A 144,179-nucleotide genomic window follows, 5' to 3' on the forward strand; every position below is an offset into this window, starting at 1 on the left:
AGATTGTTATTAATTAACCTATTTTGTCAACTTTGTAAATTTAATTTTATTTAATTCCGTTTAATATTAGCTGTAATAATTATTACATTTCATTCTTGAATATAAATTCTTGGTAGAAATGCTGATGTAAAAAATGCTGTACAATTAATATAGCCTCCACATATTAACACCAACTGTTTTCCAAGTGTAATTGACAAGGTTCTTGGCTACATGGAAATTCTAGAAATTTTGGCTTCGTGTCCCCGAGGCTCGTCATTGTTTGGCCAACGCATTTTTAATATGCAACTAATTTGCAGGACACGACAGCGACGCAATGCGGCAGCCTGGGACTGCAACCTTGCAGGAGCAGGTGCAACTCGGTTGTGTCCCATGACGGCTATTGTTTGAATTCAATTCCCGCCTTTGTCGCCTCAACTACTTTGGCCAAAGTTTCGCACGCCCCACTATGGGGCCAACGACCACATTCGTTGGCCAAAACCCATTTTTGAAAAGTCGTCAAAACCAAAAAAGTTGTTTTAGGATATATTAACAGAAGACCAATCTGCAATGTTACGTATCAGGAATTCCGATAGAGTGCGCTTCTGTTAAGATAACAGCTGTTAAATCAGATGTTTAAGATGCAAGCCACGTGCTTTTGAAATTCGACTTTTAAATTGCATTTTTAAAGTGTTTAAAAAAGCAGTTTATAAGCGTTCCAAAAAATTTTTGTGATATGAATTCGATGAATGGTGGTGTGTACTTAGTGTTTATGTGTTTAAACGGTTGAAATCTATCGTGCTGTCTTTAAACTTAAGTGATAAAGTGAGTTGCCTAAAACGCGTTTTTTAAATAGAAAACTAATTTTTAAATAGAGCAACAAAGTGAGTCCAGCGGAGTCCACTTCTGAAACCTATTGAGATTTGTAGAGTATTAAATTCTTTTTAAAATGTATATGGTTAGAATCGCCACTTATTGCCACTTTTTACGAAATTTTAGTTTTAAGCACATAACCTCAAGTTTTGCAACCTTAACAGTAGTTGCGTTGAATATTAGAATCCTTTTGATTTTCAATGAAATATTGAACTAGAATCCGAAGAGCATGATGTTTAATAGCAGGTCCCATTTTTTTACTTATTAATAAAATTATTTTAATCCGATTTTCGTGCATTTACATTGAACCTTTGTGGAACGAAGAACATTTTGCTTTGCATTTTGAATTCTATTCAGAAGCATATAAAAAAAATATAAAAAAATATAATATAAATGTAATTATAAAGTATATAATAATAAAAAAAAAATTATTCGATTATCTTGAAAAATAACAAAGTTGACTAAATCGATCGTATGGCAGCTATGGGATATATTTGTTCGATCCTTTTCTTTTTAACATATATGTTGCCTAAGGATACCAAAAAACGATTGGTAAAGTTTTATCTCGATATCTCTAAAATTGAGCGAGTTATTAATTTTGGCCAACAAAAGTGGTCGTTGGCCCCATAGTGCGCCCGAATGCCACTTCCATTCCCCTCTCGATTTCTCACAAGCTCCCTGGGCTGCTGTTTGACTTTCAGTCTCGAATGATTTACCTTACAAGATAAACAGACCGACGCAGGCTTTGTCTGAGCAGCCAAGTTTGACTTTTGTCTTTTGTGCCTCTAGAGCAGCGAGAATGCTGCTCCTCCTGCTTCTGCATAAGCTTGTATGACACTGGAAATTGTAAATTAAATGCCAGAATCTTCAAGTATTGAGTGGATCTAGTAAAAAAACATATATATTAATTATAAAGCGTTAAGTATAGTGGGATACATTTTTTATTTTTGTTCTTCTAGCTTCAATAATGTTTTAATATTATTGTTATAAGTGGTAGGGTAACTTAAATCACTTTTTGCTTGTAAAACGATTAAAAAAATTGTTTAAATTGTCTTTACTTATTATTTATTAAAAATGTATCAAAATGGAAAATAAAACTAAAAAGTCTATTGTATATTAAATGAAAAAAAATTTTAAAAAAAATTGGTGAATATAGTATTCTCTTGTAATAAAATAGTTCGGTCTTAGTAACCAAAAAAAATAATTATAGGAATTGAAATTGGCGTGAAAATTAAAAGTTTGGCCATTTGAGTGATTAAAAGTTGCTTGAGATTAGTTTTAGTCCTCGAAAGTGTCGTGTCACAAGACCACATTTCTACTTACAGCTCAGCAGCTGCTTTCCCTGCTCACTTCCCTTTCACAGCTTTTTGGATAATGCGCTTGAAATTGTTGCTAAAAGTGGTGCTTTCTTCTTCTTCTCGGCTGACGTCGCATTGGGTCTGGGCAATGCAATTTCAACTCTTTGATAACTCGGCTAAAGTGCATTTGGCTGACAACGATATGCCCCGCGCCCCCCGCCCCGACTCCTCTGTCTTATCAGTGAAAAGAAAGTAAGACACATGAAAATGCAATAGCCAAAGTTTGATATGAAAACGCACCGACTGGAGTTCTCCTTTTCCCGCCCAACGGAAAAACCGGCTTTCCTCCTTTCGCTCAGCCGCGTATTGCAAAAGTTTTCAATTGTATTTTTTCCCACTCAGCCTCCATCCGCTTTTTCTTTAGTTTTCCCCTCATTCCCGATTCTTGTTCGCACTTTTGCGTTTTTGTATGTGATTGCGTTTAATTTTGAATGTTGCCGCCAAGCTGATAAATTGCCTTGGCATTTGCATTTCCCTTTAACCACAGTCACACCCAAAAAAAAAAAAACACCTGCATTCCCTGAAGAAAGGGGAAATATTTTCGCGCAACTTTTTTAAGAGATGAATTGTCAGCTGAGCAAATGCAACTGTAAATGGGAGGGTGAATTTCAAAGAAGGAATGGCGGAAAAGGGATTTTTAGTCGAGAAAGTTTTAAGGGGATTCGAGGTGCGAAATTTCCTGAAGAAACTTACAGTTTTATTGATTTTGGCTTACCTTTTTGCCATTTATTTCGTCTGTTCAACTTGACGGTTCCAAATTGATCAAATTGGGAATGATTTACAACTCATGCTTAATGTAAGAATTAATTTTGGGAAATGCTTGATAAATTTATAAGTATCACTAAAACAGGCACAAGTTATCTGAATAAAAAAAATTTTTTTCTTTACAATCAAGTAATTAAACCTTACCCGAATACAGCTGTGGTTTAAATGTTTGTTTTACCTAATCGAAAAATTACTGAAAGCTTTGACAATTTGTTTGTAATCTGAGATTAATTCCTACATTTTTTTCCACCCCACCGTAAATTTGATGGCCAAATGGAAAAGCCGCAAAGTCTGTCAACACATCAGATCGGCCCATAACTTCCCCTCTTGTTTTTTTTTGGCTTACGAAACCTTGTCTTATGTTAAAGTCAAAGTCCGCCAATTGAACAAAAAGAAAACTTGGAAGAAAACACATTTATGTTGCAAAATATGTCACGTGCTGAAATGTCCGAGTGCCAATAAGTGGAGGAACTAAAAGGGGAGCAGGATGGAATCGGGGGAGGAGGATAAGAAGACTGTGGACAGCGAACACATGTTCCTGTTAGTTGAAAACGGCACAGAACAAAAAGAAATTAACTGAGATACATCAATTCAAATCAACAAATTCCTTACATCGGGTTGGTATTTAATAACATATTAGTTGTATAAATATATTTATTTTTTTTGGATATTGACCTTGTTTCGGAGTTTTAAAAGCTTTTTAATAATTTACTGGCTCCCAGCTTGAAACGAAAAAAAAAACAAAATAGTTTATTAAAAGTGAAAAACAATATTATTTTGATATTCATTTTAAAGTTATCTTAATTTTTTTATGTGTGTCCTCATCCGTTCAAAACTTGTCACTTTTTACGCGCAGCTGCAGTTTATTTTAAGATTGGCCGGGTGGCACCTTCTCCCCCCCCCACTTTCACCACCCTCTGTTGCCTTATTTCGGTGGCATCGCTGACGCTTTTCGCTTACTTTCCGCTGGCCGAAACTTTTCCACTCTCGTCACACTTTCCTGCCCGGACTTTCCCCGTCCACTTCTCCTAACACTTGTCGCTACTTTTTAGCTATTTTGATTTTTAAGAAACAAAAAGAGAGTACAAGTGGCGGAAAGGCGGTGTACGAAGGTTAAAATTAGCACGAACACCGAAGATTAGTATGCCCTTTTGTTATCCTTTTCAATTAAATTTTGTTAAAAACTTGGAATTGCTGATATCAATATAGAAAATATTAATTTTAAATGTTTGTGATCTTTTTTATATTTATTAATATCAAATAGCTTACTAAAACAATTCGAAGCACTTTTAGAATGAATTTAAGTTAGAAGTTTCTAAAATTCAAAATAAATGGCTTTCTATTTTTCCTTGTTTTTTTAACAGATTTTTGGATAAACTTTCAAAAAAAGGATTGTATCTAAAAAAAAAATGATCGAAAATGTGCTTTTGGCTGTGATACCTATGTAACGCGATAAATAATAAAAATGGATAAAAAACTGGCATTTCAGGATTCCGTTGAAATCAAAAAACCGTCTAAAATATAGTGTAAATAAAAGACGTGGGACAAGGGTCGAAACATCAACGGAAAGGAAACTTTTGTTGCTGATTTCTTTTGCAATTTTCGGCAGCTGCCCCCGCAGACTCCTCCAGTCTCCCTGTCCCCGTCCTATCCCCCTCCCCCGTCTACCTCCACTCAACCGGCGTCATGTGCGAAATAAGTTTCACACTTAACGACATAACAAGTTTTCGCTGAGCGTTGTCCACGTCCCCTCCCCCTTTTGCTCCCCATCAGCGACTCGACATTGTCCACGGTTTCTTGGATTTTCCGGGTTCTCAGCGTTGTCAGCGACAACGCGTTGATTTTTGAGTGCAGGTCATTTCATAAAGGCGAATGTGAAGAAGCAGAGAAGCGCATTGTTAGCTGCAAATGAAACAATCTTCAAGAACGTTTGAGAGCTTAATTCGAGAGAGTTATGGCTGAAACGGAAACCGTCAAGTGGGTCAAATGTGATCGGAGATGTCCTCGTGCAAGTGCAAGCTAAGTACGTACAATATACTCTGCCTGTATAACTTTTAGGTTTAAATAATAGTATAAATATTTAGGAACATGCTTAGTATCAATCCCGAGCTGGAGCTTGATCTGTACATCTATTACCCTTAAATAAAAGGTTAAGCAGCCATTAAGTCATTGAACAACAGTTTTGTTATTACCTCTTTTGAAACAAGTTAGCTTATATAGCTCACTACAAAAAATACAAATTAACAGCTTATATAATATAATTTTAATCGAATTATTATTATATAATCTCAATACATTAATTTCAATAGTTAATACATATATATGTCCCAAAATTCTTAGATAATAATTGAATTTTTAAAGTTTTATTACCATAGTCGAACTATTGAATTATTGGCAGTTTTAAGGGGAATATGGAATCTTGTTCCATATAAGTTCTAACATAATTTGGTTAAAAAAGATTTGAGTGTCACCATTAATAAAGCCAATTTAGTTTTTATCTTATTTTAAAAAGTCTTTAATTATAGCGACCTTTCTACGATTTTCCCCCATAATTTATATCTTCTTATGCACTTATATTCCAGTCTGTCATGTTTCGCCAAAAAATCCGTGATATGTAATTTAATTTCATGCATTGCCTGGCTAATGCGCTTTGTCGCTTAAAAGTATGCTATAAGTAAGGAAAATGCGCAAATGTGCTTAACAAAAAACAAAAAATAAAGTTAAAAAAAGTTTGGCCAGTAGCGTCGCTGTTGGGGGGTGGGGGGCTACCGGAAATTTTGGGGAAACAAGAGGTGGGGGTCGCTCTTCAGTTTTGGTAGTGTCAGAGGCAGCGGCCTGGAAACAATGCGCGACATTCAGGCGACATTGTTGCCAAAGCTTTTTACAACTCGCATGAGTTTCCCAACGCCCCCTCGTCAGCCCCCACACCCCACACCCCCTCCCGCTACCCCATCGCGTTGTCATTTGGGCCACAGCAGTTGTAGCATATTATCTAAATGTGTTGCTCTACATATGCGAGTGTGTGTGTGTGTGACAGTGTTTGTTGTATGCGTTTGTTTTGTTTGCTCTATGATTTGTTGTTGTAATGTGCTTTAATGTGAAAAGTTTTTAATGCTTAAGCTGTGCCCCCTTCATTACGTCCCCCTCTCCACTCCACCCCCCTCCAACTTGGTGAGCCACTCACTGCCACAGTCACTCTTACTCAGTCACAGGCAAAGGGGTACACTGCAGGAAAAGTCGAGGGGGCAGGCAAGTATATTCTTATCAACATTGATTTATTATTTCGGGATAGCTCCCGATTCGATCGTTCATTTTTCGTGGTCATTTTAAGGCTTACTTAACAAGATTACTTAACTTTCAAAGATAACAAAAATAGTAGTCCCAAGTACTATTTCGAAATAATTACAGTGAACTCAAATTATAAGAGAACTAACTCTGTTTCTATTTTCAGTAATGCAGCGGAATATATTTTGTGACATGGCCATATTATAGGTGCCATTTTTGGACTACAATAAAATATTTAAATTACAAAATGACAACAGTCAAGCCCGCAATTTTTTAAAGAAGTATAAGAGATATTTACGAGTTTTTGAGAAATATATATTTTTGATGACGTATAAAGGCTCGTAAAATTAATAGAAAAACTGGAAATACAGCCACTTTGAGGAAGTGCAGTTATTTCCTTTTAATTTAATAAAAATCTCCAGATTATATTTTAAAGCTACCTTAGGAGAGATGTGTAAATTTATCTTACAACCTGACGAAATTGACATAATTTGGCAATGCTAACTTCCTTTCTTGTTATATGATAATGCATATTTTTATGGTATATTGATGACTGCACTTTGCTGGAAATCAAAAACTTCCTTTAAAGGGTTATTTCTTCCAGTGTGTAGCCAAACCCAATTGTGATTGTGCTTCTATTTTCTTTGGCTCTTCTTCTGATTCCGATTCAGATGCTGCTGTTGCTCCTTACAGTCCTCTTCTTCTGCTCCTTGGTGCTGCGTTAGTTGGCAACTTTTATTTGTGGTTTTTTTATGTAAATGCGCCCAAGTGATAAGGCAACTTTTCGGCTACTGCAGCGGCTTCAGAGCGACAGAGAGGGGAGAACGCTGTCGCTACATGACAACAGCAGCAACATGAACATGCTGCCAAGTGCCCCTCATCTCTCGCTCCTTGGCATCCCTTTGCTTTTTTGTTGTTCCTGCTGATGCTGGGAAATTAAATTTCAGTGACTTTGTTGTTTATTTGACAGGGGAAAGGAGTACGGTGGGTCAGAGTGAGATAGCTCGTGGCAGAAGGAGCATAATGACTCGAGGAAAACGTTTGCGAGTGGAATGAAAAACTGGTTAAACTATACTGCTTCTCATTACCATACTCTTTAGCAAAAACTCTAAAAAGCTATTGTTATATTATTTTCCAGGTAATAATATTTTCTATAATGAATATATATTTTACAGGTAATAATATTAGTAGCAAAGCAATATTTTGGGCACTAATTTAAGTACATGCTAACAACGATCCCGAGAACACAATAGCTTATAAATAACATAAGTGATGATTTGAGAGTACACATATATACACATACATATTGTCCTTGTTATTAATGCAACAAATTTAATTTAATTTTGTACATAACAAGTTAGAAATACATTTTGCTAAATATATAAGGACACCTCACAGAAGTTTAAAAATTGTTTTTAGATGTTTATTTAAATCGATACCTTCCCTAGTTGCTGCAGGGCATTGGAAGTTCTTTTCCTTGGGATTTTCCCTCAAAGCATCTCTATAGGGCATTGTGTCAGTGTGCCTGTCAAAAGCTGCTCTCTCCCACTGTGTGTGCGTGTGTGAAACCATTGTCCTGAGCATGCGAGTGTGTGTGTGTAAATTAGAGAAATTTACGTTTATTATTATTTTTAGTGGCAGTCGCTCATCAGAGTCCGGGCAGGCGGCGCACTTACGATTCCACTCGCAACCGGAGTCCATTGTGCGAGGAGGCTCGACTGACGGGTCCTGCCCCCGAAAGCCGCCCATTTGCAGCCCCCCGGGGATATCTCCGTTATATTTATGTTTTCAGCATGTGCTCGTAGTAGTTTCACTCGGCTTGCTCATGCCGCTCATGTGTGGCAGCAGATAACATGCAACCCGTCCCCAGGAGACCGCCCGGCGAGAGACAGAGACACAGATAGTGGGGCCGGAGAACGCCTTTTGAATATGAAATGAAAGTGCAACTTGGTCCTGGTGATGATAATAATTATGGGCCCTGCAGGCGATAATTGCCCACTAAGCGAGCCATAATCTCGGGCGACGTGGCAAGTGGGGGATAGATGGTTTTTGGAGGGCGGTCGTGTCCAAAAGAGGAAGACCCCAAAAGCCAACTAAGCCACACCGCAGTCGGAGAAACTTTTTTCGAGTCCACTCACATCCTCACAGCACATATTGCTCTCTTCCTCCCACTCTGCTGCGGTTGCTTTGTCTTCCGTTGGAGCTATGCTTTATCTCACTCCCCCCCGCAGCTTTTTCTTGGTCAGCAGCAGGAAATTATTCATGGCATCTTCAGCTTGAACTTCCTGTGGCTTAACGGGTTGGCCCAAACACTCAATGTTTAATTGCCGTTGCGAAAACATTAAGAGCACAAACCAGCCACAGAGCGATGTACATATATAATATATATATACATATATATACAGACACTTACCAGTCCTTCGTATGATATGAAAATACTTTAAAAAAAATATAAAAGTTTAAAGATAATTAGCCTGGGATTGTAAAAATAATAAGTTGTTTTACAAAAACTAATTTTCAACGATTATCACCTGATTTTTATTTATTTATAGTTTTACCCACAAAATAATAATTATTAATCGAGTTTTATATAATTTCATTAATCTGTAAGTTTGTAAGTTTATTTTCTGTTAAAAAATTTAATTTTTGAGTTTTGTTTCATTGATTGAAAATAAGTCTCGAATTTGTATTACTTGGAATATAGAACCGGTTGAATCGAATTTATTTATTTTTGATAATATTTTTACTTAAATATTTTTGTTTAGTTATTTAACAATTATTTATATATTTAATATATATTTTTGAATTTCAAATTTTTTTTATTTTTTCCACGTTTTTTCCATGCATTTATTTTTTAAGTTACTTAAACGTTACTTAAATATATATCAGCATTATTTTAAGCTCAAGCGCGAGTAAGAGTGTATTTTGTTTCTTCACAATCATAAGAAAAAACTTTTCTCATTTTTATTTTAAGCCTTCAGTTTGCTCGTTTTATGTCCTTTTTTACCCCCTCTGCCATTCGGTGCTTGAGTGCTTTTGTCATTGTGAAAAGGCAAACATTATTGGCTCAGTGAGATAAGCTCCGACTGTAAACTATGTTTTTCACATTTACGTGGCGCTTCCTCCCACAAGTTTTTCCCATAACCGCCTATTCTCCGTTCTCTTCGCAACCGCAAAATGCGAAAAATATTATGCCTTATCCATTTTAATAGTCAATCGTTTTGTCATTTTGCTTCTGCTGCCTGCTTCGGTGGAAAGAAAAATTAATTTTATTTTAATGCCCGTTGCGGGTATTTGAGAACGGGTTTGCTCGATGTTGCTGTGGCCCAACGCTTGAGTGGGATTTCCGAGGATTTTCCTTATCAGTGATGCAGGATCGTTTTGTCTCAGCCCCTCCTTCAATGTTGTCAGGTGTGTGTGTGCTACCTTTTTCAGTTTTTTTCTTTTGCTTTATTTATTGCGATTTAAGTGAGTTGTCAAGCGGGGATAAGGAAAGTGCGGCACACGAAGTGGGGCTAAAAGGAGAAGAGTCTTCTTAGCAACAAGCTGGAAAGCGGCGGCTTGTAGTCTGCATGTGGTTTTCTAATGCGATTTTAATTGAAAATTTAGAGGCTGCGGTTGGGGTAACTGACTACACCTGGTTAGTTGTAGAAAGTTAAAGAGCCCTTTATAAATGTTGTTTTTTAAAAGCTCGGTTTTCTAGGCATATCCCTTCCCTCATTCAGCTGTACCTATTTTTGATGAGAACGTTAGTCTATCTGTAATTTTCGGTTTTTCCAAGTTCATTGTTTTTGGGGGCCAAACGTTTTTGAACAACCTTTTAAAATGGAAATATCTAAATGGAACGTTATTTATTTTCAGCGGTGCTTACCTAAGATATGCTTAGGTCCTTTTTATATGACTTTCCAGGTCTTAAGCTCGGAAATATAATTTATGCTGCAAAATTCTGTAAGTCTTAAAAAGTTTATTTTTAATTTTAACGTGATATATATATTAAAAATAATAAAAATAAATTGAATGAATATTGTCAAACAAAATGGTTTCTCCAAACTTAATGACGCAGGAGAGCAAGTAAAAAATAGTTTATAAATAGTTTAAGCTTTAAGCTCCGTATCAAATGACAGCGGATACAAACATTAAAAAACAAAATAATGTTGCCCACTTAATGAACTACTTTAAATAATTTTCCAACTGAAAATTATTTTCATTTACTAAACTTTGTCGTTCTTGTTCCTAGTCGTTGGATACCCAACCATCCGCCCTTCCACCGCACCCCCTTTTGGCCAACGCCAGGACTTTCAAGAACGCCTTTACTCCCATTCAATGGCAACTTTGGCGTCGTTAACAATTTGGCAAGATTTAAAAATGGCAGCAATTGAGGGGACGAGGTGAAGAAAGAAAAAGAATCGAGTGGGAACCGAGGGAAGAAAGCGAGACTCCAAATAAAAATATCACTTTACTGTGTCGCCCGACAACGTTGAAATCGCTGCCAAGGACGGGGTAATTTATCAAGACAAAAACCAAGCAACAGTGGCAGACGGGGTACGAGTGGAACAGATATAAAAGCCAAGGATTCACTGCGAAAAAGTGTTACGCCAACACAAAGGTTCATTTTAGATAATAGAACGAAGAATTTTTATTGGATATCTGAAACATTTTCAAGTTCCACCTAGCATAGTTTGTAGTGTGAATGAATTGATTTTATTATAATATAAAATAAATGAATATTTTAAGCATTATAAATAGCAAAGTAAGCAAATTAGAAAAACAAATTTATTTAATAATAGGTTTTTTCAAATGAAAAGTAATAATAAAGTATACATAGGTATAATAAAGTTTATATAGGTATTTCGGATATATGTACATGACAGATAATATTTTTAATTTTATTTTATTTAAATATTTTAATTTCAAGAAATTGGACATTTTTAAATGATAAGTAATGAAAAAGTACACATAAGTACTTTGGATATTTTGTACATAATAGAAAATATTTTTTACGGTGAAGGAGAATTTCAAGAAATTTGACATTCAGTTAATACAATGCTTAAATAATAAATGTGATATTATGCGTAATAAATGGAACCAATATTTATAATTTTCTTATAATATTTATAATTGAAAACAATTTTTAAAACTGCGTTTTAATGTTAATAACATATTTTGATTATTAAAAACAGAAATGAAAGATTTTCCGCAGTGTTTTGAGCTCGCAGCAGATAAGGTAAAGGGGCTGCTAGGAGCGTGAGCGGGCAGCAGCTTTGAGTCTTTGGTTACTTTCTTAATTTCATTTACGCAATAGCAGCGACGCCGGCAGCGGCGGCAGCGGCAACTTTCCAGCTTCCTTTGGACTGTTTTGTTTTTCAATTTGGCCCTGGCGATGGAAACTTTACCAAATACATCTCAAAAGCAGCAACAGCAGCCAGAGACGAGGGCAACACCAACAACAGCAACAGCAACAAGAGAGACGTGCAAAGTTTCTATTAAAACGGATTTAATTATGTAATGGAATCATGATAAATTTCGCGCAACGTGAAAAGTGTTTGGCCAAGTCTACCCTTCTCGCTCGTCCGCTCAAGTTGTAGCATACAAAGGCCAAGGAAAAGGAAGCTAAGACAAAAGTTGAACAAGTGGAGCAGGCTGAAAACCGGCGAAGAGATGGACGCCTGGCCAGATAGCCAGATAGATGGATAGACAGATAATGGGGGTGTGGCCGAGAACGTGGCAGCTCGAAGACATTCTCCTCCGCTGCGGAGCCTATGATTTATACCGAGTAGTTTAATTAACGATGCTCATAACTAGTGGTTCAAAGTTTCCGCTTCCGGTTCTGCCGCGAATTTTTCTATTGTTGTTTCCGGCTGTTGCACCAAGAGTTCTTCACCCTGGTTGTTTTGACTACGAGTGCCCTTCACTAGATTCTACCCAATTAGGCCAAAAAGTGGAACAGAAGTTGCTTCTAATCCCTTATTAATTGTATGAACTGTAAAATTTGGGCTGACAATTTTGCATTTTTCCTAAGACTATTCTTCAAGCAATGGGATCATCTTAAACAATTCAAAAACTTTAGCTACGGGAAATGGACAAATCAATAAAAATAATAAAATAATATTTTTTAAAATGATAGATATTCTAATTTTGTGAAAAACCCTCCTGTTATTTTTTACAATCCCATTCAACAGTATGGAAATGCACATATGTAATTATTAGTAATTAAGTAAATAAAATTATGTTCAGACCGAAAGTATAAAAAATAAATGTATAAAAATAACAAAATTATCAAAAAATTGATCCAACGACTTTATTAGTCAAAACACGTCGTTGAATATTGTTGAAACTTGTGTTTAAAAGTTTTAAGTTTAGTCAAGTGCCTCGACTATTAGATACCCCTTGATTGCAAGCCTTCGCAAGAGAATAATTATGCATTATTAATATCACTACTCTATACTTTGACTTTCATCAAATAACCAAATAGAAACTCGCATAAGAATTAACGTTTTCTGGGTGTTAGAGTGGAGTTTTCCTATTTTTAAAATAAACTGTATAGGCAACTATAGGCAATAATAGAATCTGCTGGTGAGTCCCAGTTTCCCATGGGAATTGGGAAAAACAGCAATAATGAGAAAACTATAATTTGAACTTATTATTTTATTATTGGAAAGGGAAGCCAGCAAACTTTTATTTCCCCTCTGAGTTTTTTTTTTTTTCAAAATCAGATGCGGATAAAAATAGTGAAAGGTTCCTTTTTCGTATCAGGAAAATAATATGTTCGTTTTTCTTCATTAATTAAAATGCAGAGTCATAACTTTTTTCCCCCATCCTCCCTAATATGAACTTTCCTTCCGATTGTACAAATAGTTGTGTATCTGTGGGGGAATGTGTGCCAGAGTGCATTATTCTGTACGTTCCGCTGCCGTTCGCCTCCTTTATGCATATGTGTGTACTTATTTGTTTGTTGCTTTGTGTTTCTGCCTGCATTAAGATTCTTTGTTCTCTTGCCGTACTAAATAATTAACATTTGTGAAGTTTTTGTTTCGTTCCCAGCGCCCCAAAATGGAATTCTTTTCATGTGCTCGTAATTAACATTTCAAGACCAGAAAACAAACGCAGCATCAGCAGCAGCAACAATAATTTAGAAACATTGTACTGTGCAACAAAAGTTTGTTTTAATTTTCTTTCCAATTGATTGTCGCTTGCCCCACACGCCACACTAAGATCGATGAATTTGTATAGTTCAAACTTGATGATAGGTCTTTAATATAAATTAAACTAGTTAAGGTTTTAATAGCTACAACCAATTATTTCCGTTGTATAATAGGTTATTTGGTTTCAGTAATCAAAGGTAAATGGTTTTTATTGGAATTTAGATGGGTTTTTGGTTTCATTAAATACTTTTTTGGTGAAAATTGAGAGTATCATCAGTTAGGTTAATAACTCGTTTTTACTATTGTTAATAAATACCCAAAATGTTTCAATTCATCATTTGTAATACACGTAAGGAGTCTATTTTATTAAATAACCCTTGATTTAATAACATTTTTAGTTGCAGCCCGACTTATTGATTGTGCAGTGTAGCCACATTAGTTTAGACATACACACGTGAAAAAATGAACATTTCCATTAAGCCCACACATTCATTAGCAGAACTGCCTTTTGTCCACATCCTTGGCCAAAAAAAAAACCGCTTACATTTTTTTACCGCATTGTCATTTATTTGCTGCTCGTTTTTAGCTTTTCTACCTTTCATTGTATCTGTTTTGTGGTCCGCCATTTCCTCCCTGCATCATTCCCATTTTCCTCCGTCGGCCGCTTAATAACGTTTTAATTGTTGTTGTGGGCTTTGACCGTGGAGGACCGTGGAAATTTCCCACGCAGATCTGGTCCGCCTCCTTGGCCATATCTCCGTGCCGCTCGGCATTTTTATTATCATAATGAGCATGCGGTAAGGGGTTGGGTTCTCGTAGATGGCTGGGTGTGCTGAAAGGAATGTTGCATAATGTGGCCGCCTCGACGCCGAAAAACCATTCGAAATTATGCATACCGCGGTATTATTTCTAGCCTTTGTTTTCCCCGCTCCGTATTTTTTTTCAACTCTTAACTTTTTCCTGGGGGGCACTGGGGGAGTGGGGAAATAAATTCAAGTTGCTTTGGCGAGTCTATTTAGATTCTCAAAACAGCTTCACGGCTCGCTGAGTTTATTACCATGAGTTTAAAGCGACTCCCGGCTGTCTGCTTATCAAGTTGCCATTAAATCTCCCGCTTAAACATCCTCCAATGCCCTGCCACGCCTCCCCGATAAGCAAAATTTCAGCGCAAATTTATTTGATGTGTTTTATTGTGTTGTTAAATTTCGCGTAGCGAACGGAAGCAGCAAAAAAATAAACAACTGAAAACAGAAAACAGTAAAGCACCCCACCTCATTCAACTTGCTTAGCTCTATCAGTCGAGCCGTTTATCATTCTCAGGAGCTCTGTGTCCTCCAAGTGGCTCAGCTGTTCCGGATCCATGTTCACCTGTTTTGCCTGTCGGCAAAGTTCATTTGAACTTTAAGTTGAAATGGGACTCGATTTGCGTTCCGGGGGAATTTTCAAACAAATTGAAGCTGAACGGAGTTCAATGTCACTGACAATTGGCTTATTTGAATACAAATGAGCAGGAACGGATTTGAATTCCAATTAAATTATATATTCGTGATTTTATTTAATTGAAAAAAGTATGGGGAATGTTATTTTAATAAACAAAATTAAGAGCTTACTTAAGAGGGGCTTTAGCCCTCTATTAAGGAAGCCTCTTTTTTGAACAGCTTTAAATAAATCAAGTTCCAAATTTAAGTTTTGATGAAAGTGCTTTTTATATCTAGTGAACTACAGTAGCAGATTCTATGAAAATCAACCATAGGTCGCCATAAAGATCATATACCCTCCTAATGGCTTGAAAATATTTAAAGATATTTAAAAGCATGTTCTCCCTGTACAAGTTTTAGAAATATACATATTATTGTTGATTAAAATTACTTTTCTGATGAAAGTCGCATCACCACTTTTTCGTGGTGTATATGCACCAAAAAGTAATTTCTCAGCAGCAGATCGATTAAATGCAGTTTCCCTTTTAGTCGTTTTTCGTCCCCTAACAATTGGCAAAATATTCCGATATTAGCCATCATTCCTGCACAGATACCCTAGCTCCCCTTCCCCTTTTGGCCCGCGACCATAAACAAGACATTATCGAGTCACCGAACAAAAGTCGAGCCAAAAATGCAGCTGGCTTCGTTCGGATTATCGTTTATTGCATTATTTTTATGCGATGAACGCGCGTCGATTAGAAAACTAAAAATGTATTTCGCATTTCGCTCGCCGCTCCTTCTGTTGCCGCTGAGTGGCGAAAAACGAATGAAATGCAATAAAAGTGAAACAGAAATGAGAACTCCTCACGGAGCAGCACGAACCGGAGGGAAATGAAAAAAAAGGAAAAAGGAATACGAGCTGGGGAGCAAATGGCAATCGCATTTGGCGCATTGCACTTTGCCGGGCAACAGCCACATTGGCAGAGGCAACTATCAGCAGTTTACAACAATATTGGCACCTCCACTTGGCTAACTTGGCTGACTGTGAAATTGTGGCCCATAAAACGTGAGCATTGCCGCGGAAAAAATTCCGGGAGGTTTTGACTATAAAATAAAATAAGCTAAAATTACTACATCAAATCGTCTTACCAATAAAGACAATGCCAATGTAATATTTTATTGTTTTATTGATTTCATAACTCTGATCTTAACCATTGATACAATAGATAAATATCCGTTTAAATATTAAATATATATTAAAAATTACAATTTCTTTCATTTTTCTGAAGTACTTTTATTGTTATAAAAAAATTTACAAATTTAAAATACCTATTAAATAAAATACTTTAAGAAAAAAACTCTTGCTTGGTAGAGTCATTAAAAAACAGGCTGGTAATTTTAAAAAAAATGGGAAATAAGCATCTTTTAATAACTAACAGTGCAAGTATATATTTCTTGCAAGTATATTTTCAAATCAATTTTTTTTTTATTTTGTGGTTGAAAATTTGATTTTAAAATAATTTTATTTTGTCACTACTTAATTTTTGTGTTTCTTTTTTCTAGCTGATCTGCCCTATTTTTATACCCGTTACTCGTAGAGTAAAAGGGTATATTGTATTCGTGCAAAAGTATGTAACAGCTAGAAGGAAGCGTTTCCGACCCTATAAAGTATATATATTCTTGATCAGGATCACTAGCCGAGTCGATCTAGCCATGTCCGTCTGTCCGTCTGTCTGTCCGTCTGTCCGTCTGTCCGTCTGTCCGTCTGTCTGTCCGTCTGTCTGTCCGTATGAACGCTGAGATCTCGGAAACTATAAAAGCTAGAAGATTGGCATTTTGCATGTAGATTTTAGAAGTTCCTACGCAGCGCAAGTTTGTTTCAAAATGGTGCCACGCCCCCTTTAACGCCCACAATCGCTTATATACGATTTTAAAAATTTAAATATTTCGGAAAAGTAAAAATGCAGTTTTATTGTGTTTATCAATACCTATCGAAATGTAGAAGAAAATTTTCAAATCGGACCATTCGTTAAAAAGTTATGCGTGATCAAAGTTTCTATCTCCATCTCCCTCGCACTCCCTTTACCTGAGTAACGGGTATCTGATAGTTGGGGCACCCGACTATAGCGTTCTCTCTTGTTTAAGCTGAATTCTGGTAGCACGATTCCAACTATAAAAATATTCAATAATTTATTCCAAGCTAATTATTTGTTCAAAATTATTTATCAAAGCATTGAAGCTTCACTTAATCCTATATACATAAAATGGGTTTATATTAAAATATAATACAAAAGGATTTTGAGAGCATATCGGCTAAAAATTCAGCAGTGTTGCGAACTAAAGAATGCCCAAGAGAAAAAAAAACTTTCTACCGCTTGTACAGTATGCAACGATAAATGTGAGCAACTAACCGACCGTCTAACCTGGAACTCAGCAATCGCCAGGCAGACAAAAATCTTGAACAGCCACATGGCGTATACGTGTTAATTTAGCGCAACGATTAAGCACAGCGCGCTCTCTGCCTCCTTCTGCCCCTCTGCCCTTCTGGCCTTCCTGCAACCACCAATCCCTTCTGCTGCTTCTCCGGCAATTGCAGTTTGGTAAATTGCCCGTTTGCTTAGCACAATAAATTTCAACACTGGCGCTTGTCAGTCAATGGAAGGGGCTGGCGGGGATCTGGATCTCCGCCGGTTAGGCTGGCTCGTTAAGTGCATTTTAGCCGAAACGTTTTCAATTTGGACGGAGTCAGTCTATTTTTAGGCTAGGCCCAACACAAAACACTATATTTTGCCGGACTATAAGTAATGATGTGACGATTTGGCAGCAACCGAATGAGGTGAGCGAACTGGGATGGGCTCCGATCCTTACCATACCATATATCCCTGGCGAGGGCGTTCCTTAATATGGTTCATTGGCCCCAGGCCATGTTTGCCTCTGTTGCTTGGCATTTCCCCCACGCAGTTCAAGGCCCCGTTTTGTCGGTTGTTGATTGAAGCCGGGGTATACCAACTTACCAATATGATAGCTGAAGGGAACCTCTGTTTTCAAAATTATAGGGCACAACAAGTAACTACTACTACTTGTAAAAGTGGAATAGAGTACGGTTAACCATAAAAAAAGAAATTGGGAATTATAAAACATTGCCAAATCTGCATTTAACTTAATTTTTAATTACTTTTGTATTGGAAACTAATTAAGTATAATTTGTATTTATTTGGTTACTAAAATAATTCAATAGTTCATTTTTCAATACTTGATTAAACAAATAAGGAAGTAGGTCAAATATTAAACATACCCTTACAGTCATTTATATTTTCATATTATTCCAGTTCAACTCACTGCATACTTAAAGAGTATCTCAAATTTCCAACCATAACTCTTGGTGAAAATTCCCCACTTTGTTTGTTTGTTGCTGCCGTTAAATAAAATTTACTTTACCATGCACTTTGGGCATACATTCTACCCAAGAAAAGTGGCCGGGGCCCTTGTTTTCGTGTTTCTTTTCTCGATTTTTTGTTTCCTTCGGCGAGAAAAGCAGCTTGGGTCGTTTGCCCAGTCTGATAAATTGTTTCCGTAGAGAGAACGCTGCACGTAATTGCTGAGCGGATCGATGAAAAGTAGCTTAAGGATGCCAGACAAGAGTAAGTTGTTGTTGCGGCGCTCGCTGCTGCTGCTTCTGCTGCTGCTGCTGCTTGTGACAAGGCCAACTAATTTGTACACTTCACTCGAGAAACCGAACGACAGTTGGCATAAAAATAAGACAATGTTCAAAAGTGCAGAGCCAACTCATTGCAACACCCAACTTGTTTCCGTGTGAAATGTAATGCAATTTCATGTCAAAAACCAACACAGACGACAGGACTCACTGGCAAACTTTAAAGTGATATTTTTGTGTCGGTTAGTGCAGCACACCTGTCCTGTTGCCTTTCGCCTGCAGCCTGCAGCCTTTCCACCTGCAGCCTTCCACCTTCCACCTGCCACATTCCCTCCTCCACCTGCTGCCATCTTCGCGTTCGTGGGCTGCCGTGCCGTTGTCTCTTCTCGGTTTTTGCTGTCACTGCAGCAGAAATAGCAGCAGCAGACAGAAGTGCCAGTCATGAGGCCGCAAGAAAACAAACTTCAGCCTGCTTCCTGTCCCGCCCCACTCCTTTTCCCAGTCGCTCCTCTCACTCCTTTCACTCCGCTCATCCTCGACCGCAGCACACGCCGCTTACTTCCGCTTTTGAGTGTTAAGCAACGCACACAAACGGAAACACACTCATGCACTGCGAACAAAATCGAGCTTCAGTGGGTTGGCTTTCAATTAAGACCACCCTGAAAAGCCAAGGATGACCCACTTTTGATTGTTTCAATAACCATTGTAGGACCAATTTTGTTTTTAAATATGAATATAAATGAATTAATGTCAAGTTTGAAATTTATAAAATCTTTTTTAGTAACAAAAACTCTTAAAAAATCCATACTGCTTTTAAGCAAATATTATAAAAGCAAGAAATTAGCAAATGAAAGCAGTTTCTCAAAATGATCGACTTTAATAGGCATTCAATCGCGTAGAATTGATCAACTAATCATATTTCCTATACAAAACTAAAACCAGTATCCATCAATTGAATTTCTTGATCGTCATCTTCCCAAAGCATAACCTCTTCATAGCCATCGACATCCATTGGCATGAGAAATCTATAGTTATTTCTCGGAACCCTTCGTATGTGACTTCGGAATCGCCTTTGTAGATATCGCAAATATTGGCCAGAAAGTTTCATCTTACAATTTGCAATAGCTTTTTTAAAAAAACCCACACAAATAAGATTCTAACAATTCGGTTTGATTTTTCGAATGACTTGCTAAGCCAGGCTGGTTGTCTTTTAATGTATAACAATCGCACTAAAATACAAATTTAAGCGAAGCCTGTTTGGGAAAAATTATATTAGAAGCAAATTCTAGTCCCAAAAAATTTTTTTTTTCACCAGCAAACATAACACGGCAATATGTATTTTTTTCTGTGTTCGAGCCCCAAAGCTCACACTCAAAGATTTCGTTGTCCTTTGACATGCATGTCTCGGTCTTTAGCTGTTCAGCCAGTCTGCTGCTGCTTCTGTGCAGTTTTTGTCATTCCTGGTTCTTTGAGTAGCCTGAAGGCAGTGCAAGTTATGACAGAACCTGCCACGCCTTCCGCCCATCGAACGCCGTGCCTGTTTTTCACTGCCGACTGCCCAAGCTCCTTTGGCCGGAAAAAGGATAGAGAGCGAGTGGCAGGGCGAAGGACCAAAAAGTGCATAGGAAGCGTTAAAGGTGATTCACTTGTTTGTTGCCTGTTTGTTCGCAATTTGTTGCCATAATTCTGTAGTTGTTGCCGCTCGGTTTTCGCGCTTCGGATTTGGATTTCTGCCCAAGTAGGTTGGCTCTGAGTGGCAAACAACATGGAATTTCTTGTAGTACATAAAGTTGGGTGTTTGACTTTTACATCCAGGACTTTCTGAAAAGTCACAATTTTTAATAGTATTCTTCCCCGTCAAGCAAATAAGGTTATTGAATTTGTATAAATAAGGAAAAGCTTAATTATGCTTTAAAAGACCAACCATTAAAATCTCACCCAAAATCAAATTTTCTGTTTCAAAATGCTAGAATCGAAAATGTTTTCAAGAGAAAGCAGAGCAATCGTTTCCCATTCCGGATCCTTTGAGCTCCGCTGTTTATGGTGCGTATACGTGATATTTTTGTTTGCATCTGCACCTCAGTTGTTTGGGTGTGAGTGAATGTAAGGGCTCACCATTTTGTTGGCCATATCAATTTCGCCATCGCTTGCTTTCGGCCAACATTACCGTTAAAATTGTATTGGATTGGTCCTGCATGCTTTGCTGACCAACTGGATAACCGAATGGCTATTGTGGCCCCAAGTCACTGCCAGATTGAGCTTCCCTGTATCCTTTTTCCATCGTCTGCATTTAGTCGCACTTTGCCATATAGTTCTGTATATATATAGATATAGATGTACCCTCTCATGTGTGTGTGTTTATAGATTTTTCGATGTAGCCACACGAAGTTCTTCTTAAAATGCAATTTTCAAGATTTTTCTTTTCCTTTTCAGCTCGTTTGGCTGGCGCCATTTTAGTCCTTGCCCGCTGATTTTAAGCCTTTCCATCCGCTTCCCTCAACTGGCCAACACTTTTGGCTGTGGCCACGCCCCCATTTGGTTCTGCTTGCATGTGTCAAAAGGTATTTTTTATGTTCAGTTTCGTGTTTTGCAGCATTTTTCCGACGTTTTATTTTTCTTTCTCGGTTTGGTTCACAGGACATTCCGGGCATGGATGGGGTTTGGGATGGGTTTTGGGAGGAGGCGAGTCGAGTCCCATCTTGTGTGCAGGTAATGTGGCACTTGGCTAAAATGGTGTGTGAAATTTTATGCGAAACGGCTTAAGATGTTGTTGCTGTGGCCGGAGTTGTTGCCGTGCTTGTTGTGCTGATATTTCTGGAACGGAACACAATCATTCTGCTATGTTGCACATAAAAAGTTACGCTGAGTGGCAGTGTATATGTATATAAATGAGGGGCAGCAGCGGGGGCGGGGCGGTTCGAGTCGGATAGTTCCCAGTTCGGTTGGGTTTTCTTCCATTCTCTGACCAAAGCTGTGCTGATGATGACATTTTCGTTTTGGTCGCTCGGATTGGCAGCAAAACACACACACAATACTAGTAAAAGGGAAAAAGAAATCCCTAAAAAAAAGATTAGTTAGCTTGGGAGGGTTTAGTTCCAGTTCCATCTTTTTTTTCGCATTTTAGTGTGGACTTGAGTTAATGTTGTTAGTTTGGATTCTGGGAATGGCAAATGCCCTGAGAATGAAACTCGATTTCGATTGCGTTCTTGTTTTTTTTGGCTCTCCCTTTTAGTCATATAAAAACATTTTTCTCATTGTTATTGAGTGTGCTAGAACTGGTCTTTATTTCCAGTTTCGGTATTTGAAGTAATCATCTGAATACGTAACACAGAGTGCGGCACCAGGTTGCCTTAAAACTTTGCTCTGTTTATAACAACTGAATAACTGAAAAATAACTCAGTCCGTTTTATTCTAATTTTAATTGAAAATTTTAATTGCAAATGTGTAGCTGCACTTAGCCAAATTTACAACTGTGTTTTGTGGATAAGATCTAAATGAACATTCTTTTTATTATTTTTCGGTATAAATATTCAGTTTGCAGGCAACTTACCAGGGTTTTGAGATTTGGATGCTAGAAATCACTGAATAAAAAAGAAATGTTGAAAGCCAAAGAAAAGGAGTTTTAAAAAAACTGTATATAACTACAAATGAAATCGGGAAATTATTTTTATTTAAAATCTTAAATTACGAAATAGGCTTTGCAACTTCTTTGTATTGTGGTGCTAACAAATTCCTCGTTGAAATAAAACCACCCTTAGATATACTACAAAATAATTTTATTTTAATTTTCTCGGTTGATTTCGAACAAATAAGTTTCGCATTTTAATTTGCATTTGGAATTCACATGAATTTCAAATTGTTGGCATTGAGTTTTTCTTGTTAAAACGAGCCAACGTGTTTTTTTTTTGGGGACATGCATTTGGACGAGAGCGTTTTACATGTCAAAGGGACGTTGGACTGTGTCCGTGCAGATAAAACAACTCAATAACGAGCGGAAAGGGACACCGTATCCTGGGGGCTTTCACCGGAAATGGCTGTTTCTCTAACGCGTATTTTCGCATTTTCGTGTGTCGTGCTTTTTTGATGTTTTACCCCGGCGAGAACTCGTCGATTACAGCAAACAATGACGGGCATCATCCGCATCAAAGGGAGGCCATCATCTCACCTTCCAGTCTGTCAGCGCCATCATATTTTGCAAATTGCTTGTAAAAATACCATTTAATTGCTCGTGAGAAAAGGGGTTCCATCGAAATCAGTAGGCACTCGGCGCTCAACATTTTAACACGGTTTGGGAATAATTCAATTAAACTGGAACGGAGTGGGGCAAAAAGGCAAAATCTAGTTAGCATTCAGGGTTCTGATTCTGGTTTTTGCTGCTGCTGCTCTTGTTTTTGACACTTTTAATGGATAGGCGTAGCAAAATCATTAATTATGTTTGAAATTCGAATGGAAAATGCAAGTCACTCGCTGTAAACAAAAATGGGTTGACAATTTAGTACGCCTTTAAAAGAATGAGAAAATATTTTATTGGTAGAGAAATTAAAGTGATGTAAAGCAAATATCCGTAATTTTAAAGTTAATAAATGTTATAAAATATTTCGGTTTCATTTTTTATACCCGTTACTCGTAGAGTAAAAGGGTATATTGTATTCGTGCAAAAGTATGTAACAGGTAGAAGGAAGTGTTTCCAACCCTATAAAGTATATATATTCTTGTTCAGGATCACTAGCCGAGTCGATCTAGCCATGTCCGTCTGTCCGTCTGTCTGTCCGTCCGTATGAACGCTGAGATCTCGGAAACTATAAAAGCTAGAGGATTGGCATTTTGCATGTAGATTTTAGGAATTCCTACGCAGCGCAAGTTTGTTTCAAAATGGTGCCACGCCCCTCTGACGCCCACAAGCCACAAGCTGTGGCCCCAGTTTTTATGCTATTATGAAAATTTTAATTGATATGTATTTGTTTCGTCAATACCTATCGATTGGCCCAAAAACCCATTAAACGCTTAAGCCTGGCTAGCGCCTACATTTCCGCCTTTCATGGCCCGTGGTACCAATGTCTTAGGGTAGATGGCGTAATACAATAGCGCCATCTAACGGATGACTTTGGAACAGCTGGCCAAGGTGCTCAACAGAGTCAACGTTAATTCTCGATAAGGATTTCTATTAAAGGAAATTGCGATAATTTTCATTTGTCAATAACGAACTGTATCCCAAGAACTATGCAAATCAAATCAATTGGAGGTCTGAGTCAAACAATGGCGTATGTGTGTATGCTGGTGCAGGACAAAAGCTGCCTGCGCTAAAGCAGCGCTGGTGCTGATGCTCGTGCTGTAAAGCTGCCAGCTCTAAGAGATCGCCTAATTCAAATTGATAATTTTAAGTTTTTGTCCTTTTTTCCTGTGGTCACCCTAATTCACATTATGTTAATGCAAAATCTAAAGTTGTTTAGCTGAGTAACGGGTATCTAATAGTCGAGGCACTCGACTATAGCGTTCTCTCTTGTTTGTATATAGAATTTATTCAATTATTTAAAGATTGTAATATAAATCAAATAGAACTCAAATACAAATGTGTAAGTATTCTGAGTGAAGTAAAATACTTGAAGTTAACTAAGGAAGGTTAAGAATAGCTACTCATATCACTGCGATTATCCGAAGCATCTGGCTGAGAATAGGTGGATTGCAACGATATAACCGTACTGCGTTCCACGTGACTTGGAGCTCGTTTTCGTTCTGTATTGATGAAGTTGAGGTCTTCATCGATTCCCACTAAATAGGTCGGTATTTCACCACGCCCTTTCACGAAAGTCAATCCCCGATATTCGCAGAGTATGCCAAAGTCCTGGAGGATTTTGGCGGACTCCTCCGTCACCTGGATGTTGCCCGGCAGACCCGTCGTCTCCATCCGAGATGCCATGTTGACCGGATTGCCCCAGATGTCGTAGTGCGGCTGCGAGGCGCCCACTATTCCCGCCATCACCTCGCCGCTGGAAATGCCGATGGCGATTGTTCCATCCATAATAGTCCGATCTGCCTTAATACACTGGTAGGAGCGATTGCATTTGGCCAGGGTGCGCATCATGTCCAGGGCAAATGAGGTCATCACAAAGACCACCTCATCGAGATCGTTTTTGTCATGCCCGAAGGACAGTTTTCGTGGATTCTTTCCGGTGCTGTCTGAAACGTAAGGAATGTTATGTAATGCAATTAGTTTTTTCGATCCAAGCGTTTAGCACCTCGTTCTGTGTCGGATTTCTCTGTTTTACTAGTGGAACCCGCAAAGTTCAGGTCCAGTCCACAAGCCGCCATATATGTGCATCCGACGATTTTGATTTTCTCAACCGAATAATATTCCTTGTAGAACAGCAACTGTAATCGGGTATACAATTTAAAGTGAAGTTTTTAAAAATATTTCTCGTCTTCCAATTATATAAGAAATAAAACCTTTTTGGGGAAAATCTATGGATAACCTACAAAAGCTGTCGGCAGGCATACATGGACATGTTGATATTTGAATGTGTGATTTATCAATTTTACTGTTCTCTACCTGCCCTCGAGATAGGGCCTTATATAGCTTACCAGAACATCGAATTCGGCAATAATCTCGTTTAGTACTCGCAAGCTTCGAAGATCTATTTCAAAATTCAATAACATGGCGAACATGACGGAAACCATTTGATAATTTTCATAATAGAGTTCGTGCTTGGCTAATGAATTGAGGTAGACATCCACTGCGAAAAGAGAATACAGTCCAATTCCACTGGTGCTCCTCAGTCCAATACTCACCTATATGACTAGGAAGAATGTTGTTCAGGATAATTATGATGGAGTGATTGGTGATATTAGCGTCTCTCTCCTTTTTCCTCAACTCAACTCGCCAGCTAAAGAAATTGGAGTAAATGTAAATGCAATACAAATTCGCTTGAAGTGAATCGAACTCACTTGAAGTTTACTTTGTTGGTGAACTCAATTTGGCGCTCCTTGGCAAACATTATTATCAGGGTGACACATATCAGCAGAGCATGTGCGTACTCTGCCTTAAAATTGGGGTTCGTGGTCACGCTGTGGTGGAATACAAACTCAAAATGGAAGAAGATGATCATCAAGTAGGCAATGGTCTCCAAAAAGGCCATTGCTGTTTTCACCAAGAACGGAATGTGGCCGAAGCTTAATGTCAGGCAGATCATTAGAGAGACCATGTTGGTCGCAACCCAGGGATGAAAACATATCTTTCTTTCCTGTTCGTAGTGAAAGAGTCGTTCCTCGATATACATCAATTCAAACTCTCCGGGATCGCAGGTCATCTGAATGAGGGAATCGCCGTTCAAGTAAATAAAAACATTTTCGATCGCTTTAATAACTCACCATAATAATACACACCACGCAGAAACTGGATATCACCAGGAAGAGGTATATGACGATTCGGATGCTCAGACTGGCTATGATTTTCTCGTGGATGCGAAATATAATGCAGCTGACTCGACTGTAGTTGTGGGGCAGGCCGTATTTCCCATACCTTGCCCAGCAAAGCTTCTTGTACCACGCGATGAAGGTCAGAATGGTCTCCAATGTGGACACAATGGCGGGCAAAATGATGCAAGAGGTGCATATCATTTTGGTGTCCATCAGTTCAATGTACAACAGGGCACATCCAACGCACCAGGCCAGCAGCATGCTGTACTTGAACATATAGTCGACTTGTGTGAGGTAGGCCTTCTCCAGGGAGTTGTCGTAGAAGGTCAGACAAATGTTTAACTGGTGATACAATGGGAGCGTCGCACCATCTTTCTGCCGATACATCCCGTAAAATGTTTTCTGACTGTAAAACAGTTTAATTTAATTTTAATTATTTAAAAAACATTCACTTCGAAACATGTACTTACTTAAACGGACTGACCGGCATTTTGCGAAATTCTTCGTGCAACTCTTCACTGAACCTAGCTTTTAAGCCTTCATCGGTATTATCACTTAGTCTTTGTATTGATGCTAATTTAACGAGGGAGACAGTGTGCAATTCACCAATTAACTCATCATTGTCCTCCTCATTATCCGACAATACTTCCCGAACTATGAATGTAATTATATGGTAATTTGTCAGAAACGGATGGTTTCTTGCACTTTCAGGTCCTTCGCCAATAACGTAGCGTTGGTCGCTCAGATTGTTCAGGGTGGCACCACTGATGTGCACAAAACCGGCCACTCCAGTGGACTCCAAGACATTGGCAATGGTGACGTCCACTCCTAGGAAGATTAGAAAAATAGTGGTTACCAGCGGGAAGTCGCGGTGCAGATTGACCAGCTCACCCCATATATCAAACTGCAGCTTGGCCTCGCCAATGACCCCTGCGAACAGAAACCCCGAATGAACCCCAATGCGCATATTTATGTCCAAGCCTTGAACGTCACTGGGGGATTGGGGGTTAAAAATAATATAAAATAACATAAACGAAGGCGGTAGATTTGGTTCATAAATTACAGCCAATCAATTCTGCTTATAAATTAAGATTATACCAATACAAATGGGGACTATTTCTAGGTTATCTATGACCTAAGCAATCAAAATCGATACAAATTGGTTTTAGGTTGAGAACAACAATGTGGACTATAAATCTACTTATAAGGTAATGCAAATACTACTTTTGAAATCCTTGTTTCGTTAAATGTAGTCCATCATAGAAATCTTAATATACATACAATACATTTACTTCTATTTGAGCCCACTTTTTTGCTTGGTTTACTTACTCCAAACCTTTGTGCCATAAGTGGCGCATGCTTATTTTTCTTGAACTATTTCTGAAATTGGAGGCCAGTGTGCACTAGAATGTAGCCTTTCTGAAGTATGTTAACAAAGAATGCCTACAGCTTTTTAGACACGGAACACAGTTTGTTAAAAAACCAAGACATTCAAAAAAAAAAAGTAAGGGATCGATCCAAGGAATATAATTTAGAATACCTTTATTTTGGACGCGACTTACCGCACTTCCTGGATGATGGAGATCATGGCGAGGCCCAGGGCCACACAGTTGTCCGCGTGATCGGGATCGGGGTCCGACAAGCCCGCCACACAGTAGTAGCAGTCGCCCAGGAACTTGATGCGCTGCACTTTGAAGCGGAAGGCAGCCATGTCGAACCGACCATAGAGGTCGTGGAGCACCTTTACCAACTTCTCCACCGTGAGTGTGGTGGTCAGGTGGGTGTAGTTCACCACGTCGGCGTAGAGGATGCTGACATCGGGGTGGATCTGGATGGCCATGGTGCGTTCCAAGGCACTAAACAAGCGAATGCCAGCGCCCTGTTTAGCCAGGACAATCCTGTTCTGAATGTCCTTCTGCAGGGGCTGCGAGATCTGGGGCGGCAGGATGCTGTCCAGCAGCTGCTTCTCCTGGAGCCGGGCGTTGCGCAGCCAGAGCTCCTCCTTGATGAACTGGTGGCGGTCCAGGAACGAGGAGCGCACCACCGTGTCGTTCATCACGCGATAGAATATGCCCACCAGGTTGATGCATAGGTAGTGCAGGATGTCCACGGACATACCGCCGACTGAGAACAGTTCGGCCACGAATTGGGGAAAGCCATTGGCAAGAAATTGAATATAGTATATTATATACAGGGCGGATACCAGGAGGGCCAGTAGAACCGCTCCACTTATAAAGTGGATCGGCAGGAACATGTATATCATGTATATTATGTAGGTGTCGTAGAAAGTACCCAGTTGCCAATTGTGGGCGAAACTGTGGTAAATAGATTCCGTGAGGTCTGTAAGTAGTGTTAGGAAATGTCATTATCATATTAATATAGGCTTTCAAACGGTTACCCGCGAATACCAAAATCAGGGATGCAAACATCGAACTCGCATACATATACCATGTGTTGTTTGCAATGAAGCCATCGCAGAAGTTGACACTCAATGCTACTATAAGAATCACGCAACATCCAATATAAAGTGATATATCAAATAACATCTTTTGGCTCTGAAGAAGAAATAAAAATATTATTTTTAAAGTTATTATATATCATATATCGGCTGTTATAGTATCAAACAAAAACATACACAATTTATGATATTCAATTTTTTGACGACTAACTAAATACACTTTAAAATGTTATCCTTAGTCCCTCTTTAACAAAAAATGCAAGATTTTATTTTAAACAGCCAGTTTTTATTGTTTCTACCACCTAAAATTGCTAAACAAGAACATTTTAAAATAATTAAATAAATAAATATATATTTTAAAATAATAATTCTTCCTCAAAAGTCGTATTTAACAAAGTTAAAATGATGAAACTTTGCACACACCCTTCTTTCCTTTGCACGCAGTATATAAGTCGAAACGGCCGGGATCGGCCGTCTATATCCTATAGCTGCCATACAACTGATTGATCGGAAATGCCATAACTTTGGTGTTTATTAGGTTAGGAAGTTGAGATTGTCTATAGGTTTTATTTTTGGCCAATCAATCCGATATACCAAATTTCATAAGGATCGGCCGACTATATATTACAGCTGTCATATAACTGAACGATCGGAAATGCCATAACTTTGGTGTTTGTAAAGTTAGGAAGTTAAGATTTGCTATGGGTTTTATTTTTGGCCAATTAATCTGTCCTACCGAATTTCATGAGAATCGGCCGACTATATCTTATAGCTGCCATATAACTGAACGATCGGAAATGCCATAACTTTGGTGTTTGTAAAGTTAGGAAGTTGGGATTTTTTATGAGTATTAAGAATGCATCATATGAATAATTTTGAAGAATATAATTTACAGAGTATTTTGCAAGGGTATATCAACTTCGGCTCCGCCCAAAGTTAGCTTTCCTTTCTTGTTAATTATTCAAATGGCTTTACAAATTAAATACCCAAAGGCTTAATTAAAGTGTTCATAGCAAGTATCATCATTAAAATAATACTCTTGCAGGTTACTTACCTCAACGGTAGTTAATAGCAGGAGACAGTGCAAAAAAGTGACAAAAATATGCAGCATGAAGAATACGCATAAATAACTTTTCCAAAGGCGTATCCGATACAATCGGAACTCGTCCTCCAAGTGCAACTCTGCACACTTGGCCTGGGAATTGCATTTATTTTATTTGAAGTAAAGCCAAACTACATTTTACCTTAAGGTAGCCCGGTTCCCACATGCGCTCCCGCGTGTAGTTGAGCTGGCACTTTCCTCCAAAAGGGGGCATATTGCTTTATTTTCGTAAACTGATCCAGCCTCTGACTTCGAATGACTAGACTGTGCAACTCAACTAAATTAACTGAACATTGTTCTCAATGCCTACTTTAGCGGGGTATAATTTTTAAGCCATAAATTTCATAATAATTATTCGAGAGTCCATAACTTTACCAAATTTAAGACGATTCCAAAGTGACATAGAATGGTGATTCAATTCTCTAAAAATCTGCATTAAAATTTTTCAATTTAACGTCGATCAAATTTTTGACCCATTTTCATGTCAGTTATTTCTAATTTTCCGATGTCTTGTAAAAATGTGACTAAAAATTGGACGTCGAGAGTCCATAACTTTACCAAACCTAAGCCGATTCCAAAGTGGCATACCTCTAAAGAATTGTGATTTGATTCTCTAAAAATATCGTGCCCTTGTTATTACGAAAAGCTCGCCTTCATTTGTTAGCCCTTGTTGTATATACTGGTAAACCAAGGGAGTAAAAAAAGAGATTTCCCTAAAAAAAGGAAATCCCAAAGCTTATTAGCCAAACTGATAGAAAACTAAGCTTATTTAATTGCTAAAACATCTGATCCCCTCTATAATCGTTCCATGTATGAAAATAATTTTAAAACATCATTTTTAATTATTTCAAAAAAATAAATATATTTTCCAATGGTATAGAAAGAGATACGTTTCTTGAATTCATTTTGTAAAGTCCCGTATCTCAATTCGTCCATCCTACATATAGAAACTTCAAATTGACGATACGATCTTGCAAAATGAAATCTAGATACGTATTTCTTATTAAGAGACTTAAATTTTTTCTTTTTCATCGTACTAAATAGATACGCTATCTCGCGAGTGACTTAAAGAAGGTAGGTAGCTCCTCCTGGAAATGAACTGTAAATTATCATCGATGCCCACAAAGTAGGTTGGTATTTCTCCACGGCCCTTCACAAAGGTTAAGCCGCGGTAAAAGCACATAATGTCGAACTCCTCGAGAACTTTGGCGGACTCCTCCGTCACCTGGATGTGTCCAGGCAGCCCCGTCGACTCCATCCGAGAGGCCATATTGACCGGATTTCCCCAGATGTCGTAGTGCGGTTGGGAAGCGCCAACCACTCCAGCCATTATCTCGCCACTGGAGATGCCGATGCAGATCTCCCCGGTCGATAAAGCCCGATCGAAGGGTCTACCTGCGTACGCCTTATTGCACACCGACAGAGTTCGCATCAGGTCCAGGCCGAACGTGGTCATCATAAAGATCACCTCTTGGTTCCTGTTGGCGTCAAAGTCGATTGACATCGACGTTTGTCGACTCCGCACCCGATCCACTGAAAGAAAAATTGAATAAATCTATGTAATAATCGTTTTTTTTTATAACTTAAAAACAATTCCAATAATTTGCACTTATGTGTATTGCATATTGCTTATAATTATTTTAAGGCATATATGCTATACTGGTTTTTAAAATTAAATCAATAGTAAACTCGAAACTCGTTTTAAAGAGAAGGGCAAATTTTCCCCTTATCAGTACTAACTTTCACATTGGTATGAGCTACTGCGAAGATCAGTGTTTCGAATTTTGGAGGCCAGGTTATAATCTAATCCACAAGCTGCCATATAAGTGCAACCAACGACCTTGATTTTCTCAACCGAGTAATAATCCTTATAGGAAGTCAGCTGAGATGAGAAGAATGGGATATGAGAATATTAAAAGGACTTATTAATTCATCCTACCAATCTATCGAACTCTGTTATAATATCGTTTAGCACTCGTAAGCTGGGCAAATCCATTTGAAAATTTATTAACATTGCGAACATGACAGATACCATTCGATAATTTTCATAGTAGAGTTCGTGGTTGGCTACTGAATTGAGATAGAGCTCGACTGCGGAATACAAAAAAACAATCCTGGTTTTATTGAATACCTTGGAGTGATATTAAGTCAAATACTGACCAACATGAGAAGGAAGAATGTTATTTAGAAGAATTATAATTGACTGGTTGGTTACATCGGCCGCCTTTTGCTTTTTTTGCAAATCCACGTTGAGCCTGCGAACAGCCAAAAAAGGTTGGTGATTTTAGGAATCATTAACAGTTGGGGTTGACCCCAGAGTCCATTTATAATAGAGACTTACTTGTAGTTCATTTTTGTGTTGAACTCCGACTGACGCTCCTTGGCGTACATGGTAATCAGCATCATGCACACCCGAGTACAATGAGCTATTTCCGCCCTCAAATACGGTGTCGTTGTGGAACTGTGCTGGAAAATGAAAACGTACTGAAAACTCACGATGAGCAGGTAGACCACAGCCTCGCAGCAGCCGATGATTGTCTTGAGGGCGAAAGGAATTCGTGCGAAGGTGTAGCTCATGCCAATGACAAGTGCCATCATGTTCGTGAAGGCCCACGGATGGAAGCAGCTGTCCCGATCCATTTCATAGTGAAAGAGTTTGCTCTCAATGAAGTCCAGCTCATATTGGCTTTGGTCACAGTTTATCTGGTAATTTTTTTTAAATAGAAAAACAGAGTTTAAGATTACTTAACATATTATTTTAACTATGACTGCTTGTATTAATTATCCTGGGCGTTAAAAGACGCCAAAAAAACCTTCTGCATTAAAATTAGAATTACCAATTTTAAAAATACTATATTTGGTTCTTAAGTTTATATGTTAAAGCTATGTCGACTTTCCTATAAATTTTCCTATAACTTTATAGTTGACGGGTTTTGATATATGTAAGTGAAACCTTTTTCTGAAAATGTAAGAATAACTATATCTCTATATATATTTAAAAACTGTGTTCCTATGGGAGCAATATGATATAGTCGAACGATTCTTCCCGTTTCGTTTTATATACTACCTGCAGTAGGAAGAACAGGCATGGCTAGATCGACTCTCCTGGTGATGCTGCTCAAGAATATGTACACTTTATAGGGTCATTTCATTACTCACCAATATTAGAAAGATCACCATGTAATAGCATACTATTATCATTATATAGACAGTAATGCGCAGGACAAAACTGTGCTGAATCTTCTCGAACAGGTGGAAAATCTTACAGCTGAATTCGTTGTAATCTTTGAAATCATTTTCTCCATATCGCCACCAACACAATTTCTTATACCACGAGATGCAAAGAAGGGCGGTCAGCAGGGAGAACGCAAATAGGTCGATCACAATGCATGTGGTGCAGATAATCTTGTTGGTCACGACCTGGATGTAGATCAGGCAGCACCCAATGCCCCAGGCCAGAAGCATTGAGGACTTGAAAATGAAGTCCGGCTGTTCCAGATAGCTCCATTCCAGAGATGAGTCCCTGAACGCTACACAAAAATTGCCGAGTTGGCGCTTAGCTTCCTCATCTCTGTCAATTTTATCTCGGCGGCAGCATAAGATTCGAAAGCTGTATGAAAAAGTATTAGGCTCAGTATGCTCTTAAGTAAATCGTTCAAAACAGGGAGAGTGGAAGGTTTACAAAATCAACATTAACCGCTAAAACACCACTTACTCCAAGCCCCCAACTGGCATCTTGTCAAACTCCCCGCGCAACTCATCTGACACTGAATCCAAACTGCCGATATGGGTGTTCCGATTTGGTCCCAATGTGTGAATGTTAAGATTCGCACGGGCCTGCCCTCCTTTGGCGGTGGATTTGACGGAATCTCGGATTTCTGCGCTGGTTAGAAGATAGGTGCTCATTGGATGCTTCTGCAGCACTGGATCTTTTTGAGCCTTTTCTGTGCCCTGCATTATTATATAGTCGCCTGTATTCAAGTTACTTAGGGTCCGTCCACTAACGTGCACATAGCCCGGTTTTCCGGTTGCTTCCAGACGACTGGCGATGTCCACGTCAGCACCTGAAAAGGCATTAATTAGATTGGAAGTGCCTTCGAGGATTGGCATACCCCATATGTCGAACTGTAGCTTGGCCTCTCCCATGACACCTCCAAGCAAAGACCCCGAATGGACCCCTATGCGCATGTCGATATCCAAGCCCCGTTCCGCCCTGTGAAACGAAGGATAAGCTCGCAACTAGAACCAATTGCAGCTGTAAATGAACAACATACCTCACTTCCTGGATGTTGGCAATCATGGAAATGCCCAGGGACACCGCCATCTTGGCGTGATCGGGGTCAGGTTCCGCCAGACCCGCCACACAGTAGTAGCAGTCGCCCAGGAACTTGATGCGCTGCACCTTAAATTGGGAGGCAGCCACATCGAATCTTCCGTAGAGGTCGTGCAGTACCTTCACCAACTTCTCCACAGTCAGGGTCGTGGTCAGGTGGGTGTAGTTCACCACGTCGGCGTAGAGGATGGTGACATCCGGATGTATCTGAATGGCCATGAAGTTCTCCGACCTTCTCGAAACACCCATGCTAAAGCGTTCAAACTCGATTTCGGCCTGCATGATCTTGTTCTTGATGCTATTCTTGATGGGCTTCGCAATCTGAGGCGGCAGGATGCTGTCCACAAGCATCGATTCCTGTCGCAGGGCGTGGCGAAGCCACATCTCCTCCTTGATAAACTGGTGTCGGTCCAAGAAAGAGGAGCGCACCATGGTGTCATTCATGATGCGGAAGAATGCGAACATGTGCGAAGCAACAGCAATAGTATGGTGAGTTCTGGCACCAGCCCTTAACAATAAGAGCGACCAGTGCAGCAATAAGTATTCACCACGGGACTCGATTCCAGTTCGATGAAACAAATGAAAATCTTAGTAAATTATCGTGGCACCAGTTTTGAAAGTTATCTAGATCGGATTGCAAGTCTAAATGACAAGTCTAAATATGCGGGCTAAAAATAATATCACCTGCGTACACGAGAATGACTTATAACAAAGGAAAGGTAATAAATCGGAGAACTTAAGCAAGAGAATATTTAAATAGCACGTTTTGTGTCCTACCAGATAATTCAAGATGCAGCTAAAGAGATCCTTAATTATTGTTCGTCCTTTACTCCTACAAAGTCGTGCGTCCTTATGACCGGAATTTGGTCTTGCATTAGTGGTTGTTTCGCTTACCAATGTTCCCGCTTGGAATGAATTTTAAACAACATTTTTATTATTTAAAATATATTTTTTTTTTCAATGGTAATATGGAACAGATTTTTAAGTTTCTTTTGTAAGGCCCCGTATCTCAAATTTTCATCAAACACATATAAACTTTAAATTTAAGATGCAAAACTTACAATATGAAATCTTGATACGTGTTTTTCATCAAGAGACTTAAAATTTTTCAACAAAGGGTTTTTATCCATCTTTTTTATCGTACAGATACGGATAAAGGTTATCTGGTGAGCTACTTGAAGAAGCCTCGCAGCTCCTTCTGGAAATAAACTGTAAGTTATCATCGATGCCCACAAAGTAGGTTGGTATTTTTCCACGGCCCTTCACAAAGGTTAAGCCACGGTAAATGCACGTAATGTCAAACTCCTCGAGAACTTTGGCGGACTCCTCCGTCACCTGGATGTGTCCAGGCAGCCCCGTCGACTCCATCGACGAATACGCATAAATAACTTTTCCAAAGGCGTATCCGATACAATCGGAACTCGTCCTCCAAGTGCAACTCTGCACACTTGGCCTGGGAATTGCATTTATTTTATTTGAAGTAAAGCCAAACTACATTTTACCTTAAGGTAGCCCGGTTCCCACATGCGCTCCCGCGTGTAGTTGAGCTGGCACTTTCCTCCAAAAGGGGGCATATTGCTTTATTTTCGTAAACTGATCCAGCCTCTGACTTCGAATGACTAGACTGTGCAACTCAACTAAATTAACTGAACATTGTTCTCAATGCCTACTTTAGCGGGGTATAATTTTTAAGCCATAAATTTCATAATAATTATTCGAGAGTCCATAACTTTACCAAATTTAAGACGATTCCAAAGTGACATAGAATGGTGATTCAATTCTCTAAAAATCTGCATTAAAATTTTTCAATTTAACGTCGATCAAATTTTTGACCCATTTTCATGTCAGTTATTTCTAATTTTCCGATGTCTTGTAAAAATGTGACTAAAAATTGGACGTCGAGAGTCCATAACTTTACCAAACCTAAGCCGATTCCAAAGTGGCATACCTCTAAAGAATTGTGATTTGATTCTCTAAAAATATCGTGCCCTTGTTATTACGAAAAGCTCGCCTTCATTTGTTAGCCCTTGTTGTATATACTGGTAAACCAAGGGAGTAAAAAAAGAGATTTCCCTAAAAAAAGGAAATCCCAAAGCTTATTAGCCAAACTGATAGAAAACTAAGCTTATTTAATTGCTAAAACATCTGATCCCCTCTATAATCGTTCCATGTATGAAAATAATTTTAAAACATCATTTTTAATTATTTCAAAAAAATAAATATATTTTCCAATGGTATAGAAAGAGATACGTTTCTTGAATTCATTTTGTAAAGTCCCGTATCTCAATTCGTCCATCCTACATATAGAAACTTCAAATTGACGATACGATCTTGCAAAATGAAATCTAGATACGTATTTCTTATTAAGAGACTTAAATTTTTTCTTTTTCATCGTACTAAATAGATACGCTATCTCGCGAGTGACTTAAAGAAGGTAGGTAGCTCCTCCTGGAAATGAACTGTAAATTATCATCGATGCCCACAAAGTAGGTTGGTATTTCTCCACGGCCCTTCACAAAGGTTAAGCCGCGGTAAAAGCACATAATGTCGAACTCCTCGAGAACTTTGGCGGACTCCTCCGTCACCTGGATGTGTCCAGGCAGCCCCGTCGACTCCATCCGAGAGGCCATATTGACCGGATTTCCCCAGATGTCGTAGTGCGGTTGGGAAGCGCCAACCACTCCAGCCATTATCTCGCCACTGGAGATGCCGATGCAGATCTCCCCGGTCGATAAAGCCCGATCGAAGGGTCTACCTGCGTACGCCTTATTGCACACCGACAGAGTTCGCATCAGGTCCAGGCCGAACGTGGTCATCATAAAGATCACCTCTTGGTTCCTGTTGGCGTCAAAGTCGATTGACATCGACGTTTGTCGACTCCGCACCCGATCCACTGAAAGAAAAATTGAATAAATCTATGTAATAATCGTTTTTTTTTATAACTTAAAAACAATTCCAATAATTTGCACTTATGTGTATTGCATATTGCTTATAATTATTTTAAGGCATATATGCTATACTGGTTTTTAAAATTAAATCAATAGTAAACTCGAAACTCGTTTTAAAGAGAAGGGCAAATTTTCCCCTTATCAGTACTAACTTTCACATTGGTATGAGCTACTGCGAAGATCAGTGTTTCGAATTTTGGAGGCCAGGTTATAATCTAATCCACAAGCTGCCATATAAGTGCAACCAACGACCTTGATTTTCTCAACCGAGTAATAATCCTTATAGGAAGTCAGCTGAGATGAGAAGAATGGGATATGAGAATATTAAAAGGACTTATTAATTCATCCTACCAATCTATCGAACTCTGTTATAATATCGTTTAGCACTCGTAAGCTGGGCAAATCCATTTGAAAATTTATTAACATTGCGAACATGACAGATACCATTCGATAATTTTCATAGTAGAGTTCGTGGTTGGCTACTGAATTGAGATAGAGCTCGACTGCGGAATACAAAAAAACAATCCTGGTTTTATTGAATACCTTGGAGTGATATTAAGTCAAATACTGACCAACATGAGAAGGAAGAATGTTATTTAGAAGAATTATAATTGACTGGTTGGTTACATCGGCCGCCTTTTGCTTTTTTTGCAAATCCACGTTGAGCCTGCGAACAGCCAAAAAAGGTTGGTGATTTTAGGAATCATTAACAGTTGGGGTTGACCCCAGAGTCCATTTATAATAGAGACTTACTTGTAGTTCATTTTTGTGTTGAACTCCGACTGACGCTCCTTGGCGTACATGGTAATCAGCATCATGCACACCCGAGTACAATGAGCTATTTCCGCCCTCAAATACGGTGTCGTTGTGGAACTGTGCTGGAAAATGAAAACGTACTGAAAACTCACGATGAGCAGGTAGACCACAGCCTCGCAGCAGCCGATGATTGTCTTGAGGGCGAAAGGAATTCGTGCGAAGGTGTAGCTCATGCCAATGACAAGTGCCATCATGTTCGTGAAGGCCCACGGATGGAAGCAGCTGTCCCGATCCATTTCATAGTGAAAGAGTTTGCTCTCAATGAAGTCCAGCTCATATTGGCTTTGGTCACAGTTTATCTGGTAATTTTTTTTAAATAGAAAAACAGAGTTTAAGATTACTTAACATATTATTTTAACTATGACTGCTTGTATTAATTATCCTGGGCGTTAAAAGACGCCAAAAAAACCTTCTGCATTAAAATTAGAATTACCAATTTTAAAAATACTATATTTGGTTCTTAAGTTTATATGTTAAAGCTATGTCGACTTTCCTATAAATTTTCCTATAACTTTATAGTTGACGGGTTTTGATATATGTAAGTGAAACCTTTTTCTGAAAATGTAAGAATAACTATATCTCTATATATATTTAAAAACTGTGTTCCTATGGGAGCAATATGATATAGTCGAACGATTCTTCCCGTTTCGTTTTATATACTACCTGCAGTAGGAAGAACAGGCATGGCTAGATCGACTCTCCTGGTGATGCTGCTCAAGAATATGTACACTTTATAGGGTCATTTCATTACTCACCAATATTAGAAAGATCACCATGTAATAGCATACTATTATCATTATATAGACAGTAATGCGCAGGACAAAACTGTGCTGAATCTTCTCGAACAGGTGGAAAATCTTACAGCTGAATTCGTTGTAATCTTTGAAATCATTTTCTCCATATCGCCACCAACACAATTTCTTATACCACGAGATGCAAAGAAGGGCGGTCAGCAGGGAGAACGCAAATAGGTCGATCACAATGCATGTGGTGCAGATAATCTTGTTGGTCACGACCTGGATGTAGATCAGGCAGCACCCAATGCCCCAGGCCAGAAGCATTGAGGACTTGAAAATGAAGTCCGGCTGTTCCAGATAGCTCCATTCCAGAGATGAGTCCCTGAACGCTACACAAAAATTGCCGAGTTGGCGCTTAGCTTCCTCATCTCTGTCAATTTTATCTCGGCGGCAGCATAAGATTCGAAAGCTGTATGAAAAAGTATTAGGCTCAGTATGCTCTTAAGTAAATCGTTCAAAACAGGGAGAGTGGAAGGTTTACAAAATCAACATTAACCGCTAAAACACCACTTACTCCAAGCCCCCAACTGGCATCTTGTCAAACTCCCCGCGCAACTCATCTGACACTGAATCCAAACTGCCGATATGGGTGTTCCGATTTGGTCCCAATGTGTGAATGTTAAGATTCGCACGGGCCTGCCCTCCTTTGGCGGTGGATTTGACGGAATCTCGGATTTCTGCGCTGGTTAGAAGATAGGTGCTCATTGGATGCTTCTGCAGCACTGGATCTTTTTGAGCCTTTTCTGTGCCCTGCATTATTATATAGTCGCCTGTATTCAAGTTACTTAGGGTCCGTCCACTAACGTGCACATAGCCCGGTTTTCCGGTTGCTTCCAGACGACTGGCGATGTCCACGTCAGCACCTGAAAAGGCATTAATTAGATTGGAAGTGCCTTCGAGGATTGGCATACCCCATATGTCGAACTGTAGCTTGGCCTCTCCCATGACACCTCCAAGCAAAGACCCCGAATGGACCCCTATGCGCATGTCGATATCCAAGCCCCGTTCCGCCCTGTGAAACGAAGGATAAGCTCGCAACTAGAACCAATTGCAGCTGTAAATGAACAACATACCTCACTTCCTGGATGTTGGCAATCATGGAAATGCCCAGGGACACCGCCATCTTGGCGTGATCGGGGTCAGGTTCCGCCAGACCCGCCACACAGTAGTAGCAGTCGCCCAGGAACTTGATGCGCTGCACCTTAAATTGGGAGGCAGCCACATCGAATCTTCCGTAGAGGTCGTGCAGTACCTTCACCAACTTCTCCACAGTCAGGGTCGTGGTCAGGTGGGTGTAGTTCACCACGTCGGCGTAGAGGATGGTGACATCCGGATGTATCTGAATGGCCATGAAGTTCTCCGACCTTCTCGAAACACCCATGCTAAAGCGTTCAAACTCGATTTCGGCCTGCATGATCTTGTTCTTGATGCTATTCTTGATGGGCTTCGCAATCTGAGGCGGCAGGATGCTGTCCACAAGCATCGATTCCTGTCGCAGGGCGTGGCGAAGCCACATCTCCTCCTTGATAAACTGGTGTCGGTCCAAGAAAGAGGAGCGCACCATGGTGTCATTCATGATGCGGAAGAATATGCCCATCATGTTAAAGCCCAGGTAGTGGAATATATCGACGGATATCACATCCAAGCCATGAATACTTCGCACCTTGTTATTTTGGTCAAACGCTATAAAGTGCAGAAAGTAGGCCACGTACACCATGCTGACTGAGGTGGCTAGTAGGGCAGCTCCCCTGATCGATGGAATCGGCAAAAACATGTAAATCATACAAAGCACAAAGACGTCATACGAAGAATTAAGCGGCCAGCCGTGATTGTAAAAATAATAGGTGTTCTGCGCTATATCTGAAGATAGTTAAAAAATGTAAATATTCTTGTATTTAATTTATCGGGCTTACCAAAAAAAACCACTGTATACGCCGACAAAACCGATGTGACCACCATAACCCATCTGTGCCGACTCACAAAGCTCTCATAGAAATTTATACTCATTAAGGAAGTAACCATAAGTAATGTCATCCCATTAAAGAAAAAATCCATGTAGTGAACTCCCCTATACTGCATAGAAGTTTATTTGGCTGAAAAAGTCAAACTTTCAACTGAACTCTCACCTGGACGAAAGTAAGTGCGACTAATTCAATGCCTACGATCACTATTATAAACAAGGGGAAGAAAACGGTGAGGTAACTGATCCATAGACGGAGCTGATACCTTTTATACTCATTCTCTAAATTCAACTCCTTACATTTAGCCTGCGAATACTGCATTTAGTAACTGAGTGAACTTGTTTGTCGATTTGATTACCTTTAGATAGCTCTGCTCCCACAGGCGCTCATCAGTGTAGTCCAGAAGACATTGCCTAAACCTCTCTCTGTAGGGCTGTTTATTTGTTTTTTTGTAGTTCATATTTCCCGGAGAAGTTACCTAGTGTACGATAGTTTAAAATTTATGATGAGTGCCAGGACTAAGCCTGTTTGGTGCTTAAGTTTTTAAACGCCTACTTTTTAAAGGAAATTTTATTGCATTTTCCACGAAAAAAGAAACTATTTTTGTACCAAGATTGAGATTTTCGGGCTTTTTCCTGTCACGGAATTCGGCTATAGATTTATTTTCTATTTTTATACCCTTGCAGAGGGTATTATAATTTTGGTGAAAAGTGTGCAACGCAGTGAAGGAGACATCTCCGACCCTATAAAGTAAATATATTCTTGATCAGGATCACCTCCTGAGTTGATATACCCATGTCCGTCTGTCCGTCTGTCTGTCCGTCTATCCGTCTGTCTGTTTCTACGCAAACTAGTCTCTCAGTTTTAAAGCAATCGAATTGAAACTTTGCACACACCCTTCTTTCCTTTGCACGCAGTATATATGTCGGAACGGCCGGGATCGGCCGACTATATCCTATAGCTGCCATATAACTGATTGATCGGAAATGCCATAACTTTGGTGTTTGTTAAGTTAGGAAGTTGGGATTTTCTATGGGTTTTATATTTGGCCAATCAATCCGACCTACCAAATTTCATAAGGATCGGCCGACTATATCCTATAGCCGCCATATATCTGATTGATCGGAAATGCCATAACTTTGGTGTTTGTTAAGTTAGGAAGTTGGGATTTTCTATGAGTTTTATTTTTGGCCAATCAATCCGACCTATCAAATTTCATAAGGATCGGCCGACTATATCCTATAGCTGCCATATAACTGAACGATTGGAAATGCCATAACTTTGGTGTTTTTAAAGTTAGGAAGTTGGGGTTTTTTATGAGTATTAAGAATGCATCATATGAATCATTTTGGAGAATATAATTTACAGAGTATTCTGCAAGGGTATATCAACTTTGGCTCCGCCCGAAGTTAGCTTTCCTTTCTTGTTCTTATTTAATGTTTTACTGTTCAAAAAAGCTTTTAGAAAGTTTTTGCTCGTTTTAATTTGGGGACTGGGAGGTCTACCAATCTGAAGAGGGGCCGAACTAAATACATACTTCTGTCCGGAACCCAGGTCCAGCTGGTCCTTGTCGGCTATATGAGATGGTGTTCTTGTCCTTAACCTTGAGCAATAGATATCTATATAGAGGATTCATTTGCTCTGCCCGAACCTCTGCCAAGCCTCTGCTGAGAGCCATGTTCGATCCAAACTGTGATTTCTCTCCAGATCGAACATGTGCGAAGCAACAGCAATAGTATGGTGAGTTCTGGCACCAGCCCTTAACAATAAGAGCGACCAGTGCAGCAATAAGTATTCACCACGGGACTCGATTCCAGTTCGATGAAACAAATGAAAATCTTAGTAAATTATCGTGGCACCAGTTTTGAAAGTTATCTAGATCGGATTGCAAGTCTAAATGACAAGTCTAAATATGCGGGCTAAAAATAATATCACCTGCGTACACGAGAATGACTTATAACAAAGGAAAGGTAATAAATCGGAGAACTTAAGCAAGAGAATATTTAAATAGCACGTTTTGTGTCCTACCAGATAATTCAAGATGCAGCTAAAGAGATCCTTAATTATTGTTCGTCCTTTACTCCTACAAAGTCGTGCGTCCTTATGACCGGAATTTGGTCTTGCATTAGTGGTTGTTTCGCTTACCAATGTTCCCGCTTGGAATGAATTTTAAACAACATTTTTATTATTTAAAATATATTTTTTTTTTCAATGGTAATATGGAACAGATTTTTAAGTTTCTTTTGTAAGGCCCCGTATCTCAAATTTTCATCAAACACATATAAACTTTAAATTTAAGATGCAAAACTTACAATATGAAATCTTGATACGTGTTTTTCATCAAGAGACTTAAAATTTTTCAACAAAGGGTTTTTATCCATCTTTTTTATCGTACAGATACGGATAAAGGTTATCTGGTGAGCTACTTGAAGAAGCCTCGCAGCTCCTTCTGGAAATAAACTGTAAGTTATCATCGATGCCCACAAAGTAGGTTGGTATTTTTCCACGGCCCTTCACAAAGGTTAAGCCACGGTAAATGCACGTAATGTCAAACTCCTCGAGAACTTTGGCGGACTCCTCCGTCACCTGGATGTGTCCAGGCAGCCCCGTCGACTCCATCCGAGAGGCCATATTGACAGGTGTTCCCCAGATGTCGTAGTGCGGCTGGGAAGCGCCAACCACTCCGGCCATTATCTCGCCACTGGAGATGCCGATGCAGATTTCGCCAGTCGATAAAGCCCGATCGAAGGGTCTACCCGCGTACGCCTTATTGCACACCGACAGGGTTCGCATCAGGTCCAGGCCGAACGTGGTCATCATAAAGATCACCTCTTGGTTCTTGTGAAGGTTGGCGTCAATGTGGGCTGCCATTGACGCCTGTCGACTCCGCACCCGATCCACTGAAAGAAAAATTAAATGACTTATGTAGACAAAGCGTAATAGCCATTTAAACGTTTTAAATAATAATTGTTTTTATACTTAACTTGTACATATATTTAACAATGAACTCCAGAAAATAAAAATTCTTTAAAGATCTAGTATCGTAAAATATACTTGGCTTAATACTGAATTTATTTAACTAAAAAATATCCCTTTATTAAGCACGATTTGTACTTAAGCTAAGTGTAATAAACTCCAAAAGAACATTTTCAATAACAAGGTTGGGAGTTACGGCCATTTTACAGTCAGGGAATACGACTATAGAGATTTTTTCTATTTTTCTTAGCTAATGTTTTACTCTTCAAGAAAGCTCTTAGAAAGTTGAATATTAACCTTTAAGATATAGAATAGACAAGTATGCGTTTAAAAGAGAAGGGTGAATTTACCCCTTATCAGTACTAACTTTCACATTGGTATGAGCTACTGCGAAGATCAGTGTTTCGAATTTTGGAGGCCAGGTTATAATCTAATCCACAAGCTGCCATATAAGTGCAACCAACGACCTTGATTTTCTCAACCGAGTAATAATCCTTATAGGAAGTCAGCTGAGATGGGAAGAATGGGATATGAGAATATTAAACAGACTTATTAATTCATCTTACCAATCTATCGAACTCCGTTATAATATCGTTTAGCACTCGTAAGCTGGGCAAATCCATTTGAAAATTTATTAACATTGCGAACATGACAGATACCATTCGATAATTTTCATAGTAGAGGTCGTGGTTGGCTACTGAATTGAGATAGAGCTCGACTGCGGAATACAAAAAAACAATCCTGGTTTTATTGGATACCTTGGAGTGATATTAAGTCAAATACTGACCAACATGAGAAGGAAGAATGTTATTTAGAAGAATTATAATTGACTGGTTGGTTACATCGGCCGCCTTTTGCTTTTTTTGCAAATCCACGTTGAGCCTACGAACAAAAAGATTTAGGTGGTTGTCAGGAATCATTAGTAGTTGGGGTTGACCAAAGAGTCCATTTATAATAAGGACTTACTTGTAGTTCATTTTTGTGTTGAATTCCGTCTGACGTTCCTTTGTGTACATGGTAATCAGCATCATGCACACCCGAATACAATGAGCTATTTCCGCCCTCAAATACGGTGTCGTGGTGGCACTGTGCTGGAAAAGGAACACGTACTGGAAACACACGATCAGCAGGTAAGCCACTGCCTCACAGCAGCCGATGATTGTCTTGAGGGCGAACGGAATGCGTGCGAAGGTGTAGCTCATGCCAAGGATTAGAGCCATCATGTTCGTGAAGGCCCACGGATGGAAGCAGCTTTCTTGATCCATTTCATAGCGAAATAGTTTGCTCTCAATGAAATCTATCTGGTATTCGTTTTGATCACAGTTTATCTGGCCATTTAAAAACAAATGAACAGAGTTAAAAACAAGAAAGGAAAGCTAACTTCGGGCGGAGCCGAAGTTGATATACCCTTGCAGAATACTCTGTTAATTATATTCTCCAAAATTATTCATATGATGCATTCTTAATACTCAAAAAAAAAACCCAACTTCCTAACTTTAAAAACATCAAAGTTATGGCTTTTCCAATCGTTCAGTTATATGGCAGCTATAGGATATAGTCGGCCGATCCTTATGAAATTTTGTAGGTCGGATTAATTGGCCAAATAAAAAACCCATAGAAAGTCCCAACTTCCTAACTTAACAAACAGCAGAGTTATGGCATTTCCGATCAATCAGTTATATGACAGCTATAGGATATAGTCGGCCGATCCTTATGAAATTTGGTAAGTCGGATTGATTGGCCAAATATAAAACCCATAGAAAGTCCCAACTTCCTAACTTAACAAACAGCAGAGTTATGGCATTTCCGATCAATCAGTTATATGACAGCTATAGGATATAGTCGGCCGATCCTTATGAAATTTGGTAAGTCGGATTGATTGGCCAAATATAAAACCCATAGAAAATCCCAACTTCCTAACTTTACAAACACCAAAGTTATGGCATTTCCGATCGTTCAGTTATATGGCAGCTATAGGATATAGTCGGCCGATCCCGGCCATTCCGACTTATATACTGCGTGCAAAGGAAAGAAGGGTGTGTGCAAAGTTTCAATTCGATATCTTTAAAACTGAGAGACTAGTTCGCGTAGAAACAGACAGACGGACAGACAGACGGACAGACAGACGGACAGACAGACGGACAGACGGACAGACGGACAGACGGACATGGCTATATCAACTCAGGAGGTGATCCTGATCAAGAATATATATACTTTATAGGGTCGGAGATGTCTCCTTCACTGCGTTGCACACTTTTGACCAAAATTATAATACCCTCTGCAAGGGTATAAAAAGGTCTGAATATTTAGCAACAAACACTCTTAGTTTGTATTAATTATTCTGGGCGCCAAAGCTTCTTCATTAAAATTTGAATGATATAATTTTAAGAAGTTTCATCTAGATACGGACAAACATGGCTAGATCAACTCTCCTGGTAATTCTGTTCAAGAATATACACACTAGATGGGGTTATTTCAAAACTTACCAATATCAAAAGGATCACCATGTAATAAGATACTATTATCATTATATACACAGTGATGCGCAGGACAAAACTGTGCTGAATCTTCTCGAACAGGTGGAAAATCTTGCAGCTCCAACTGTTGAATTTTTTGAACTCCTGTCCATATCGCCACCAACACAATTTCTTATACCACGCGATGCACACAAGGGTGGTCAGCAGGGAAAACGCAAGCAGGTCGATCACAATGCATGTGGTGCAGATAATCTTGTTGGTCACGACCTGGATGTAGATCAGGCAGCACCCAATGCCCCAGGCCAGAAGCATTGAGGACTTGAAAATGAGGTCCGGCTGTTCCAGATAGCTCCATTCCAGAGATGAGTCCCTGAACGCTACACAAAAAATGCCAAGTTGGCGCGCAGTTTTATCTTCTCTGTCATTGCTTTTTCGGCGACAGCATAAGGAACCAAAGCTGTGTGGAAAAGTATTACCCTCAGTATGCTTTCAAGTTACTCGTTCAAAACAGGGAGAATGAAAGTCAACCACCACTTACTCCAAGCCCCCAACTGGCATCTTCTCAAACTCCTCGCGCAACTTATCTTGCATTGAAAGCGAACCGCCCATCTGTGTTTTCCGATTTTGTCCCAATGTCTGAAAGATAAGATTCGAACGGGTTTGCACTGCAATGGATTTGCTTATATTAGGGTGTACTGCGCTGGTAAGAAGATAGGTGCTCATTGGATGCTTCTGCAGCACTGGATCTTTTTGAGCCTTTTCTGTGCCCTGCATTATTATATAGTCGCCTGTATTCAAGTTACTTAGGGTCCGTCCACTAACGTGCACATAGCCCGGTTTTCCGGTTGCTTCCAGACGACTGGCGATGTCCACGTCAGCACCTGAAAAGGCATTAATTAGATTGGAAGTGCCTTCGAGGATTGGCATACCCCATATGTCGAACTGTAGCTTGGCCTCTCCCATGACACCTCCAAGCAAAGACCCCGAATGGACCCCTATGCGCATGTCGATATCCAAGCCCCGTTCCGCCCTGTGAAACGAAGGATAAGCTCGCAACTAGAACCAATTGCAGCTGTACATGAACAACATACCTCACTTCCTGGATGTTGGCAATCATGGAAATGCCCAGGGACACCGCCATCTTGGCGTGATCGGGGTCAGGTTCCGCCAGACCCGCCACACAGTAGTAGCAGTCGCCCAGGAACTTGATGCGCTGCACTTTGAATTGGGAGGCAGCCACATCGAATCTTCCGTAGAGGTCGTGCAGTACCTTCACCAACTTATCCACAGTCAGGGTCGTGGTCAGGTGTGTGTAGTTCACCACGTCGGCGTAGAGGATGGTGACATCCGGATGTATCTGAATGGCCATGAAGTTCTCCGACCTTCGCGAAACACCCATGCTAAAGCGTTCAAACTCGATTTCGGCCTGCATGATCTTGTTCTTGATGCTATTCTTGATGGGCTTCGCAATCTGAGGCGGCAGGATGCTGTCCACAAGCATCGATTCCTGTCGCAGAGCTTGGCGAAGCCACATCTCCTCCTTGATGAACTGGTGTCGGTCCAGGAAGGAGGCGCGCACAATGGTGTCGTTCATGATGCGGAAGAATATCCCCATCATGTTAAAGCCCAGATAGTGGAATATGTCGACTGATATCACATCGAAGCCATGAATATCTCGCACGGTCTGATTATTGTCAAGCGCTAAAAAATGCAGAAAGTAGACCACGTATGCAATGCTGACTGAGGTGGCCAGTAACGCAGCTCCCCTGATCGAGGGAATCGGCAAAAACATGTAAATCATGCAGAGCACAAAGACGTCAAACGAGGAATTGAGCGACCAGCCGTGATAGTAATAGTGATAGGTGTTCTGTACTATATCTGAAGATATAAAAAAAAAATGTACATATTCTTGTGTGTTATTTATCAAACTTACCAAAAAAAACCACAATATACGCCGACAAGACCGATGTGACCACCATAACCCATCTGTGCCGACTCACAAAGCTCTCATAGAAATTTATACTCATTAAGGAAATAACCAAAAGTAATGTCATCCCATTAAAGAGAAAATCCATGTAGTGGATTTGCGTATACTGCATAGAAGTTTATTTAGCTGGAAAAGTCAAACTTTCGACTGAACTCTCACCTCGACACTAATGAATGCGACTAATTCAAAGCATACCATCACTATTATAAATAAGGGGAAGAAAACGGTGAGGTAACTGATCAACAGACGGACCTGATACTTTTTATACTCCTTCTCCAAATTCAACTCCTTACATTTAGCCTGCGAATACTGCATTTAGTAACTGTGGGAACTTGTTTGTAGATTAGATTACCCTTAGATAGCTCTGCTCCCACAGGCGCTCATCAGTGTAGTCCAGAAGACATGGCCTAAACCTCTCTCTGTAGGGCTGTTTAGTTGTTCTTGTGTGATTCATATTTCCCGGATAAATTTGCTAGTGTACGATAGTTTAAAATTAATGATGAGTATCAGGACTTAGCCTGTTTTCTGTCCAAGTTTTTAAACGCCTACTTTATACTTTTTAGATGGAATTTGATTGCATTATGGCTTGCACAAAATTAGAAATGTAATTTATTAAGAAGTTTTGTAAGCCCTTATCCTATTTCAGGTAAGCCCATTTATTGAGACAGCAGTGCTGCTGAATAGTCATATTTCCCTATGCGTACGAATGGGACAGAAATTGTATTTTTATGATAAATAATAAATAAAAAACATACCAAATACTAATTTATGCGTTTGTTTCGCTCCTTCTCTTTCCTTGCCCTTGTTTTATAAAACCTATTTAACTGCAGTTTTCATAAGATTCAAAAAACCTCTACGCTCAAACCGCCTGTGTTCTTTGGAATTTGGTAATATTAAGTAATATGGAATTAAATTAAAATCGGACATCTATATCATATAGCTCCCAAGAAATTAAAAAATATAAATATGAAAAATAAATTTATTTTGCTGTTTTTTTATTTATCAAAATATTTCTTGTTCTTTCGGATTTGGTAATATTTAAATACTATGGAATTACGGTTTTAATTAAATAAGTTATTCTCACTTAAATTTGAATATACAAGGTGGGTCAAATAAGCCGTTTCATTTGCTCTGCCCGCACCTCTGCCAACGCTCTGCTTAGAGCCATGTTCGAAGCTAACTTCGGTTTCTTAAGTGCAGTTAGCTTCGAACATGGCTCTCAACAGAGCTTTGGCAGAGGTGCGGGCAGAGCAAATGAATCCTCTATGTACATAGATTTTTAGTCTATGCCGACAACGTCATACGCGAATTGGGAAAAAGGTGATACTGACGATTTTTATTGGTTTTATTTTGGGCCAACCAATATAATTTACAGAATATTCTGCAAGGGTATATTAACTTCAACTCCGCCCAAAGTTAGCTTTCCTTTCTTGTTTTAATGCTAAAATTACTATACATCTGAGTTTATTCGAACGATCCGGCTCATTCCCACTTGCAATAGGAGAAACAATTTTGAATAAAGTTTATTTATTTTTTTTTTTTTAAATAATATTTTATTCACTGGAATCTGTTCAGTGCTTTCTGAACTTAACCTAGCGTAATAGGATAAAGTTTATACTAGATAACTTTAAAACATGTCTAGATCGACTGTCATGGTGAGGTTGGTCCAGATCCAGAATTCTAACCAATATCTAGGAGATATCATACTATTGTCATTATATAGACAGTAATGAGCAGGATAAAACTGTGCTGAATCTTCTTGAACAGGTGGCAAATCTTTAAGCTGTATTTGTTGTATTTTAAGTTATGTTGTCCATATCGCCACCGACACATTTTCTTAAATGCAAGCAGGCGATTGTGATCGAACCGAAGGCTTTGTGAAAAAGTCTTACACTCAGTATGCTAGGCAACCTTTCAAGTTACTCGTTCAAAACAGGGAGAGTAGAAAGTTTACAAAATCAACATGAAACACTAAAACACAACATACACCAAGCCCCCAACAGGCGCAACTCTTGTGACATTGAGACCAAACTGACGATCTGGATGTTCCAAATTGGTCCCAATGCCAATACGCCTTTGGCGGTGGATTTGACTGAATCGCGGATTACTGCGCTGGTAAGAAGATATGTGCTTATTATAAGCCTTTTTCTGTGCCCTGCATTGTTAAATAGTCGGTTTTATTAAAGTTACTTGTGGTCATCAGTACCGGAAAACTCATTGATTAGATTGGGACTGCACCCGAGTAATGGCGTAGACCAAATGCCGAACTGCAGCTTGGCCTCTCCCATGACACCTCCAAGCAAAGTCCCCGAATGGTCCCCTATGCACATGACGATATCCAAGCCCCGTTCCGCCCTGAGTCTCGGAGGATTAACTTACAGCTGGAACCAATTGCCAACAGCAGCAATCGTCCAGCACCTTCACCAACTTCACAGTCAGGGTCAAGGTCAGGTGGGTGTAGTTCACCACGTCGGCGTAGAGGATACTGACGTCGGGATGAATCTGGATGGCCATGAAGTTCTCCGACCTTCGCGAAACACCCATGCTAACGCGTTCGAATTCAGTTTCGGCTTGCATGATCCTGTTCTTGATGCTACTCTTGATGGGCTTCGCAATCTGAGGCGGCAGGATGCTGTCCACAAGCATCGATTCCTGTCGCATGGCATGGCGAAGCCACAACTCTTCCTTGATGAACTGGTGTCGGTCCAAAAAGGAGAAGCGCACCATGGTGTCGTTCACGATGCGGAAGAATATGCTCATCATGTTAAAGCCCAGGTAGTGGAATATGTCGACGGATATCATATCGAAGCCATGAATATTTCGCACGCTGTTATTTTGGTGAAACGCTATAAAGTGCAGGAAGTAGACCACGTACACAATGCTGAATGAGATGGCCAGTAGCGCAGCTCCCCTGATAGAGGGAATCGGGCAAAACATGTAAATCATGCAGAGCACAAAGACGTCGTACGAGGAATTAATGAGGCCTGTGGTGCTAGTAAAAATTATGTGTTCTGTGCTATATCTAAACACAGTCGAAAATGTAAATATTACTGTATTTATATTATCAGACTTGCCAATAAATACCACAATATACGCCGACAAATTGGAGTGACCATCATAACTCATCTGTGACGCTTTACAAAGCGCTCATGGAAAATTATACTCATTAAGGAGGTATACATAACTAATGAAAATTTGCGTTTGGCCATTAACTCGTTTCGATTACGTTTTGATTATCATCGTTGTAATCATCGATAAATAAACAGAAGTCCCTTTTTTTTTGTTATTTACCATATCTATAAACGTCTTGCTTCACTTTTATTTGGAAGTAGTAATCCGTTATAAACCTGCTGTTCCCAAGCTTCCTCACCCCCACTTAAGTGCAGTGTAATGACATTTTTCCAAGTTAACCAACAGTGTATTACTGGAATCAGTCGTCTTTTGGACCCAAACCTTATATAAGATGCATTGAAAATAAAGCCTATTTTCTATTTATTACAAAATTTGTCAAAGGAATTTAATGATATCTATGTCACAAATACTTAATTCATTTCACTAGTCCATCGGATTCTTGTGCACATATAAACACGATCGGAACTGAAATGCAACCTTATCCTACCATCGAACTCTAGTGGACCTTGAATAGTGTAATATAAGTTTATTTAGGCTTAACGTATTTAATTTTATTAACCAATTGTGGCAGCTGTTTCTATCGACTTGTATTAAATATATATTTTTGAAACAATAGTCCAAAATTTGTCGAGCTACTCATTTTTCTCTTCCTCAATAGACGAGTCATCTTCTAGATCATCAGGATCTAGTGAGGACATAACTGAAAAACGTCTAGATGAAGTCCGATCGACCAATTTCGAGGATATAAATTTTAAGTTTTCATCGATGCCCACAAAGTAGGTTGGAATTTCACCGCGCCCCTTCACAAAGGTCAAGCCGCGGAAAATGCACTTAATATCGAACTCCTCGAGAACTTTGGCCGACTCCTCCGTCACCTGGATGTGTCCAGGCAGCCCCGTCGACTCCATCCGAGAGGCCATATTGACCGGATTTCCCCAGATGTCGTAGTGCGGCTGGGAAGCGCCAACCACTCCGGCCATTATCTCCCCACTGGAGATGCCGATGCAGATCTCTCCACTGGACAGGGCCCGATCGAAGTGAATATTCGAGTAGGCCTTGTTACACGCCGATAGGGTTCGCATTAGGTCCAGGGCGAAGGTGGTCATCATGAAGATTACTTCATCGTTGTTGTTTTCGATCTCGTTTTTATCGTCGGACGACCTGTGATTGAGCACCCGCTCCACTGAAATGAAGATTGGATGACTAATATAATCATAGATGACTATAAAAGGTTAAATTAAGTAAGAGAAAGGAATTAAGAAACAAATTTATAAATGATGAAACAAACTCTTTTCTTTCTTAGAATAAAAATGTAAAATGTTAACCTAAATTGTTAATTTAATATAATATAATATTATTTTATATGTCGAAACTTGCAAAGTAACAGCTCTCATAGTTTGGAAACAAGGCCATAAAGTCTATTTCTCGTTTTGGAATAGTATTTGGGTATAGAAATTGGTCAGATAGAATTTTTTCATCGCGGTTAAATACTCACATTCGAACTGAAGTGAACTATTACGAAATTCATTGTTGTTTCGGATTTTTGAAGCCAAGTTAAAATCCAATCCACAAGCTGCCATATATGTGCAACCCACAACTTTGATCTTCTCAACCACGTAATATTCTTTGTAGGTAGTCAACTGCGATCGAAAGGTAGTGATAGGTGAATATTAAAAATGTTCACTACATTGACTTACCAGTCTATCGAACTCCGTTATGATATCGTTCAGAACTCGTAAGCTGGGCAAATCCATTTGAAAATTAATTAGCATGGCGAACATGACTGAAACCATTTGATAATTTTCATAGTAGAGTTCGTGGTTTGCTATGGAGTTGAGGTAGAGGTCGACTGCGGAAGGTAGTTTTATATTAGCATGCTAAATCATTTGGGATAATATTCACTACAAAACTGACCAACATGAGAAGGAAGAATGTTATTCAGCAGAATTATAATTGATTGGTTTGTAACATCGGCCGCTTTTTGCTTTTTATGCAAGTCTACGTTGAGTCTGGGGAGAGCCTTTGTCAAAAGAAATTTATTTACTTATATTAATTTTACTTACTTGTAGTTAATTTTGGTGTTGAACTCCGCCTGCCGCTCCTTCGCATACAAAGTGACCAGCATCATGCAAACCCGGAAACAGTGCGCTATTTCCGCTTTTAAATACGGAGTGGTGGTGGCGCTATGCTGGAAAACGAACCCGTACTGGAAAAACACGATTAAGACGAAGGCAATGGTCTCGCAGCCACTGACAACCATCTTGAGTGCGAACGGGATGCGCGCGAAGGTGTAACTCATGCCAATAATCAGGGATATCATATTCGTAAAGGCCCACGGATGGAAGCATATATCCCGATCCATTTCGTAGTGAAAAAGCTTGCTCTCAATATAACTTAGCTCATATTGGTCGCGGTCACAGTTTAACTGGAGAATAAAAGGTCGATTCGTAAAAAATCGTATTATTTGAGTCAGTGGACGCACCAATACAAATTAGATTAAAATTTGATACAAAAAGACAGGATATCAACAGAAAGAAGAAAGTGTAAAATAATGTTAGTAATATTTCTTGTGCACTTAGAGCCTTCATAAGTGCCTGCACACACAGTACTATATAATTTTGATAAATTATGCCTATATAGATACGTAAATGTTAACCTAAAAGAAAACACTTTTAACTTATAATGAAAATTGTAAAACTACTTTAAAAATATTTTTTACATATTCAGTATTTATTCAGAACTCACGATTATTAGGGAAATTACGGCGTAGTAGCACACTATGATCAGCAAATAGGCGGTAATGCGCAGAGTCGCACTGTGCTGTATCTTCTCAAACATTTTAAATATCATGCAGCTGTGTTTGCCGTAAATAGTAGATTCACCGCGTCCATTTCTCCACCAACACACTTTTTTGTACCACGCGATGCACAGCATGAAGGTCAGTATGAAAAGCGCAAATAGGTCGACAACAATGCATTCCTTGCACACAAAATTATTGGTCACGATCTGGATGTAGATCAGGCAGCACCCAATGCCCCAGGCCAGCAGCATTGAGGACTTGAAAATAAAGTCCGGCTGGTGCAGATAATTCCATTCCAGAGATGAGTCCTTGAACGCTGCGCAAAAAATCCCTATTTGGCCTTTCTGATCAATCTCGCGACGAGATTTGCGGCAGCAGCACAGCAATCGGAAGCTACAATAAAAATTGTTAGTAATCTAATCAATGCGCTCCTTTTCTACATCATATAAAGGATTAAAAAGCTTTTATAAAAATGTTGTCTTTTTTTTTTTTTATGTTTTCAAACAAAACTATTTTAGGATGTAATAAGGTCGTGTCATTCAAAATTTTGTATACAACTTTGTTGTATACAACTTTTGTGGCGAAAATGGTAAACCCTCCGCAAATTAAACATTTTATAATATTTTTAAAAATGTAAGAAAGAAAGTTTTATAGTAAATTGCATGAATGGTTTTTGAAGGTGCATTTACATTTGAGACATTACTATAAATCAAATAGTTTAGTGATGAAATAAAGCTTGCTCAGTCAAATATTTATTAAGATTTAGAATACAGGGCTTTTAAATTTTCTCACAAAACACAAATTTTAAACGTACGTAATTTACATGAGACACTGTCAATTTACAAGATAACTATCAGAAAGTTGGGATTTGGAAAATTTGAAATTGGGTAAACGAAGAAATATAGTAATATTTTAAAAACATGTTTCTTAAAAAATTACCAAAATATAAATATTTTAAAGAAAGAATTTAATATAATAGAACTCTGTGAAAGTATGTTGGAGATTCATGTTAAAAATAGCACTTTTATAGGAGAGTTCTAAAATATCACTTACTCTATGCCCCCAACTGGCATTTTGCGGAACTCCGCACGCAACTCTTCGGACATTGAGATGCGATTGGCCATGGTTGGCCGCTCCTTGTCTATTGTTTTAATTTCCAGACTGGCCCCAGAGAGGACTCCATCCATGCTTCGGATTGAATCGCGGTTTATGCCGGTAATTAGATAGGTTCTCATGGCTTTCAGCATGGGATCATTTTGAGCCTTTTCTGTGCTCTGCATTATTACATAATCGGTTGCCTTCAGGTTACTCAAAGTCCGCCCACTGACGTGCACAAAGCCCGGTTTTCCAGTTGCCTCCAGGCGATTGGCGATGTCCACGTCGACACCTAAAAATTGGTGGATTAGATTGGAAGTGCCTCCAAAGAAAGGCATACCCCAAATGTCGAACTGCAGCTTGGCCTCTCCGATGACTCCCGCCAGCAGAGACCCCGAATGGACCCCTATGCGCATGTCGATATCCAATTCTCGTTCCGCCCTGTGGATCGGAGGATTAGCTCAAGTCCAGACCCAATTGCAGCTCTCGATGTCCAACATACCGCACCTCCTGGATGTTCGCAATCATGGCAAGGCCCAGGGACACCGCCATACTTGCGTGATCGGGATCAGGTCTGGCCAGGCCCGACACACAATAGTAGCAATCACCCAGGAACTTGATGCGCTGCACCCGGAAATGGGAGGCAGCCATGTCGAATCTGCCGTACAGGTCGTGGAGCACCTTCACCAGTTCCTCCACCGTCAGGGTGGTGGTCAGGTGGGTGTAGTTCACCACGTCGGCGTAGAGGATGCTGACATCGGGGTGGATCTGGATGGCCATGAAGTTCTCCTTTCTGCGGGAGCCACCCAGGTGGAAGCGGTCGGGGCCGGTCTCAGCCTGGATGATCTTGTTCTTGATGCTGTCCTGGATGGGCTTGGCAATTTGGGGCGGCAGGATGCTGTTCACAAGCATCGACTCCTGGAGCAGGGCGTTGCGCAGCCACGTCTCCTCCATGATGAACTGGTGGCGATCCAGGAAGGAGGCGCGCACCATGGTGTCGTTCATGATGCGGAAGAATATGCCCATCAGGTTGAAGCCCAAGTAGTGCAGTATATCGACAAACATCACATCGTAGCCGAACGAGTCGCGGAGGGCGAAACCCGGGTTCAACGTGAGGAAGTGCAGGAAGTAGACCACGTAAATAATGCTGACCGAGGTGGCTAGAACGGCAGCTCCCATGATCGAGGGAATCGGCATGAACATGTAAATCATGCAGAGCACGAATACGTCAAAGGAGGCGTTTAGGGGCCAGCTTCTCTGGGAATGATGATACGAGTTCTGCGCAATGTCTGAAGATAAACAGCCAAGTAAAACAGTGGTCGGGTGCTTACTTCATCAGACTTACCAGTGAATACTAGAACATATGTCGCCAAAACTGAGCTCAAAACCATAACCCACCTGTGCCGATTTACAAAATGTTCGAACAAGTTGATACTCAACAATGATAAAACGAGCAAAAACGCTAAGGACCAGGTGATCAAATCAAAGTATATGACCTCCAAGGGCTGCAAAAGAGTTTATGTAAACAAAAACATTAATTGATCATCCTTCAACGCTCACCCTGACGAAAAGTAGTAGAGTTACGAACAAGCTACCCATCACAAATATGAACAGAAGGTAGAATACGGTGAGATAACTGATCAGCAGACGGACCTGATAACGCTCATACTCTTCCTCTAAACGTAGCTCCTTGCATTTGGCCTATAGAAAATAAATTAATAAGCTGAAGAGTTATCGATTTGCTTACCTTCAAATAACTTAGTTCCCACAGGCGCTCATCATTGTAATCAAGACGACATGGTCTTAACTTTGTACCTCTGTACGTCGTCCTTATTGATTTTCTTGGGCCTATGTTCATTGTATTTGTTTTATTTTATTTCGGTTTCTATGTAAGATATTTAGGATTGAAAATGTGGAGTTATGTGTGTGGCAAAAGTAACTACAAATATGATGTCAATTTCACTGAAGCATAAAGCAAAGCATTTTTAAAACAGTACAAGTTAAGTGCTATAGAGATCCGGAACAATAAACAATTTTGTAATTCTTTTATTATATCTGTTCGTATATTTTTGGCGTCAGTATTTAATACGCTTTTACAATTTTGACTTGTTATACCCTTGCAGAGGGTATTATAATTTCAGTCAAAAGTTTGCAGCATAGTGAAGAAGACATTTCTGACCCTATAAAGTATAAGTATTCCGTCCGCCTGTCCGTCCTTTGAGATATAGTAGTTATTTACTATATCAGAATTAGGCTTTTAGTTTTGTCAATCGGACAACAATATCATCTAGCTGCCATAGAAACGATGGCAAAATGCAGCGCAAAGTCGACATAGCTTCATTGCTTTTAATAATAGAAATCAAAATGTAGTCGTTTTGCAATAACTGCAGGGGTATATAAACTTCGTCTTGCCCAAGTTTTCTTCCTTTCTTGTTATACCCTTGCAGAGGGTATTATAATTTTGGTCAAAAGTGTGCAACGCAGTACAGGAGACATCTCCGACCCTATAAAGTATATATATTCTTGATCAGGATCACCTCCTGAGTTGATATAGCCATGTCCGTCTGTCCGTCTGTCTGTTTCTACGCAAACTAGTCTCTCAGTTTTAAAGATATCGAATTCAAACTTTGCACACACCCTTCTTTCCTTTGCACGCAGTATATAAGTCGGAACGGCCGGGATCGGCCGACTATATCCTATAGCTGCCATATAACTGATTGATCGGAAATGCCATAACTCTGCTGTTTGTTAAGTTAGGAAGTTGGGATTTTCTATGGGTTTTATATTTGGCCAATTAATCCGACCTACCAAATTTCATAAGGATCGGCCGACTATATCTTATAGCTGCCATATAACTGATTGATCGGAAATGCCATAACTTTGGTGTTTGTTAAGTTAGAAAGTTGGGATTTTCTATGGGTTTTATTTTTGCCCAATCAATCCGACATATCAAATTTCATAAGGATCGGCCGACTATATCCCATAGCTGCCATATAACTGATTGATCGGAAATGAAATAACTTTGGTGTTTGTAAAGTTAGAAAGTTGGGATTTCCTATGGGTTTTATTTTTGGCCAATTAATCCGACCTACCAAATTTCATATGGATCGGCCGACTATATCCTGTAACTGCCATATAACTGAACGATTGGAAATGCCATAACTTTGGTGTTTGTAAAGTTAGGAAGGTGGGATTTTTTATGAGTATTAAGAATGCATCATATGAATAATTTTGGAGAATATAATTTGCAGAATATTCTGCAAGGGTATTTCAACTTCGGCTCCGCCCGAAGTTAGCTTTCCTTTCTTGTTTTATAATAAATTTGATTTTTTAGAACTGTTATTCATAAAGTAAAATGGTTTTCCTGAAAAAAAATGTAACCGATAGAAGCAAGACTTTCCGTCTGTATTAAATATACATATGTATTCTTGATCAGGATCTATAGTCGAGTCGATCTAGCCATGTCCGTCTGTCTGTACGTTTGATCGTCGAGATTTCTGAAATTATGAGAGCTGGAGATTCGAGAATAAAAATGCCAATTCTAGTGATACATAGTCACGAAAGTTTATTTAAAAAATTTGCCATGTCTACTGGAAGCCCTAATAAAACAAGACCCTCACTGATTTATTTTATTTATTTATTTATTATAGATGATAGTAAAGTTTACAAAACTAAGACTAACATATGGTGGTGTAGTGCTAGCTGCGGGGCCTTCGACTACGTTTTATTGTAGGTTAACTTAAATTAACAATATTTCTTAGTTTTAATTTTTGGATTTAGATTTCGTTGTATAAATTGTTTTTTTTTAGGAAAGATATAATTGTTTTGATATTTTCTGATGTAGGGTTCTTTAGGTAGTCGGTGGCTAGTAGGTTTTTAAAGATATGTTGCTTGTCCTGTGTGATTGCTGGGCATGTGTCTATGATGTGTTCCATGTTTATGGGGGTTGATGATTGGCAGAGGGGGCAGTTTCGTGTAGTATTGAGATCAAGGAGGTGTTTGTGTGTTATGTTTGTGTGTCCTAACCGAAGTCTTATAAATTTAATTTGGTCAATTCGGCTAATTTCTTCCTGAGTTATCTTAGAGAGTGTTGATGTGTGGATGTTGTTAGTGTTAATGTTTTTGTACCATGAGTTGCATTTATTTATTAAGGTTTCATTTTCTAGCTTTAGTTGATTTTTGAGAAATTTATTAATGTCTTTTATATTTTCGTTGAGAGTATATATTAGTGGCATTTTCGTTGCCTCTTTTGCTATTTTGTCTGCGAGTTCGTTTCACTGATTATTATGATTGAAGAGTTGTTTATTTGATCAAATTTGATCACTTGAGTTTTAGGCCAACCACAATGCCTCAAAGGAGTTTTTACACGAACAAGTTCAATCGAAATAAAGCCCCAAAAGGAAAGGGGTATGTCCAATGCAGAGAACGCGCCAAAATCAATGTTGGGCCCAAAAATTCCACTTATCCCGAGAACCGCATGCAGTTTGACGGAGTCCTGCTCCTCGGCCTCGACCATCTGCTGTGTTGTGTTTTGCGGTTTCATTGGATTGCGCCGGCACATTCCATTTGCGAAATGATTGGAATTTATGCTTACAGATTAGACAGTCCCTGTTGGCCCACATTTCGCAGCACAGGGATTGGCACTTCCCCCGGTCCGACTGCGGTTGTTGCTCCTCTGACAGACGGACGCAGACAGCCTCCTTGACTTGTCCTTCTTGGTTTTTGAAAATCACTGCGGCAACTTTGACATCTGCAAAAACGTTGCATTTCCATTCGATATTTGGGCTCTCGTTTCGGTCAAAAGTTGCGTGCCCAGCAACCACTTTGGGCCCCATTCGGATCCGATGATTCGCCATGGCATCGCATGAGGTGGCCCATAATGAAATGCTGAAGTGCAGAAACGCTGGGCGCTGAAAGCTCAACTCTGGCATTCCGAGAGCCTTCGTGCCGGTCATGTCAAACCCGTCGCCATCTCCATCGCCCATTTACGCCCAGCTGCGCAAATTAAATAATAGCCGCGAGTGCATAAAAAAGAAAGCGGAGTGAACTTTATTTCACTTAAAGCCAAAAGCAACACCAGCCAGTACGTAACAGTAGCCATTGTCGTGGCCAGAGTTCCTCCTGCCCTTCGGTTGGCCAAACATACACACTCGCTGGTCGTATAAACAGACCTATTCACACACGTGCATTGCGCGGTTTATGCCGCGGATAAGTACGGGAACTTTGCCTGCCATTAAACCATGAAAAACTTTTTCACTTACAAAAATATTTAAATTCGAATATGAAAAGGTTTTCTGTTAATAATTATTTGAATAATCGATTAAATAAAAATGTAATAAAAAAACCTATAATTAATAAAATAAAAACCGGAGTTCGAGTTTTGAATGTTATATCTTAATGCTGTTTTTAAACTTGTTTAAGACCTCAATAACTACTGAAATTGCAGGTGTGCGCAAGAATCGATTTTTCGAATTCGACTTTTATCACTTCTCATAGGCAAGAAGTAATAGGTTGCCAAAGAAACCAGAAAAGCTTTTATGATTAACTGTTCGTAAAAACAGTATTGTTATGCTTGAGGCTTCTTCTCATAGAATTCAATATTTACAAAATCTATTTAAGAATTTTTAGCTTATAAAATAATATTTCCCCTAGCCTCCCACATAAACGCTCACTCACACATAGTAGAATTCAGTTTGGCTCGCTCTCGCATAAGGTTACATTTTTTAAGCCAATTTTACAGGCCACTGCCTAACAAGGACATTAATTGGTAGCTGCTGCTCCAGCAAGCCTGGCTGGGACTTTGGCTTTGGGTTTTGCAACAGAGCTGGAAATGCCTTTCGCAGTGGTCCGTACGCCTCCTCTATGTGCCACGCCCACAGCCGCGCGACACGGCCAAAAGAGTAGTAAGCTGTATGCGTTGCGTTTCATCTCTCTTTGCTTTGCTTTGCCAGCGAGCACAATTGCAGCCAAAATAATAGCACTTTTACCTTTCCAAAAGTTTGGAGCCCCTTTATTTTGTTTGTTTATTTCCAAATTCCCCTGCCGTTCTGATTAGGATTTTGCTAACCCGTATTGGTAAAGAAAATAAACTTTAGGAGAACTTAAGGTCTAATGCTGGTCATGGTTTTCCATAGCTCAGCGAATATTTATATTTTATTCACAGACAGCAGCACCTTAATTGAAAAACAGTGTTTAAAAGGGTTTATCAGAGGTAAAATTGATAGGAAACGTTTAATCTCTAAGGCCGTATTTATCAAATTAAAATTATACAATTACAATTACACAATTACTATTATAATTTCCTGGCGTAAAAGTTTAAAATCGAAAAAAAAAAAATCAAAAATAGTTTTTATCAGAGATATTTTCAAACTAAAATAAAATTTAAAAATTATTTCAGTGAAGGTGTTTTAAAGGCGATATATTCAAATATTAGTATGTGGAATGCGCAATGGTTGCTGTTAACTTGACTTATCTTAACTTATACTTTGTCCGCAGCTGTAAATTTATATAGATCTATACGTATGCTGGTATTTTTGTAGTAATTTTTTGCTTGGATCCCTTTTCATGGTTTTTATTCACTTCAATATTTGCTTAACCCTTTTTTGTATGCCCGCCACGTTGACGTCACTTCTCGACCAATTCAGCTTCAGCTTTGGCCGAGGAGCGAAAGGAACCTTCTGCCTTTGGCAACACGGGAAACGGCAAACGGCGACCGTTTCGTGTTGTTTTTGCTCTTATGATTAAACATGCCTTTCGCTTTTGTTTAAGCCCGGCCGGCCAACTTGCCTTAAATATTGCATGAATGTGTTGCAGGGGGCAGTGGGCTGTGGGCGGTGGTCGGTGGGCGGGTTTCGGGGTCGTCGACGGGTCGAGAAGTAAGTCTGTACCTGGCGACCAGTTAATTAGCTGGCACTGCTGACTTTTGCCGCTTGACGACATATTTCGTTTAAGGTTCAAGTGTTTTAGCCAAGTTCGAAGTTCCAAGTTGAGTTTTCCCCACAGCCCCAGCCCTTATTTGCTTTCCTTTCCATTTCCATTTCCACTCACACCCCCCGCCCCTCCCCGCAGAACTGGCATGTAAAAGTGCGATTATAGTCGCATAATTATCACGCTGACATGCCCACACACAGAAGATCGACGGGGTGAGCGGTGCAAAGTGGCGGGGTCCTGGGGTTAATACATACAGAGAAAATGCCGAAATGTAATTACCTGGCAAACAAACCGCAATTTCTCGGTACACACTAATACGGGGGCTCCAGCACACACATACCGATGAAAACTAAGTGAAAGTGGACACGCAACAAGCAAAACTCGGGAAACTCTTTGGTACTGGGCCAGCGGAAATAGGAGTTAGAGATGTCAACGTGAAAGTGTATTGACGTTTCTTTCAAACTTTTTAATTACCCTATATAAAACATACCTTACTGGCTCTTAACACAATCCGGTTTCTTATTGAGGTTTTCATATGGTGCAAACAACTGTTTGATTTTTGATTTTAAGTAAATACAGCTAAATTGGCATTTGATCTGTTTCTTAAAATCATAGAAATTCGTTTGTAAGATTTACAAATTGTAAATTGATTTGCTTGTCGTAAAATGATTTACTTATTAAAGTATCAGGCAAAATCCGTTTAACATTTTTTCCTTCTTGTGCTCATGATCCAATGGATCAAAAGATTTTGTCAATAAAATATAATACATAATAATACATAATTACAGCAAATGATTTAATGTTTATGGTTAGTTTTAATTAAAAATACTTATTTGCATTAAATAATATTTTTTAAATCCTTTAATCAAAAATAAGTTCTTCACGTTCCCATCGCTAGAAAGTAAAGGCCATCTGCTTCACCTGCAAAACTTTTTGGGGTTTGTCATTGGGGGACCTGCGTGTTTGCCGCGCTATTTCCCGGACCCGGACCCGGACAAGAACCCGGACCAGAGCCCGGATCCGGCTGGGTCGGTTTGGTTTTGCTTTTGGCAGGGACTCGGGGTTGGACTGGGTACGGGTCGGCACTTTGAAGGCGATATCGTTAATGTTGCCGTTGATTGTGTCCAAATGGGCCAACACTCAGCAGCCATTCGCAGCGGGAAAACTGTTTGACGGGGGCTTTAGTGAGTTCGACGTCGATTCTTTTGGGGTCGTGCTGTAAATTTCGTAATTTATTTGGCAATTGGCAAACCGTTTGGCGCGTTCAATGCAACACTTTAAGCATTCGCGGGGCTTTAAAATATAAACAACACTAACAACATAATTCCCGGCCATAAACAAAAACAAAAAGCAACAATAGCTACCGGCGGCGGGGAAAATGTGAAAAGAACAACAGCAGCTGCTGACCAACAGTGACAACAGCAGGCCGACACCACTACGTTGGAAAATGCGGAAAAGCGAAAATGGGAAATGGGAAAGGGAAAGGGAAAACGGGGCCGAGCATATTGGACGGGGCATGCAAATTTCGGGTATAATAATGATGTGATAATGCCAGAAGTGCCTTATATGGTAATTGCAGGTTCGTAATGAATGCAAATGCCTTCGGTGGATAGGCTGAAATTCAAAATTCGTTTAACTTAAAGTTTGAGAATAGCAAAAAAGTTATTTGAATTTTAAATTAGTCTCAGATTGAAGGTATTAGAAAATAAAATAAAAAAGAAATTGTATATAAAATAATTAATATTCTCTTAAGCAATATTGTTTTGTTTTACACTCAAAAATATAGATTTAAAAATTTTTATTGTTTAAAATTGTTTTAATTTTATGTTGAACACTTCAAAGAAAGATTTGATTTTTCATAATTCTTACTTAAGGTGTGATACACCTAATGTTTTTCCCGGTTTGCAATTTGGTTCAGCAAAATATCTGGGGAAAATTAAATCACCAGCACAGCCGCGCATAGCTCCCCTGAAAGTTTAAATATTTTAACAGTGAGCATTAAAAAGCCTTTATGGACTGTCCTCCAGGGTATATAAAAATTCTGTTTCAATGGGCCCTGCACTTTTTGCATTCCTCTCCGCCAGCTATTTTATTTTCGCGCTTCTCCATGCAGCCTATTTTGGAGTGGTTCGTTGGTTTTATTGGCCGGTTGGCTGACGGCCTTCGCCTGCCCACTCCCGGTCACTGTCCGGCTGCTATTTATGTAGTCGCCGATCTGGCGGAAAGTCCGAAACTGAAACTGAACTGGACGTGGCCAAAAGGGAAGGGGGAGGGGAGTGGAGGGGGGCTGGGACGGGTGCAGCAGCATCATTTGGTTAACACAATTGTGTGGTGCACGGTCATTGCCGTTGACGTTTATGATGTGCTGTGTTGGTTGGTTGGCCGAGGAAAGGACATCGCGATGTTGCCAGAGTTGCCTCCCCTTTTTTCACAGCCCCCCCCTTTCCACCAAGGTTGCGTGTGCTATCATTAAGTGTTGAAAATTTCATCAAACACTTCAAAGCGGGACCACGTGTCCCCGTCCCAGTTCCTCCCCGCTCCCCGCTACCCGCTCGCCCTGGTTCGTTTCAGTTTATGATTCTATTATTTTCACAGCAAATAAAAGAGAAAACTGCGTATCATGGCCAAGTGCTAAATGGGCGCCAGGGAAAATTGCAAAAAATTTTCGGAGCTGGCTCACCCAACTCCCAACTTCCATTCCCATTCCCATTCTTGTTCCCATTCCCATTCCCTTTACTTTTTCTATTTTTTTCGACACTGCTCTTATGCTTCCAGCTAAATTTAAAGGTGGGATGGGGAGCTGTGTGGCAGCTGAGCACGTAAAAAGCGTTGAACCGAAACGTTGTGGGCAACAGCTGCAAAGAAGTGTGGGTGTGTGCGTAAGGAAAAGCAAAATTTCCCAGCGCACACGGAAAGTTTGCGCCATGAATCAAAGTTTAGTGTAGCATACTTTTTAGGTGCGATTTATATATTTCAAAATAAAATAAATGAAGGGCGAACGAGGGAGCATTCGATGCGAGGTGAAAGCCCAAAAGACAAAAGCTTCTAGGAGTTTGCTGCGGCATTTTCCAGCAGGACGGTGTGGGTGCGAGCCAAATTCAAGTTCTCTGTTTTATTTCAACGCGCACGGAAATGCAAAATTTACACTTGGTTAGCTGATTGATGAATGCATAAATGAAGCGTACACATCCGGGATAGCGGCGGGGTTGGGGGAGGGTAAATTGAGTGCTGCTAGGGGTGAATCCCAGCAGGGGAGGGAGGGGGGTGAATTCATCGCTTTGATTTTTGGTGATGTGTGCCCTCGTTGCAAGCTAAAAGCAATTTGGCAATGTCTGAAAGACATTTCACAGAGAAATCCCAGGTAACACTGCTCGGAAAGAACTTGTGATTAAAACTAATTTTTATTTTTACTAAGATGCAAACGAAAAACGGAACTAAAACCTTAATGGCATTTTATTAATGAACATTGAACCATCTTTTATATATTAGCATAAAACAAGAAAGGAAAGCTAACTTCGGGCGGAGCCGAAGTTGATATACCCTTGCAGAATACTCTGTAAATTATATCCTCCAAAATTATTCATATGATGCATTCTTAATACTCATAAAAAATCCCAACTTCCTAACTTTAAAAACACCAAAGTTATGACATTTCCAATCGTTCAGTTATATGGCAGCTATAGGATATAATCGGCCGATCCTTATGAAATTTGGTAGGTCGGATTGGCTGGCCAAATATAACACCCATAGAAAATGCCGACTTCCTAACTTTACAAACACCAAAGTTATGGCATTTCCGATCAATCAGTTATATGGAAGCTATAGGATATAGTCGGCCGATCCTTATGAAATTCGGCATGTCGGATTGATTAGCCAAATACAAAACCCATAGAAAATCCCAACTTCCTAACTTTACAAACACCAAAGTTATGGCATTTCCGATCGTTCAGTTATATGGCAGCTATAGGATATAGTCGGCCGATCCCGGCCGTTCCGACTTATATACTGCGTGCAAAGGAAAGAAGGGTGTGTGCAAAGTTTCAATTCGATATCTTTAAAACTGAGAGACTAGTTCGCGTAGAAACAGACAGACGGACAGACAGACGGACAGACAGACGGACAGAAGGACAGACGGACAGACGGACATGGCTATATCAACTCAGGAGGTGATCCTGATCAAGAATATATATACTTTATAGGGTCGGAGATGTCTCCTTCACTGCGTTGCACACTTTTGACCAAAATTATAATACCCTCTGCAAGGGTATAAAAACGATCTATTACGAATATAATAGAACATTAAAAATGGAATGGCTATGGTGCTGAACGCCTTTAATTTATATTTAGATTCTAAGTTTTACAATTTTCCTTATAAGTTTTGTATAAAATTATATTGATTATTATATTTAATTTTGCACCAAATGGAAATACTTCATTTACAAATGAACAACATTTTAATTAAAAGAATTAAAAAAATTACTATAGCAGGGGGCACACCATTATTTTCAGTTAATAATTAAACCAAAATTAGTAAATAATTGATTGCAATTATTTAAGCGGTAATAATACAGTGTAAAATCATATTTAGGGCTATTATTAATACACTTTAGAAATACCTTTTTTCGCCGTGCACTTTTGGCATCATATGTGATGCGGTTGAATTCACCGATCCCTCTGACGTCACAAGCCATTGCTCCCCTGATTGTTATGCAGAAAATATGCAAATGTGATTTTTAACTTAAAACGTTGCTCGCAATTTGATTTGGTTTCCATTTGGACGCCATCCCTTCCTGGATTTCAAAGTCCTACGTTCTCTGGCAGCGATTTAACAAATTATTGTAATTTATTTTGACAATGATGTGGGCTACGCCGGCTAATGCGGCGTATGAGTAATGTTATAGCTTTGACCTTGCTGGGCTATAATTAGATAAGAAAAGGGGGAAACGGAACGAAACAGAGATTTGTATGATTTGTAAACACGGTTTGGTAAGCGAGCCATGAACACAAAGTCAAATTTATGGCGACTGAGATTTCGTTTAATATTTCTGTGCCAGAATCAAACCGAAAAACGACGACACGGTCCATTCAAATGCTGAGTAATCTGTTTGGGCTGCTGCTGCTGCTGCTGCTACTGCTGTGTCCTTGTCCAGCCAGACAACGAAATATGCCAAAAATGAGCTGAAATTACTTTTAATATGCATGAACTATAGGCCAAGCGGGGCAGGAGTAGCAGGACGATGCGGTTACTCTGACAGTCAAAGATAAGTGAAATGCATGGCGCGCTGTGAACAAGGACGAAGGCATAACCGAAGGCTAGGAGAAGGCATTGTCAAGGCAACCGCTCCACATCCCCCACTAGCCTGTTAGATGAATACATATGTATCGGCGGGGGTGGTGGCAGGTCCTGGAGATAGAGCTCGTTAGGCGCCAGACGACAACATAATTTCGTAATTAATTTGCCAAAACACGAATGTAATTTAATAAAATTGCGCATACGACGCGTTGTGTCTAAGGGACTGGGAGGAAGAGCCCGGCGAAAGGGATGTGAAAGGGTCCAAGGAAGACGAACATTTAAGTAATTTATGCAGGCCCCTCAGACAATTTGCGGCTTCTCCTTCAGCAGCGCTCTCATCCCTTAGGCGGCAGCGATTATTTATGATCTATTTTTGAGCGGAGGACTAATTATGCTTCAGCATTTGATCAGAGTCCTGGCAACGCGATTCAATTACACCACCGAAATAAATCAACGGTGGAAAAACGCCATCGACTTGTAGCACGGAAAATCCTTGAATTCTAGGTACTTCTCAGAAGTGGGCGTCTGTACTTAACTGTTCTAACTTGGGGCTTAATCAGGCTTTTGTTTCACACATCCTGTTCTCTGTGTTGTAATTAAACAATTAAATATATCAATGAATCCCTGCCACTTCTTTTGTACGCTAACTATGAAAAACCTTGCAATTGCTAAATAAAGAGGTTAAAATTAGTAATTTTTAGGAATTTTTATACCCTTGCAGAGGGTATTATAATTTCAGTCAAAAGTTTGCAACGCAGTGAAGGAGACATTTCCGACCCTATAAAGTATATATATTCTTGATCAGCATCACCAGGAGAGTCGATCTAGCCATGTCCGTCCGTCCGTCTGTCCGTCTGTCCGTCTGTCCGTCCGTCCGTCCGTTTCTACGCAAACTAGTCCCTCAGTTTCAAAGCTATCTGCTTGAAACTTTCCCAAAAGTTGTCTTTCTATTGCAGGTAGTATATAAGTCGGAACGAGCCGGATCGGGCGACTATATCATATAGCTGCCATATAACTGAACGATCGGAAAAGCCATAACTTTGGTGTTTTTAAAGTTAGGAAGTTGAGATTTTCTATGGGTTTTATTTTTGGCTAATCATTCTGACCTACCGAATTTCATAAGGATCGGACGACTATATCCTATAGCCGCCATATAACTGATTGATCGGAAATGCCATAACTTTGGTGTTTGTAAAGTTAGGAAGTTGGGATTTTCTATGGGTTTTATTTTTGGCCAATCAATCCGACCCTCCAAATTTCATAAGGATCGGCCGACTATATCTTATAGCTGCCATATAACTGAACGATTGGAAATGTCATAACTTTGGTGTTTTTAAAGTTAGGAAGTTGGGACTTTTTATGAGTATTAAGAATGCATCGTATGAATAATTTTGGAGAATATAATTTATGGAATATTCTGCAAGGGTATATCAACTTCGGCTCCGCCCGAAGTTAGCTTTCCTTTCTTGTTTTCCTTTAAAATTCTGCTGACTTTGGATTCCCAAAATGGTTGCTTACTATTTTTTCTTTGTATTTAGTATTTTGTTTACTTTTTTTAATCCTTTCCTTCTTTAATTTTCTGTATTTATAAGAGGTGCTATATATACAGACATATTTGAAATTACAGAGTGTATTTATTAAATTCTTATCCATTAACAAAGCTGTTGTTAAAACAGAATTGAGATGTTTTAATTAAGTTTGAAATTTCATTGATCAGGTGAAGCTCCTAATTTAATTTGACTATCCCCCTGGCTTTTTGTTTCAGGACCGTTGCCTATCCTTTTACCAATAAGTTGCTCAATCCTCTCGTGTTTATCTTCCTCCGGCCAAACCAAACTATCCATCTGCAACTTGAGATCCCTGCTTTGATGGCTTACTGCGTCGATTTGAGTCGCGATTTGGCTCTTTCCCAGACCGGACCTCGTCACGTAGACCCGCCGGCAGTTAAATCAATTGCCGCAATTTGATAATATTTCACCAGGGAATGATTATGAGTGGCCGGGGACGGAGCAGGGATTTATGGGGCTGTGGGTGGTAAAGCGTTTTGCTGTTTTGTTGACATTTCCGCCGCGCCGTTTGCCACTTCCGCTCGAAGTTTGTTTTGCCTGGCCAGCCCACCGACTTCTTTTTGACCGAAAAAAAAACTTGCCACCCACTTCCTTGGCCTGTCATTCCATTTGCTGGGCCTCTGTGCCTGTCTTGTCCTTGGGCATTACGGATTCACGTAGAAAGGATTTCGGGCGCAACGCATTTCGCATGCCTAAATGGCTAAAGACGTCGCATAAACATGACATGCCACGCCCCCAGCTCAGGCAGTGCCCACGTCTTTGAGGCACATTCCATCCGCCGCAAAAACCGCGCAGGCCAGCAAAAAAGTGGGAAAGCGGGCTGGAGGAAAATTTATATATTTTCTTTTATTTTTCGCCTTTGCTTCGCTTCGGGTTGTGTGCGCATTTGGCGGTTTTTATGAAAAATTACCATGTTTTCTTCGCACTCATTCGCAGTGGTCCGCCCCATTTCCACTCGCACCCCCGCCGCCCCTTTCCCCCTTTCGACACCCTCTTGGCCCAAAACACGCCCCCAATCTGACGCCTTCACTTGGCCCCAGCACTTGCCGCGATATACTATATATACATATATAACTTTTTCTGTCCTCCTTTTTGCGTTGTTGGTGCTTGGCAATTTTGGTGTTTGACTTTTTTGCGTCAGGCACTTGAGACGGGTGGTGATGGGTGGCGAGGGGTGGTGAGGGGGCGGGGCTGCCATGGGAGTCAAGGCTGCCGGTGGGTGGCTGCCAACATACTTCTTCTAATGATGCCACTTATGTCGTGACGAAATTATTTTTATATACATATTTCCCTTCTTAAATACCCTGTAGGTATGTTCCGGCAGTGAAGAAGTTATATTTTCAGGGATTAAAGCTGAACGATAGTCCTTAAAGAATTAATAAATATTGCTTTGTATTCTTATTAACATTTTAAAAAGCTAATACTATTAACTTTGGGGTCATGCTCAGGAAACATAAACTAAAAACTTAAATAACATTTTTAATAACTAAAGTTTTTTGTACCAAACTAAATTAAATCTATACCTTACTTTTATTGAATTTGTTGATTAATCGTTTTTCCAAGGAATTTAGATTTATTTTCATGGATATAACTTTTTAAATACATATATGCCAACTAAATGGGTTCCAAAAAATTAAATGGATTGAAGAAAAGATAATCGTTAAATAAACTTTCGTTTATAAAATTAAAAAATACTAAATAATTATTTATAGGAGGTTTTAGGTCATATCTATGTCGACTATTTTCAGCTTACTCGCTCCAACACGATTTCCTCCTGTGCATAACATTGTGTTGTGCCTATTATACAATATATGGATGTGCCAAAGGAAAAAATAGCCTAGCCTTTGCTATACGAATTGCCTACGACTTCTTTTGCTTTGATTTCCCAACTCCATATTTTCCCGTTTTTGTTCGTTGCGTATTTCTGGTCACATTTTCATTTCCTTGTACGATTTTTCTAAAGGACGAGAAAAGAATTGCGTGCAAGAATTTGTGGCATGCTAATTGGCAGCACATAATTTACGTGCCTATGCCAATTTTTATTTTCACGTTCATTTCCATTCTCCATTTCCAGCTGCAATCTTTTTTTGGCCCCGACTATTTTTAGCAAAGAATCGGATGAGGTCGTGTGGTGTGGTGAGGTGAAGTGTGGAGTCGAGTGGAGTGGGTCATGTGTGGGACAGGTAAATGCAATTAAGAAGACCCCTCGGGCCGATTTGGGGGCCACTTGCAGATTTGATTAACTGCTTCCGTGCGTCATCAAATTCTTTTTTAGCTCGTGGAGTTGGAGGACGGCTGGGCTGGAGTTTTCCTCCGGGCGGGGTCACTCAATAAAACTCATTAGTGGCGTTTTTGTCGATGCCAGGGCCACTCGGCCACTCCGGTCCTCCAGGACCTCGGGTACTCCACGGAGCTGGCAATTATCACAGGCTTGCCCCCGTTGACTTTGGCAATTGATTGCAGCCGTTGTCGGTGCGATGGCGATATAGATGGAGATGGCGATGGCGATGGCGATGTCGCCGTGAGCGGGTCTATCGGGGCACTCGAGTGCCGGCACTGCCAGCAACAGCATCAGAAGTGCCGATAAAAATTTATAGCAAACTGATTTGAAAGTCAATTATCCTTTGCCACCTAGGAGCAGGAACACTCGGGAGCTTCCTCCACTCCTTTCTCTGCCAGCGAGCAGCTAGTCAACTATTCTGGCCCAGCCGCCATCGAAGTCAACGGCGTGCAAATGGCTTTTCTATGCAAACGAGCCAAGTCTCCGGTTTTTCAACCTAGTTTATGCTTTAAGGTCCAGGAGTCATACCCTGGCACCGGGGGAGATTGCTTGGGGTAGAACAATTTTTTGGACGCAATTAAAAAATAATGGTCTTATCGCCATTAAGTGTAACGAGCATTTCGCATAATAAAATAATTGAAACACATTTTTACGTTTTTAAAAACATTGTACTTTGAAATTTGATTTGCTTTGTAGGAGCTGTACTTTTGGATTATAAATAAATTTGATATTATGTAATACATAATTATTAATAAGCTTGATGATTTGGATCTGATTACTTATTAAATAAATTATGTTTCTACTAAATAAAAATTGGCTTGTTTTGCGGCACTCCCATTTATTATTTTTAAATCAATATATTGTCTGCTTATCTTTATTCATAATAATAATTTGTGTAATTGATACATATTGCAAACATAAAACTCGCCAAAAATATGTTTAGAGATAACATATAAAATACAAAAATGTTAGTTAAAATATGAGCATGACCTTTTCCGATAAAATATCTTGAAACAAACAAGCTAACCTTGTATTTTAGGTCATTATTACAAGTTACCGATTTTTATAAAACTATAATTGTTTTAAATGACTTTATCTCGGAGTATGTGTTAAAAACCAACAATGTTATAACTTTGTTATTCCGATTTATGTATGCTCGTTTCGACGTATGTACTTTCTGCAATAGACTTTTGGAAAAATTTCATCCATTTAGCTCTAAAACTTGGAGCTAATAGTTAACCTAGTCTGTGTAGCAACGGACCACGGCCACGGTCACCATTTTAGTTACCCTTAAAGGATATCCAAGGGTCGAGCATTGCCTTAGCCGAATTATCCCCTTTTGTTTCTTCAAGTCCCCAAGATGTTTAGCCAAATTACCTGTGCGGAAGCTCTTCGAATCGCAGCAAAGAAAGGAGAATGGGGGAAAAACTAGTACAAACACTTAACCAGCCTTCGCAGATGTCGCTGCCTAATGTCTAATGAAGACAGTTCTTCAATTTGTCGATCGATGGCCGTGAAGGGCGGGCCGGAACACCATTCAGCCAACACCGTTCAGGCTTCAAGGCCCAGAGGACTGTCTGTGCTGTTTATGTAGTTTTAGATGTCGTATCGAATCCCCAGAGGTGGGGACCCAGAGTGTCCTGTTCTCTATGCTCCTGGCAGCTGTGTGCAGTTAATGAGTTTAATGGCGAGCATTGAATTTGAATTGCTAATGCACATCCTGCTGGAAATGGAAAATGCAACTGGAAATCAAGTTTATGAATGTTTTGTATGGCTCCCACTGCTTTTGCTGTTGCTGTTGTTTTTGTTATTGTTGTTGCGGCTGTCATCGTTGGCGGTGCTATGTTTTTGTAATTAGTGGAAACCAGACCGATATTCGTATTGTGTTCGTGGGAGCTGTGCGATTTGGCAATTTAATTTGCTGGCGTTTGGTTATTTCATTTTAATGAGTTAGTTCAAATCACCTGCATAACAATTATGGTGACGGAAAAATTGGATTTTTATTGCGCATTGATTGATATTCATAGCAGATGGCTCTTTTTCCGGTACGTATCATATGGCTGAAAGCCAAATAATTTGAAAATTATTTGAGCTAGAAATTGAGAAATTCTAATTTTATGATTTTTAGCTCTAAAACTGCTAAATTTCTTTTTTACATTTAAATTAAAGCACGGGAATCTATAAAATGAATATATATAATTTATGTGTATGAGAAGTTTAATAAAGGTATAAATGGAGTGGTACAATCAAGTCAACAAAATCAATAACACTATTACTGTATACTTACTTTCAAATGTTATCATTTTCTGTTTATTATTTTAATGATACAAATAAGTCACTAAATTATAATATAATAATTTTCTCTTTTCAGCATAATCTTAATAAGCGGTCTCATAAATTCCTGGCCTAAAAACAAAGGCTCACCTCCGCTCACTTAATTTCCCCTAATTTTGCCAAACAATTGGAAGTGTTTATCCCTCAGATCGGAGAGGAGTTCCATTTGGTAAATATCAACTAATTGTCGGTCGGCTGCCGCAATCCTCTTTTGTTGACAATGGCGCTCGCAGCTTACATGGAATATTAGTTTGGCGGCGGTCTGCAAATCCCATATCCTGGGGTTGGCCTCATCGACCGCGATTTGTATCTAAAACGCGAACCGGCCAATGTGGCCTATTGTTGTCCGCCTTGTGCCCACCATTGTTGACCTAAGCTCCTCGGCCCAGGCACACATGTCCGCCTTATTGTTATGGATGATGGTCGATGGGTGCTTTCACTTAAAAAAACGACACAAAAATGTTGGTTTTCTTCAATATAAAATAATAAGGCCTGCGAGAAAACTTTCCCAATAAAAAGAAAACCTTTAAATTTGTATATGTGTATGAACGATATTGAAAAACTAGGGGCTTATAACCACTTCTGAAGGTGTCTAAAGGAGTGCACTAAAAAAGAATTTCGTGATGGGGCCCCAGACTTAAGCCTCCAACATATATTATTGTATAAACACTTGTATAGTTATTTGTATAGTTATAAAATTTATATAAAAATCGTAGTGATTTATTTTAAAAATCCCAACATACTTGAATTAACTATATCGAAAAATGAGTCTATTATGAATAAATGTAAATTTTGTTTTTCAAACAGCCATTAAACAAAATAATTAATAAGGCTCACTTTCAAACGTTTAGTACAAATTGATTTATTTTATTAATATTAGTATATATTAAAAATATTTTGTAAAAAAGTTCATATTATTTCGTTTTTAAGAATAAAGTTGTTGTTATTATTTCCTATTTCTACAACAAAATCTGTTTTTTTCTACGTGTAGGCTAGCTAATACTCGACAACATTACAGGTAATCTTCGCTAGATACTCATCTCGGCAATTGTTTGCTTCAGCGGGGTGCGGGGGCAATAATTTAAATTAAATTTGAAGTAATGTTATTGTTAACATCGATTTTACTGTAACCGTTACCGTTATTGTTATTGTTATCTTTTCTTTTCCTTTGGGTGTGTGTGTGTGGGTGTGTATGCGTTGCCTCCAAGTGATTGTTGCGAATTGTTTTCCCATTTTCTTCGTTTTGTCAAGGAGCAAAGGACGCTTTCGCCACGGCCTTGGGGCTCGGCACTCGTAATTTATGCTGCTGATTTATGATCTGTTGCATAGTTTTAGGCGCAATTGGTTTATTGCCGGCATCCATCTCCGCACAATATTACTCCGGCCGCGGTCTTCGGGGCCCCATAAAATTAAATTAAGCACACAAATTATATTCATTTTAATTTTCATTAAATTTTTATGACCGCGCATTGTTCTGCCCGTACTAAAGTTGTTTTCGCCCCATTTTTTTTGACTTGTTTTGTCTGGCCACAATTACGACAAACAAATAAAAAAGAACAAAAACAAAAAACAAAGCAACAACAATGGAAATGTCACAGGTAAAAATGTCAGAGTCGGAGGCTACAATAAAATTTATGACTCTCGGTGGGTTGAGTAAAACAGACCCAAAAAAAAGAACTGTGCAGAAATTAAACGATTTGTGTAATTTTCATGTTGCTACAAATGGTTCAACATATGTTCGAGGCCGGTAATAACAATAAAAGCAATAATAATATTAATAATGCAGAATATAATGTTTGGATACGTTTTTTTTGTAATTGCCTTAAAATCGGCTTTAATCCTTGTCGAATGGAATGAGGTGAATAATTAAAATGCAAGCCGATCCAATCCGATCGGCTGTAATAACCTAGGTTTCTGCAGCAGGAGGTCAACGCTACTGACCTCAAATTGTGTGTGCACAGAGTTGGGACGTGAATGGAGCTAAGATCGGCAGAAGTTTATTTCGATTAAAAGAGCTTTAGGGCTCTAAAGATAATATATTAAGGGATCAAATAAATAACTGCTATCTATAATAATGTAGCTTAAAATTATAATACTAATTTTATATAAACTTTAAATGGGTTTTTTTATTGAAAAGACTTTTTTGGAGTCGGCCAGAAATATCAGTCCATCAATACTCATAGAACAGAATGTATCTAACAGATTTTTGAACGACCTTATGATTGAGCTTTAAAATCTTCTAAAGAAGTTATTTTCGTGAGTTAAAAACCTGAATAAAAAAATAATTATTCATGGACTCAAAGTACAGTTTTGTTAAATATAATATTTTCATTGCCAAAGTGTACTTTCCAAAAAAAAAAAAAACTTTGCACAGTCACTGACATTTAAAGCCAAGAAATGCAGAATATTCGTTTTATTTTATTTAAATAAAGAACTGATATTGACGGATTCTTAAAAATAAAGACTCAAAGACTGTTGTCTTTATGTAAATACATATTTAAATTAAGCAAACAATTTCGTTTCGTGACTTTTTCTCCTCACGCACTCAGCTCTGAGCTGCAAATGTCAACTGGAGCGACCGCAAACACTACAAATTCCCGTTTCGGAATTGCGTTCCGTTGTTTTATATTTTATACTGCTTAATTAAGCCAATATCAGGGTGCTTATGTCCATTGGCCATTCGATATATATATATAGTATGTGTGTGTCTGGCCAAGTGCACATACGTAGGCCCACCTACATACTTAAACGCGCGTGTGTGTGTGCATATCCGGCCATAATCGTTGGTCCAGTTGTCCGCTCCTCTGCGGCTGTCCGGTCATTCTTGCTGTCCGGTCATTCTTGCTGTCCGTACGGTTTTCTGCGGGTTTTCGGTGTCATGTCGAGCATTATTGCATTTTGTTTATGGTCCGTGCCTGCTGTTGCACAGCCTCCTGTTGCTGTTGTAGTTGTTGTTGGCGTTGCTGCTGCAGCACTTAACTGCCCGGCAAATTGAGTGACCACACTGTCCCCCTCCCAAGGCGTCCACCCCACTCGTTTGCTAAGTGTTTGGCTTAATTAACGTATTTAACCCAAAAACGGCAAAAGTCTGGGGCTCTAAGGCTAACTTGATGCGGTGACTCTGCAGGTGGGCCACAATTATGAGTTAATCGACAGGAGTTAAAATTAATATGTGTGTAACATTCGAGGTCAAAGGGTAAGAAATGTGCATATGAAAATGAAAAATACATATTAAATGCTGTAACAATTATGTTTACAATTTTTACCTTGTAATCGACTCGCAATAAATAATAAACTTCAATAAAAGATTCTTTTTTCTTAAAAATAACCAATACATATTTAATATCTACAAATATATTGCAATAAATAAAAGATAAGTGTCTTTACATTTTACTTAAGTGAATACAACTCAAGAGCTCAGAATGCTCTAATCCCGAAGCAATTAGCCGGAATTTGAAGCCAGATTATTTATATTCTTTTCCATTTCTAATTCGAGCTGCACTGCTGCGCCAAATTGCCAAATGGCATTTAATAAAGTTAAGAATTCCGCCCCGAAAATAAATGCGGAAATGGCAACAAGAACTAACACACTCAGACAGTCATAGAAAAGTGCATTCTCATGTGATTTCGAGTGAGTGTGAGTTTGGGCCATGAAGTGGCAGAAAATTTGCACTGGCACTTAAGTTATACAACATTCAAAGATGTTCTTTGTCCGCGACAGACAACGGCCATAAATTTTTGCGACCCAGTGCCAAGACTCTCTATATACGAGTATGGGAGGAATGCCATAGGCGGAGTGGCCTGCGACTGCCTGGCGTCGTCTTCAGCAATATTTTTTGGCACATGCTCAACTAATAATTTGCCGTGTGCCAGCTCCGAGCAGCGAGAACTTTTTATGCCCTTGCCCTGTGCCGGGATCCTTTCTGGCCAAGCGAAATGCTAGGAATGGGGATATTAACTTGCCATAAATCTGTGCCACAATGGATGCACTGGATGCCATCTTAAGTGAATCAGGAGAATGCAATTGAGATCTGAGGTGAATTATACTTTTGGGATCTTGAAGCGAGGAGGGAAAGCACAAGACAGCAAAGAATTTTCTAAAGTAATTAACAAAGAACAAGAGTTTGGAAAGAATTTTTATAGAAGCACGAAGACACCTTGAAATTCTTTTGGGGAAGCGTGCAAAGTTTTTGACAAGAAGAAAACTAAATACATTTGGGTTATGTTGTAGAAATTTATTCAATACTTAAATACAATATTTTTACTACTGTGAAATTATTTATTTACTTTAAGGACGCCGCAATTTGCAATAAAATAAATTAGGTAAAAAGGGCCTTATTACAAAATTGTAGTTCTGAAATTACCTATTACATTTATCATTCTTTTCTAAATTTTTAAAAAATCTCTTAATCGAATGATAATCTTCCGATTGCCTTTGCAGTCGTGTTCTTATTCTCATTCAATTCCATTTGCCTTGTGTCCCGGGCATGCCGCCCACTGTATCACAGAAATTGAATATGCCAATACAGGCATTGCTCATTTCCACATTTCCTCCCACACAGTCTGCTTTTCCTGCCCCCGTTTCCCCTTTTCCTGGGCGGAGTGCCTGTGGTGGCTTTTTGTAGCCTACTTTTTGGGGCCAAGCGCAGTCTATTGGCATCTGTTTTGGCATTGCCGGCTACAATTGCATATTGGTTGGTTAGAACCCCTCCCCCGGCTCCGCCCACCCCGCCTCATTGAGCCTGACAAGCCGCAAAACATTTCACTTGCAAATGTAGAAAAGGCTAAACGACAATGCCGCCCGAGCTGCCATTGTTGTTTCGTTTGCTGCACTGCAGAATCAATGAAAGCGGCGACACAAAAAGCCGAAACGGAAACGGAACCAAAAATAAACCAAAAACCGCAAAAGAGAAACACCTCCGAAGGATACGGAAAAAAAGGTAAAGGGGAAGGCGAATCCTGCCAAGATTTATGGACAGTTGTGCACGTTTCTCATGTGTGAAAATCATTCGGCGGCAAGGCCCAAAAATTTTCCTGAGCAGAAAGGAAAAGCGGCAGAGAACCTGTTTTTGGGAGTTTATTTGAAAATAACGCCGCATTATTTATGGCCCGACTCCAGACTCCATTCGCAGCACCGCAAGAAGATGCATTTTCAATTTTTGTTGCTCAGCGAATGTTTTCCACTTTGCAGCTCCGAGCAACCGCAGGAAAACAATCAACTTGGCTGGGATCCTCCTGCCTTTTGGCCCGCCCCAAAAAGTGTTGCATGCAAATGCAGCGACGACAACGACAACAAAACGACAACGAAAACAACAACCACAGCAGCTGTCTGTGGGGCAACAAGTCGGGTGAGCGCCTGCATTTGCATTCAAATTGAGTGGGCCGAGTGGCCGAGCGGAAGTCTAAGGACTCCTCGTGGCCCCTAATGAACAAAGTCGGGCTGGAAGACCACTAATACTTTGTAAATACCGAGAGAGGTTAATTGGAAAGCTCCCTGGGAGGAAATATATATTGTGGGAGTTGTAAAGATCCGATAAATTAGGTTATAAAAACATTTATAGCTACCTAGTGTAGCAGGTGCAGGAAATATAAATGCATATTGTGAAAAACATGTTCAATTGTTGTAGATTTTATTTTAATTTTATTGGTGATATAATATTAATTATTTATCAGACTCATAATATTCAAAAGTTTTTAATTAGAACGCTAAGCTTTTAACATTTTGGCTGGATTGTAAACATCGAAATGAGAACTAGGACCAAAGGTCCCACACTGCGTATGAGTAACAATATCCAGATTCGTCGCCACTATTTTCCACCTTGCCTCTCCTACTTTCTCTCTGTTTCTTAGTCGAGCGGCTGGCGATTTATAAACAAACGCGCAACACATGCCGCCATATTTCCTTGTCCTTTTTGTCTTTGCATGTGTGTGTCTGTGTCGGGAATGCTCTTTCCCCTCCCCCCCTCCCCACACTCTAACCATTCAGGCTTATTAATGTCCTCACCCGCAACCAATAGACAAAAGGACACCAACAGCTGGCTGCGTTTGAATGAGAATTGTGGAATTGTTGTTGGCCGTAGCTTAGCTGCGATTTCATTTCCGCTTCCACACAGTATGCGTGAGTGCGTGTGTACATATATATCATTGTGTGTATGTGTGGACAGGCAGCAGGTGTTTATGTTTGTGCCTTTTAATTAAAAGCAATTTACAATTTTCTTTCATTTGCCAGGAAGCAGAACAGAACAGCCCGGCACAAATCGAGCTGGGAATCCTTCGGGCCTAATAAACCAATTGCCAGCTGGCATTGTGGGTGGGGTGGGTGGAGTGGGTGATGAAAGGGGTGGCGAAATAGGGGTCTCTCTATCATTTTGTGTGCCAAATGTCTGTCTACTTGCCCCTGATGAATGCGCTGCAATTAGTGGTCTGAGATTGCACATTTGGCATGCTAAATTGTTGATTGGTTGGCCATAACTAACTTCGAAGATATGGCAAAAGCATTTTGCGGTTGCCACCATGTACATAGTTGGCCCCTTCGAGGGTTGTTGTGGGTGCTGGGTGCAAACTTGCGGTTAATGATGGACTGCTACCAATAATGCGGAAATGAAGAGTTTATAGCACTGGCAGCAGCAGATGAACTCGAAAGAGATTGGAAACGGTGGTTTGGTGGTCGAAAGCTTGGTGGATTTGAGAAGGAAAAATGAAAGTCAGGCTCTGCTTATGACTGGAGAAATAGCTTTTCCATTCTGGTGGCTTTTTATGATGACCTAAAATGAATGGAAAAATTACATAAAAAGAGCACCAAGACTAAATATGACTTTAAAGTTTATGACTTAAAGTTTATAACAACATGAATGTTATAACAGATTTATCACCTAAAGTTAAGACAAAAATATAAAAAATTTCTCTAAATTTTCAAATTTAAGTATATATTGGATTTATGCTTATATACACAGAGAGGAGAAACCAAGAACTAGTTATAGAAGCCCAATCTTATAATTTATTTTATGAATTATATATTGGACTTAATTTAAGAAAAAAATCTCTGTAAACTTGGCTTACCCATTACCTTAAATTTAGGAAAATATCCTATATTGTGGTATGTCTCCTATATTAAGGGAACAAGGTTATACACTAGTGAATTATCTTACCTAAAAATTAAATTAATCTCATTTTGAAATTTTTAGTATGTCAAACATAGCCTAGAAATTAGTCTATATTTTATATATATATATTTTATTTTTTTGTGGGGGTGATTTCAAATAAAATGCTTTCAAATGCGGAGAACCAATATTATACTGACACGAGAAACGTTTAAATAATTGCAAATTACCTATCTTATTACTTGTATTCAAAAGAATGCCATCTAAAAAGGGTTAAGATAATGTTTAAATAGCTTTAGCTAAAACTTATACTTATTTTTTTATTATCCCATGATGATTTTTGGTTTCGAAAGGGTTTAATCTTTCGAAACCAAAAATCATCATGGGATAATAAAATGGCACTCAACCCTTGAAATACGAAACAATATTTATCTCTTTTTAATATTGCTTATTCATGTTATTAAAGTATTCAGTATTCTCCCAGTTATTTTTGAGTATTCATTACTTTCCCTAATTCTCCTTTGTCCAGGTGATCAACTGCGACCAAGAGCTGGGAAAATCCAAGTTAAATCGACGCCTTGACCCCAGGAATGTGGCAATGTCGAGTCAAGGATATCGCTCGCAACAGGACATTCTCCCCGCACTTCTCTCTTTCCCTCTGAATCTATCTCCCTCAGGTTCGCTATTTCTCGTTCACCTTTGTAGAAATCTCTCGGCCAGGCTGTGATTTTATGTGCTGTTTTCGGTTTCGGTATCCGCAAATTTATTTGCCTGCAGTGCAGAAGCGTAGTAAACTTTTCTCGCCAGCTAACCCAACTCTTTCCCCTCTCCTCCGCATCCTTTTAGCTCGTTTAGCTCCTCGCACACACACACACACACACACCAGCTTACAGGGAAGCACACACACACAGTGGAAGCATTTATGCGACGTGCAACAAATTTTAATGCGTTTTCTCGCCAAAACGTTAAAAAATGTGGGCACAACTTGGAATGCCAACAACAAAAGTAACTGCCATTTGCAGTGTGTGTGTGTGTGTGACTAAAGTAGGGATTGGGGGGCGCGGGTTCTACGCTCATTCGAGTTCAACTGGCAACTGTTGCCCAAAGAAAGGATCCAACAAAAGCGTCACGTACTTGGCAAATCGCACATTTTCTATAACTTCTCCGCTGCGTGAGGCAGTGTGTGTGTGAGTGTATGAGTGTGTGTGTGTGAGTGTGTCTGTTATGGCCGTGTCAAAAATATAACTCATATGGCTGGCCCCCAGTACACCACCCCACGACTTCCTCCCGGCAAGCTGTTACCTCTTTCTGGGCCTTTCTTCTCCTTTGATGATAACAGCATTTAGAGCCCAAAAATTTGATTACAAATGTCAACACTTTTTTCTGGTTTCCGGTGGATGTGTTGTGTATTTTCCGCCTTGCTGCCCAGAGATTGAGGGAAAGGACAGCCGGCCCTCCACACACACGCTCCGCAGCCTCCGGCACTTCATCAGCCAAATTTCCCCAAGCTCCCCATGGATTGCAGTTTTCAATTCGTTACGCAAGACGCGAGCGCATTTAGTTTATATAATATGAATAAGCCGCCGACTGCAAAACATGCAAACAAAACGTTGGCAATGCAGGGCAACGAAAAAATAGTGAGTAAACAAGTTAGTTCGGGTTGGTTTTCAGACTATTTAATACTCTGAAGACATTTTTGCTTCTGACCTTTAAAAAACAAAAGTTTCATGATATAGATATAGAAAGATAAACGGGGTTTTATTTGTAAGCTTTATTGATGTTAATCTTAAAATTGCAGGATAACCTCTTTTAAAATAATAATACCAAAGTGCTTTCCTTGAGTTCTTATAAACCTAGACTGTTTTAATTAATAAAATAATAAAATTAAAATAATTAGCTTTTAAGTTAACTTTTTCAAATATGTAATTATTTACATATGTATGTATTTTATAACTTTGAAACGGCCATATCTCCGAATTCGGAATACTCTTGCCCTCCACGAATACCTTGGAGGAAAAAGAGAGAATAAAAACTAAAAAGGACACAGCAGTTACAGCACTGACACACTCACGCTCAAATCCTGGGAAACCGGGAGAGAGATGCCGATTCTACAAGCTCACCGACTACAATTGCATAACAAACAGTTGGCTGTTGTAACGACAAATATGCGACGCATGCAAATGACTGACTTACTGCCAGAGGGAGATGGCATGGGAAGTGCGACTGAGAAAGATGGGGATAGAAGCGATGTTTATGCGGGTAAGTTGATCAATTTTAAATACCTAAAAGATAGGATTATTATTTCAATTGTACACCTAGTTGACCATTTACAAATTTATTTTTAAATGGTTTTTCTAAATATATTTTAAATATATATTTAATGAATTCAACTGTAAAAATTCCTATCGAGAACTAATGTTCTGCATTAGTATTCATAAACAAAATTCTTTATTCTGTGTAATTTTCCAATTGCACTTTCAAAGTGTTTGATTCCCTACTAAATATTTTCTAATTTGTTTATCCGGGTCTACGTCTAATACCTAAAAATATATTATTTAGAGAAAAAGCTCTCCCCTCTCTTTTAATTTTTGTACAATAAATTTTAAGAATTCTGGTATCGTAAAACATGGTTACATTTACCCATTAAGTACCAGGGAAATGATTAGTAAGTCCCTCGTGCTCGAGAACTAAGCAGGCATGTACTTTAGAGGTTTTCACGATTTCTCGTGGCGCATAAACCTACTCAAGCTCATGCAGTATGTTGTCTTCAGCTAAAAGCAGAAGCAGCAGCAACAACGAGACCAACGATGCCCTCCATTTGCCGTCGCCGCATTCCGATAAAATGCAAATCCGGGATTACTTCGTCGTTTTGCTTTGGAGAGCTGGCTGTCGTTCAGGCACCGCCCCCTCCCTCGACAACGCTCCCCACGAGCGACGCCACTGCCCCGGGGGGAAACACTATCCCCCTAACGCCAGCACGCGGCACTGGCATCGCATTCGTATGCAATTCGTTTTGCCACAATTGATCCTTTTCATGTCGCTAGGATATAAGTACATATGCGAAATTGCATATCTTTGTCGTCGCTGCTCCTTTGGTGCCTTTGGCCTCTCCCTCCTCCCCCTCTCCGTTCTGCTCCTCTGCTCTGTTGTTATTATAAAAATGCGAACATGTCGCTGATGTTGCTGCTGGTGTTTCTGCTGCTCCAAGGACTCCTCCAGGGATCGCGTGTGCAGCGCCGTGGCGTATTTGCCTTGTTTTCCGTTCTTCGTTTCTTATTTTGGCCGGGCTTGGTTTGGTTTGCCTCTCGTTTGCATTGTTTGGCCCAAATATTAAAATGCTTGACTTACAAATTTAATGGAGCAATAATGGCTGTGCATGCCGCCTTCAGGGCCACGCCCATATGAGTGCCGGGTGTGTGTGGATGTGTGCACAACCAGACGAGGTCATAGCCCGGGGATACGGAGATGGAGATACCCGGCTGGGGAGCGGGGTGACCGGGGTGCGGTGCTCTCCTGACACGACCGCGAGCAAAAGTTGATTTTAAATTTAATAAAGTGACTGCGCTGTCTGCCCCGGAGTTACTCACTTAACTCGAAATCGGCGACCTTGCCAAGTGCCGAGTTAAAAACCAACGACCAAGCCCCACACCTAAACAGGCTAACACCCATGAAAACATGACTGGAATGCTGGCTCGGAAAGTCGAGACTTCTAATGCCCTAAAGCGAGAAAAACTTAAATGAAATTGTTTTTTATATTTAAATTAAATGAACCTTGTTGTACGACTGTCCTGAACATTAAAGTAAAGTAAACTATAATATATAACATCCGAAAGCACTGTAAATAAATTAGACAAGATCACCCATTTGTAAAATATACATTTTTTAAAAAAATTTAAAATTCATAAATCATTTTAAATAAACACTTTTTGTTTATTTTCGTCCTAATTTTTATAATTTATATTTTATATACAATTGGTGCAAGCAGTAAAAAATAATTTTGTTCATATTTTTGTATTAATTAAATTTTATTCTAACGATAATTTTCTCGTCCTTTCATTAATTTGGCAGAAGAATATTCGGAACGCTAGCTGAAGCGAAGTCAAATTTATGATGAAATTTTGAAATTTGGAAATAGAAAAGGCTTTTATTTACTGTCAGATCCACTAGAGACTGTTCTAAGCCGCATCATGGATTTTTCTTTTGATTTTTTAAATAAATAACCTTGTTAATACATATTTTATAATAATTTTTTGTAGTTATTGACAATTTTTTGAAGATTAGTTGAATCTTCTAGAGTAGAGTAGCCCCTTGTCGCAAAATATATTTTTTTTCTTGTGGTCTATCAAGGCGGATTTATGGTCATTGTAAATTTTGGCGGCTATCATTCAAATTAACTTCACAGGAAAAACGAGAAAACGGTCCTTAACACTAAAAATATATTATTGCTTTAAAAAAACATCCTAGCAAAAGTAAAACACCTTTTGTTAGGGAATAAAAATGGGACACATTTTGCTTTATGAGGCATTAATTCAACATATTTTTCACATAAGCGGAGAGAACGCATGCCTCATTTATAAATCGAATGTCCTGCTGTGCTTTTGCCGCCAAGGACCTTTACGCAAAGTTAACCAGTCTGGCAGGGCCCATTCACATGGCCATTTGCCATTGCCCTTGGCCATAAATTTTCCAACTGCTTATGGCTCTTTCCACACCCACCCGAAGCACCCCTTCTTCTTTGGGCCGGGCGATTATTGTCATTAGTCTGCCATTATGTGTTGGCCATCAACTTCAGATGCCGTCAATGATGATGGCGATGGGCTCTAGTTTAGAAGGCTTTGGGGCGTTCGGGCCATTGATTGCGGAGTTATTGTTCAATACTTTCGGGCTCGCAGACCCAAAGTCAATGGAAATCGGGATCTCAACTGCAGCAGCAGCAGCAAGTGTAAAGTGAGCCCAATTGTGTTGGTGAAAGCGAAGGTTTCATTCAGTTAATGTGAGGTTGATTGTGTGCTGGAAAGCCTCAGGTGATCCCACTCAAAGCGCTTTCACCTTTCGGTGGCGTAATGTACGATTCCATTGTTCCCAAAACAAATCGATTCTAAGGGAATATCGGCACCAAAGTATGAAAACTTAAATTCAATTAAAGTTGAAATAGTAAGAACAATAATTATAGAGAATCAAGCATGACGTCGTTCTTATGCAACTTAACTAAATATGAATGTCAAAACGGAAAGGGACAATGTTTGTTTTGATCTACAGATCATATTTGAACAAAACTTTAAAATATTTGTATAATTTTTTAATTTAACAAAAAAATAAGAAATTACCAATTTTTTTTTAAATTGCATGGATTTTTTTCGTTAAGGTAATCCTTTAACATAATCCACTCGAAAGTAAAGTGATTAGATTAACTCCCATAATTTTATGAATACCTATACAAACGTATGCTCATCATGGCATTTCTGAGTGCCACATGGGCAAATGATTAATGTGTCAATTCAGTTAACCGATTTTCTCTGCTACGCCACTAAATCCCTCCATAAATGTTCAGGCAACCCCTCGTCAAACTCAAGTCGGCTAATGTCTTCTGCAAATAATTGGGCTTTAACGCGGCTCATTGCCAGTTTTTATAATCCATTATCCCCAACTCCGGTTCGGTCTAAATCGACGAGGTCTGGCAAACATTTGTACGAATTAGCATATGTCAATATTTGTTAAATTGAATTAACGCCGAATGTGCGTCCGTATGTGCCCCGTTGTCTGTAAGGATTTCTTTGGCTGAATGCGTGGGCATGTCCTTGCGTTGGGGGTGTTTATTGGCGTCGTCTGCCGCCGTTGCCCCCTGCACCCCAATTTGTTATCATTAATTAAACGACAAGGCATTGAAATTTATTACACGCGTAGTTGACTTCCCTCCCGTCTACCCGATTACCCCTCGCCAGGCAATAGGAAGTTTTACGTACGGGAGAAAACTTTTGCGACATAAATTGAGGCAATTGTTAAAACTAAAATCCTCGCACAAAATGTACGAAAATTCTGCGTCACGACTCGAGTTGAGAATTGTTTTTACCACAAGAAAAAGGAAAAAAGTTTCCAAGAGTGAGGGGCAAACTCTGAGCAGTGTGTGTGCGAGTGTGCGTACTCATGCGTGATTCCCACAATCAAAAACTTAACTATCTCACCATAATTGCGTGCACTTGTCTGTTGTTGGTGTATTTAATGAAATTTTATTCGTAGCATTCCCACCAATCTCGGCAGCTCCGCAGAGCCTCCTGTGGTTGGGTCTTCCCCTACCCGTCCTCCTCTGCCCGCCTCCCCCGCAACTCCCCGCAAGCAATTCCCAGAACAACTTTTGTGTGCACACGCACTTGGGGATTTCCATACGTTGTTGCCATGACTTCCACTGCGGCTCTGACTCCGGTCTTCTGACTCTGCATCCGAATCTGAATCTGGCCCTGGGAACTCGGTTTCCTGTTGTCGCTGGCTGCCGGCGGTGTGGCGTCGTCGCTACTCCACGGGAACTGCAGGATACGGAAACAGGAACCTCCACACTGCAAAAAATTGTTATTGCCAAGAAACTCCAATAAATAGACCGTACAATTTAAAACAAAGCTGTTAATTGTACAAAATAATATTCTGTATTTATTTAATAGCATGAGACTGATAGAAGAATGCGTTTCGACCCTATATTTATATTGTAGTTATTGCGATACCACCTTTATATATTTAAAAATGTATTTTTGTTTATACATAAATATAATTATTTTTATAACCTTTTGGAGCCAAAGGCTTGGGACTTAACTTGCAGATTTCAGTTATGTCTTCGAAGCGCAAGGTCGTTTCCAAATTTGGCCGAGACCACTCTAACGCCCACAAATCGCGAAATTCTGTAATGTCACTCTGATACATGGTAGATACCAGTGTATGTTTATTCGGTCAATATCTATTGGCACACCAAACTATTGTTTTAGATTTTATTAGGAAATTAAGTTGCATATTTGAAAAACGGAGTTGGAGAGAGCGAAAGAAGTGGTACAGCAGAGAGTTCGGCAGATGGAGCCACCAAAGCCCTAATTGTTTTTCAAAATAATTTTGGAATTATATTTCTGTATGATTGTCCATTCATGCTTAGGAAGAAAAGCCCTATAATAAAATTGTTCTGAATTGATATTTGTTAATTGGCGATTTATGTCTACTTTCAGTAAAAATTCCTAACTTTCTTAATTAAACTTTGAGAAATGTAGCATTCACTATATAAAAATGAATATAATAACAAGAAAGGAAAGCTAACTTCGGGCGGAGCCGAAGTTGAAATACCCTTGCAGAATATTCTTCAAATTATATTCTCCAAAATTATTCATATGATGCATTCTTAATACTCATAAAAAATCCCAGCTTCCCAACTTTAAAAACACCAAAGTTATGGCATTTCCAATCGTTCAGTTATGTATATGGCAGCTATAGAATATAGTCGGCCGATCCTTATGAAATTTGATATGTCGAATTGATTGGGCAAAAATAAAACCCATAGAAAATCCCAACTTCCTAACTTAACAAACACTAAAGCTATGGCATTTCCGATCAATCAGTTATATGGCAGCTATAAGATATAGTCGGCCGATCCTTATGAAATTTGGTAGGTCGGATTAATTGGCCAAATATAAAACCCATAGAAAATCCCAACTTCCTAACTTTACAAACACCAAAGTTATGGCATTTCCGATCAATCAGTTATATAGCAGCTATAGGATATAGTCGGCCGATCCTTATGAAATTTGGTACGTCGGATTGATTGGCCAAATATAATACCCATAGAGAGTCCCAACTTCCTAACTTAACAAACAGCAGAGTTATGGCATTTCCGATCAATCAGTTATATGGCAGCTATAGGATATAGTCTACCGATCCCGGCCGTTCCGACTTATATACTGCGTGCAAAGGAAAGAAGGGTGTGTGCAAAGTTTCAATTCGATATCTTTAAAACTGAGAGACTAGTTCGCGTAGAAACAGACAGACGGACAGACAGACGGACAGACAGACGGACAGACAGACGGACAGACGGACAGACGGACAGACGGACAGACGGACATGGCTATATCAACTCAGGAGGTGATCCTGATCAAGAATATATATACTTTATAGGGTCGGAGATGTCTCCTTCACTGCGTTGCACACTTTTGACCAAAATTATAATACCCTCTGCAAGGGTATAAATATATAATATTTTTTAATTACTTAAAAATTGTCAGTTCTGCAGACTTTGTCATTCTACTTTTAGTTTGCAGTGCAAGGAGGTGACAAGGATCAGGTGAAGTTTAAAATGAAGGCAGCTTAACTTTTTGCAGCTCAATTAATGCAAAAATAAAGAGGATGCTGCTAATTGTCGTACGCAGTCGTACGTACATATGTAAGCCTGTGAAAAATAGCACAAATAACAATTTTCACTTTTTCGGCACTACTATAAAAGAAGGGTCGGACATCTGCTCCAAGTGCAGGCCGAAACAGTTTATCGCGTTTACTGTCAAATAATGAAATTGCTGCCGCTGATTTATTTTGTTGACAACGCAGCTGTTGCCTTTTATTTTCAATTTTGATTGCCACATGACACGTCCCTAAACGAGACGAGACGAGGCGAGATCCCTTCGTCCGGCTTAGCCATCCGCATCCACATCCACATCCATCTATCCATCCATCTAGCCACTTGGCCACAGCCCACAAACAATGCGATAACAACAAATCAATTCAACGCAAGCTGCCTCAACTAATAAAAAGCGATTCACTTTCGGGGAAATTCAACCCATGCCCTCGACTAGTTTAGGGGAATGTATCACAGAGATTTTTCTGAGAGCCGAACAATAACACACAAAAAACAAGCACTTACATTGAATTTAAGGTTAAGACTTTCATCTACCCTTCATTTTTTATTTTTTATTGTTATAATTTGATTGGCAGTATATAAAATTAAATTAAAATAAATTAAATTAAGTTATTTATACTATACATGTATTTCAATTTAGTTGAAGTGAACGATTTCAAAAATTTAGTAATGTCAGCCCATACAAATTTTTTTCAACTGATTATCGATGCAGAAATAACTTTTGGGATTTAAAATCGTTTTGCGAATTTAATTATATCTTATTAAAAATCGAATAAAAGTTCAAGTCCCTAGAAACTTTTCTTATAGTAGGTATAACAAAGAAAGACATTTTTTGCTTGCAAAAATATTGCCATTGAAAACAAATAAAGTTGTGTGCTTTCATAAAAGGCGGCAGAGGGGAAACCAGTGAGAGGGCAGCAGCCAAAATACTGGGCTCATCGGCGTGGTCAGAGGAAAGCAGTAGCAAACAGAAAAAGTCCCCTCCAAGTATTTTATAGTCCACATTGCCAGGCATTTGATTTGATTTCGATTTATGGCCGTCTCATCTTGTTCACGTTTTTGTTTTTGTGGACGTGATAGCTGCTCGTTGTCGCTGGGCCAAAAGGGAAAATGGGGGGAGGGGATGGGGATCCGGTCGGCAAATGCAATTAACGCTTCGTGAACTAATAAACTGGCTGCCTCGAGTCAACTTTGCCTTTGTTGTCTATCAATTTTAATTATGTTCGGGTTAATGAATTTTATTGCATCTCCGTGCAATCCCTCATCCCTAGTGCTTATTTTTCATTTCCATGATGGTGATTTTTCAGTGAAGAGGTATGACAAATATGCTGGGGCATTCAAATTAATGTGTAAAAAGGTAAAACATTTGTTGCAAGTGACACAAAGCTAAAGTGTATTTATTTGAATAATGATTCAAATCCGATGAAAAATTTAAATGTTAACCTTTGTTCTTATTTTTTAAAATTTTTACTGAACTCATTGAGATTAAGAAAGTTAAAATATACTTTTTTGTTGCTGTACTAAAATTTATATCTACTTTTTATATGGTCTGATTTCATTGAATTTAACTATTGATGTACTTACAAAATATTTCAATTTCTATTAGCTGCGCATATGCTAACAATATATGTTTGTCTTAACAAAAACACATAAAGTGCATTAATTATTTCCACTTTTTGTAAGTAAAGCACTCTGCCTCAAAATATATTCCCTTTAAAACCTCTTAAACTGACTTTTAAATTCTTTCTTCCATTACACAACCATGCAGTTATAAAAACAGGAAAAATAAAGGTAAAAATATTATTGGTGAATGATTGTTGGTGATTCGGGCAAATGTTATTAAAACCCGAAGATTTCTTCACGTAGATAATTTCGTATATAAATTTGCATTTAAATGTGTATTAAATCGCACAGAAAATGCAATGCCAGAGGGAGATGGCGAATGGGGGAGCGAGAGGCAGATAGCTGGTTGCGTACGTGTGTTGGGTAAAAGATTAAACGCATGCTTTGCTCTGCATAATTGTTGCATAATGAACTGAAGGATATGAAGGATATGCTGGCCATGCATACCCGGATCCACACACACACACATACACACACGCATGTCTGAGTGGATATTTATATGCTTTTTGAAGCTGACCAGAGGAGGAGCCGGCAGCGGGGATCGGGGATCGGGGAGGATGGAGCTGAAGGCATGAGTGGATCACTGGCCAAAAGGGCAGTAAACAAAAATCCCCCAGCGACGTTAATTAAATTGCATTGCATATGCAAGTTGGCTGCATTTTAATTGGATCGGATTTAAGAATAATGCCCAAAGTCATCAGGATGCGTGCTCTCGCCCGGACTCCTTGCTCCTTGCTGCTCCCCTGAGAACCTGCCACGCATTATGCACCTCCGCTCCTCCGCTCCTCCATCCCTTTATTCCGCACTTTCCGCAGATCCTTTCAACCCTCACCTCTGGCATTAAGTTCATGAGCAAAGTTTTTCTTCCAGAGCCGGAGACAATGGCCAGGCGATGCGTTGCGATGGCAAAAGTTTACTCCGTCTTGGCTGGGAAAAAATATACGTATGCTTAAGCAAGAACTTCGTAGTTATGTGTAGACACGTACAGATACCACGTACTTGGATTTTTTGATATATTTTATATATATATACAAATATATTTAATAAGAAACGCGTAAATGTTCATCTGGGCTCATTTGCTTATACCACTAACCATACAACACTAACAATATATGTTGTATGGTTAGTGCTTATATTTAGATCCAAATTTTCCTTTGACATAAATATGTTTTAATATCTTTATTTAATTAAAACATGGCCATGCCGTGGAAAAGTACTCTATTAATTACAAATCAAGTTTTTATTTAACGAATCAAAACATTTTCTTTTATATTTTTAAGATATTTGTATATTTTAAAAAATAATACGTATTCATACTTTTTTCTGAAATCACTTTTTTGAACAACACAAAAGAGTAAAATAAAATTTTAAATAAAAATACTTTTTTTTGACTACGTCGGAGAAAAATCCTTAAATTGTTGAATAATTAGTATTTAACTTGTGTAGCAAATTGTGTCTTGTAAAAATAGATAAAGGTAATTGAACCGTTTTGAATTGAAATCGGGACCCTCGATTGCGGCGCCCATGGCAATCATTATTAGGCAGTATTTCGACTGTTTTTAAAATGTGTCACTAACCACATTTGAATACGAAACACCCGAACATTTCCAATTACCAGGTATAAAATAACGCGATGGAGACACTACGAGGGAGATGGCGAGAGAAACTTTTTTGGTTAGCTTCATCAGTGCGCCGCTGAGAGTTTACCACTGGGATCTTTGGATCAGCAACTCGCTCTAACAAACCAATAATAATTTCCGGCGGCAGAGCATCTCCAGCAGCTGCAAATGCAACTTGGGAATAGTCGAGGATATGATTCCGGGGACCGGGGGCGTGGTCGGAGGTGGGGTCGGGCAAGGAAGCGACGACGTCAGCGGATGCTCGTCTGATAGTGAGACAAACAAATTGAATTGGCCCACTGCTTTGACTTTGCTCCGACGCTCTCCATCCGCCCTTGGCCTAATGCGGTTATATAAGCAGCCAGAGGAAATCTGGCTGGCTGTGGATATTGCAAATGTAAATATTGTTGGGCTACAGATAGCCACTTCCAGGGGATTTGAAAAATCGATGTCCCATTCAAATGCGCCGGAGCTCGAATACGGAAGCAGCAATTATTATTTATTTATTTAAAAATATATTCTGCATATTTATATCTATAGTCGTAATTGTTATTTTATTATGAGCACACAGTATTTGCTTCAAGCACACAAAGACTATATTGAATTATATCAAGTACAAATGCAGTCACTAACATAGCTTCGATGTTTACTCTCTGTTATTTTTGTTAAGTCTACAAAAATTTATTAATTTTAGAACTATGTCTAAGTTTTTAATTTTTAAGTGATTCAAAGTAATTATTACTTTAATATATAAAAAACTGGTGGAAATTTGTTTATTAGTTGCGCATCAGCTGTAATATTATGAAGTGCTACAGAAATCACTTATGATTTTTTTTACTTATTTGATTTCAGAACAATAATAATTTGAAGGCACCCCTACCCATTAAAAATCCTCTTGGTTAACTTAACTTAACTTAAAACTTGTTAATCAGCCCACAACCAATATTGCGTCCCCAACTGTGTGTGCCGTCTGCTCATTTAAGTGGGCGAAAGGATTAACGCGTGGCTTAAATCGCAGTCAATTTACTGCCCCGCGGCCTAGGCAGCAAATTTGCATTTTCAACTTGTAAACAAATCGAAAAGCAATTAAATTATTTAAATAAAAACAACATCGACCGCAGAAGGCCGAACAATAAACGTGGCCGCTGCAAGCATAATGAAAATTCTGAATTAATAATTGCGCATACGCCGTGTTAAACAATGGCGTGTGTGCGGGTGTCTGTGGGGGAGGGAGGGGAGAGGGGGCGCCGGAGGAGAAATGTGCTGCCTGCAGCTTACCCCCTGCATTATATATGCTAATTCGGGCTAAGCCAATAACCACTGGGAAACAGGAACCTAACAGGACACACACGTCAATAACACTCATACGCCCAGTTGGCCAAGCCGATGATGAGTGACGGTTCAGGGGGACAGGAGGAGGGGGGAGAGGTGCGGCAGGATATTAAGGAATCCAGGCACGCACATGCCAGGGCAGCAGCAGGAGCACACAGTTGGACATCCATAATCCTTATCAATTGTATTACTTCCGGTCAATACTAACCACTGACATATCCTATTAATTTCATAAGCAATTGAGTGCAAAACTGTAAAGCGGAGAGTCTGGCTGCCATGGCTGCCATTTGTACGTGACTCTTTCTGATACGAATGAGCGCACTTACAGGACACTGGGACCATGGCTTCAAGTCCTCGTCCCGCTCTTTCCCCCTCTCCGTCCCTTCGAATCGAAAATACTCGCATTGTTCACGTGCCAGTTGCTGGATTCTGGCTACTGACTGCTGGCTACATCCTCCATCCTTCATCCTCCATCCACCATCCGCCTGCTGACCCTCCCCAATCGGATTGTACATTTCGCGAGATTACAGCAAACTCTCATTATTAGAAAAACGGAAGCCCGGAAATGAAGTGCCGCAGTGCCTTCTCCTTCGTCCGAATGGTATCTCCTCGTTCTATGGATTTCTCTAAATTTCTTGTGCGGCTCATATCAATAACTAAGCAAATTGTTTGCCCAGCTCCGGCAGCCGAGGCACATGCTTTAAATTCCAGTCGGTGCCGCTGCCCCGTGTCCTTCGGACCCTCCTTCACCCATCCCCAGATCCAATCCCTTGGCATCGGACATGCTGCTAATGTTATTTTAGGAGAACTTTTTTAATCTGCCCCTGCTGCTCCTGCCACCGTTACTGCTGCCGCTGACAGAACCAATTAAGCGCAACAGAATACACTGGGAGAAAAGAATAACCATCGAGGGACCAAATTCTAATTTTTCTTACGATTATTGTTTTATAACTGAAATAGATAAATGAAACGACTTGGAAAAATATAACATTTTAAATTATTGAGACTATTTATGAAGCGTGAATTACAAGAGCTGATTTGTATTTTATTATCTTTTGTGTTCAGTTATACTATAATGGAGATAACTTCTGTATGATCCAACAAATATACCTTTAAAAATAACTAAATGTAAAATATGTTATTGTTGTCCTTTGAATAGTGACCAATCTTCTTCGAAAGTCACACGACCATCTGTGAGTGTATCAGAAATACGAAACAAGGTTGAAAAATTTCAACAATTTCCAAAAAGGTTTGTGTGAAAGGGATGAGCGAAAGGAAGTGCGGGGGGATCCTGCTCGCTGTCCGCCGCAATCAGCGACTCAACTGGAGCCTCTCTCTCCGTCTCCCTGTGTGTGTGTGTGTGTGTGAGTGTGTGTGTGTGTGGGCCAGTGGGAGTGCGTGCTTGTGTGGGTATTGGGCATGTTGTAAAACGTCAAAAGCGTTAAACGTAATTGAGCTGCGCGCACAAATACAAATAAATAAATGCCGCTGCAAAAGGGGGGAAACGGGAACCTGTGGCAAGCGAAGCAGAATTTTGTCTGCTGACGATGGCGAGTGCTGAAAAGTTGAAATGTTATTTGAAATGTTGCAGCCAGTCAGGAGGCAACAGTAGCGGGAACAACAAAGGGCCAGCGCCATGTACCAAAAATTGGTATTTAATTTTCAACTCAACTTGCAGTCCGCTGGGAAAACGCAGTTTCCCGCTGTTGTTGCTCGTTTCACGTTCGCTTGGCCAGAGCAATTTGCCGCATTCCAAACACACACATACACACACACACATATATATATATATAGGGGAGGAGTCCACCATCTATAAAGGACCCAGTGGAAACAAAACAGAACAATACATGAAAAAATACGAAAAAATTTGCACCGAAACTTTTCGTGTTGCGGAAATTCCTGTTTTCCTTGGGCTTTATTTTCACACCGTTTTCAGTTTCATTTGACAGGAGATAGAACAGCCAAGTAAAGTAAGATATAATGGAGTATCGGGCTTAATCATTTATGCAAATATCATACACATTTTTGATTAGCCAGCATTTAATCAGAAATAGAGATATGAAATTGGGAAACAACAAAAACAAACAGATTGTACTTCCAATCTCACTGTATCCTTCTTAGTGGAAATTAAAGCATAAATTATGCCCCGAAGAAATAAACAACCCATTTTCACTCAAATTACACTGTCTTCCCTTTCTGACATTACTTATCGCATTTCCTATTTAGATTAAGTCAACGCAAACACACAACACGTATATGTTTATTGTGTTTGGGGGCGGACATATGCAGTAGCTTATTTAATTAAATATAAATCGCTGCGTTGGCACACATAAATTTTAAACTAAACACACGAGGGAAATGACATTTAGGCGAATGACAGAGAGGGCCAAATACTCTTACAGAATATATCTTTGTTCAGTGAATGTTGACATCGATATAGAAACAGTAGAGTAAAATTTAATAAAACCTTATTTCTTTAAATATGAGTTAATTATAGGCTTATGCTTACATAATTCTTAACCCTTTTTCTCCAACTGAGAGTCAACCTTATTAAAATAGCTTAGGAACCCCATTGGACTCCTCACACACATAAATTTCGTTCTAAATAAATAAAAGAGGCAATGGGTCTCACATCCCTTACACGCTTACGCACACTCTGCAAATATATCAATTAATCATTAAGTTAAAGCAACTCCAGCTCCATGCACTCTGTTTGACTTGGTTCACTTGGCGTATGCGTAATGTCAAATAAATTACGGTTTTCGGAGGCAAAATCCTTACGCTGTCCTAGGCACCTGTGAAAACCCACGACGATAATCCTTTCTGCATTTTACTTTAGGTTCGTCTCTTCGAACATTTTACCCTGATTTTTGTTTTGTTCCAGTTCATATTTATTCATTATTTATGGTGCATAATCAATCAATATGCTGCTTGATTTGATTATTCCTTTATTTTCATTTCGCTGGCCATGATTGTTGATGTCCTCGAACTCGTCCTGGTTCGCGTCCTTGTTTCTGTTTGCCGTCGCCGCCCTTTTCCGACCGGAGAGTCCTGCTTTCGCAGCTGTAATTCGCGTTAGACGCTCCAGCAATTTATATCAATACAAATCCAATCGTAGTGCGTCCTTCAAGCCCCAAACCCCAACCCCTGTGTGTGCTGATTTGATGTTTTTTTTTTGCTTTTTGTCTTTGATTGAGCTTGTTATGTGCTATCTACACAGCCAGCCCCCGACCCCTGCCCCCATTGTATTTGTCTATCCCAACTGCAGCATTTGCCATCAGTCACGGTCGCGCCACGCCCCAATTCGGCCGCCCCCACTGCTGTCGCCATCATCATCATCGCCATCTTCATTGAAGTCGCTCCAATGATTTTTCTGTATAAATTTCTGTGTATCGAGAGCATTTCGCTTCTGATTTGTTTCGTCCTCGTGCCCAACCGACCTATCAGTCCCACCGAACCATTAAACCACTCAAACCCTCGACGTGCCGCTCGTACCACATGTCTAGCAGCGATATAAAAAATTTAAATGTCACGTGCCTTTCATCAAGCATTGCTATTGGCATTGGATGGAGAACTCGGGGGGTGGCGGTTCCTGCCGCTAGGTGGCGCCCTTCGAGGCAGCCCTGACCTCAACTTTCGGGCATGTCAATATTTGTTATTGATTCTGCCATAATAACGCTCCCACAGCGTCGATAAATTTTCAAATAACGATTTTCACCTTCCGGGGCCGGCGCCCAGAACCCCCCAAGGTGCAGGGCCAGTAAACTTCCCCCAGTGCCAATAAATGGGAGTTTCTTGCCCCCGGAGGGGGTGCGCCAGTGCCATCAAGACGAAAAGTCAACAATTGTAAGTGCACATTAGTGATATAATTATTGCACTTATTCTAATGGCAGCTCGAAAAGTTTCAGCGCAGCTGAGGGGCCAAAGGGGATGGGTAAATGGAAGGGGTAATGCAAGAAGTTTCGCCCCAACAGTGTTGAAACTTAATTTGCCCTGAATGACGTTTTGATTTCAAGAATAGATTTGGAGTTCAAGTGGATTGTGTTTCGAAAAAGAAAATATATAAACTATGTATATTCGGTTGACCTAGTCAATTTTTAAAGAATTGTTAATGCGATGATAGAACATAACTTAATTCCAATTCAAACCTCATTGCTAAAGGAAGAATAAAGCAATTTTGTATCGCATGAAGCACTATGTAATATTTTTATCAGCTTTATAATCGTCTGTAATATATAAAAAATAAGACTTTTTGAGCCATCTCTCGAGAACAAAAGAGCTATTTTTCAATCAAACTAATATTTTTAAAGTAATTTGTTATAAAAAATATACCAATTATATGTAAAACAAAATTGCTAATGACAATACTCTTATTGATTTTTTCCTTTATTAAATATTTTTTTTCCTTCCTAAAGTAGCATTTTTTAACACATCTTAATTAAGTTTATAAATTTTATTTTAGTACTTACTAAATAATATTGGTTCCAAATAATTAATTTGGTAAAATTAGGATAATTTCTTGAAGATGTCTTAAACTTACGCAGATTAATTAAACCATACAGTAAAATACAGAAATAACTTACATTTTATTAAACAAAAACCCATATTAATTACTTTCCTGAGAACTATATTCTACATTATTAGAATTTGTTTTCAGTTTTGATGTAAATAATTTTTTCAGATTGTCATCTAATCTATTGCCGACCCTGATTCCCGCAAATGCAAATACATTGCATGTCTCAAGTGTGTGATGTGAGTGGTGATGGGATGCGATGTGATGGGATGGGATGTGACTGTGCTGTCATGGCAACTTTTAATCGGCTCTGTGTCGCGCAGTTGCTCATCGGCGGTGGAATCCTGGCTGCTGATGCCTGTCATCAGGACATTTGCATACGCCCATCAGTCACGGGGCCCGGAGACTTACGAGCGCTTCGGAGGAGGACTCCGGCGGAAGGAAGAGTCGTCTGCGCCAGCACGTGTGTGTCCCGGGATCGGGCTCTGCTCCCGTGCACATTCGTCTTGTAAACATGGAGTTAAGCGCCATTAATTTACCGCCCGTCCACCCCCTCCTTCACGAGCTGCCGTCATTTGCATTGCGTTAAAATCACTTTGGTCGCCGTATTAGTGTCTTTCCGCTCCGATCCCCTCGGGAGTCCTCTTCCCTCGGCACGTTCGGTGCAAATTTTTTAGAGACGAAAAAGTTTTCCTTTTGATTTCTGCCTTTTACGAGCCTTGCAGGCGAATCCTTAAGTGAATTTCAACATGTGCACGTTACGCACTCGCCACCCACAGTGCTCCTTCCTTGGAAACGTGTGATTTACGCAATGCCATGGAACTTTTAATTTAATTCACTTTGATGCGATTATTTTCCGCTTTTAAAATAATGACTATTTTTGCGTATGCGTAATAACTTTTTACATATTAGCTGGCTCTAGAAAAGGTAAAGAAAAAATCGAACGGAAGGACGAGTAAAGGATAAGGAAAAACTCGAAAGGAAAACTACCTTTTAGGTTAAATGTTGAGGGAAATATGTGCTAAATATATTTATATATATGTATAAATAGGAATTTACGCCGTATAAATTATTATCATACTATTTGGAAATTATAATGTACTCAAAACTAATTAAATTCTAGCGGAAATACTTTTTTTTCACTAAACAATACAAATTATTATTATTATTAGGCCCTTTTCAATACCTAATAAAAAATGTTTCTTGTGCCATAATTGCTAGATAATCGGATTCATTTTTTAGAAACTTGTTTACCCCGTTTATAAACTTGTTTACAGGAAAATAATCTACCCTGTCATGTCGCAAATAGCGTGAGTGTGTGGGAAAACCCTAGGTGGATAACGAGGATAAACTGTGCGAGCTCGCTGCGTGCACCTGCGATGTGGCAGGGATGTCTCAAGAGGCTGACCAACGTTGATCCCTATTAGGGGCACAAACAATTCGAGGCTCAAGCGCCCATCGCAATCCCCGGGATATGTGCAGATGCTATCTGCCAGTCTCTCCGAGGGGAGAAATGCAACCAGTTGTAAGACTTTTCGCAGTCACTGTGCGGGGTTATGTGTGTGTACGTCCTTGCCATTGTCCATTCGGCTTAACCGCAAATCCTTTTTAACATATAAAAAGTTACGTTTCTCGTAGATGTTGCTCCGGCTGTCTGGGTCCGCCCTCATCCTCTCCCCCCCTCACATGTGTGCTGGAATTCCCATAGTTGTTGTCAACACCGTTTTATCCTTGGCATTGCGTGGACGACAGGACAGGAGCTGGGCCATGTACTGCGTTATTCTGGGCGCTGCGTTCAATTGAATTTGCGATATGTGAATATTTAAGCACTGCGCTGGGACCTCCAGCCAGGACAAGCAGGGATCCCTGGGCTTGTATCTACATAACTATCATGGCTTTTGTACTCCTCACACCCAACTTCCCCCGCACAAAGTGTGTGATTGAATTTTTATTGCTCGATAAAGGCGACTGCCAGGTGAAGGAGGGCCCAAGCAGCCAGCACCACTGCAAACATTGTAAACATTGTAAAATATTTGTATTCAAGATTTCTGCTAACCACTGGCCAAGTTTATTGATTCCCTATCCATATACCGCACTCTATCTATCCCGTCGTGCGCTGTCCGTTTCTGTCTTTTGCCGGACACTTCAACTGACAACATTTGCAAAATGACACACGGAAAATGGCCAGGAAACGAAGACTGCGATGGAAGAAGGAGCGAAGGACCAAGGACGAAGGACGAAGGACGAGGACGGATGTCACTGCGACTGTGGTTTCTTGTGGTCTATAAATAAGTGGGATGTCAGTCGAGCATATCGCCTTGGAGTTGGAGTGCATATCGGTTATTTAATCACACAAAAATATAGGAACTTAGCTAAAAATATGTTTTATTATTTTATTATGATAAAATATAATAGAAACGATCTAGAAACAAGTCATAAAATTAGAAGACATTTTTATTTATTTCCCATTATATATTCTTTAGAATTTGCAATTAAGCTATTTCCTAATACATTCAGTTAAGCACCGCTTTTTTATAATTGCAGGGAATCTTTTAGTTTACTTAAGTCCTCTACGCTTCTTATTTATTGTACTCAAAACTCGACTTGTTTTCGCAACTTTTTTCCCATTTTCCTTTTTTTGGATAACAACCGAAGTCAATTTCGGCGAAAACTTTTTAGAAAATTGAACAGAATTTACAGCGCATCGACAACCACTGACGGGGGATTGACGAATGGAGTGATTGGAGTGAAGGGCGGACTGGGAACATTGGGGCCGAAAAGGACATTCGCCCAGACGCACTTTGGACCAGCGCCTCTCTCTGTTTATGTTTACGTTTACGTTTATGTTTATGTGCGTGTGTGCGGTATCCAGGATACGCCTGAACGTGTCTCAATGTATCCGACTGCCTCCGTATGTGTGCCTCGGGTTTTACTGTCTGTGATTTGATGTTTACAATAGCAAGGGATGCGACTGATACGGCCCTAGACTGCGAGGACTTTTAAGCCCGGCCAGAGTCTCAGAAGCAGAAGCAAGTGATTTCAATAAATTTGATGGTTTTCCATTTGCAACCCAAACTCAATCGTCTATTCGCAGTAAAAAATTTCGAATTACGCAGGACGAAAGGGAGGGCCAGGATTTCGGGTGGCCGGATGAGTGAAATGGGGGAGGCGCTCAAATGACTAATACAAGCCAAGTTATTGACATGGCAGCGGCATTGCGCTCAAAGAGGGTAACACTCTCTGCGTTAAGTTCCCATCGAATACTCAGAGGGGCACTGGAAAAAAATTCACAAATTTTTGTATAGTCGTTAACTAAAGATAAAAAAGATGTCAGTGTAGTTAATACAAGGTCTACCATTGTCGGGGTCCTAAACAAATAAGAATCTTTATTTTATTGCAAACTTATCTTTATATATCTTTTGTGTTCATTTATAAATTTATATATTACAACTTGTAGTATTGCAGCTAAAACCAGTTATCCCATAGTCGTAGCCCTACAAACTTGTAACTTATTATTTCTGTAGTGTTAATATTTAAATAAATAAATATATAGCCTTGAGGTAAATGCTCTTATTTTCATAAAGTTTTATTCTCCGTGTATGAACATACGATTTACTTAGATGTATATAGAGAATCCTAAAAAAAAGAACAGTGTGAAAGGCAGTAGCAGTGGAAAAGTTTCGGGGATGCGTATAACTTCAAAATGACTGCTTTATGTAAATCCCACGGATAACGTTTTGCAAATTGAATTTTTAGCATTCTATTTTATTTATTTTCGCCTCTTTGGCTCGGCATCCAAGGAGGGGAGAGGGCGTGGGGGGTGTGTAGCTGTCACCAGAAGGACAAGCCCTGTATAGAGTCCTTCGGCGGTCGCAGCAAATTCGCAGCCGCATCCGGATCCGGTACCATCGACCCGCCCCAAATTCAAGGATACTTTGCGTTCCACGCTGTAGTTGCATGACAGTTAAGCTGGCAGGATAAGCAGCAGCAGGAGCAGGAGCAGAAGCAGCAGGACCAGGACCGAACCCGAACCCAAATCGAAACCAACTGTCAGACATATTAGCATGTAGGCATAGACATGTTAGCTTTACATCGACATCGAGCGGCGCACATCGTTGGGAATTTCGGTGTGATTGGTGGGATCCGGAGATGGGGTCCTGAAATGAAGCGATTGCCTGCCGGCTGCCCTATGTATGTCAGGAAGGATTAGGGACTGGACAGCGTGGTGCCAAATAGACTCGCAGCGAAGGCAATACTTTGATTCGTGATATGGGACTAGCTGCGAAGGATCGTGGGTTAGCTGATTATTGAATTTACCCAACCCAGCATTACACATTTGTTGTAGATACAACTTTTAAATTACATTTCCAAGAGCGGACAAAAATATTAGAACATTCTTCTGGCTCAATAAATTTTCAATTCGTTATCGATGGTATTCTCGTTGGCATAAATAATTTCACAACATTTTGTTTGCTTATTATAAAATAAGAAATAAAACGTATAAGCTCAATTCATAAACATTTAAAGTCAGTTGAATTTTATACCTACAATACCTACAAAATGTTTTTTCAAAACTTGCTCCATCTCCTCCTTTTCAATTAAAAGTACTCGTAATATTTAATGACCATTACAAAATTGATGCATTCGCGCTAGATCAAATTATAAGTTAATTATGCTAATTAATACGAATTTGTGTACAATCATAAAAGTTCACAGTTACAATTTTAGTTTTTAAGTGTGTAACGACATATAATTACATTAAAAAATGGGAAACATTCAATCAGATCAATCTGCCTATATTGGTTTATTAAAGTTAAATAAATAATAATACGCAAGAAATTCCATGTGCTTGAATAGCCCTTCATTTCTTTTTTAGGGTGAATAGAATTTATGCTTAAAGGGAAATCAGCACAAGTTCGGAAAATGTACTATCAATTTAAATGAATTATTTACATATTTAAAAATTGCATCTCTACTTGCAACTGTTGATTATGGAGTGAAATTTATAGAAGATAAACGAAAAATTAGCGGAATAAGCCAGCAAATCGGTTTGAATGTCAAAGGACATGCAGGTTACGACTTTAATTCAATTTTTTATCTTTGTTATACTTTTTTTTCTGTCATTGTTGACCCAACCTATCAATTAGGTGCCTTTCTTTTTTATACCTATTCCGATTGCTATCATTTGTAATTGCTGTCCTTGTTGTTATTTATGCTCATGTTTATGCTGTTGCTGACATTTCGTGTCAAATAAACTTGTCGATTCCAGTTTCTTGTTGTTGTTGAGTCTATTTCATTTGGCAATCGGACTAATGAGTTTTGTGATTTTTCATTTATTCATTAAATTTTTTAATTAGTCCGTGCAATTGTTTTTCTTTTGTTCCTTCACCAATTCGCTTGTTGCTGTTGTTCGGCCGGAACAAATGTTGTAATTGAAAAATAAATGAGGCAATCAACTTGCTGACCTGTCGTCGATGTAGCGAAACATTTTGTCAGTTATTGACCCGCGCAGCTGAAATCGCAGTTGACTTCCAGCCTGTCGAATACGGGCTCTCCATTAGAGAACCATTGTTACCGACTCTTTTACTTTTACTTAATCCATTTCAATTTAATAATATAGTCTGTGTGTTCTAACAAAGTTCTTGAGTTATATGAGGAAAAATTACTATTAACTTGTAGTAAATGCTGACCTAAAGGTTCTTTACTTTATTTTACTTTAAAATAAAATATTTAGTGGATTTACAATCAAAACAAAACTAAAAAAATAATAAATATTATTGCCCGGCAGCTAGCACTAGTTTTGTACACGATAGTCTATAATAAATAAACAAATAACTATTATTGTTTATTGATTTGCGCTTACTTTAATTAATATGATTTTATTTTGTAAAATTTATTGATTTTTTAAATACAGCATTTTGGTATTTTTGTAAATTTCCATCTTATTCTGAACTTTTCGGAAAACCTACTCCATAATAGTCATTACACATTCGCTACAACTGCTAAAATAGGCATTCTCTCACGCTGCCTTGTGTGTCAAAAATTACAAATGTTATGGACGACACTAGCTGACTGCCACGCCCCCTTTTCCTGCCCACGCCCTCGGCTGTTGGGAAAAAGGTAATTATGGTCCTGGTGGGCCAACCCGAATGGTTGACTGCTCCATTGCGGAATTTTTGTGCTCAGCCATTTTTGATTGTAATTGTTGTCGATTGTCATTACAGTTTCTGCCTGCTGTTGGATTTTGGTTGCCTGATTTTTGCTCCACCCCCCTCCCTGCCCCTGCTACTGCCCACTTCCCCTCCCCCTGTCCATGCCATTGTTGCGGCGTTTTTGTTGCGGCGTTTTTGTTGCGCGGTTTGTAGCGCGGTTTGTTTGTTGGCAGCGTCGCATTGCCGCGCCTGTCAACACAATTGTTGTACTTGTTGGTGTCCTGGCCATTGTTGTTATTGCTTCTAGTTTCGTTGTACGGGCGATTGTTGCTTTTAGCCAAAAAACCACAGCCAGTAGCCAAGAGAGCTATATCACAAATTTTGCCGCTGCCGACCAGGATTTTTTGCGAAATTAACGGGAATTGAGTTGTAAGCCCCAACCAAGTTTGCTAGCCATTGACCAGGTACAGATTTATAGGGCCAATAGAATTTTCATCGACCAGCGGCTCCTGCTGTGGTTGTCGTTGACCAAAGCCAAGTGCCGCAATTTGCGTCGGCTCCAATCTGTTTGGGCCAAAACATTTTGTCTAATTTGCCGGGCTCAAAGTTCTTGTTTGGCTTAGGTATGTTCCAATTGTCATACAGCTGGGTAATTATTTCGTCTGTGGGATTGACGGCTTTTTACTTACATTCAAGAGACTTAAACATTTATTTGTTGGAAAACTACATTTTAATAACTATTTGGACAGTAACATCACATAAGCTTGGGTTGAAAATTGAATTGCAAATGAAACAAGTGAATTTTAAAAGCTCTCTGTTTCGAATTTTGTTTTTTGTTTAGTTACTGAACTTTTCTCTACAAAATTAAATTAAACAAGTTTTGGGATGCATACAAACGTTTAATTAAAATGTAAACAGGTAAAGCACCAAAAAATGTCATGAATTAAATACTTTAAATTTCGCTTCCATTTAACAGGTCCAGGTGAAATGGAAATTTCCTTTCCATCTCCAGCTAATTCTTAGCAGATCTCTTTATTTTTTCGCTGCTGCTGTCAAAGCCTTCTCGCCAGGACTTTCCAAAGGATTTGAAGCAGTTATTTCCCGTTTCCTTTTTGTGTGTGTACAGCGGCGACACCTTGGCTCCGGCCAAGAAGTTTCAGATGCTTTTCGGAAAAGATTTTGAGAATTTTGGGCACGTTCGCGACGTTCAAAAGAGATTAAAAGCGTATAATTGTCGCCTTAGCAGCGTGAGTTGGGGGATGAGTGGGGGGGGGGGGGGGCGTGGCCTCACCGGAGGGTTGTGGGAAGTTGTGCGAAGTTTCCGGGGGCGTGGCCACCCACTTGGCCAGCCCCCCTTTTGCCCAAGGACGGGCTGTCGGGCATGATTTAGGCAAAGTGCTCCGATTCCACTTGTGCCTGCGGCGGCGCCTGAGCGAGCAAATTTAATTTCCGTGACAGAAATAAGTTTCGCGCTCAAATGCACACAAGGCACAAGGCCTCGTTCGCCGCCGTGCGTGGCCAGTTTTTCTCGGGATTTTTCCACGCTTTCCTCCCCTTTCCTTTCTGGGGAGGTGGGGGGATTTCTCGCCTGCTCGTCGGCTTGACTTTTATTAAAAGCTCATTAAGTGCCGGGCAAAAGTTTTGCACCGCCGCTTTGGCTGATCAATCTGTGCCGCCGCTGATGGAGATAAGTTGGGCAGCGTCAGCCGCAAATAAATCCATCCCGATTCCAGACTTTCGCGACTAGACCAATTCCGCACTAAACCCCAGCTCATCATTATGTGAGGTGACGTCTACTGATGGTGACATCATCATTATGGCGTTAGGAAACTAGTTCGCCGAGGTGTGGGTGCGGTGCTCCTTGCCGGGACATTCCTGCACTTGGAGTTATATTCTGTCTCTGATAAGATTCAAATAAGCTTGAATTCTAAATAAATCAGTGATAACAGCAGTTAATACTTCTATTTTTATCTAAAAATTACTAATTTTAAAATACATTTGTTTTTAGAAATAAGAAAAGGTCTCAAGTTAATTTCTATTATTAAATTACAAAATTATTAATAAAAGTGTGCATCAAGAAAATTATTAAAATTCTATCAACGTTAATATAAACGTTATTATTGTAATAATTTTAAAAAGACCTGTTTTTGTATCCTGTAATAAATATTTTAAAACTAAAATAATATTTTGAGGAAATGCTCATAAACGTCCCTTAAACTAAGTAAAATAATATATGTAGTCCTAAATATTAAGATAAATATAGATTGTAGATTTAGTTCAATATTACCTTATACATAAAACATATACCTTAAAACTGTTTTCATTGATATTAAAAAGGACTTTAAAACTTATGCGTACGAAAATAAAGTATCAACCCAAATAATTGCAAATATTCATATAAAATATTTAAAACACACAGCTTAAGCTTTATTTCCAGGACAATTGATGATTTCCCAATGATGGGCTTACCATTTCTTGGAGTGCAGCCCGTTTCTCAAGGTGAAGTCCCGACATCCTGACGTGACGTGACAACGAAAGAGCCGAAGACTCAGCCAACGGCAGCCAATTTTTCAAACGCAGCGCTGAGCAAATCTACAGATGAAGTAAGAAAAATTGTGCGGTCCAAGCAAAAAAGTCCTTGGTGAAAAAAACTGGTGGAGGGGGAGGTTGAGGGGGGTGTAAGAGGTCCAAGGTCCTTGGCTGGCCCTTTGTTAGTTACCTTTTTGCGTCTTTTGCGCCAAATCAAAATGGCAGCAGCTCAACGCGTTCCGTGGCTGTCCGCTCTCAAGTGATTTACTTTGAAGGCGACTGACGACAAGGACGACTCCTTTAGTCGCCTTACTTGGCATTCATGACCAGGAGCCCGGACCATGCCCCCCCCGCCGCCCCCTACCCTCCTGTCGCCCTCACAAATTGGATATTTCAGGGGGTCCACTTGGAAGCTCCGTTTGCTTCGCTCGTGCGCAAAAATTTGCAGTCCTTCTGCTTCGCCGAAAGAGCCTTTGCCCTTGCAATCCTGCCCACATGTGGCACAAGTGGCAAGTAGCAAGTGGCAAGTGGCAAGTGGCGTGTGGCCACAAATTAACTGAGAAAAACGGAAAGAAGGAAGGAAAATCATAATATAGACATGGTCAGCAGAAAAAATGAGCCAACAGCAACAGAATAAAGTCGTCAGCTCCATCTTTATCATCACGATGCTCGAGGTCGTCGGCAATTGGTGGGAATAATTTGAAACCGTTTTTCCCCATCTTTGCACCCTTTGCGAGGGCGTTTGAGGTGACTTGGACTTTCTCAAATTGATTATTATTTTTAGCCAATTAACTAATGAATGGCAATTAATCAGTTTTCTTTATAAATATTTGTTTTAAGCATCGCATCTCAAAATTGTTGCACCTTTATATGTAATATGGATATCAAATCAAATAGCCAACTAACTTAGGAAGGGCAATTAATCAGATTGATTTGTATTCATCAATAATTATTTCAAGCATTGAAGAATATCAAATTAAACAGCCTTAAGGACTTCTTCAGAACCTAGAAGTGAAAGTAACATTAACAAGTTCAAAAAGGTGATTTTCCAGGGTATACCGAGTACCTGTTCCTCCAAGCTAACCTCTCTCACTCTAAATTTGATTATTTTCCTCATTTTTGAATTCCATTTAAAGTTTGTAAAGGCGAAACATCAATCTTGGCCCCTGAATGACTGACAGAAGCTGTTATATATGGCTGCCCTTGCTCCTGCCAGGGGAAAATCATGTAGCAGTCGGGGGCGTAGGGAAAGTGAGTGGAGGAACTTTTCCAGGGGGGCGTGGCCTGGCGGCAGGAAGTGTCAGGCAGTTGGAGAAACAAGATTGTGACTCATTAAATTACATTGCAAATGTCATTGTAAAGTAAGTCAATGGTGGATGGGGAGAGGGAGGGGTAGGGGTTGCTAAGGCGGAGTGGCAGGCTCTGGAATGACTCTGTTTTGTGTCCTTGCTCTGCGTATAAGCAACATTCATTTATTTATATATTACCTCCATCCCGCTCTCCATCACCCGCTCGGCACTCTTCTGGCAGCAATTTAAAATGATAATTTACACAAATGCGTTTAAATAAATAAAACGCACCAAAAGCGAACCTTTCCCCCACTCCCCCTCCAAACTCCCCACCCCTTAGGTGTGGCGCCTACGATTGTCCTTAAATCACGCGTAATGAAGTTGTCCTTGTTGTGTTGCCTTTAAATTATGGTTGTTGTAGATCTGGTAGATCTTCGTGCCGCTTTTTGTTGCCTTCCTCGGCTGCCGTATTGTTTTTGCATTTTATCGCAGCGCATTTATTTTTGCATTTCAAAGTTGCTTTTGAGGCAATTGGAGCAGGCCATTAAAACCAGCCACAGGGCCTGCCACTATGGGTGGCAAAAACAGGGCCAAAAGGGAGCTTTGGGATGGCTAAGGGGATGGTGGATGGGGGATGGGGGATGGGGGGTGGAGGGGCATCACTGAGGGACGGACAAGGTGTCAAGTCTCTTAAGCCGGACTTCCATTACGTAAATGGGAGCATTCCGGCGTGGAATAAATTGTAAACGGGAAATTGCTACTTTTTAGCTGAAGCAGGGATATGTATACAAAAAGCTGAATCTTAAACTGAATCATAATTTATTTAACAAGTTAAATGGACGAAGGAATTAGTGGACAAGATTTATAATTATATTAGAAAGAAGCATATAGAATTATATTAAACATTTATATTAAACTAGATATAAGTAATATGTTTCATGGTTTTAGAATTAATTTTGAAACTAAAAATTATAAAAATTTGTTATTAAATATAAAAGTTTAATTTTGAAAGAAAAAATTGAAATTAAAAGGTTTTATATTTAAAATATGATTTCCGAGTTCCTATAACACTTTTCTTTAAGTAAATTGAAACCGATTTCCTTAAGAGGATTAAAGTCTTCGAAGAATATTTAAAACTGTCTGGCAAACTTGAGCAGGTCTGCAGTTGAAATTGAAATTTCAATGCAAAAAACATCAAGTGGGGTATCAACTCGGGTCAAAGAGAATTCCACGACATCTGACATTTCGAGTTGAACTTACTCGCCCGCAAATGGAAACTTTTTGCTCCTTTGACTGCAGTGCAGCAGTTCCAGCCAATTCCGAGTTAAACGTTTGCCATTTGTCATTTGCTCACCTGGGTGACCCCAGGAATTCCCAGCCCGCCGAGAAAGCTCCTCCCCTCATCAGGCAAACAAATGTCCAAACTTCTGTCTCTCCTTGCTGCCTCGGAAAAGTCCCCACACGAAGTGGCTTTGTTAACGCCCCACAGTTTTGGCCTCGATGCGTGTGCAGTGGGCCACGCCCCCCGTGCCAACCCGCCCCCTCCCGAGGCTGGGGAAAAATACATGTTTACAGCGCGCAAAGCCAACGCAAAACGTGCTCGGGGTGTGTCCCCGAACCAAGGTCCTCGAACCTGGCCCACCCTACTACCCCACTACCCCACCACCCCACAATCCCACTAACGGAACTTTGCTGCAGTGGGTCATGACTTGACCCATATAACTGCGATACAAGCGTGGCTGAATAAATACAATGGATTTCTCCTCCTTTTTTCCAATTTTTTGGCGCATCCTTACACGTGTTCCCCGGGTAACTAAACAATAATATGCAACTGAAACAGCAGCTGTAACAATTTTCCATTTATTTTAACTGAAAATAACAGGTCGAAGGGTGAGACGCCCTACTCTGAATTTTTAAAAACTATAACGGACTTTATTAAAGTATATCATAAATATCATAGCAACAAAAGCTATACCTACATAAAGTTTAGTAAATATTACACATATATTTTAACAAAAACTGCTTCTACAGACGAGTAATTATTTATTCAAACTTGCAGATATAACTTAGAAATATTTCTGCTCAAAGAAAATTAAAAATTATAAGTTGAAATAGGGATTCCAGTGGTCATAAATTGGATTTAAAAACTGTTTTGATATGGCTAGAGTAAAGTACTCCCAGAAAGAGTACAAAAGAAGACGAATCGCTGGCGGCGAAAGAAAGCGTAGGGAAAGCCAAGCGAATCCCGCTCGTAGTTGACAAAATATGAAACATTCTGGCTTTCTTCCTCGCACTTGTTTGCTCCAACTTTCCTTCAGGTTATTGCAACAAAATGTCAACCGAGAGCAATAAATTGCGTCAGTCTGGCAAATTTTCACAACACTTTTTTCCGCCATCGTGGCTGTTGACATATTTGAACAACTATCTAAGGGTGAACCGGCAAAACTTTGATTTCCCGCCCATAAAGGGAGGCAGTGGAAAAAAGCAAACAACACGTGTATATAGTTTAAGTGCCCTGAGTTGCCAGTTTATCCCCGGGACCATCAACATCCACGCTGTTTCCCAACTCATCTCGATTGCTTTTTCACTACGCCTGTCGCATATTTTAAATCCCCAGTTGAGTGGCAATCAAACCAGACCCAGAACCAGAACCAGTCCTACAACTGGAGTCAACTCGCGCCAGTTCAGCACCGTTGCCACCCCAATGACCTCGGCTGAGCCACCACCTCCCACCGCCCACTGCCACCCACTTCTTTTCAGCTGCTCAACTGCTTCTGGCTTAATTAAACAAGCGCAGCGTCACCTCAACAACGGGACAGATGGGAGAAAGCGGGATGAGGACCTCAGCCGGATGAGTTCGCCAACTTTTAAAAATGATAATAATTTGCTTCTACCCCAGCGAGAGTTTTGCGTGGCCCTGGATTGGCAGCACTGAAAGAAACTATGGGAAATATGGTCCAAAGCTATTAACTTTTAAACGTACTTAATAATTTTGTTTTCATTTTTTTTAGGTCGTAATAATACATTAATTTTTCATTGAAGTCTCTTCGCGTAACTAATGCGTAAAAATATAATTAAAATAAGTATAGTTGATTTCTTAGCAAAAAAAATCTATATATAAAGATGTTGTTTTCATTAGGACGTCAAGAGACCCACAGAATTCAACTCCATTTTTTACGACAAAATTAATAAATGAATTTTATTATAATTTTGAGTTTAAATATTGGAAACAAAAATAAGTACTTTCTCTTAAAATTGAAAAAGACTCACAGAATGGTTAGAGCCGATATATTTTTTTTGCTGATTGCCGTTTGTTTATTTCAAATATTAAAACTCAAAATTATAAGTTAATTCATTTATTAATTTTCTCTTTATAGAACAGATAAGCCCATTAGGTTTCTTCAGTAAAGTATGTTGGGTATTTTAGATTAAATATAAATAATTATAATTAAAAAAATAAGTTTCCGTTTTTTTAATTGTTTATAGCCGAAAATATTCGAAACAAAAGTGGGGATTGATAATTCAAAGTATATAGTTTGAAATATTTCTCCAAGGCTGGTGCTATAAATAATGAATTAATGAGTAAAGTTTATCTTCAACGCTTCTGTATTCGAGACGAAAGTTTCAGTGTACTCCCTGGTCTTTCATTTGCAGTCCATCCCCCTGGAGCGGGATGTTAGTGACACTTGCTCTGCGGCTGTTTTGCGTGTTGCCCGCACCACCGCCCCCCTCATTGTGGTGCTCCTTGGCCAACAATGTCTCCATCTTGTTACGGCCATAATTATATTTGACTGTCGTTAGGCCGGGCATTGTGTGCTGCCGCCCTGAGTCTATGATAATGGCAATGTCAGTGGCATTGCCCACCAGACGTGGCTAATCCAGGTGGTCATCGTCCCCGGTTTTATTTAATTTCTATTTTGTGAGCGGGTCGCGCGCAATTTGCAATTTACAAGGGCGTCGGGGGAGCAGAGCCCCCTTGTCCTTCAGATCGCATTTTGCCCAAAATTGCTTTGCATCCTCTCCACTACACACTCCACCCGTCCCGCCACTTACCACTCGAGCATCGTTCGCTTTGCTCAAGTGTCAAATCATTGCCTGATTGTTCTACCCATTCATGGGGGTTATTCGGTAAAGCAGGACTTGGACTTGTGTGAAGACACCCGGTTTTTGCAGATTAACCAATAAAAACAACTTACTGAAAAGCAAAGTATTCGTAATAATTTTAATGGAATTAAAGCTTAAAAGTGTAAAAGAAATTATTTGAAAATTAAATAAGCTCCATAAAATTGGCAATGGAAAATAAAAGCTAAATAATATTTGAATTTTTTGAAGAACTTTTACAAAGTTAAACAGAATTTTAATAATTTTGTATTTGGCTTTTGAGTTTTCATTATTAACATAAAATTGAATATTTCTAAAAAGTATACCTTCTGATATTATGCCACAAAAATCTGAACAAAATTTATTGTTAAGCATGTTGCTCAGATGCTAATCCTAATGTTCTTTACGAAAATTAATTATTTTTATAAAAATCACGACTAAGCTGAGACACATAAAGCTAATTAAGATAAAAGCCGCAACTCCCAAAGCTTATGTCTCCAAAAGAATTTATACGATCAATTTTGGTATAATGTTCATGGAATATTTATTTATTTAAGAAACTCCTTTACCACCTTATTCTAGGTACTAAGACAGGTCTATAAACTATAAACCTAACACCCAAGTTTATCTCGATTGTTCGCCCTGAAAATGTATTTAAATAAAGGGTACTGCTCAGTCCAATTACAGTCCTTTTAAGGCATCGCCACTTGTTTGTATCGCCGCTCTGTTGTTGTCGCCTTTGCAGGACTCGTTGCATGGCCAATTGCACGCTCAAGTGGCGAGGCAGCGTCAAAAGCGGGGAATGAAAAGTCCAGGGAAATCGAGCAGATGCATGGGCCTTTTGTTGGCGCCCGGGACTGTGAATGGCACTGGCGTATTAGCACCCGGGCTGGAGAGATGAGGGATGGAGAAGGGAGAGGTGGAGACGGGTCCGGAGCTTCCTTTCACCTGCTCATCACCTGGGCAACTACTTGCGCTAAGCGCTGCGTGAGATGCACGCCCGATTGGCCACGGGATTCGCTTTTCGCCCTTACTTTTACCTGTCTGAATAGCTCTGGAGATACGAAATCAAGGTGAAATCGGTGAGGAAGTGGCATATATAGGTAAAATGTAATTTGCAAGCCAAATCAAACGAATTTAATATCTGCAGGGATTCGGTGGATTCCAGGAGTGATTGAAGGTGTAAAAGATGTAGGGTGTCCACAAATGTCAAACTTTCTTGAACATCCAGTTAGAACCTAAATAGCATGAGCCACTTTAGCATACTTGTCTTTCACTTGTGTCGGTGCACATCTCAAAATCCACAAATTCTAATGGAGCTGGGAATAAAATCAAACCGAAATTCTGGAAATGCTCTTTCATGAAACTAGTTTTCTCCTAGTAAATGGTTTTTAAAAATTAAGAAGCAAAGAATAATCAAAAGACACAGGAGTTTAACCAATTTGGAGAAACGGCAGAAAGCTCTCTAATTAAACTAACCGAATCATTTGCCTGTCGGTCCAAAACAAATGCTGCTGCTTCTATTATTCCTGGCTCTCTTGTTGAGCTTTCATTACCGGCTAAGTGAAATTCCTAATGGATTCCCCAGACGCCTCAACTCGTCATCGCTCGTGTCGAGGTATGCGAATGTATAAATTAAAATCCAAATGCAGGCAGCGTGAAAATTTCGTTTAAAATGGCAAAATTAAATACAGATGCACTCACATGCTAGCCAGACAATTTGCAGAGGCGACGGCGGGTAGGAAAAGCAGTAAAGAGTGGAGATTTTCCTGCTCGATTCTTCCTTTTTTTTTTGGTCCTTCTCTCTACAAACAAATTTAATTTATTCGTGCAACTTTTTCATGCCGAATTTACGAGCGATTGCAGGAGCTGCAACAGAAGCGGAGCTCAGCTCGGAGCTGGGCTCGGTTCGCCGCGGATGATTGTGTCCTTGCACATCCTGCAATCCCAGAAACCTCCAGCTCCCTGCTTTCCCCTTCGCCGTGCCCATCTGAACCGTGTAAGCGTCATAGCCACGTCAATTTATTTATTTCTGGATTTCAGTTTTTAGTTTTCCGTACGTTTTTCCACAGAATACTTTCACAGTGGGTTTTGGATGGCAAGGGGTGGCGGTAGGGGGGAAGGGCGGGGCTCAAAAAAAAGTGCAGGGAGAAGATTAACCCTGAACGAAGCTAAGTATGCTCTGCTAGTGTTTCAGCAACTTATTTTTTTATTAACACCCATTCGGAGTTTAAGAATACTATTATTCAGAAATAAATATTTTAGCAATTAATTATTATTTTGAAATTGAAAATTAATGAAATAAAGTTGGAATAAGATTACTTTGCTTAAATGATTTTAAATCAATAACATTTCTCAAAATCTAAGATAATCCAATAAATTAAATCGGTGAAATAAAAAGGAATTAAAAACGACTACTTTAAAGTATAACTGTGCATTTATTAATTCGTAACATATAGTTTATGTCGGTTTTGTGTACCATATATTTTTCCTGATCCAGTAAAGATGCCCTTTTGTAGAGTATCGGCAAGAGAACAGGAAAAAGAAGTCGCTTGATGCGTTGAAATGGGGCTGCCAGACCATCGGAGATCCCAACAGTCCGGAGTTGAGTCTCTCGTTGCGCTGGGCGCGTTAAAATTTCGTTATTATGTTGACAGCGTTTTTGCTATTTTTACTTGAAAGCTTAACCAAGCACACACAGACAGACACACACACATGAGGTCCGTGGGGTCCTTCGGTGTTATTTTGGTGCTTCCCCAAGCTTGTTTTTTGGTTGGCTGCCCGTGGCCCCCCTCCGACCTTTCAGCTCCCAGTTCCCAACTTCCAGCCCCTTACCACACTGCTCTCCTGACCATTTCCTGATCCGTCGTCGCTTGTCAGTGATATATGTAAAATATTTCCTGTGGAAAAAGCAGCAGCAGCCACCATCTGAGCTATTTTGTGGCAATAAGCATGAAATTTAAATGAGTGCTGTGCCAGGCTCCCACAACCCCGCATTTTTCCCGCTTTCCCGCTTTCCGCGCATTTACTTAATCCCCTTTGGAACGGTCTTCATTTGAGTACCATTGGGTTATTATTTCATCTTTTTCCACACTCTTTTTTCCTCTGCACGCACCGCTTGCAATTAGTGAGCTGGCATTGCAGAGCAGTGCCACGCCCCCAAATCCCCCCTTTAAACAGAGATAGATGGGCGGGGAGGTGATAGATCATATTTCGCACGCACATACACATCATAAAAACTTCTTGTGGCATTTCCATTCAGCTCGATAAAAAAAATTGTAAATTAAATGAAACTGTTTGCAGATGGAGGGCTTATAGCCACAGATTCTTCATGAGAATCGATTATTTCGAATATTTGGAATTTGGCACTCAAAGAACATTCATGAAAACATATGGTCTTAAGTACACTTTCACGAAATGTGTTGAGAGAAAATACTGTTCTTTTAGAAAATGATATTGTAAAAAGAGAAGTTGTGTATAGTAAAACTAATATTTGCATAAGATTCCAGATTAGGAAATGGATTCAAAATACACCACCAGCTGCAATCTTTGTTTTATATATGTAAATGTTTGGCGAAAAACCAATTCCTTGCAATGTAATACAGTACATTTTTGGGAAAGTAAATGATATTTTTCTTCGATATTTCAAACCTAGTATTTACATTTAATTTCAAATATTTTTGTCTTGCACTTAAAGAAGCAGAATTTAACATTGTAGTATTGAAACGTAATCAGAGAAAGTGCCCAATTTCAATGCAACATTTAATTGAAGCAAAAATGTAAGTACAGAGAAAAAACGCATTTAAGTACAAACAAAATAGTGTAAATTTCCCCCTGAAATTGGTTTTGTCTTACTATATGGAATTGGGGTTTTTCTGAATCAATGCCCAAGGGCTGACCAAAACCCAACTGCAACTTTCATTGGAGCTGAAGAAGGATATTTTGTAGTGCTGGGTTTTTATTTCAGGGGGCTGTGGTTGTGCAAGGTCCTGGGGGAAAGCTAAACAAAAGCAGCACTCATTCACACACGAACTCGTGTGTATTTGTATTTGTATTTGTATATTTATTTTATTTATTTATTTATAACATTTAGAGCAAACGTTAGTTAACCGCCTTCGGATGGGGGAACTGAGCGAAGGACCGGCGAATCCTGACAGCTGTGTCTGTCCATCTCTGGGTGTGTGAGTGTGTAAGTGTGGGTCACGTCGAGTGCAAGCCAAATGCGCTTAGGGTTGTTGTCTCAGCTACCCACCACCCCATACCCACCACCCACCAGCCACCCCTAACTTACCACCACCCCTTGGCAGTGAATGTGCGTTGTGAGTGCGCTTACACAAATTTCTGGTATTATGTTGCATACTTTCTGGGGTAATTTATGATTTCCAAGCACATGCCCAAAAGGGAGGGTGAAAACCTGCAGGATTTGGGGGGGGTGGAAAAATAGGGTGGGGCTTTGGCAGAGGAAAAGCCCCCACGCCCGCCAGCAAAAAGCAAAACAAATGATGTTTAGTGACGTGCAAGTTTTTGTGAGAGCTGGAAATGGAACCACATTCGATTGTCTGTCGGGGGAGAAATGGGATAACGGGATAAGATAAATAGGAACAAAAAGTTGAGGGAATATAAGCCAAAGGGATGGAGTGGGTGGTCAAAAGGGGATGGGGACCGGCGAAAGCTTACCAAACCGTTTTCCAGGGTTTCGCCCTGGGCGTCTTTTCTTTCAGTAAGCCTAGATGCATTGAACTTTTAAGCCGAAAGGCCGAGTTCGAGTCCGCAGCAAAGTAAAATCCTTTTCGGTTTCCATTTCAATCAGAGTTGAAATCGTTGAATCGCGAGCCACTCACTCCATTGCCCGCTTCCTTTTCAGCGGCCAGTCATCCAGGGGCTTCTCGTCATTAGCTTTGAACTTGGCTCTGCAGGAGCAGCAGGCGAGGCAAAGATCAGAACAATTAATGCGACTTCTTGTGGCTTCCTCTAGGAGCGGCTCGCCACCGACACTCGAAGAAATCTGGAAAATAGTTTATGTATATTTAACATTTTCGAAAAATACTCATAGACGTTGCTGTCAATCTACTATGTTTTTAGTTGGCCTCAGGATGACAACATTTTAATAAGAGATTATCTATAGTTTCTGAATGTAACAAAAATAAAACTCAGTTATTTAGAAATCCTATGAGACTATTAGTCAGTATTGTTATTACCACGAAGATTTTACCAATTCTAAATTGGTTTATAAGACCATGGTTTTGCCTTCTATCCAAAGAACTGGTTACTACATTAGTTCGACCGCGAATAAAACTAAATAAGAAATTACAAACTTAACCATTCTGTAATTAAATATTTAAGTCATATATGTAGTAGTTGTTTTTTAAAATTTTCTCCCAGTGCAAGCGTATTAGGTGTGGGATTCGTTCGGGAGTAGAGTTGTAATAGGGATTGTTCGAGGTCTGGGTCGACCAGGGGTTGGTTGGGATTTGCTTTGAGAGAAGTTCATTAAAAAATCTCATCAAAAAGCAAATGCCACTTGCTGCCACTCGCTTGCTCGCTTCGCATTTCCCATTTCCCTGCTGCCCGCTGCTGCTTTCCTTGGTCTTTGCATATTTATGATGACTGACAAATCAAAAATGCAAATAAATTTCAATTTCTAACTTGCAGACGACACACACACACACAGAGGCGGGGTAGGGAGGGGCGAACACACGCACAACATGACAGTTACAATTACAGTTGGAAAATGGGGACATAAGGCAGCAGTCGGAAAATGCCACAAATCATGTCGAGATCGAGCACGAGAACGAGATGCAGACATCGGGCCATCCCGCTCGCTCGTCTTATGCATATTTATGAAAAGTGCAGTCAAGTCTTGTCAAGTCATCGGGGATGAGTTGATGCTGCATTGTTATTAAATAATCATTTTGTTGTAATAAATTTCAATTTGATTCCATGCCAGAGAAGTGACAACTTAATTTGCAAGCCGAAACCCTCCCTGCACTTAAAGCTCTGCCGCCCTTTTGAGACTCTAAAATATTTAGGCAGCAAAGTGAATTAGTTTCATTTTACAAACTGGACATAAAAAAGAGGAAATGCAAAACTATTTCAGAGGCGATGTGGGAGTATTACACAACAACCGAATGAAATTGTAATTAAGTTTGCATGGCAAATGAGTCGAGTGGCTCCAAAAAATGCAAACATGAAAAAAGCGAAATGGAAAAATTCCAGCCTTGTTAAATATTGATGCACAAACATTTTTATGTCTGCTAAAACAGGGAAAACATTTGCACCCAAGTACATGCAGTGCCTTTCCACTTCAAATGTATTTTCACCACAGCTAAAAGCTAAAATCCGAACCGATTTCAGAGTAAGAATGGGTAAAAACCAGAGCAGGAACAGGATGCGAATTGGCTGAGTCGGTGCCAATAACGAGGGGTGTGGAATCGTGTTCAGGCATTTGCATTCACAGACTGCAGGACGACTGCAGGATTCGGAGGCAAACAGAAAACTGGCAGGACCCCTGCCAACCGGGCTCTGATTGAAATGTTCAGATGGACCTCTGTGACGTGTCCTGCAGGCATTACAGGCAGGAGATTTCGAAACGTGGAGTTAAGGTTTCAACATTTTTTGTCTCCTGTTTGTTTGCCTTTGCAGAACTAGAAGCCGAGCAACACCTGACATCCTGTGGCCGTGACAGCAACACCCGTCAATAGTAGAAGGCTTTGCAGTCATCCCACCCACGACTCTTTTTTTGGCCAAGAAGATGATATTTTGACCAAACAGAGGAAACATATTGGACCTAATTTGGGCCAGATGTCATTCACCACTGTCCAGGGATAAAGGCAGACGAATGGATTTTAACGAAACCGAATATCAGAGGAGGCTAATTGGGCTTGTAATGTAACGAAAGCAATGCGATGGCTTATTAAACTAAAGATTATTGGTCATCTTGGATTGATTGTGGTATTTAGATAGGAAATAATGTTTTTATATCGAACTCATTATCCATTCCATTATAACAGATTTACAGGCCTTTTACGACTTTCCATATTAAACGTATCACCAAAATTCGATATAAGTTTGGACTATTTTTACATGGGCTGATTAGTTGAATACTTTTCTCTAGGAAAAGTATATATTCTCCGACTTAACACTGTTGCGAACCGCATTTGAGTTGTTTCAAAATAAATCATATATGAGCTGAATTTCATGTTTTTACGTTCTTGAAAATGTATAATAAAGCTAAGAAAGTTGAAATTCATTTTTGCTCTTGGATTTCTTTGAGTAGCACTGTTCTCAGTTTTATTGCAATGTGTTTGATTACTTCTTTCTATGTAAGAATTACCTTTCTATGTTAAATTTATAATTAGCAACTAAAAGATAAGGTCTTTATCTGAACATACAGTTTCTAGAAAATATGATCTTTATATTTAAAATGTTTACTTAGAAATTTGGACTGCTCTACTAAAATCTCATAACTGTATCATTTTGTGACTGTAGTCTTAAAGGCAAGAAATTGTTGTAGCACTATGATTGGTATTGAATTAGTATAAAAATACAACATCAATTAATTAAAACAACCCTTCATTGTAATCTGATTTCACAAATATGTAAAAGATTTAAATTAACGAGCTTTCCACTGCCAAACAATTCAAGCTATCGAAATCCAAATCAGAATTCAAACACATTTTACAATCAGGAATGGGTTTCAATTAAGAATTCCTGCCATTTGCCTGCTTAGATAAAATCAACAAGAGTTCTGGGTCCTGAAAACCCCAGCAGAAGTGCGAGTATGTCACACCAGAAACCTGTTGAAATCAAAGGGAAAGGAGAGGCAGACACACGCACTCTTCGAATTTGCAATCGATTTCCAACACATTTTGGCATTTAAAACCAACACTGGGGCAGATACACTCATTTGGCTTGTGTATCTTGCAGATACGCTTACATCAAAGTTGGCTCAGATGGTTGGGGGCGTTCTTTGCCGCATTCGATCGCATTAAACAAAGTAAACACAATTATTTTTATGTGCAAAATGTGGCAAATGGCAGCCGGCAATTTTTTAACTGCTGCGGCAACACGTGTCGCATTTTTTCGCTTCCCTTTTTTTTTCGGTCAGCCATCGGGTCCTTCGCCACAAAGTATGCTACGCAAAAATGTCCTCTTATCACACACACAGGGCCACACCAACAAAAACACCAACCACACCAACGAAATTCGGTTTTTTCTTTGTCTGTTTGTTTGTTTTGGTGTTGAATATTTCTCTTTTTTGCGCTTCGTCTCCTGTTAACGAGATGCGCAACACAACCAGAAAATATATATAAATAAAAAACAAAATAAATCAGTGAGGGACCCAAATATGCTAAGGAGGGCGGCATGGGCGTGCCAAGGGCTGTGGACTGTTAAAAATTATGCAAATGATTGAGCAAATTATGTCAGAGCAGCATTTATACTGGCGCACATATATCTGTATATTTGCCGCTGACCTTTGGGCCTCCTTCCTTTTCCCACTTCATGTCCATGGCAGCAAATGCCGTCAATTGAAAAATTGGTAAACAAAAAACAAGCGGCAGAAAAACAAAAACGCACAAAAATGATTTGAAGAAAATATTTTGGAAAAACATTTTTCTTCTCTGGCATCCGCATTAATTTATATGTGAACGAAATTATGTATGAAAATGGCATTGGGGGCAATTGCCCTCATGCTCAGTCCACCTGCGTGAAGTCCGCAGTTTAAGGTTTTGTTAATTGGGGGACTACTGGGAAATTAAACTTGCCCCGAGTGGTATTTAATTAGGGATCCCTTAGTGCTGGTGAAGATGCAAAATGTGGGACTGGGACTTTTAATATTAAACCCTCTTCCAAACCATATTGGTTGTAGAAATCTAAATTTGTATATGAGACATTTTTTATATATTTTATATGTAGTCTAAATTGTTTTAAAAATGGATAGTTTTGATTTTTCAAAATTTAACACTGCAAGATTGCCTATTGCTGAATTAAATAAAATAAAATAAAGTTTTAAGCTGCCATTTCTTAATGCATTTTTAATTTACCAATCAATAAATTCCGATGATATTTGGATATGAAGTTATTTGATTCGTGATTCAGTATTTCATAAGGATTATCTAATAGTTTGTGGCAAGCAGCTGGCAAACGTGCAACTAGAGCTGTTTGTTCGTTAATTAAGCTGTCATAAGCACGATTAGCGGAATATAAGCCAACAATAATATCAAATATATATGAATATGAATTAAAAGTCATTACAAAAACCTCAGAAAACTAATTGAAATTTGCTGGCGATAAAATGTTTTCGGTTATGTTTTGCCTCTACGCTGGCATCAGCTTACATTGTCATTTTCATAATTCCACTTTAATCCACAAATTGCGGGCGAATAAAAATTAAAAACTCGAGAACTAAAACCCAGTAAAAAACGAAAATCGAGTGAGAACAGAGAGCGAAATTCGTGTTCTGCATATTTCAATTTGTGTAATGCGCCGTGCAACTTTTGTTGCAAATTAATTTGCCACGAAAGTTGACTGCGAAAATATGGCCAGAGCAGCGGCAGAGCTGCGGCAGCGCTGCAGCAGCACGCACGTGTAACTTACTGGCCAAAACAGTGTTACCTACTATGGATTCCAAAAGAAGCTAAGTCGAGCTTTAAAAAAGCCAAATCAAAGCCACATCACATTAAACACACACAAGTAATAATTTTTTTCCACTCTTACTTACACAAGAAGTCATGTTTTAAACAATTTATCTCTGATTTTGTGACATTATCTATAATAAAAACTTTAAAATCTTTAAAAATGTTATTGAGTTTTAGATCTTAAAACTTTTTATTTAAATTCAGTCAGTTTGAAAAACTGTAAAGAACAGCAGAAGCTTAATTTTTCTCTTTCTCTTATTACCTTATCACCTTATTAAACTTTATTTATTAAGCTTGCTGCGAGAAAATGCTTTTTAAATTTAAGTACACCTACGTTTATTCTAACTTTTTCGCATTTTTGTGAAATAGTCTGAAAATAAGAGGAAAGATCCTAAATGCATCAAATGATTTACCAAAGGTAAGTGCTTTTTTTTTATACGAAGCAAAACAAACTTACTTCAACATTTTATTGAAGGTGCCTTGAAAAATTTGCGGAAATGGGTCAATAGTTATCCAGATTTCTGAAATTCAAAGATAAATCAATTTATCGGATGCCTAGAGAATGAGAAGTGTAATCTATTATCACTCAGGGCTAGTGTTTTTTTTGTAGTTGTCTAAGTCAGTGGCCGATGTACGTATCGGTACCCTTTCAAAAGTAGAAAAAACGAATTAAAATATATTTTTTTCAGATCGCATTCATATATTAAATATCAAAAACCTTGTATTTAAAAAAATAAATATATAATAGGCTTTACAAACATCCAAGTATCCATTTTTAAAGCCACTATACTAGGTATATGAGCAATTGAACCTCTGATTTGTTCAGGTAGAACAAGCCAATTCGACACCACTGGAAACGCATCGCCCTCTGCGGCTGCTCTGCACCACCGAGTAACTCTAAGCTCGCACCTCTCACTTGTAATAACCACAACTTAGTTAACTAAACATGCTGACAGCGGGCTGGAGGCGGGAGGCAGGAGGCGTGGCATACCGCCTCGATTTGTTGTGCCCTTCAGCCCCGCATCCCCTCCCCCGCTTGGGCTCCGAAATGTGCGCTGAAGGAAATTGCAAACAAAATTGCAACTTCCTGTCAGCGACAAAAACTTTTGCTTGTGGCGCCAATGTTGCCACTTCCGTTTAGACACACACACACACACACACTCACACTCGAATATGAATCTGAATCTGTAGCTGTATCTGTGTCTGCGAGAGTCCTAAGTGCAGTCTGATATTCACATGCAAGCGCCATGCTGCCGTTTGCCATGTTTGGCAATCAAATATTTCACTAAATTGCTCCGACCCCGGCTGCAAAACTAAAATATTAAAAACATTTTTGCGCCAGACGAAAATATTTGACAAAACGTGACCAAGTCCAAGAAAGACTCGAGCTCTTTTCCGATTCGAGCTATGCAAATAGCTGGGAAAATAATAAAAGCCCCATTTTGCTCAGTTGGGGTGACGGGCGAGAAAGTGTAAAATTAAATAAGAAATATAAGCAAACTGACCGCAGGGCTACTGCCATTGCTCCTTTTTGAGAAACTCCTCCTTTTTTCGGACAGTTTACGACTTTTTTATTTGCCCGCAACAATTTTTTATGTTTCTGTTGCTGCCGGTTTTTGCGGAGTTCCCTTAAAGTGCGCATCGTTTTGTTGACTGTTTGATTGAGCCAAGCAGATAGCCCTGGATGCCACCCAAAAAAAACTCCTGTAGGCTCGGTTGCCACTTAAAAGTTTCGTCACTGCTCGAAACAAACAAACAACTGGCCAAACAAAAATTAAAAATAATTGCATAAAAAATATAACAGTTTACTTAAGGTCGGGCCTTCTTTTTGTGTTTTGCTCCGTCCGTTTTTTTCTTTCCTCTCAGAACTGCTCACCTCAAGTGAAGAAATTATGAGTCTAATATCTTTTTAAGAGTTATTTTTGTTTGAATGGGGCAGTCTACTAATAAAAAAAATAAATGTATTTTAAATTGCATAATATGTTCAAAACGCATTATGATCTAAATTATTTGTTTTGATACGTTCAAAAGTCAATAGAAACTAAACGTTATTTGGAAATAATATTTAAATGTACCTATGTACTAATGAATTGTAGCTTTTAAATCTTTTCAGCATTTAAGCAAGAATCTAAATACATATATATACATACATACTATATATTTGGTATATAATATTTTCCTGAACAATTTTAAACGTGTTAATATTATTACAATATTAATACTTGCAGCAGATTGGCCTACACACCAGTAGGTACAGCGACAGACTCCTTAGTCATCGGAACCGACTCGCAAGAAGACCCCTGCCAGCTAGACCGCTCAGACGGCTCAAGAGACTTGGGTTCGCTAAAACAATCAGACATTCATAAATATGATCTCCAAAAAAGTACTTTTGTTCTATGTTTATAAATAAATAATATTAAAAATTGGCGCTTAAATTCGCTGAAAAAAAAAATATTAATACAATATTTTCTATAATTAGTTTAAATTATATTTTTTTATCTCAAAGTAGACTGACCTTTAAACAATAATGACCGACAAAGGCATGTTATGTTATGTTCAAGATACATATCTAACAAAACTTAAACTGGCCTTTAACAAAATGTCCACGCAAGAGCCCTTAAACTTTCGCCTAACACCTTTTACCCATAAAGTTTCCCTATTCTCCTCTATTTATATTTACACAATTGTTAGGTCGATTTCTTTTTGATGGATTCGGTCCCACGACTAAAGTGTCAGTCGGTTTATAAATAATTTTTAATAAACGAAAGCTTACGGGCAGGTACTGATGTGTCACAAAATCATGACACCTTTCGACCAGCCACGTGCACCTTCTACAATATTTATCAATGACGAAAGCGGCGGCAATAAAAAAATGAGGGAAGCCGAACCGAATTCGAAGGAGTCGAGAACCACGCATTAAATTTTGTTGATTAAATATTAAATAATGCGTGTGCGGAGAGGAAGCACCTTAAACTCCTGCCAAGGATACCGGAGACCCAGTGAGACCGTGTGTGTATTAATGGCCGAGTTATGACGGAACGTACTTGACATAGGGCCTGAGGTCTGGCAGGGATCACCCTGTGCCTGGCCTGAACAGATTTCCCATCGGCGGACATGCGTCGAATCCCTCTTCCTTCGTTTCCTGTGTATATGGAAGTTGGCCAAACGCTGACAAGAGAGAAGAGAGAAGAGAGCTATAAGCCGACGAACTGGCTGAGAGCGGCTAAGAGCGGGTGAGAGCGAATTCAGCCGGAGAGAGTCAGCGGGTAAATGTTGCCAGCAACATTCAAGTGAAACAAAGCTGGCCCAAAATCAAACTTAAATCCCCCAAAAAAAATAAGGAAGAAAACACGGAAAGACCCCCGAGAAAATAATGATTTCAGCTGCTGCTCCTTTGGGGCCAAGCTCTGGCAATTGCTTTGTTGCCCGAGAACGAGATTCGGAGTTAGGGAAATACAAATCTTTGATTAATTGTTTGCCATCTAACATGACATACCATTTACAATGGCCACGTGCTCTTTAAATATTTATATGGATATTTCAAATGCGAATCCAAACTGATTCCCTTACTAAGTGGAAGGGAAACTGTGCAGACAGGCATAAATCATTTACTCAAACAATCTGAGCGCCCAATAAATATATAAAAACCCGAAAAGGACTTTATTACAATGAAGTGCTATGTGCTGATGAAGTTTATCTTCTTTTTTTAAGGAACAAATCCAGGTATATTGAGTTGTACAAAAGCACAATAAAAAGAACTTTTACTTGATTATTTTGTATTAATCGAACAAGAATATATAAAAATATACAAATATATATTTATAGGTCATTAAAATTAAATAATCTAAACATTTTTATTGAAAAGCTGTTTAACGCTGCAAAAGAAAAAATTATTAAATACATAAATAGTTCAATAATAAATTGTAGATTACATTTCATGTATTATTTATTAAATCAAAAAAAATAATTCGTTATTCATTAAAAAATAGTATTCGGACTATACATTTTATATTTTTTCAGTATCTTTTGTGTATACAATTGTATTTTTTTTTGTTGGTAATTGTAGATTGAGAAATTATTTAATAGACGAATAGGAATACAGATGGAAAATCAGATTTTTATAAAGATTACATAAGACTTCTGGTTGCCTGTCTCAACTGAAAACATGCAATGAGTGTAAAAAACCATTCAGTTGTCGCCCTAACTTATTTTGCAACCCTACGATTTGTTTTCTTCCTAAATCCTTTTATTATCGCTTGACTGTTGTTGTTAATTTTTGACAGCTTCTGCATCTGTTTTCATTTTCGCTTACATTTTCCCTTTCATTTTCATTTTTATTTACCACCCTTCATTCATTCTTCCCGGCAACTGTTTCTATCAATCTTTCTGTATGCCATCTTTGGCCCACTGATGGAAATAAACATTAAATTTGATTTGGTCACGTTTCCGAGCTTTGTTCCACTTATGGCTCATTTTGATACGATATCCCTGCGATCCACGCAATCTCAGTCCTCACTCTTATTTTCTCCATCTTCATCTGCATCTCCTTCCTTTTCTGCTGATGATAATGGACAAATGGCCATCATAAAATAATCGACGCCTCTAATGGACGTGGATATAAATGTGGATGTGAAAGTGGAGGAAGTCTACCTCTTTCGATTTACCTCCAAAAATGTTTACCTGAGTTTAGGATTTTGCAATTTTAGTAGCCTTAAAAAAATTGATAACAGGCATACACATTTTTTTATGGCTATTAAAGTTGTTCTTCCTTTTAAATTTGAAGCTCGGAAATGAGAGATTATTTTCATTAAAGCTAAGTGTCCAATACTAATTGCCTAAGTAATATGAATTATTGATGAGCTCCTGATGTATAACATTATTATTATTATTTCTCCTGATTTCTCCTAAAACTGATATATGTAGACTTATTTGAATTCAAGATAGAACTTAAAAATATTTCAGTGGCTCAAATTTTATAAAAAGCTATACAAGTTTTACTAATTTATTTTAACTCATATTAAAGCTTTATTAATTTAAATACAATTTTACAAGATTACTAGTTAATACAGAGACTTGATAACATGCTTTTGAGATAATAATTTAATTTACGCTGCACAATATGAATTCGTTTACTTTATACGTTTATGTTATGTTTACCTATTATAGTTTAGTTTAAAATGGTTTATAAAAAGTTTGCAAAATTAATTTAAAAACCTTGTATTTTATTTGTTATTTATTTTTCTTTATATTTTTATAACACTAAAATATCCATTTTAAGCACCTTAACCGCAGAACTGGTTAAAGCAGCTGGGGCTTTAGCAAAAAGCTTAAACCAGTTAAGGCTCTTGCCAAACGGGATGCATTCTTGCATATAAATTGCGATCGAGTGCAGGTTCGCCGCTCTGGAGCAGTCGAGGGCAAAGCGATCCCAACGAGACAAGCCAAGGATCCGTCAGATCGGGAGATTCAGATGCTGAATTGACAGCTGCAGCCGAGGACAAAAGAATTTATAAGCAGTTCCAGTTTATCTTTCGACCCTCGGATTGAGACAATGTCTTAGGGACCGACTTGACTTAATGGTTAAAACAAAGCCAGGGAGATGTGCCAGGAAGCCCGAAAGTGCTCCGGCGGAGAATGTCAAAGGGAAGAGCTGTCTCGCAGCTTTCTGCAGACTTTTGATGACATTCTCCGAGCAGGAGACAAGTGAAGCCTGGCAAGAAAAGGCAGAGAAGGGGTAGGCGAAATGCGGCAACATCAACGGCAGCAGGCAAAACTTGCCGCTGCTGCATACTATTTTTCAATTTCCGTTTTGTGCATATGAAAACAGAATTGAATTTTAATTCCAACATTGCAATTGACACATGACAAGGATGCTGGCTCGCAAAGGGGAGGCATTCAAATTGGAATGCATGAAAGCAAAATAAACTATATGGCACAAGAATACAAATTGATCAGACTCAAAATAAGGACGACTTTCCAGCAGCAGTATCGTCGTAAAAAGTGGTTTCACAGCCACTCACAACTAACATGGACGAGGATAAAACAAGGACCAAGGTCCCAGGAGTAGTCAGGGCTCATCAGTTCGGGGAAAGCGAGGCGAGGAGGACAATTTATGTGATGTGATGTGTGCCGATGGATGGAACACAGGCAGACCGACACGGAGGACGAAAATCTGCAAATCAAATTACAAAAATCATAGCGCACAATTTTCACACGGCGAGTGCACGGGGGAATTGTCACCCTGCCCATTCCCATTCCCATTCCCATCCATCCAATCCATCCCCTCCATCCCGACCAGCATCCAGTCTCTGGCCGAAACCAATCCAGCCCCAGGCCAAAAAGCCGCCCAGCCGGCCGGCAAATAGTCAGACGCCAAATGATGTAATGAAATCAAACAGAAGCGGAAACAGCAACAGAGGCCCAAAGCAGTCCGATAGTTTCAGCTGTATGAAGTGCGGATATGCACATGTATTTAGAATTCGCAGACAGTCTTACTAAGTAAGATTAGAATTACCACTTTCAAGAATTTGTTTTCTTATAACTTTTTAAAATGCATAACTATAGACTATTAATATTACTTTACAAAACAAACAAATAAAAAAGATTTTTTTTTTTATGTTTTACAGTTTTACATAAACATTCTTATTTAAGTCGCACTAATGGTTTGGAAAAAGACATACAAATACAGATAATAATCCAAGAAAAAAAAGAGTTTAAAGAGCGCCGAAGAGTCAAGTTTAAGCTGAAAGTATAAAGTCTATTATTGTCACATCGAAATCCTCTTAAAAGCTCATGGAAGTCATGGCTAAATCCATAATGACTTATTTTCGAAAGAATATAGTTTCTAGGCAATCCACTTGCATGTATGGCTCAGATTTTGAGAATACAATTGTGCAGTAGAGTAACAAGGCAACTAAAAATAAAAATTAAATCCACTTTAAATAATGTAAATCAAAATAAAGTTCACACACCGCAGGCTTAACTGTAGCCACATTCACTGGTCATGTTTGATGAACGACTAACTAGGACAGCCCTTCAGTCCACTCCTGGTGCTGATCCTGTCCTCGTCATCGTCCTGCCATCCTCCGTCCATGTCCTGCCGGCAGTCGCCAGGGAACTCAACTCAACTCGGCCAATCTGCAAAAATTTGAATTTGAAATTTTTATTTATTTACTCTCCGATAAAGGGGACAGTGATGGGGCTTGGAAAGTGTGAAATTTGTATGGCATGATGGGCGTGTGGCTGCAAAAATGATTGGGATGCTGGTGATAATCCAACAAAAAAAAAGAAATGCTGCTTAAACAAATGAAGAGCGGCATTTGAAATTGTTAAAAGTGTGCGCCAGTTGTCGACCAAATCGAATGTGCATTTTTATTTGCCTCTGCCGCTCCCTCGCACAGTGCTCAAAATGGCCACTCTGGCTGTATAAACTAATAACTTCTTAAAGCTTAAAACATAATTTTTTTGTAGTCTATAAAATAATTTTAAAATAAAAAAAATATATTTATAATCTGAGGCTGTCGAAAATTTTACTAATATCTAGACTATTCTGCTCTGTTAGCAGTTGCTTTACCCTATCATCACATTTTATATATATTTGTTCCTATTTTTTAAGAATTTTTGTACTTTGACCATTTTAGTCTGTCGAAGAAACTAATTAGCGGTTAAAAAGATCTTCCATTATATTCCCAACAATTTTAAAAGGTTTATCAAACGCCTCATTTGCGTCCATTTGAAAACAACACATTTTCTGACTGTATCAGCGCCTTTACTAGTAAATTTGCGATCTGCGATTGGCGTTCAAAATATTTTAGAATATTTTAGAAAACAAAAGCATAAAAAAACAGTGTACCAATTAAAAACATTTAAATTTGAATCAATACGCCCCAGATTAGCTATTTAGGCCACTGTGCCTCGGTCTGTGTTTGGAAAATATCTAAAATATATAAGGCAAATGTATGGGGTCAAATCAAATTGAGTTGGTAAATATTTGAAACAAATGTTCGTTCTGGGTGTGTGTTTTAATTGTTGTTTGAATAGGTTTTGTTATACGTCCAAAAAAAATGCCAGCGAGTGCGAATTTAATTCCCCAAATCCCCACAAAAGAAATTTGTTCACAAATCTAGAAGTATTAAAAAATAATAAGAGAGATTAAAACAATTTACATTGTTATGGTATATTTGTTATTCATGAAATCCATTTATTTGAAAAGGCTATAGTAATGATTGGCAGTAAAAATAGCTGATGTACGCAGAGTATTAACGAATATTGTCTTTAGTTATTTCCTATAAATTGAATTATTTAAAAAATGTTAAGTATTATTTCCCTTTGCTTTCCGGAACCAGGCTTTATTGAATTGAAAGTAGTATTTTCAGCTCTCGAATCCTCTTTATTTGAGTCATCTGTTAGCTTTATCTTGGATCCCAGAGCAGAAGCACGTTCCTTCGCTGTAAACAAGCTCTTTGTGCCGGCCGTCTTATTGATAAGTAATATTAATATTATTTTTTATCGAATTGCACCTGCCCTGGGTTCAAGCCCCAGCTTCCCCCCCTCCCCCCATTACAGTCCTGGTCTTTGGGCCGCCAACGATGTGACGTCATGCCGGGAAACTTACGCTAATTAAAATTCCCATTTAATTGGCATTGGCTGTTGTTTGTCTTCGGCTCCATTGCAGCAGAGGATATTTAATTTTATTTTTTGCTCTTTGCTCGTTGCCAACTGCGGCTGTATGTTTATTCAATTAAAATACGCATGAGGCGATGCGAGCATGGCTGACAATCGGACGGATGACAGAGTTGTGCCATAGGAATGGAGCCGGGCAACCTGTCAGGCTCATTGATGCCACACCAAAATCAATTTCATCGGCCAGTCAACGCCTTTCGACCACTAACGAACATATCTACATGCACTCCAGCCACATGCGAGTCTCTCCATAGTGCACTGAGAAAAAGTGTGATCATGGGAAAGAAAACTTTCTGAATATTATCATAACTAGGTTGGCAACTAAAATCTTTGAGTTTATTTCATAAATAAAAATATTTCAATTCTTATGCTTGTTGTAGTCGTACCTTGTCCATGATTTCAGTTTCAACTTATATACACCGTTTTATACGGATCATGAAAGGACACTATATAGCTTCTAGAAGTAGTGCTTTATATAGCATATCAATGTACTCTTTTCTCATCTATATATATTACTGAAACCACATAAAAAGACTATTTCTCAATTTATATGCGTATATACTTAAAAGCATCAAAGCTTTGTTGATTTTCTTATTAATTTTCCCATCGTTCCTACGGCAGCTAAATGATAAATTAAACAAATTAAACATTCCAAAATAAGCATAAGCTTAAAAAAAACATTGTTGGCATATATTTTTTTACAATGTTTATGTTTATATATTTATATTGTTTATTTATAATGTATGTTTTATATAAAACTAATATTTTAAGTGCATAGTACATATAGCCCATCGACACAAACACGTTGACGGTTTATTAACTGACCGAGCACGAAATATTCTTGACAGCCCACACGCAACCTTCTGAGGGAAAAGGGCGGAGTGGCAGGCTGGCGGAGATTTCTGGACTCCGGTATGGCCCATTAAATGGGCACATTAATTAGTTGCCATTGAGTTGCAATGGACATCGTCGTGCGCTTTTCCCTGGGGTAATTTCCAGGCGGATAGCAAGACAACGGCCAGCCACGATGACAATTGCAGCGACAAGAAAACTTTTTCCCTCAACGGGCCACCCATCGAAACTGCAGTTCAAACTGTAGGCAAACAGTGGTAATCGGCTAGGGACGGCTATTGTGTTGTTGGGGGAGATAAATTCAATTAAATGCAGCTTTCCCTGGAATGGTCGGTATCCACATTTGAAGAGATTCCATGGATTTGGGTTGGCTGTTGAGAATTTAATTTGATAGTTTTCCAACTTTAATCTTCTATGGAGCTTTAAAAGAATATAATTATTTATTTAAGACCAAAGTTTCAATATAAAAGTTTACAAAATGTTAATACCAAAACAAAGCAATGTACATATATTGTAAAAAGACTGTTTAATTGCTTTTAAAATAACAGAATAAATACATTAGACATAATAGACAGACATTGCGTTTTCAAGAAAGGACGCCTTTACTTAAATCACAATAAAAACACAATACCCGATGTATTAAACATATATTAAGTGCCATTGTTAAAATTATAAATAATTGCTTAAATTTCGCGAGCTGGTGTATATGTACCACTTTGGAAAATGTAAAATTAATAATAAATCAGTAGCATCACCGATGTTTTATCCTTCACTTTCTGTCTTAGGTAATCAAATAAAAAGCAACTTACTATTTTTAGCTCTGGAACTTAATTAAATGAATATCAGAGAACATGTAATGAAAATGAACATGGTCGATTTAAATCTACATACAAGTAGCTAATTTTAGAGCACACATTTAATGAGTTCACCAGGTGTTCAGGGCATGCAAATCGATTTTGCTGCCTGGATTGTTAGCCTTCACTTTGTCTTCGACTTTGCGTCTGGCATGGAGCACGCGCCACTCGCTTCGATGATTTTGATGCGAAACACAAATCGCATTTAATTTACTGGAAATCAAAAGAAGATGACGAAGGCGGATGAAATTTCCATAAAGCATAAAAGTAAATGAGAAATAGAAATGGCAGTGGCAATGGCGATGCCTTGGTGGAATTTAGGGTCACACCTGTTGTCCCGAAAACCAGAACAAGCCGAGAATTGCCTGCAATTGAATATAAACCAGCCAAAAGAAATTGAAAGTGGGGTTGGGGGGGAGGTTGGCAAACAGGTGCTAATCGAAATATAATGTTTCTGGCGGCGGTGGCCCATAAAAAGTGATACGCCAATAAAATTTAATAATTTAAAAATGAAACAACAGCCAAGTCGAAGGTGTTGATGAGGGGGGTGGAGGGGCGGAGGGGTGGTGGCGAAATATAATAAAAAATTCATGAGCGGAAAGCAGCTCAAACAAAAACAAACCAAACAAAGAAACAACAAGACAAAAACGTGCAAATAATGAATGACGGACCAGGAAGGACCCTGCAGGATCGGGGGGTGGGGGCGGACCACCCGGGGGTGTAAAAGGGGGCGGGGCATTGAGCGATGACAGCGAAATGACATAAAAATGAAGCGTTTAGCCCACTTAAAGGCGCATAACAAGCCAATTGCCTCGGCGCCTTAAAGCCATCAAGTATGCAGCGATAAGGCAGGTGGGTTGAGGTTTGGGTTGGGGTTTGGGTTGAGGTTTGGGTTGAGGTCTCCAAAAGGTGACGGTTAGAGATAGGGGCTGGTAACTGGGCTTATTGATTTGCTTGGCTGCTCACACAAAGCACTTAAGCCAAACAGCAAATAGTGTCGCAATGATAATTACAATGCCAACACTGGGAGTCAGCATGTGAGTCGAGCAATATTGTAATATCCCCGTTCATATGTACATCCATCCACCCCGCAAACACACTCACATGTCCGCTGGCTCGTCCATGTCTCATTGTATTTACACATTTTGTGTTTACCTTTGCATGACCAGTCCGTCACTTTGACAATCATAATGAGGCAACAACCAAGCCAAGGTAGCAGCAGCAACAGCAACAACAACAACAACGTCTACAACAAACTCTGAAATGGCTGACAGCAGCAAAAGCAGCAAAGCTGACTGCAGGACACTGACACCCTGACCCAGTTAGAGATGGTCCCCGAACGGAGTTTATCTGGCCAACTGCCCTTCTTCGCTCAAAAACTAATCAAGCCAGTTCAAACGGTCAATTATGTTTTTTTTGGAACAACAACAGGCCTGCGAAAAAAATGCATCTTTACAATACATTGATGATATATGGGTTTCTGTTTGTAAATTTATTATTATTATTATTATTTATTACTGATATAAATAAGATTCAGTTAAGTTTTATAATGTATATATTGTATGTTTGTGTGGCGTGTTTAAATGAGATTTGTTTTTAAATAAGTTTTAATTTAAAATAATTTGTATTGATGAATAAATTAAATATATTTATTTTTTTGAAAGACTACATAAATTTTTGGAAGCAAAATTTATATGGAAAATGAGGTGTTCGCACTAATTACTCCACTTAATAAAATCTGAAAATTGTTTGGAAAGAATTATATACAATTCAATTCATGGCCAAAGCCATGATTTTAAAGAATTTAAAAGTCATGGGTCCATACACCAGTTATTTAGGTTAAAAAATAATATGTAATATAGTACCACAATTTGCACAAATCCATTAAAAAAAATCAAAAAAAAAAATAAATACAACATCCTTCTTAAGGTAAATATATTTCAACCCTTTAAGTCTCGACATATCCAAACAACTTCCACATTTTGGACGACTCACGCGTGTCTCACGCAGTCGCCTCTCTCTGCGACGAATAACAAAAACATTGCCGCTCGTTGGGCCGGCCAAAATGTCCTGTGAGTGTCCCTATACGGGTCCTGTCGAGCGTTATAACGATGATGGCTAACATGTTGCCTCATATTGCCCCTGCTGTTGTTGCTGTAGTGGCTGTTGGTATTTGTTGTTCAGTTGACCAAAGCAAAGCAAGTAAAGCTGGCAAGCAAATCTATGTTCCTTGTTGACTTTTGCTTTTATTTAATTTTGTGGCAAGGTGACTATAAATACACATTTACTAGCGAGCTCGTGCGGGTGTGTGTGCGTGTGTGTGTGTGTGTGTGTGTCTATGCTGGGGCAAATAAACTTTAATTGTTGCAACCACAGCGTGTCCTGGCACCTGTTCAAATAAGCGTGCCTCCTCCCCACTCACCCCCCTTCCCGGAGAAATGTAATGCTTAAGTTAATGCGCTGTTATCCTTTAACTGCTTGGGCGACTCACAGCCACACACATGTACACACGGACAGAGAGACACTCGCTCACACACACACACACAGCTGCAGTCATACATATTCATGTTAATGTCAGCGCATAAATCTTGCAAAGTCTTCTAACACCTGTCAGCCATTTTACAAGGTGTTTCCACTTAATACATCGACACACGCACACACACAACGGCAGGAAGGATGTGCCGGTGTGTTGGTATGAGTGTGTTATTCTGGCTTTTCCTTTGTACGCCATGTGTCAATGTGTCGCTCATGTGTCCAGCTCTGCGTGTGATATTGACAGTTGCACGGGCGCCTTTGAATCGCTTCGGCGGACGGAAGGAAGACCGAGGTCCTTTCTCCGACATCAAGTGTCCAGTGCAGACACTCGGAGAAATCGGGAGGCCAATGGTGGACTTATCTGCGGAAATAAGCCTAAGGCAACAGTCCGCTCCAAGGAAAACTCCACAAAATAACAAAAGCCAAAATAAACCATAGCATCTAAGCACACAATTCAGATAAAGTTTAACATTTCTCTAAATAAAAATATTGCTAGTGCTACAAGTTTCTATGTTAGAATTAATGTTGTAAACAATTCTTCATCAACAAAAAAATTTAAAAATACAAAAGAATACCTTAAGTAGTTTTTTATTAATTACAAAATAAAAAAATTTTGTTTTTAATTAGTTATTTCTTCTATTACCAACTGGCCTTTTCCAACTATTTTTAAGCTATTTTTTAGGTGCAGGATTGCCAAAACAGCAGAAGAAGACGAGGGAAATCGTCAGCAGGTTGCTCCAAATTATGGTAGGCAAATGTGGAGAAATTTTTGCTTCGGATTGTGGATGGAGCGTAGAAGTAAAGTACGAACAAAAGATGAATGGCAGATTAAGGGGGCGGAAATCAGGAGAATTGAAGCAACAGGATCGGGCAGGTAGCAGGACAATGACGTTGACATTGATTGAACGTTGTCCACAACAAAACACAGGCAAAATGGTTGAATTGGGGGAAAGGGAAGGTTAACCGGGAATAGGAAATAAAAGGCTGAAATGGCTGGTTGTTAGTCACACGGTGTTGATTGTTCTACTCTAGGCAATCATCAGGGTATGGTTGGCGGCTAATAAAATGAAAGATATTACATGGTCGCTAAAGACTAGATAAACTCGTTTTTAATTAAAAAATACAGATAGGGTTAAATATGTTAATAAACATTAAAAGTTTCGTTACGTATAACTGCATTTACTATATAAATCATGTGCTTGTCTTATAACTTATGTGCCAAAAGTCTCTGCATCCCAAATAAATGTTCTGGTCTCAAACAGATTTTCAATACAATGACATAAGCAATGACATATTACATATGTCTTATACAATTCTGAATTAAGTACAACATGTCAATGTATTCGCATCAGAGAAGCACATCAAAATTTAATTTCATATAAATAGTTTTACAATATCTGTCTGGCTTGTCTGCAATATTATATCATCATCTTTGTCGGCTTATCAAAACATGTATTCGAATTGCAAAATAATACCCGGGCATTGAAATTGAATTTTGTGCTGTTTATACAAGACATAAGCTATTAGTCTATAGAATTAATCATTGATTAGCAATAGAGTCGTATTTCAATGTCGCATTCAATCAGCAAACGGCTCCCAGTGATCAACAGTTTCTAATAGGATATTGTGTGTGGAGCGTTGCCATTGCCACTTTCCACATTGTGTTGCATAAATTTCATCATAATCCAAAAGTAGTCCGGCTTATTCAGAACAATATCCTGCCCAATAGATGCGGGAGCGAGAGACAGAGCTTAATCTCTCTCTCTCTGTTTTTCCTCATAAATAGTGCATACAAATTTCGACTTTCCGGTTGCAGAATAATCCCCGATTTACCCATTGTTTTCGGGGGTCAGAGGTGGCGTTGGTTTATTTTAATTGCCCGGACTCCTTAATTGTTGAAATATTTAAATTAGTTTGCTGAGAGCTGTCCTCTGCTCGTTGATTTTGAGTGAGCAGGTGCCTATGCATGTCCTTCCTCCCTTTTAGGGCTTAGCTTTCCGACTTATTGTATCCGGATGTGTGTGTGTGTGTGTGTGTGTTGGCCATCCATTAAATTACATTGAACCGCACCCAGGACACCGAAACACACATATACAGGTGCACGCTGGAGACACTTTGTAGCGAAGGCAAAAAGGACGAGCTTTAAGTTTTTGTATTTAAGACGAAATAAATTGGATTAGAAACCGCAAAAATCCAATTGTCTATTGTGGTGCCACTGCTGAGAAAGTCGACGGGCGAGGGAGAAAGCGGGGGAGAAATGGAGGAGTGGAAGGTGGGGAGAAGCGGGAAAGATGCTTAGGTCCTGGGCCCCAAAAAGCAACAACTCAAAGCGAGGGCCGAAATCAAAGCCAAAATACAAATTCGCTCTGTTCACAGTCGGGGAATGGTCTTAAAATATTTAGCAAGAAATTCTGCGACTGTTTTGTGTGCCGCTTTCTCTTTATCTGCACCTCCCCTTCTCCCCTACGTATTTGATTCGCTCTTTTTTTTAATACACGGTAATCGGAAAAATCGGAGGTATATTGTCTTTGCCAATGAAATACACCTATTTATCAGAATATATCCAATTATGTTAATGTTAATAACTCATAACAAAGTTTTAAACTCTGAATCAGATGTAAGTATTTTTATTAATTTCGATTTTTCAACTGTTGTATTTTAATTCTCATATACTGTCATATAAATGGGAACAAAATAAAAATATCCTCCAGAAGCAATTAGTTAATTAAAGGAAATGAGAATATGTTAATACTAAAATTTAGTATATACCTAAAAACATAAGATATGCTTAAAAAATTTAAAAATAAAAGAAAACCCAGTTTCTAAATATTTTAAAAATAACATTTATAATAATAATAACAAATAGTGCAAATAAAATAAGTTACAGATGCACTTTGCCTTGTAAACGTTTTAAAATATCATTCAGAATAAGACATATAAGTAAACAGTTAGTACTTAATATCTTTAATGGTTGTAACCCAAAGATATTAAGTACTAACTGTTGTGAATTGCGATAAAACCAGTGAGCATCCCCCAGTCGATATTTAGATTCCGCCATTTTGGCCTGTTTTGCTGTGTGGTGTGTTTGTATGCAAATCAAAGACTAATTGGATTTTTAAGCTCAAACTGTCAATGCTTGGGCCGAACTCAACTTTACATGGAACTGGGAACCGTAGCTCGCTGGAAGTCTCGATTCCTCGTCCGTCCGGTGTTTGTATTTGTGCACCTGACTAGAAAGATATAGGGCGTGGGCGGGAATGTGGGTGGCAAAGTGGGTGGCAAATTGGGTGGGTTGTAAGCAAAAACCGTTGACAAAGGTAAACGTAACGTTCGACGAGCGACGACCGTTTGTATATGCTACGGATTTATGTTTTTAGGTAAACGATTTAAGCTGCTAAAGCAAACAATTCCTCATGCAGCTACAAAGCGTCCATTGAACCTGGGGTTTGGTTTTGGTGTTGCAGAGGGATTTGAACTGGGTTGGGCCTGCTGCCACTGAATGGGCGGGGCTGACGAAGGCAATTGATAGTGAGCAAATGCCAGACTAATTTGATTCTATTTAAATCTCATTGCGGACATCAAGCGAGCTGGCTTAAACGCCCATTGATGCCTGATTTTCCCAGTGGCCAGTGCCGCCCCCTCAGGCGATGCGGTTCCAGGACCCGCATGATGCGCACTCATCACGTAACAGTTTTTCCTGACCCCCCGGCTGAACGAGTGCCTTGAGTATCTTTTCTATTTGCGTGAACGCAGCTGCCAGTGCTCCTCTTCCAAGTCTCCCACATACCACCGCAGGACCTCCTCCCACAGAACATTGTCCTTGCCAAGAGGCGGCCAACAACACATGGACACAGGGAGCAGGACACGAGGACACCATACTAGTAGGGACATGGACACGGGGACTTTGGCCAGATATAACAAACACTTGAGCAGTGCCAGAGAACAGGGGCTCTATCTGCTTCTCTTTTATTCCAACACTTTGGAGTGTGATCTGCAGGACCCTCAGGCACATTAAGCTTCCTGGGAGAACAGCAAAAATCAGTTAGCCTCGCAGAAGTTTTAACATATGTAACTTTAAATAGTTTCAGTTTTTTATGTATTTATGTAAAACACAAAATTAATAGACACATTAATTTAATACGTATACTTAATTTTTATTTGTAGTTATTCTAGATACATTTTAAATGTTTTGTAATTCTAAACATAGCTTAGAATAAAACTAAATTTATTATTTAAATTGAAATTCAGTTAAAAAATAAGTATTATAATTGCCTGTATTTATATTTAGACATTTTTATAACAATTAATAATTTGTATTAATTGGCAATATTCTGTTTTATTGTTTCTCTAGGTATTGTTAGTTGAAGTTAAAAATACTGTAAGTGTTATTTAACATAATTATTACAGATTCATTTTCATTTATTAATTTATGTTCAAGATACAAGATATACAAATTTAAAGTGGCCCTAATTGTGAATATATTTTATTTATTAATAACAAATGCTTTTGAATGTGTCCCGATTTTGTTCGATTGGTAATGATATCCTTATTCGAAGCGCCGTCGATCAAAGGCCTGTAGGGTGCTACCAACTGCGACTCTAAGGCTCCGTTCGTCTGTCATCTGCCATTGCCGTTTCGAAAAATCGTCAAGAGTGTGACAGTGACACACTTGGTGGCCAACACACTCGCTGCAACAACAACAGCTGCCATGGCAGACCCCCTCCCCTCCCCACAGTGGGCTATTTTCGGCTGGGGCCAAAGTCAAAGCCGCACAAGGACATGTGTGACACTTCTACACGAGATGGCGAAAAACCAAGGGAGCCCATTTTATTGATCTCGAATGGAATGGAATGAAATAAAAGGAGGGGTGGATTACAGGGGCTGGGGAAGGGGAATGGGATGGGGAAGGGGGTGGCGGAGCACTGCAGACGTAAATAATACAATAGACACCTTCAGTCCCCACAGCTTTAGCGCCTTTAGAGGCATTCATCATTTCCACCCAGGCCCAGAACCTTATAGTATAGTATATATATATAGTATAGTATATATGGTGAGTCTATTAATTACACATGTTGCCTCCAAAACTTGAAATCACTTGCCATTTATTTTTATGATTTCACCCAGCATCGAATTTATTTTGCCCAAACTTCTTTTTAGGCAAACAATATTTTTCAATGACCCTATAATAATAAGCAATAGAGAACGTCGACCAAAAGATACTGAGTACTCCATTTTTATACCCTTGCAGAGGGTATTATAATTTTGGTCAAAAGTGTGCAACGCAGTGAAGGAGACGTCTCCGACCCTATAAAGTATATATATTCTTGATCAGGATCACCTCCTGAGTTGATATAGCCATGTCCGTCTGTCCGTCTGTCCGTCTGTCCGTCTGTCCGTCTGTCCGTCTGTCTGTTTCTACGCAAACTAGTCTCTCAGTTTTAAAGCTATCGAATTTAAACTTTGCACACACCCTTCTTTCCTTTGCACGCAGTATATAAGTCGGAACGGCCGGGATCGGCCGACTATATCCTATAGCTGCCATATAACTGATTGATCGGAAATGCCATAACTTTCGTGTTTGTAAAGTTAGGAAGTTGAGATTTTCTATGGGTCTTATATTTGGCCAATCAATCCGACTCACCAAATTTCATAAGGATCGGCCGACTATATCCTATAGCTGCCATATAACTGATTAATCGGAAATGCCATAACTTTCGTGTTTGTAAAGTTAGGAAGTTGAGATTTTCTATGGGTTTTATATTTGGCCAATAAATCCGACCTACCAAATTTCATAAGGATCGGCCGACTATATCCTATAGCTGCCATATAACTGATTGATCGGAAATGCCATAACTTTCGTGTTTGTAAAGTTAGGAAGTTGGGATTTTCTATGGGTTTTATATTTGGCCAATCAATCCGACCTACCAAATTTCATAAGGATCGGCCGACTATATCCTATAGCTGCCATATAACTGATTGATCGGAAATGCCATAACTTTCGTGTTTGTAAAGTTAGGAAGTTGGGATTTTTTATGAGTATTAAGAATGCATTATATGAATAATTTTGGAGAATATAATTTACAGAGTATTCTGCAAGGGTATATCAACTTCGGCTCCGCCCGAAGTTAGCTTTCCTTTCTTGTATTTAATAAAAACAGTTTTATTAAATCGTTTAATAGTTTTATCAAAATACTAAAAAAAATATTGTTGTTACTGGCAACAGTACTGTAAAATAAGCAGGTAATAAGCAGGTAATTAATTCAAAGAAAAGTTATTTTATAATATGTTATATAACTAAGTCCTTAAAAAAATTGTCTAAAAATTTGTGATCTTAATTTAAAAATAAAATACTTTTAATACATTTATACATATATAAAAAACATTTAAAAATTAAAAACATTTAAAATTAATGTCCAAAATGTTATGCTATGTTATATAACTAAGCCTTACAAAAATAATCTTTAAATTTGTGATGTTAATTTAAATGTATAATAATTTTAATACAATATACAAATTTAGAAAGCTATGGGAGTCGTGAGTGCCGAAATAATATGCTTGGAACGGGCCTGGTTTGACCTTCAATGTTGTCGCCTTTGAGGGCCAAAAATAAAATACCAAATTCCGTATCGATGCGAAAGTGAGAAGAAGCCTGCTAATAAGTTGCGCGCCAGTTGGCGCTGAAATATGACTGGGACTCGGGCCGAAAGTGCCACATGTTGGCCTAAAACTTGGCAGCAACTGTCGCCGGAGAAAACCTACTTTTTCTGCCTGCTTATTTTTGGCTCGATCACGTGCCGGTCGTCAGTTGTTGGGCCTCCATCTGGGACAGGATCTGACCAGCTAATTGTGTGAATTTCATTCATCGGCCTGCAAGATTCTCTGAAATGCAAGCCGCAAAATTAAGTTTTAGTAACCGAGCGAATTCTTAACGCTCGACTGAGCCCCACACCGCAACGACAGGGCAAAAATGTTTTGCTATCTGTCGATTTTGGCAGGAAATTAAATTCGATGTATCGCCCAAGGTGGGGATGGAAAGGAAAGAGCTGGATCCCAGCTTGACTGGGCTTTTGTTTTTTGCTTATTGCCAACTGAGAAGAGCCTTTTGCCAACTGAAAATTCATGCGGCTTCACTTATTTATGTGTACTCTTCGGGAGGGCATTATAACTTTAAGTATATGTTTGTCAAAAAGAGTAGAAAACTTTCTCAATACAGCATATCTTTAAGGTTTTTGTAAAATAAATGAATGTTTTTATTTAGTTATTTAAGTGCAATAAGTGTAAATACAATATATTTTGTAAAGATAAGCGATACAGCATATTTTTAAGGTGTTTGTAAAATAAATGAATGTTTATATTTAGTTATTTAAGTGTTATGGAAAATACTATATATTTTGTTTAGATAAGCAAGTAACTTTTTTTTAATACAATAGTAACATCGGTAAAAAAGATTTTCTCATTTTTGTAAAAGATGTTCAACTTTTAGTGTATTGTGGTCTTTATATCATAGTCACACGAAAATAGTTCAATAAAATGTGCATTAATAGCAAAGGAAAAATATAAATATATATTAAATATTTATACAAATTAAGAAATAAAACTTGTTTCTCTTGAGAGTATTCACACGTTTGTATCGGTTTAAACTCAAACCTCGTTGGTTTGCCCTTTTTGTTTTTTGTTGATTCCTTTGGTCTCATCTTCGCTTTCTGGTTTATTTTCTGCTAGCCAGTAAATAAACCGGAGATGACTTTGCGGTTTTCATTGTGAGCTCAACTGGCCCTCTGTGCGAAATAGAAGCAACTGAAACCGAAATGGGGACTAACACCGTCTCAGTTTGGGCCGGGATGCGGCTTGGGCCCTGGCTGCTGGTGGGGAAGTTCGGATGGGTTATTATAATTACTTCTCCCTGGGATACACTTAACTGGTTGCAGCGTCATGAATAAGGCCGCCGCAGGATGTGCATTTTGGAATTCTCAGCAGGCTCGCACAGGAAGTGCTCGAGCGACCCCGAAAAATGCAGATTGAACCGACTCGACTCGGCCGACCTTCGCTTGACTTCCAGCTGCAACTGTGCCCCGAATCTCGGATTTAAGTTAAGCGAAATAAATTGATTTACATCCGGGCAGGGCCAATCCTCACATTGACCGAGAGTGCAGAGAAAATAATTTTCAAATCGACAAAAGTTGATATTACCCAAAAAAATTATTGCCAAAATTCTCGTTGTTTTAGATTTTTTGCTTTTAAAGTTATTTTTAAAGACACTCAATAATTATTTAAAATAATAAAAAAATAAGAATAATCTTAATTAATTAAATTCTAATAGAATTTTAAGTTCATGACATTACAAGGTATATTGTTAATGTGAATGACTGTTGAACTTGAAGGATAATAAAAATATTGACTTAGAAAATTAAATACTATAATAATATATTACTATAGTATAACTCCCGTTTCAGTTGAAAATATCAGAAGTAATACATTTTATAAACTGTAATTCCTTCCATATATAATTGTAGCCATACTTCCTCTAGGAATTATTATTGGTATATCAAAAAATTATGTAAATGGTCTACAAAGCCATTGGACTTATCATTAATGCATTGCCAGATGAAGATATTGCTCAATATGTTTGCCCACATTGTTCTTCTCTGTGCAAATGATTCGAGGCCGAAGGAACTGAGCCCACGCCAGACAAGAAAGGCCACTTTAGCCAAAGAATTGCCAATGAACTGGAGATGAGCTCTGGCCGGAGTCCTGGATTCCGCCCGTCTCTGTTCTCCTGGCTGTCTCTGGCTGGCGACAATAAGTCATTGTCAAGGTGCTGAAAACGACAACGACAGACGGAGCAGATGCCAGGGCTTTTGCATGTGGGCAGGGCCGGAGATGCAAGCAGGTTTGCCCACCTACCTGACGACTGGCTCCGACTGCCTGCCCCTCCCTGCTCCTTCCCCGCTCCCCACTCCCCACTCCTCGTGGCCTGACATGGCAATCCAATGAAGTTAATTAAATAAAAATAAAGCGACAGCAAACGGAATTGCAATGGAGCAATAGCGATGGCGAAGGCGAGGACTGCACTCAGCCTCGAGTCGACTGCAGTGGATGTGGATGCACCAGAGGAGTGACAACAAGCCGAAAAACCAAACAAAAAATATGGAACACGGTGAGATGCCGAACATACGATACCCAATGCCGAGATTTATTTGCATTTTTGGGGACCATAAATAAATTGGACTTTCACGAAGCACACACGACGCCCTATCGATTGAGTTAGCAGAACAATAACAAACCTGAACCAGTTTGGATAACATTCCTGGTTTAATTCAGGCTGCCAAGAAAGTTAGTTAAGTTGGTAATAAAATGTCTAGATATGTATAGAACGACAGACAATTGAATCATATATATATTTAAAAATTAGATAGATTCATTTTTGATAGGATAAATTTGAGTTTTAATTTTAAAGTGTGTTGTGCAAAAATCTATTAATGTTCAGTAAATCAGTACATTTTTTCCTGCCTATTTTTGAGGCTAATAATTAAGTTGTTATTTCTAAAATATACATAATACCCGACTTAAATATAATTTTATTCATGCTTCAATGTATAAAAGAAAAGCTTCTCTATAAGCCGCATTATACTCCTGTCCTCTGCAATTACAGGGTAAAAAAATAAAAGAGCTATATGTACCTTTGCAAAGTAATGTTCGCGAAAGGAATGCCCCGGGTTCGCCCACACTCCGTTGAGTCTCAGGCAATGTCAGTCGCTGAAAATCTCGCCAAGTAGATCACATGAACGAGGAATGCCTGAAGACGCCCAC

General features: G+C 39.2%; 7 protein-coding genes across 10 annotated transcripts; all 7 read right to left on the minus strand.

Annotated features, from left to right (window-relative positions):
• Positions 1-24,092: 24,092 nt before the first annotated feature.
• On the minus strand, positions 24,093-29,709 carry LOC108038984 (adenylyl cyclase X E). Its single transcript, XM_017115881.1, has 12 exons — positions 29,588-29,709; positions 29,398-29,538; positions 28,284-28,440; positions 27,448-28,225; positions 26,777-26,877; positions 26,356-26,713; positions 25,838-26,291; positions 25,415-25,776; positions 25,259-25,353; positions 25,052-25,203; positions 24,709-24,841; positions 24,093-24,649 (listed from the first exon to the last, which is right to left on the minus strand). The coding sequence occupies exons 1-12, from the start codon at positions 29,657-29,659 to the stop codon at positions 24,093-24,095; spliced, it is 3,360 nt and encodes a 1,119-aa protein (XP_016971370.1). The 5' UTR covers positions 29,660-29,709.
• A 615-nt stretch (positions 29,710-30,324) lies between these two features.
• On the minus strand, positions 30,325-34,243 carry LOC108038986 (adenylyl cyclase X E-like). Its single transcript, XM_044460337.1, has 9 exons — positions 33,720-34,243; positions 33,558-33,658; positions 33,161-33,509; positions 32,605-33,055; positions 31,787-32,148; positions 31,606-31,700; positions 31,385-31,536; positions 31,186-31,327; positions 30,325-30,978 (listed from the first exon to the last, which is right to left on the minus strand). Exons 1-9 carry the CDS (start codon positions 34,241-34,243, stop codon positions 30,482-30,484), a joined length of 2,673 nt encoding a protein of 890 aa, XP_044316272.1. The 3' UTR covers positions 30,325-30,481.
• Positions 34,244-34,715: 472 nt separating this feature from the next.
• On the minus strand, positions 34,716-35,402 carry LOC123037728 (adenylyl cyclase X E-like). The gene is made up of 2 exons (XM_044459654.1): positions 35,281-35,402; positions 34,716-35,231 (listed from the first exon to the last, which is right to left on the minus strand). The coding sequence occupies exons 1-2, from the start codon at positions 35,350-35,352 to the stop codon at positions 35,076-35,078; spliced, it is 228 nt and encodes a 75-aa protein (XP_044315589.1). The 5' UTR covers positions 35,353-35,402; the 3' UTR covers positions 34,716-35,075.
• A 614-nt stretch (positions 35,403-36,016) lies between these two features.
• LOC108053949 (adenylyl cyclase X E-like) lies at positions 36,017-40,784 on the minus strand. Of its 3 annotated transcripts, none has more exons than XM_044459993.1 (12): positions 40,659-40,784; positions 40,466-40,606; positions 40,253-40,412; positions 39,413-40,193; positions 39,251-39,351; positions 38,854-39,202; positions 38,298-38,748; positions 37,480-37,841; positions 37,299-37,393; positions 37,078-37,229; positions 36,879-37,020; positions 36,017-36,671 (listed from the first exon to the last, which is right to left on the minus strand). In XM_044459993.1, the coding sequence occupies exons 1-12, from the start codon at positions 40,758-40,760 to the stop codon at positions 36,175-36,177; spliced, it is 3,333 nt and encodes a 1,110-aa protein (XP_044315928.1). In that variant the 5' UTR covers positions 40,761-40,784; the 3' UTR covers positions 36,017-36,174. The 3 variants fall into 3 exon arrangements, with proteins under 3 accessions (XP_044315928.1, XP_044315927.1, XP_044315929.1); XM_044459992.1 differs by having other exon boundaries at positions 39,413-40,199; XM_044459994.1 differs by lacking the exons at positions 36,017-36,671; positions 36,879-37,020 and having other exon boundaries at positions 37,084-37,242; positions 39,413-40,199.
• Positions 40,785-42,488: 1,704 nt separating this feature from the next.
• On the minus strand, positions 42,489-48,197 carry LOC108038566 (adenylyl cyclase X E-like). 2 transcript variants are annotated; one of them, XM_044459990.1, is made up of 12 exons: positions 48,093-48,197; positions 47,900-48,040; positions 47,687-47,846; positions 46,845-47,631; positions 46,683-46,783; positions 46,292-46,634; positions 45,763-46,210; positions 44,243-44,604; positions 44,064-44,158; positions 43,843-43,994; positions 43,644-43,785; positions 42,489-43,200 (listed from the first exon to the last, which is right to left on the minus strand). In XM_044459990.1, exons 1-12 carry the CDS (start codon positions 48,192-48,194, stop codon positions 42,674-42,676), a joined length of 3,360 nt encoding a protein of 1,119 aa, XP_044315925.1. In that variant the 5' UTR covers positions 48,195-48,197; the 3' UTR covers positions 42,489-42,673. The 2 variants fall into 2 exon arrangements, with proteins under 2 accessions (XP_044315925.1, XP_044315926.1); XM_044459991.1 differs by lacking the exons at positions 42,489-43,200; positions 43,644-43,785 and having other exon boundaries at positions 43,949-44,007.
• A 1,734-nt stretch (positions 48,198-49,931) lies between these two features.
• Positions 49,932-50,837, minus strand: LOC108038558 (adenylyl cyclase X E-like). Its single transcript, XM_017115386.2, has one exon. It carries the CDS (start codon positions 50,684-50,686, stop codon positions 50,111-50,113), a length of 576 nt encoding a protein of 191 aa, XP_016970875.2. The 5' UTR covers positions 50,687-50,837; the 3' UTR covers positions 49,932-50,110.
• Positions 50,838-51,383: 546 nt separating this feature from the next.
• Positions 51,384-56,695, minus strand: LOC108038582 (adenylyl cyclase X E). The gene is made up of 12 exons (XM_017115416.1): positions 56,515-56,695; positions 56,328-56,468; positions 56,113-56,272; positions 55,270-56,056; positions 55,108-55,208; positions 54,726-55,059; positions 53,618-54,065; positions 52,936-53,297; positions 52,787-52,881; positions 52,570-52,721; positions 52,368-52,512; positions 51,384-52,055 (listed from the first exon to the last, which is right to left on the minus strand). The coding sequence occupies exons 1-12, from the start codon at positions 56,623-56,625 to the stop codon at positions 51,505-51,507; spliced, it is 3,387 nt and encodes a 1,128-aa protein (XP_016970905.1). The 5' UTR covers positions 56,626-56,695; the 3' UTR covers positions 51,384-51,504.
• Positions 56,696-144,179: the final 87,484 nt, after the last annotated feature.

The sequence above is a fragment of the Drosophila rhopaloa genome, unplaced genomic scaffold (genome assembly GCF_018152115.1).
Source record: "Drosophila rhopaloa isolate 14029-0021.01 unplaced genomic scaffold, ASM1815211v1 contig_2, whole genome shotgun sequence".
NCBI lineage: Eukaryota > Metazoa > Arthropoda > Insecta > Diptera > Drosophilidae > Drosophila > Drosophila rhopaloa.

Excerpts from the sequence above, each read along its gene's own strand:
- LOC108038558 (XM_017115386.2), bottom strand. The coding sequence starts at position 50,686 with ATGATTTACATGTTTTGCCCGATTCCCTCTATCAGGGGAGCTGCGCTA.
- LOC108053949 (XM_044459992.1), bottom strand. The coding sequence starts at position 40,760 with ATGAACTACAAAAAAACAAATAAACAGCCCTACAGAGAGAGGTTTAGG. Across the intron at positions 39,352-39,412 it reads GCCAACATCCAGGAAGTGAG|GGCGGAACGGGGCTTGGATA; the intron begins GTATGTTGTTCA and ends TTCGTTTCACAG. Across the intron at positions 39,203-39,250 it reads GCTACAGTTCGACATATGGG|GTGCTGACGTGGACATCGCC; the intron begins GTATGCCAATCC and ends ATGCCTTTTCAG.
- LOC108038984 (XM_017115881.1), bottom strand. The coding sequence starts at position 29,659 with ATGCCCCCTTTTGGAGGAAAGTGCCAGCTCAACTACACGCGGGAGCGC. Across the intron at positions 29,539-29,587 it reads GGGAACCGGGCTACCTTAAG|GCCAAGTGTGCAGAGTTGCA; the intron begins GTAAAATGTAGT and ends TGCAATTCCCAG. Across the intron at positions 26,878-27,447 it reads TCCATCATCCAGGAAGTGCG|TGACGTTCAAGGCTTGGACA; the intron begins GTAAGTCGCGTC and ends CCAATCCCCCAG.
- LOC108038986 (XM_044460337.1), bottom strand. The coding sequence starts at position 34,243 with ATGTTCGCATTCTTCCGCATCATGAATGACACCATGGTGCGCTCCTCT. Across the intron at positions 33,659-33,719 it reads GCCAACATCCAGGAAGTGAG|GGCGGAACGGGGCTTGGATA; the intron begins GTATGTTGTTCA and ends TTCGTTTCACAG. Across the intron at positions 31,328-31,384 it reads TAACAGAGTTCGATAGATTG|CTGACTTCCTATAAGGATTA; the intron begins GTAGGATGAATT and ends TTCTCATCTCAG.
- LOC123037728 (XM_044459654.1), bottom strand. The coding sequence starts at position 35,352 with ATGCCCCCTTTTGGAGGAAAGTGCCAGCTCAACTACACGCGGGAGCGC. Across the intron at positions 35,232-35,280 it reads GGGAACCGGGCTACCTTAAG|GCCAAGTGTGCAGAGTTGCA; the intron begins GTAAAATGTAGT and ends TGCAATTCCCAG.
- LOC108038566 (XM_044459990.1), bottom strand. The coding sequence starts at position 48,194 with ATGAATCACACAAGAACAACTAAACAGCCCTACAGAGAGAGGTTTAGG. Across the intron at positions 46,784-46,844 it reads GCCAACATCCAGGAAGTGAG|GGCGGAACGGGGCTTGGATA; the intron begins GTATGTTGTTCA and ends TTCGTTTCACAG. Across the intron at positions 46,635-46,682 it reads GCTACAGTTCGACATATGGG|GTGCTGACGTGGACATCGCC; the intron begins GTATGCCAATCC and ends ATGCCTTTTCAG.
- LOC108038582 (XM_017115416.1), bottom strand. The coding sequence starts at position 56,625 with ATGAACATAGGCCCAAGAAAATCAATAAGGACGACGTACAGAGGTACA. Across the intron at positions 52,882-52,935 it reads AACACCAAAATTAACTACAA|ACTCAACGTAGACTTGCATA; the intron begins GTAAGTAAAATT and ends GGCTCTCCCCAG. Across the intron at positions 52,513-52,569 it reads TAACGGAGTTCGATAGACTG|TTGACTACCTACAAAGAATA; the intron begins GTAAGTCAATGT and ends TTTCGATCGCAG.